The following is a 106,836-nucleotide window of genomic DNA, read 5'->3' on the forward strand; positions in this document are numbered from 1 at the left end:
AAGGAAAAATGTGTGTTATTGTCCTCATTCCATTATAAACTATTAACTTGAAATAATTTTTTCCCACAACTTTGTACATCTGATGCACAACCAATGTTTTAATCAGCTGTCTATTTTTGGCCAGGTCAATTTCTCATGAATCTGCATTGCACATGACACTCTGGTACTGAAATTTACACATGGCGAGATATGACTGTCGTGAGTATTCAACGATAAATACAAATTTCTTACCATTTCTTTGTGTTGGTCAATAAATTTTAATGAGGGAAAACAAAATCTTTGACAATGTGAATAGTTGCCCCAGAAAAAAAATCGAAGAAAGCTTAGAAAGAACTCCTGTGTGCTTGAGGGTATTGGAGACGCATTCAAATTAATTCAAAATTAAAGATTTGCATTTCAAACTAGAAGCTTAGCACCTAATATTTGTCTGCTATTTGAGATACTTAGAACATCTACATACCAGGATTCCTTGAAATGGGATAATTAGTACTTGTGATATCAGTCTAAAAGCTGAAAATTAACTAATTATGCAAATTAGTTGATTAATATGCACACATTTTTACCCAAAATTAATTGGGTCTCTGCATTGTTCTAAAAAAATCTATGTACCAAGTTTGATTGAAAATAATGAAGTGATAGTACTTGAAATATCAAAGGTTGAAAATTGATTAATTATGCAAATTAGGTAATATTTCACATATCTGTCTGTGCATTGTCCTATGTATCTATGTAAGTTTCATTGAAATGTGATGATTAGTACCTCAGTGTATGTACCTTAGTATATCAGTGGAAAAGCCGAAAATTGATTTAATCATTATGCAACTTAGGTTAATTATGTGAATGGATTTTTGCCCCAAACTAATCAAATCTGTACATTAGTCCAGAGCATCTATGTACCAAGTTTCATCAAAATCCAATGAATGGCTCTTTAGATATCAGTGGCACAGTCGTGAAACAGCTAAAAATTAGCTAATTATCAGGCTAATTAGGTAATTAATATACATGGATTTCAACCAAAACCTAATCAAATCAAATTTCATTAAAAACTAACATACGGTTCTTGAGATATCGTGGAATGGACGGACACACACATACAGACAGACAGGGTAACTGCAAAGACTCCCATTGTGTGCTTCGTACACTGGAGTCAAAAACACACTTGTGCTGAAATAGTATCCACAATGTAATCCAAAGTTGTTTGTAATAGATTTGTGGTAGACAGGTGACCATGTTATTGTTATTCAATTCGAATACGTCATTATTTTTTCATATGGTTGTCTGGCATACCTTTATTAATAATTTACAAACAAATGGCTCAAAGTTGTCCTAATTGTGGATTAATAATATACATTTATTTTATTTTGAGAGTATACAGTGTAAAACTAATATTCCATTTTAATTTATAAACACATTTAAAAAATGCAGGAACAAATGTTGACAGAATCAACAAAAATCGAATGTAAAGGCGAGACACTACATGGTCACACTTTTTACCCCCCCCCCCTCCAGATTTAAAATGTTTGCTCTCCAGATATCGATCATCAGCTTTAAATAGTGATTGACTCAAGAGCTCAACATTAGCCAATTTGAAATCTGACAGGCAGTTTGATTTATACAAAAATATATTTATAAAACGTTTCCAGGTTTCTTCCGTTTAATGCAGGTGACCCTGCATGAGATTGTGACCTCTGCATGACATTGTGTATCGTGTGAACTAGATAATTCTATGTGACTATGACGTCATTATCGTATTTACCTTTTCGCTTTTCGCAGCCCGTGTGATACTTTTTCCGCCTCCTTCGCTATGTCATATGACCTTACGTACGTACTTTGAGTTTTATAGAGAACTGTTTTGGCATATATCACGAGTTTGTGGTCTAATTAAAATCTGGCACTACGTTGTTTCCCCACTTTGTACGATCTGCAGAAAACCCTCTCACTAACCCTGTGAATAGGATTGTGTTCAGTTAATTATTATATCAAACATAATATTGAAGTCGAATTTAGAAGTCCATCCTAAAATACAATAAAGTTGCATTGAACATCACAATGACCTCCTGTGCATATAACTTCAGTATTTCAGGATGTGTTGCCAAGACAACCGAATTTATCATTTTCAAAGAAGATCACAGTAATTAATGGAAGGTATTCTTCTGGTATTTCATGTATATTTAACATAAACTACTAGTATTTTATTACAAGTTGGATTACGGTCTGTCTGTCTCTGTCTGTCTGTTTGTCTCTCTCTCTCTCTCTCTCTCTCATATATATTATATGTGTTGTCACAGTCATTCTATAGAGGGACTGTGGTGTTATTTTCGTATGGATTCATTGTATACTTGCACAGTAAACATTATAACTTTTCAAAATTTCAAGATGGTATAAAATCTGCCCTCACAATGTTTACCGAATCTTCACAAAATGACTGAGTTTTCGAGATATGAAAATTTCAAAACCGGGACAATGAAGACAATTCATTAGAATTGGTAGCCTGACTGAAACACCTATATAACCCTCTCCATATATGCCACACCCAAACTCAAGTACCTGTTTAAACCATAGACAATGTAGTAGGTTTCCTGCTATACTGTCAATGTTTAAATATTTCTAGACAAAACAAAGAAAGTTGAAGGGTGGTGGTCGTCGCGCCTCGTACGTGTGACATATGGAATGTAAATCACAAGCACGAGTTTTGACCTCAGCGTGACTTGCACTAATAACCACCGGTGACTTTCTTGATACCTTCTAATCACCTGGAAAATCTCTGTGGAGCAGGTCAAACAAGGAAATACAAGGGAAAACTAATTTCAGTAAATTACACATATTACATGTTAAGGTAAAACATCGTCACGGTACACACAAGTGTGGGTGACTATTATTGTAGCAATACCTGGAGTGCTGTGGAAAACCTAGCATAAAAACAAATAATATTTAAAAAAAAAACAAGTCATAGAAACAAACGGCACAACTACTATCCTTTCTATTTACAGGGTTTATTTTATACACATGTTTAAAATATTTAGAATTGCGATTCACTCAAACCAAACAGATGAGATTTGATTGGGTAAAAGAATGCCATATAAGAATGCCGTTCTCACGATGACGTCAAAAACAAAATAGCTCTGATTGGCCAAATGTTTGTCGTTTACAGTATTTTTAAATTTAAAAATAAAAAATAAATGTTGATCCACGGTTTATGGACCCGGCAGTATACACTCGTGATTAAAAAAACAAACAAATAGTTGTGTTCACTGAGACAGTACTTTACCCTGTACCCGCGTAGAATTGATTAATACACACGCAAAGATCAATGACCCTGATTTTCATTCTGCCACTGAATAGAATGTTGACAAACTTCAACCATGGACAGGTCCATGCTTCAACATAGTTAAAGGGCCGGGGTCGTCGCAACGCGTGTTGAATTTCATGTAAACAATGTATTTAACACGGGTTGTATACGTCGCTATGAGTCCCATATCAAACAGAACTCGGCGCGACGACAACCATCACCCTTCAAGTCGAGTCATTCTCTGACAACTGACATTTTTACAGTCATTTAAAAATGTAACTCCTCAATATATACTTCGAGTCAATATGTATAAGAAAGCAAATTAGAATCACAAAAAACTACATGTACTCGTTAAAAAATGCAGTACCCACCAAAACGTTACAGGAAATTAAATAAAAAATAGAAAATGCTCCTCATCAGAAACAGAAACACAACAGAATTTGTATTTACTTCAAACCAAGAACCCTCCACTAAACAGAAATGAATGAACGTGTTAAAATTTATCATACATTTTGTACTATGCTCAATTTTGGATTAATCACGAATTTCGCATTACTGTATATTTTTATTAAAGCGCGGTAGTCGTCGAGCTGCGCATGTTCGATATTTGTGTTGATAAACATTGATTTTCCCACAATCCAATGCGCTCTTCAAATGGAAATCACAAGTATGAGGTTTGACCTGGGCGCGACTTTCACTGATTACCGTCGGTGACTCCTTCGATACCTTCCAATCACATGAAAATTACCAAATAAAAGCTTGGAAACGTGTCAGTTCGTACTCGTTGATCTGCGCAACAGTCAAATTCGCCATCTTTGTTTATATGAGACCAATGTATCTCGCACATGCGCAGCGCGACGACTACCGCGCTTTAAATATTTAAATTCAAATGAGAGGTTACGATTTTCTGTGCGTATGATCTTTCGTAACATCCTCCCTCTGTGCATGAAACTGGTTGCCAATTGGACAACGTTCATCTCAAATTTAAAGTTGGTGTGATTTGTTTGATTTGCGACGGTTTAAAGCGCCAATTTGAGTTTCTAAAAATTCATATAAAAATATAAATTACCCGTACATGCATGCATAAAGTGAAAAAGGTGTAAATAGTTTTATCGAGTCGGCTCATTTTCTGAACATGAAACACCAGTGTTGTTAATTTGTTTCCAGAGTTTGGCATCTTGAATGGGGTATATTGTATTGACCGCACGTTTCATTACAGCACTCCAAAATAATGGCATTCGTAAAGTTGTTTCCTTGCATTTAAATGTTCACGTTCAATCGAAATTACGTTTTCAAGATGTTAAACAATGTCTTCCAGAAATTCGGTTAGAGGGCGCGCCCCTATGGACGTGGGTTGGGTTTAACAATTGATTTGTCATTTTTTTTCCTTCGCGTGCACACATTTCCACATCCTATTGTAGCATGGATTTAGTTCGGTTGTTCAAGGCTCTCTCAAATTTCTCAATAATGTACCCCAGGAGTCTCTTGATATCAGTCCAAGATTACACTCGATGAAGGATAGACCCCGCAACACACTCGGGACGTCGCAATCGTGGACCATGATGGGAACGAGATTTTTACGCTTGTTTACATGCACCCAATGGGCCTGTTCTAACCCATATTTACACCACCCACTTTTTTCGAAATGTGGAGTCAGGATCACGATTGTTTTGTAACTTGCCTCAACTAGTTTCACAAAGTTGTCGGCAATCGCTTCGCCTGGAATGGAATCAAGAGAATCGACACATCCAGTCAAATTACAGTCCCATTCCAGTTTCGAGAGTAATCCTAAAGCCCACTCCCTATCTTTGTCACTGAAAAGGAGAAAAAAATCAAAAACGAAATTACTTCGGCGGGGTGCAGAACCGCGCCTTGGACGTAAAGGGTGTTCTCGTTTAATTCGGTACTCGCTTATGGGACTAATGCTGTTGGCATCACCTGGCATGACCGCAACTGTCATATTAATATAGTCGTAGTGACTGGTATTAAGGGCGACTGTTTCAAGTGACGTATGTGTCAACTGCTTCAGTTCTTTTTCCTTTCGCATACTTTCTTCAAGTTTTTCTCTTGCGCCATCGTATTCCTCCGTTTGCATTAGGCACAGTCCCCAACGTTTGTACGTAATAGCCGGGTCACAGTAATCGTCTTGTTCGCACTGGACAGCGCGTCTGTAACACATAATGGCTTTAGTATAATTGTGACGTTTGGCGTGAATGAATCCCAAATCAGAGTGGTCGGCATGGACGTCTTTTTTCTGTATCGCGATTTTGAAAGATTTTTCGGCCTCTTCTAAAAGATCATTTGGTGTCATTTGTTTGTATTGATATTCATCAATGTTCATGGCAAGAAAAAGCAACCCCCTATGCCGATGCGCGAACCAGGAGTCGAGTTCCAGCAGGGATAAGTCAAAATATTTCATGGCTAAATCGTATTGTTTCATGCGCGTATATTCTGCAGCAACCCGTCGGGTAACGTATGGACTTTTTGACAGATCTAAACCCTGTTTCAGACAGTCAGCAGCTGTCAACATGTGAGTTTCTGGAGCATCGGGTATTCCAACCGAAAGCGAACGTCCTTCTACGTTATTTATCAAGATTCCAAGAAATACCCAAGACAGAGCACGATTGCGTACAGAGGGAGCGTCGATCTTGGTAATATCGTACAGAAGTGTAGCTGCCTGTCGAAAACTCCGTTCCAGCAAGTCAGTGGAAGCTTCACAAAACACTAGCTGTACATCAACGCGATAGAGGGCCAAGGCATAGTCAAAGAACCATTCAGCCCGTTCAGGCGTATCACACATCTCACCGAGCCTGCAGGCTTCTTGAAAATATTTCATATACGAAAACTCCCTTTTATCCTGCTCAAAGAATCGAATAGCATGTCCACGGTCAACAAGGCTTCTAGCGATTAATTCGTTCCAGCTATCGTACTGATAGTTTTCACTGATTATCCGTTCCAGACGTTTAGTTATCTGTCTGTGTTTATTGAGTTGACCTTGCTCTTTGTAAATAACTGCCAGATTTGCAAGAGCGTTATGGTTTCGGGGATCGTGGTCCAACACCGTTTCGAATCTGTTCAATGCAAGCTCCATGTCGTCTAACTTGAAATATAAGAATCCCTGGAGGTTAAGAAGAGACGCCGAACGACTCGGCAGGGTGACGAAATCACACTCCTCTCTCCTTTCAACGATCTTCGCCAAGTCATCTCGGCACCGTTGCAAAATTAGTGTATCCTTCCCCTTCAATTCACTCCAGGTTAGGTGACATCCGGTATCACGCCATTTCTCATATTCAGTCAGTTGGTTGCGGGGCGCCGTTTTCGAGGCAGCCATCGTATTTTTGTACTAAATAATTTCAACACTGACGATTGAATCATGGCGGCTCAAGTCCTCGAGTATGAAAGCAAGGTTATTTCACGTAGAGTGCGCCGAGTTGTGCAGCCGCCACTCGTGTCTTACCTAGTCTGCCTTCTGGTTTCATGTCCTAATTTCCGTCGAATGATGCCCATCGAGATAGTTGTTTATGTTTATATGTGACGTAAGAGAATCCTGACAAACCACTGTCAAATCAATTCATCAGCGGCGTAATTCCTGGTCAGAGTTCGTCTCGCCTCACGTGAATTCGTAATGAGAGCTGTGTTTAAGTTGCCTGTAAATATATATATATATAGAACATGAGGGAAATCCCCGCAATCACCCCTGTGCGTAATATCAACTTGACTGGCGAGACATATTTTGTCTCATGGCGGTAAATTAGCCAGTTCGGGCAGTTGCTTTACAGTCTGTTTATTGTATTATTCATAAGGTTGTTTGAGCATCAAATTTCACGTGAATAAATACTAGTAAATCGCCTCCAAATAAGCCAGTTCACAATTAGGCCGCCATTTTGTGTCTGAGAAAAAATATTAGCATAGGATTTTTTTTTAAGTTAACATGTCTAGTGTACATTTTGTAATATAATATCAATTTAGCAACATAAGGAATCTTCAAAACAGTTTGCTGTACTTTGAACTGGAAGTGATTATCCGCTTTCGATTCCTAAACTAGGTAAAGTTCAAAGGGGGCAGCCATGTGAAACGTACTTCTTTGTGAAACCCCTGCTACACAAAAGAACTGAAGGCAGTTAACTTAGAGAGTTTGAATAATCGCCATGCATGTTTGGGATCGCATTCGCGTCGGTTTGGCATAGTATTGTCATCGGATAAGCAAAGTTATTCAAAAATACGTTTCATTTTCCTATAGCGGTTGGTTGTAGTGATGTAAGTCGTCGGATGTCGACTGTAAAATCCCCGCACAAGACAGTAGTCAAACCTGTCATACACCATATACCTTAGAGAACTCTGTGGTCGCGGTCACGCGTTTTGATTTTCATATTTACATCTTCCGGACCTTAACGTGATTCATTTTGGATGTGAGAAAGGGTTACATGGATTGTGTTGACCTCTTCTGTACGTGTTTCGTTTACCGACCTACATAGCGAACTTGTAACTATATTTCTTAAAAAATCAAACACCTGGGCGTTTATCAATGATCATAAGAAAAGCACGTACGAGTGTTAGTATTCATGCCTATAATTTATACCGCTAAGTCGTTTATAAAGAGGGAAACCAAAGTCGATAGAAATCGTCGCATTGTCGAACACATTGCTCGATGGGAAACCCATCTGTTTAATTACCAAAAAATTTGATGGAGGCGCTAGTATGTGCGATTCTGCAGTTCGTCCAAACTGTACATTTTAGTTGACATTGACTATATACAAATGTTCCCGTAGCTTATATATCGGCGTGAATCGCTAGTTTTGTCCTCTGTCACATGCTATTCCAAAATATTTTCAGTATCAAAACAAAGCTAAAATAAATGTGTTAACACCCTTCGCTCTTTCTAGCTTAAAATAGATTTCAGCACGATTTTCGATGGTTGTCAGCGGTGAAAATGCCCGGATGTTCGCTCCCGAGAATTGGCTTCTCAGTGTGAATACTGAGATACTGGGACATATAGAAACACATTGCGAGTGGTGCATATTGACTATATAATTTGATTATTTTTACTTATCTGATTGCAAATATTGAGAGAAATATGCAACAAAACAGAAAAGTGTGTAATTGTATCAATTATTAGCCAGATTGTTTATCTTCAGAGATTGTTACACGACTTTTCCCGGGACAACGCGCCGTATTAACGGGTGATGTGGTGACAATTCAATGAGTCAATATACCAACATCACAATTAAAACTGCGAGATATCACGAGATTGTCATGCAGTAGCTTCTTTATAATACCTGGTTTTACCCAGCGGGTTTTCACAACCAATGTGTGCGTTCACGGTATAAATACACTTACTAGCATAATGGCGGACTCTAATTTGATGACGTCACGTCTTTTACATTTGCATTACGCAAAGAAATGCAACCTGCTTATCACGTTGGTCTCAAACAAAATACTGTAAAACCATTTATTTTCACTGACATTTAATTTCACTATTTTGATGTTTTGAGCATATTCCATGTGTTTTAATCTCACGATTTTGTCAAGGAAACAATGATTTTTTTATTTTTATTGTATATGTTCACGTAGATTTAGTTTGGCGGATGTTACTTATTAGCGAAATTAAAACCCTGTGAAGAATCAAGGCATTGTCTGTTCGCACACCAAGTGCAATTTTGGATATACCTGTGAAATTAATTGAATGTCTGGGTGACTGTTTAATTGTTCGGCGAAAATAACTGGAACTCAGTTAATACAGTATACCAATGATATATTAAGAAACTGTGTTCACTCAGATAAACAATGTCAACATTTGTCATCTTTCAAAGAATAAATTTGCATCATTTTCTCATGCAATTTTTCTAATGAGTTTCGGATTCGGATCAATAAACAATTATTTTCATTTGCTTAAAAATTAACAGAAATTATAGAAACAAATACATAAATGCAAGCGAAATAATTTTATTTAAAGGGACGAAGTGTTTTACGGATTGAGTTGTCAACTGAAAATATTGCTATATGTTTGCGTAAAGTAAAGTACGTGTCACTGTACCAATGAGTACCTGTCATTGAACAAATGCTTTCAAACAGAATGAAAACTTCCTTATACATGACACCTCAAGTTGTTCTATTCCAGCATATGATATTGCAAATAACCTCATATATCAATTACGCGTGTTATTCAGGTAGACGTGTACTGACCATTTTGGCGATCATACAATACATACCGCAATGTCATAGTCAGCTGGCATACACGTGATAATATAATCAAAATTTACCGGTATTATAATGGGGCAGCCATCTTGAATACGTCTTAAAACTAAGTGAAGTGTAAAGGCTCATAGGTGTAAGTTGAATCGGATTGGTTATGCGTATTTAATTTGATTTTCCTGGTTTAAAAAAAAATAAGTTTCAATATTTTATCATTGTTTTTAACTGTCCTATAAATTCAGTTCTACATAATTTGGTTGAATTTCATAATCTGTTAATAAAAGTTGACAATGTATTGACATTTTTTGTATTTATCTGAATTGAAATAAATATTTCTTAATTTTTAAAAATATTTTAACATTCGTATGCATATTCCTATAACAACTGCGTAACAACCAAGCTCTCTTCTCACAGCAATATTGCTGGATTTTTGTGTGCGCCTAATATTTGTTTACAAAATTTGATATGCAACTGTTTAAATTATGATTTATGATTGAATAGTTTGATATCAGTACTTTTATTTATTAATTTGAGAATAAATGCTCTCCGTATAGCTGAACCACATGTCAACCTATGCATTACTGTACTGTTGTATAGAGGGACGGCATTCTTATGTAGTATGTAGTTATGTAATTTTAAAGTTTGCTTTATTACACCCATTGCATGTAGCACCCATTGCTTCTTAACTGAAGAATTAATTGCTAAAGTGAATTGTGAAAGAGAAAGATAACAGTGATTTTTTTTAAAAATAAGTTTAAGAGATATTACAACTTCAATTTTCTGATTGGCCGAATACAAAATCATAAGTATTGATTAAGTTTCTATTTATCACAATAATATAACAGTTATCTCTAGGGACAAATATTGTGATTACCATTCAGCTTTATTATTTTAATTTTTCTCTGTTTTATATTACAAATTGTTTCGAAATTAAATGTTTCTCACAATTATATTCTACCTTGTTCTTTTACTTTAGATAAGTAAACTCCCTATTTTAATAAAATAAAATAGAAATTGTTTAGTATTTGTTTGTAAGTTATTCTATCATGTTTCATCAGGTAATGTATGACATGGGAAAAAATATTTTTTGGCCAAAAATGAACACGTGGGTTATTTTTATTTTAAAGCTGCTAGTAAAATTGCGCTTTAATATTCTTTCAAAATTTTTGCTATGATTAAATGCTATGTGTAATGACAAGAACAATGATGCATATTTTCAGGCCCAAAACGAGAAGTGGTAATATACATGGGTAGACTAAATAGCAGAACATTATCCCAGACTGTTTCCAACAAGGAAGGAAGAGAGGGAGATCCCTGGGTGGTCCCAACTAAAGAGGGAGATAATATTATCCCTGAGTGGTGCTAACATAAGAGGGAGATAATATTATCCCTGAGTGATGCCAACATAAGAGGGAGATAATATTATTCCTGAGTGATGCCAACAAGAAAGAGGTAATATTATCCCTGAGTGGTGCCAACAAAAGAGAGAGATAATATTATCCCTGAGTGTTGCCAACATAAGAGGGAGATAATATTATCCCTGAGTGATGCCAACATAAGAGGGAGATAATATTATCCCTGAGTGATGCCAACATAAAAGGGAGATAATATTATCCCTGAGTGATGCCAACATAAGAGGGAGATAATATTATTCCTGAGTGATGCCAACATAAGAGGGAGATAATATTATTCCTGAGTGGTGCCAACAAGAAAGAGGTAGATAATATTATTCCTGAGTGATGCCAACATAAGAGGGAGATAATATTATCCCTGAGTGATGCCAACATAAGAGGGAGATAATATTATCCCTGAGTGATGCCAACATAAGAGGGAGATAATATTATCCCTGAGTGATGCCAACAAAAGAGGGAGATAATATTATCCCTGAGTGATGCCAACATAAGAGGGAGATAATATTATCCCTGAGTGGTGCCAACATAAGAGGGAGATAATATTATCCCTGAGTGGTGCCAACATAAGAGGGAGATAATATTATCACTGAGTGATGCCAACATAAGAGGGAGATAATATTATCCCTGAGTGTTGCCAACATAAGAGGGAGATAATATTATTCCTGAGTGGTGCCAACAAAAGAGAGAGATAATATTATCACTGAGTGATGCCAACATAAGAGAGAGATAATATTATCACTGAGTGATGCCAACATAAGAGGGAGATAATATTATCCCTGAGTGATGCCAACATAAGAGGGAGATAATATTATCCCTGAGTGATGTCAACATAAGAGGGAGATAATATTATCCCTGAGTGATGCCAACATAAGAGGGAGATAATATTATTCCTGAGTGATGCCAACATAAGAGGGAGATAATATTATCCCTGAGTGATGCCAACATAAGAGGGAGATAATATTATTCCTGAGTGATGCCAACATAAGAGGGAGATAATATTATCCCTGAGTGATGCCAACATAAGAGGGAGATAATATTATCCCTGAGTGATGCCAACATAAGAGGGAGATAATATTATCCCTGAGTGATGCCAACATAAGAGGGAGATAATATTATCCCTGAGTGATGCCAACACAAGAGGGAGATAATATTATCATTGAGTGATGCCAACAAGAGAGAGGTAATATTATTCCTGAGTGGTGCCAACAAAAGAGGGAGATAATATTATCACTGAGTGAATCAACAAGAGAGGGAGATAATATTTTTTGGTCTAATTCAGCTGTTTTGATTATTTGAGCACATTTTGCTGGTAAAATAGATTATTCTTGGACTTAATAATTCCATGTTGATAGAAAACACTGTTAACTATAAGATAACTATATCTGCGAAAAGTAGTCAAATCATACTAGTATTACCCAAACTTACTGATTATGATTTTACAAAAATATCTGGTATATAATTTAGTAATACGTACATATTAAATAGTAGTGCGCTTAATGTACATACTTGTTTGACACAACTGTGTGAATGAAACGACTGTGTGTATCTTTTGTCTTTTGAGGATGAGAATGCAGTCTGTTGTGTGGCGGGTTTTTTCGTTAGCCATAATAATTATTGTAACCTACAATTCAAAATTGTATCTCCTTATTTATGTAATTGTATTACATATATTTCTTGTATTCCAAGTTGAAAGGAAAAAACACTTAAAAATGAAACGATTAAAAATGGCGTTTGACACTTAATCATGTCATTGATTTTTGACTCTATTGATTCTTGATGGTTTTTTGGAATATTTCCTTTTCAAAATTCTGATATATGGGCAGTTCATGATTGTTGAATAAATTTCTGGGTTATCATCAGTTTCAATCAGACCTTGCAATGATTCCCCTTAATTTTGTAGCTTTTTTAATATTTGTTTGTTTAGATTCATTCAATTGTGCACATAAATTAAAGTAGTAAGGGTATCTGCTTACCAGTCTTCAAGACTCTTTTTAGTTCTTCCTAATTATGTCTAAGTCATTATCATACCATTTTTGTTCATGTTTCCGCATTATGTTTTCCTTGGCTTAATCGTGACAATCTTCCCCGTTTTATTGGTAATATAATTCCATAACATTGTCATTAGATCCCTTTATTAATATTGGATTCTAAGAAAACTTGGCTAACACAATTGTATAACATCTGTTCTGACAAATCCCTTACAGTACGTTCGTTAACTAATTACTATATCTGTTGTATATTAATATATTTTCCTATACGTCTCTATTGAGTGTCTTTGAGTTTATCACAATTTGTTGAGTTGATTTGTTTTTGTTATTTTCTTTCAATTCCATGATATCTAAAAAGTCTGATTTGTTTTGTTAAATGACAATCCTACTGGCGGGATGTATGTACAGAAATAAGAAATTAAAGTCGAATTTGAACTAAAGTGCTTAACTCTGTTTACGTTTAATCTTAGTTTAATATGATACACAGTCTTTAGTTGTTATTTATGAATATCCATTTAATCCATTTATACACTATAAGCTCGTGGTAGAAGTGAGTGTGATCGGGAAGAAAGATATTAGTTGTATGGTATTGGTATTGGCATTGGCTTTTGGCACTTTTTTTGGTTATTCTGTTATTATTTTTGTCATGGTTGTTACTGCTACTTTTCAAGCTCAGAGTTTCATTTTTGGAAACACCATCATATGATAATGATTCTCTTCATCCATTGTATTGTGTAGGTCGTCTAAATGCTTTCTATATCTATAACTGTCGTGATATCCATAATGAACTGCTTTGTTTAATAGTGGTCTTATTTTCATCCCATTAATTTTACATCCAATCTCATTGAGATGAACGTCAGACGCAAAGTAATATTTCAGTGAATGGTACAATTTCCTGTGATTAACAATCATTATTATTAACATTATGTTACCTAACTGTTGAGCTAACCCAATGACATCCCTTCGCAGTTTCCGTACTTGTTTGACATATCATTACAACCACCGCTTAGAATGCCTTTGCTGATGTTACTCAAATCATTCCCTTTTGATAGTTGACAGCTTCAGTTGTAGTGGATGCACGACCCACTTTTTGTCTTGACAGTTTACTTGCCAATGTAAATTCCACTGTCTGTGATCATTCGTTTTGTAATCGCTGTTTTCTTTTGTTCATAACTAATTGAAAGTCAATATAAATAAAGCCATTTATTGCTGTTTCTAAATTAGAGTTCACAATAATTGTTACTTGCCCTCAACAGATAATTCAATATCTGTGTAACTGATTAACTTGATCCTTCAGCAATGGACAGTCAATATCTGCCCATGTTTCAAAGTTTGTAGATTGTACTATTACTAAATTATTATTATTTTAGAATTTGACATGTAAAACTAAAGTCTCTTTGTTATTATTGCTGTCGTGAATCATTCTTGATTTCTCGTGACTGTCTATAGGTTTTACTTCCCAGTTGTCAGAAACGCCACGTTGTCACCATTGTAGTAGTCCTTACAGGTCAAATATTCACCGACATATGGTTGAAGTGGTGACAGGGTTAGACCTCGCCCTCGCACAAGGATATCAGAGACTCTGCTTGTCGCCTACACACGATATATACTCAGTAGAAAAATAAAATTGTCCTAACGTTTTAAATTAGATGTTATCCTTCAATGTACATTTATCGCCATGTGAAATAAAAAAAAAAAGAACACGCTCTGGCCATTCAAGGGAATACCAGGGAATACTCGCTTCTAGTATGAGGGTACCATTAGATCTTGCGATGGAACACCAAAGTCATTCACGCACAGTCAGCACGCTCTGGCCATTCAAGGGAATATCAGGGAATACTCGCTTTTAGTATGAGGGTACCATTAGATCTTGAGACGGAACACCAAAGTCATTCACGCACAGTCAGCACGCTCTGGCCATTCAAGGGAATATCAGGGAATACTCGCTTTTAGTATGAGGGTACCATTAGATCTTGAGACGGAACACCAAAGTCATTCACGCACAGTCAGCACGCTCTGGCCATTCAAGGGAATATCAGGGAATACTCGCTTTTAGTATGAGGGTACCATTAGATCTTGAGACGGAACACCCAAAGTCATTCACGCACAGTCAGCACGCTCTGGCCATTCAAGGGAATATCAGGAAATACTCGCTTCTAGTATGAGGGTACTATTAGATCTTACGACGGAACACCAAAGTCATTCACACACAGTCAGTTGTGTATAATTACATGTAGAATCTTTAATTGCCAACATCTATCAACATCATCGCTCCACACGAAAACCCCCCGACCCCAGAAAACCCCTAATCTCTCCCTTTTAACCCCTGTTATCGATGCCAATTTACACCTGCGGTCGCGTCTTATCACACTGCATAAGTTTGGTTATTTGTCTAATTTAGCAGATGCGTGGGTGTTACATTTCCCGCGATTAAGGTTTAGACATGCAATGGAATATAATGAGAGAAAGCTTACCCGCATGGCGCAAACATGACAACCATATACCCAATAAACAAATACCACAATAACTTACAATGATTATTGAATCAATGATCACGATACATATGGAAAATAATCCGTACAAAATTATAAGCAACAATAATGGATTACCGAGCCATAATGAAGGAAGTTCTATCGACCGGTCACCAAGACAAAGGCACCGCCGGCGCGGGCCATGTAGTTTGTTAAATATCACGAGTGAGGTTGCCTCCAAACGGTTTAAATATAATAATAATAATAATAATAATAATAATAATAATAATAATAATAATAATAATAATAATAATAATAATAATAATAATAACAACAACAATAATAATAATAATAATAATAATAACAACAACAACAACAACAACAACAACAACAAGAAGAAGAAGAAGAGAAACAAATAAAAGGCAGATTTCCCTAAATCCAGTCGCCCCCCCCCCCCCCCATGGAAACTTTACAGACAAATGAGTGCAAACTGCCTAACTGTACATAAACCACTCATCATTTACATGAGCCTACAAGAAGTAGCAAGTTGGCAATGTAAATTACTTGTACCATATTTATTGATACCACTTGTGATACAACTCATGGCATAATTAAACGCCACATACAGTAATTACAATTTTACTAGTTACAAAGTGCAAATACTTCCACAAATCTAACTGGTTTCTGGACATTTCAATTCAACATCACATGGGACATATTTCCCTAGTAATTCTGACTTGTAATATGTGTGTAGTGTTTCATTACTTGGTATGAGCTTCATTTAAATGTTCTTTCTACTCACTGTGTCTATGTCAATTGTCAGTGACCAGTAATGCGCGCAGGGGATTGCCCCTGAGGGGGATTCCCCGTGGAGCAATGAATGGGACAGTACCAGTATGTTTCAGTCCAGGTATCAACGAACTAGTAGCATTTGAATTCTGTCATTGGTATCAGGGATAGACTGTTTATTTTTTTCCCAGCCTACCTCGAAATACTATTAAAATACAGATAATATTATGTTTCGTACCTTTCACAGTTCAGCACAAAGATGCAATATGGATAAGAAAATGTATTGTGTTGTTTGACCCCTATGTTAGTGGCAACATTGGATTATAATTTATCATTAACTGTAATCGCTTTTCTCGTAGAACACGGCTTAGTATTCGTTTTATAAAAATACTACTACGCATGCGCGCTGATTGTTTTGATACGTACAATAAAATCACTGCTCATGCGCGTTAGTGTTTTCCCGTTTTTTATTGAACGTATACAGTTTTAGTTTATGATAAATCGTCATTTATTTTGATCTTCAAAATGCAATACCAAACCACTAGTATATTTTTCGTTTATATTTTATCTACAATGATACAGCTATGTTAATGCTATACCTATATGTTGGCTATAGGATGGAAACAGAAACGGCAACAGTGATACATATTGAATGTCCAAGACGTTATTTTCCAGTCCACTGCTCCACGCATTAGTTCATGAACAGAGGAATTTCTGAACCGACGCCAAACTGTGCGAGCAGACAATGGCAGCGCTATGGTTTTCAAATAACCTTTGACGCGGTGTGCTGAGAACATGCGCCGTGTGCATAAAGCACAAGAAAGTGGCCACACGGAGTTAAAATGGCGGTGTTTCTTCTCGTGTGATCGGCGTGTCGGAGCTTTGTCGCCTCCTGCCGTACTCTACGAGTTGAATCAGTTATCTGCGTGTGTGTGGTCGACGATAGCAGTGGGCGAAGTGTACTCGCTGACGGAGTGCTGTTATCAGTTTGAACATGTGCGGTGAGTCAGAAGCTTACGTTACCAACTGACAGATTCGGAGATTGATGAGTATATTTCATATTCTTCATAAGTAATATTTACACAAGGACGAATTGGCGGTTTTTCGGTGGCATGCGGAATGAAACCGAAGTTTTCTAATATGTCCGTTCTGAAGTGACGTCAGCGACACAACATGTCTTCTATACTCGTACTAAATGACCCTATTCCAGAAGATAATTGTGGGTGATCAAGCACGTGACAATGTTTGAAAATTAATGTAGTTGCAAGCAATAATAACGAATTACGTGTGAAGTGATTCTAGAAAGTGTAATACATAATGGATCGCCAGAGTTACATCGAACTTGACCCAACTTTCGGTTTTGGATGTCATTTGACCTGGCCCGAGTTCCAAGAATTGAAAACAAAACAGTTAGAGCAGAAAACGTCATGGCTGGCTACGGTTGTGGAAAAAGAGGACGAGTGCAATTTTGACAAATGTCCAACAGACTTCTGTAATTTATATAATTTGCACGGATTTGTTCATTTTTTACTGGGTAACCACGTTAAAGCCGTTCAGATGTTTGAAAAAGTGTTGGAGAAAGATTGTGATAATGTATCTGCATTGGGAAACTTGTACCACGTGTACAAAGAACAAGGTAGGCTGAAACATAAACGAAAACTCGAGTGTGAGAAAAAAATGGCCGAATTATTAGATCGCAAGAATATAAATGAGCTTGTCCTGGCACGGTATTACGCTGATCGTGGTCGTTCAGTTCGTTGGATCACGTCACAGAAAGACAAACGAGCTTTCAAACACGTCAAATACCTCAGAAAAGCCGCGCAGATTGGCATGAGTAGCGGTTTTCCGGAAAGGGGTGACTGGTTATTCGACTATGGTCTTTTCTTGTACACAAAAGACTCGTATTTAGTAAATCTAGGCGTTTCGAACGATCGTTTACAGAACAACTTTAGGGAGGCAGCGTACTATTTTTACGAAATGGTTTTGATAGACGCAAAGGGAACAATGGATCGTACTCGAGCACTGTGTTGGGTATTCCTTGGCATCCTGATCAACCATGTACCGCAGCGTCGTATTCTGGGCAACGCCATACCGGACGCCATCGAGGACTTAAGAAACATGTCCGGAGAGGATTGTTTTAAAAAAGCTATGGGCATTAGTAATCATTTTGCAGTGCTTCGACGCGTGGGGTCAGAATATGCAAAACTACGACAGTACGAATACGCAGAACAATTGCTGCTAAATGCTAACAAAATGCAAGAATCATGGTTCACGCATCGTTGGTTGGCCAATATGTACGTTGCCATGTATAACGATAGTAACTATAGTTGTGATCATGATAAGCACGAATTGCTGGATCGCTCCATCTCGCATTTTCGAAAGGCAATTGAGTTTGAAGATAGCCAGGCGGACCACTCTGACTTAGGATATGTATACTACTTAAAAGAAGATATTAACTCCGCCCTCCAGGAATTGACTTGCGCTGTGCAGCGGGAATTGGTGGTATATGACTATTTTGATCCAACAATCACGTATATACGCTGGGCGAAGTGTCTCGAAAATGACGACGACGCCGAGAGCGCCAAGGCAAAATTGGAAGAAGCAAGATTAAAAAGGGAGGAATGGAGAAACCAATGTTTTGCGTGGCTTGATGAGAGTGAAGATGATGCTAGTAGTAGCATCGGCAAAGAGGGAGTAGGACACGGCTTCGTGAAAGAGGATATACCAGGCTTTATTAATATTTTCAAAAAACTTAAAGTTGGGGGTCATCCAGATTATCACTCAAGGGATTCGGGATTCTCCGAAATTTCGCTAGCATCCGTAACTGTATCAAGTGCTAAGTTCGATATACCTAGATCATTATCGTCTCTCCCAAGCAGTCCAGAATCTGGATCGTCTACGTTTGAATTCGGCGGACCTAAATCACTCTTATCGGTGGATTTTATACCGCCGCGTTCTCCGTCTTTGACCTCACAGAACAGCAGCAGCCAAATGTACAAGCCACACTCGTACAAATACGACTTCTTCATGTGTTATTGCAAGAAAGACGAGGAGTGGGTGATTCCGTTTTTCGATCGCTTAGAGGAGCTAGGTTTCACAGGGTGCATACATGAACGCGATTTCACCATCGGAAAACCGATATTAACGAATATCTGCAACTGCGTCAGTTGGAGTTACAAAATCATAATAGTTATGACGCCGCATTTCTGTCAAAGCAAATACTGTGAATATGAGATGTTGAAAGCGATGGAATATTCGTTTGACAGCGTCATACCAATAATGCTGACACAGTGTAAACCCCCGCAAATAATAAGTCATCTTACTTATTTACCATGTCAGCAAGGACAATTCAAGAAACGCGATTTTGAGAGGCTGATAGCTGGGCTCAAACATTAGATAGTCATGTTACTTGTACGTAGGCTTCCCATGGCGGTGCATTGGGTCTGACGATATTGTTTACAGACAAATGACACTTAATATCTGGCGACATATCACTGAGATCGAATACAGCCCACTCTCCTTGAAAGATATATTTTCATATATACTATACACTCTTTCAAGTAGCCGTGAACATAAATCGTTTATAAATTTGAAATGACAATCGAACGCTATTTAAAAATGCAATATGGACAAAAGCATGTATATTTTTTAACTTTCGTTTGTAATACAATGTAGAGGATCGAACTGGAGTAGGACTTAACGAAAACTAAATACGTTGAGTTTGCAGTACACTGTACGGTATTTGTTCGATGTAAAATGCAAACACTACTACGCATGCCCAGTGGTTGTTGTGTACGTACCAAAACAATCAGTGCACATGCGTATTAGAGAATGTCAATGTTTTTTTGAACGAATAATTGGCTATGTGCTTCAAGAATAGCGTGTGCAGGTAATAATAGATCATAATGTAAAGTTTCATCAAATGTTTGGTCAAAATCAGTATTAAACATTATATGTGTTTTCGTCCATTTTGCGTTTTTAACCAAAAATTTTAGTAGCAGTTGAATTTAACCAGTCTGTCAACTAGTGCAGTGCGCAATGACGACACACATTTAGCGGCTGTCAAAGTCTACGTGCTTGGCCAATCGCATGAACGGATTCGGCTTACTTGGACACAAATGAACGACTTTAAAATATGATTGGATGAGGACAATAAAAAATTTAAATATGTTTTACGTATACGTTCTGTGGTGACACTCGTTTGACGATGATAACGATCAATTTGCAGCATTTTGACTAAAGCCTATGATTAAGGGAGAGACAATTTCCAGAGCTCAACTGTATATGTTTTGTTTTGTTTTTCCAACAATAATTAACTCCAAAAAAATCTTTAGTCGTAAATCTTGGTTACAAAATGCTCATTGATATGGCGGATAGATTGTAACTTATTATAACGCCACAGTCGTTCCGTTACGTCGTGTTTGGCGTGGGTTCCTAGCGACATATACAAAACGTGTAAACACTCTGGTTGTCAATAGTAACCGTGTTTCAATTTGCATTAATACACACGTGATATGTGCTTAGTTACCGTGATTTAAATTAGTTTATTGATTTTGGTTCATTCGAAAATGATTACAACACGGTTAATAATATGCTAATTAGATAATTATCATATTTATGTTGAAACAAGAATTATGCAGAATTTATCGCATGTTACATGTGCATTAATTACGACTGAAACCAGTTCTCGAGACACATTGAAAATGTGATAAATAACACGATAATTAGGCAAATAACAACATAATATTGGCATAGTGAACTAACGCAATTTTAAAATTGGTTCCTCTATGTTATAGATTTCGTCGTTTAATTAATTCATGCCCCTCGGCTTGTACCTAGCAGCCAACATGAGAGCATTCGTGAAGCTTTATTGGTGTTTTGGAACTAATAAAAGGATTATTTGATTGTCTGAATTTGCGCGCATTGATGGGAAAATAAGATTCGCCATTATTTTGACTTGATTTAAATCACTGCAGCCAATACTAATTCAAAATAGAAGCGAACCCTTTGAGAATTCACAAACGTCGGAAAACTATTCTTTAGCACAAAAAAAACGACCATACAATTGAAATGGAAAATTTGCACACTTGCTGATTATTCTGCTGAAAAATTGTTTGAAATTAATTTTTAGTTTGATAACATTTTCGGGTTTACGTGGTCTGATTTTTATTTAGGTGTGATTTTTACGAAAACATTTTACACCAAAAAACAGACACCGTGAGTATTGCATCAGAAAACGACAATACACCTAGCGTTATGCTATAGAAGTTGGTCACTGCGTTATACTAGTAATGGGTTATTGTTACTATTAGACTTCCGTCCCTTTGTTCGAAACAACAAAAGAAGCCGAGGAGAGAGAAGTCGCAGAAGTAGCACAGTTGTGTTTAATATAGTGTTCCGTTAAACACACCTAATAGTTCTTCTCTTTTCTCCAAAGCGAAAGATAAACGTTCGGATGTGGTTACCCGTAGTTGTCATCAATGAATTGAATGTATTGTGCTATAATGGTCGCCAGAGAAAATGATATTCTGTTTCAAGATTACCCAACTTGAAGTCACAAATAGTCTTAATCACGCCGGGGCATATTTTGATGCCTTTCTTGATTTCTTTACTCTTTAGCAATGCAACGAAATGATGACAAACATAGCCTGCATGAGACCAAAACATCTGAGACATCAGTCAGTCACAGCGGGGTCCAGCCGTTTCAAGGCAGTGACCCAGACATCAGCTTTCCAAAACAGATTATGTTCACGTAATCGGTTTCGGACTTGAAACATCACGACACAACACGTGGTGGCATAAGAAATATCATTTGAAGTCAATGTGGCTTATATTATCAGAAAACCTATTCTTTTTTTCTTTATAAATATTCATAATTTACACAATTCAAAATTCGAATTCAAAACAAGAGGATTTTATGATAAATACGCCAGGAGCCAGCACCAAACACGAGCCCGAGCCGTGCATGTCCAGACAATTTGTGTTTTTGCAGGGTAAATCACTTTAACTCAGTGTAAGAGATATGTCGTTGCCATGGCTGTCAATATTATCCAGAATGAGGCTAAAATTGTTAAGTCTGACCCCATAGGTTCTTACATGCGTTGAGCGTTGTAAGTCACTGCGCAGTCTCGCTAGTCGTGCAAGCCAAATAATTGAATTTAGCTGTAACATGAATCTTATATACCGGTATTTCGATAACTAGACGAAATGTGTCATGCTTCATTCCCACAGGTTGTTCTCATCTTATCCGATATTTAAATAAATATCTATTACTTGATAGACAGAATTTGGTTGCACTTATTTTTTGTTTCTAGCAGCCCAAACAACGTCATTACGAGTACCTTCTTGTCATTAAAAATTGAACTTCGGGAGTGTGTTTTCATGAACAGCGCCACCGAGAGTCGGCACTATAACCAGATAGTAGATGTAATCACACATATGCTACGAAATGTGGTTTTATTGCTCCGCTGAATTTCAACTGAGGCCTGTCCCAGATAGATCCGGGAGGGGGGGGGGTGAAGGTGCGTGTAATGATGGGGTATATTTTACAACAGGCTCTAGTTTACGTCTGTCTGTAAGAAGGATAACTCAAAAAGTTATAGACGTGACGTTCACGCGAGCTCCTGGCACAAGAACGAATCTATTGAATTTTGGCAGAGATGTGCATTAAGTTGTCAATTTGGGGAATGATTTTTCACTCATAACTTATATATAATTATATATAGTTATAATAATAGTAATATAGTAATATGTCATTGCATCTTCAGAAAAGGAACGTTTCTGTTAGTTGTTAGCAATAAACAACTGGGTAACAAAAACTAGCAAATTAGTAAACAAGTAGCATTGGGAGAAAAATTATGCAATTTCATTTCGTGTTGTGAAGCACCTGTTTACAAACTTCCAATGTTTTTGATCATTTTCTCATCTATGTTTTTAAGTAGATATATAAGTTTCTGGAATTAATTGGTGATTTTATCTGGGAATTCAATGTCTGTCAAGATTTGTTGTCGGTCTAAATTATATTTAGGGTAAAATAGAGAAACTATGTTTGGGGGCTTTGTTTCAGAGAGTCTAGATTTCAAAATTGAGCAGCCGCAAAATTTCGTGTCGCCGCCTCTGAAAAAATGTAATTCATTTTCAATCTCATTTGGCGAGCAATTTTCACAAATTCTATTTTCTAAGGGCATCCTTGACTGGGTGTGCCTTCCTTTCTCAATTGCTAAATTGTGGTTATTTGCTCTAAATTTATAAATAATAATTCTTTCTTTGGTATTTAATGTAGCAAGGTAAGATTTAAAACAATAGTTGTTTTAAAAATCTGCTTACATTCTCAACACATTTTTTTTGTCTTTATATTTTGTCTCCAGAAATTTAATGTTAATGTTTTATAAATAATTTCAAGAGTTTGATGAAGATGAAAAAAAATCTTTTTTTGTAAACTCTCTTATTTCAATATATTTTGCACAGATAGAATCCATAAGAGTGTTTTTGTTCATGAAATGCTTGTTTTACCAGGCTGTATTCGGGAAAATTTGTAATTCATGAATAGTATTTCAACAGATTAGTTTTGACGTCAAGTAATAATGATAGTTCTCTTTTTCAGTTCTATATGCTAAATTTGCAGTGGATTTGTTCAAACCCAATAGATGCTTGTAAAATTTTAAGGGATTTTTTTCAGTTGGGGTTTTATCCCATTTAACCTTAGTGGGGATTCCAGTACCCCCAAATATCTGAACCATATAGTAGGATTGGCTTTATGTAGGCCTCATGTATGAGATTATATATGTTTTATATTTAATCGATTATATTGTATCGATTGTTTTAGTTTATATAAAACATAGCTTGTTTCTTGTATCAGTAAAGTACACATTTGAGTGAATCGTTATACAAAGGTAACTCTATGAACACTAGAAATATTTTGTTGATTGCAATAGAATCTTTCTGTTGTTTTCAATGCTCTCTTTCTAAAGATAACAATTTTAGTTTTTGTAGCTTCCATTTTTGACAGTAATTTTGAAGGTTGTCTAAAGCATTCTGCATACCTGAGTTTGTTGAAGAGATTAATACAAGATCATCTGCATATAAGAGTGAATTTATTTTACTTGATCCCCTACAGAGTTATCTAATGAATTATGTAGGTCATTAATATTGTCGAAGTGGCCATTTCTCCAAACTGTATCAAACGGGTTTTGAAAGTCAATAAAGCAGGTGTACAGTTTACCACTCAACTACATGTATTTGGTGGTAATAGTTTTCGAAATAAACATTTGGTTTGTAGTACGATGATCTTTACGAACACCTGCCTGGCTTTTATGTAAAAGATTATTGGTCTCAATGAAGTGACTGAGTCTATTTTTAATTATGCTACAAAAAGTTTTTCCAATACAAATAGAAACTTTAATTCTTCTATAATTTCCTGGCTATGATCTGTCACGGTTTTTTTAAATGTGAGAAATGATACAAATGTTCTACGTATCTTGGCAGATCCCTGCGTTCAGAATTAGATCGAATATCAGTATTTTTTAGTGGATTTACAAGAAAATCGGAATATACTTAATCATTTCTGACCAGAAGCCAATTTGATTAATTTGTTTAATTGCAATTTTGATTTCTTTCTCATTTATTGGATTATTTAATTCACTCTGAACCATTTGTTGGTTTTCTAGATCATTGATTTTAGAAGGTGGTAAATTAGAGGGTGGGAAATCGTTATCTTCATCTCTATTATTTCTATTCATTTTTTCATAGTAGTCTTCTAATTCTTTTATTCTTAAATAGTGCTTTATATTTCTTTTTCTTTTTTTGGACAAGTAATTTTCTCTAATTTTAACCTAAAATAGATATAATACACTTGCGGTCTTAATTACATCTGTTTTCAGAATATTGCATTTTTTTTCAAACCATTTCTCATTCTTTTTTGGATTATGTTTGTTTATGTTTATGTTTGTTTATTTTGTACTTGCATTTTAAAGTTTGACATGCTGTATTATTAATAATTTTGTTGAAATCTTCTATGGTTTCATTAATCCCCTTCTTATCTTCATTATAGTGATTGTTTGTAAATATTTTATTTGTGTTTTTTGTATTCTCAAGCTAATTTATCCTGATAGTCAAAGATTGACAGTTTATCACAATTTTTTTGCAAACTATTCATATAATTAGTGTTGACATTGTCTGATTCAATATGTGTGTCTAATCTATATAGACATGAAATCTGACAGTGGCATGACAGGTATGAGAAATCATGAACTTTGAAAACGTCAAAGTTGTTCAGTAAACTAGAAGAGACTAAGACATAATCGACGGTATTTATACCATTATAATAATATCACATTCAGTTGCCAGTGCAATCTCCAGAAGTTCTACCAATTAGTATCCTAACATCACAGCTTTGATATAAATCTAATAGAGTATTGTAATAAGTATTAATTGGTGTACCCCTATTATTACAGATAGTAGAGATGTCATCATTGAAGTTTGTATCATGTGAAGATATAAATAAATTCGGCTATTGGAATCTCCAAGAGTGATCGATAATGTCACCATGTTTTAAGAAATTTTCTAATCTATTAAAAAAGTCAGACTTGCAATATTTTGAATTTAAAGGTGAGGAGTAAATGTAAAATAAATATATAGATTAAAAAGTTCTTCTTTGCACTAGATTATGTCATCTGATTTTGTTTTGAATGGATTCTCCTTGCAGGGCTGGTCCTCGGCACAAAGACAACCCCATTAAATTTTGGGAAGAGATGTGGGTCTGATTGTTATAAAAACAAGAATTTGGGGTATTTTTTTTATTTATAACTTAAAATGTTATGGATGCCTTCATTTCAACATTTCGGTAGAGATGTGTTTGCGGTTGACATAGGAAAATCTGGAATGATTCTCATGTCATTTTCAGGAGGGATTGCCTTTGAAAACAAGTATTAATCGGTATGAGGCTGGTTGAGACTTTGATGTTATAAATGTCTATTCATCGCCAGATAACTCTATGAGTTAACGGTGAATTTCCTTAATGTTTTTAGCATTGGCTGCCTTCATATCGTAAACTCGGCGATCAGATTTTAGGAGGAATCTTGATTAGAAATCACCTAAATAAGATCACTTGGTAGGTCATAATAAAATAATAAGGTAGAGGTACTCCTGAGGATAAGTTATTTGCATTTGAGGCGGAGCTTTACGATCTCTGAGTGTTTTTTACTTCAATATGTGTTGGCATTTGCGTGAATCAATTTTTTAAACAAAGCTTTTGTAAAAATTATCCCAATTTTGCCGAATGTGGTGTCTCTTCAAACCTGCACTCTAGGACAAGCTTTATTGAAGGCTTTGGCTATTATGTAAAATATTTAATGACTTGAATATGCCCGATTTGCCTAATATGATTTTACGCATGAATTCCCTGACTAAGGCGAATCAAAGCAAACAAACGAGAACACAAAACGATCATCAATATTCGGACGCCATAATTCGCAAAAAAATGGAACCATTTTTCAAATACTTGTCCAAATACTCTAATTTAAGTTTTGAATTGAACTTGAACTCATAGTGCAGTTTGAGGTCTTTAATTTTTGGAATTTTATCAAAATATCTATAGCACAAACTGTGTTTTTGTAAAATAAAAACAATGATAATGAAACCAATGATAATAACACAATAAAGACATAAATCACTTTCTGTATATGCCAGTTATATAAACATCCCTCCTACTTCTGGGTATCAATTGACACACTTTTTAAGTTCCCGGAAAGTACTGGGTCTCAGAAAGCGCGAAAGCATCCTGTACAGCAGAGATTTGTTTCACAGTCTACTGTAAATCAACCACGTTTTAGTTTCGCTGACAAGTAAAATTAATGTGAACATGTGCAATTACATAAAGACTCATTGTCAGTGAAAATAAATGGTTTTACAGTATTGTGTACAGGATGGTGCATGTGTTGTAGCGATAAACTAAACAAAAACCAGAAATAATCTGCGTACGCCTGTGATTGTGGAAATGGTGAAATCTGTATAAGGAAATATGAATTTAAAACTTTATTTCAACTCTAGAACTGAAGAAGAACTTTTTGCTCTTAGAGAGATTTTCGAAAACGGTTTTGGAAAATTAATAATCTTTTGAAAAATGATTGCGATGTGCTGTCTGTGCTCCCCTACATAACCCCCTCTACAATGCTTTTAAGGATGCAATGTTGCTGAAAGCATGTATTTTTAATGTTGTTTGGCATGTTGAATTATAATTTATTGTCAACTGAAAATGTTACTTCTGCAACACACTGTATATTATTTATTCGATGGCATATGTGGAAAAATTAAGTCACGGACAATTTTAAAGATAAACGTGTTATTAACTTACACTGATTAAGGCGTTAACACATGGGACTTTATCTCCGGTTGCGAGACATATATAGTTAACCAAAATGCGCCCTCTATGCCTAAAACGAAAAATATTTTTATTCGTGCAATCTAATATTTTCCTGTGAAGTTTTTTTTTTTAAATATACCCTCATATATACTCATTTCTTTCTAAAAACATATACTATGATTTTTGTATATGTTGAATTTTAGATTAAATATGTAAGCTGCCAAAACACTACGATAACACTTCGACATTTTGAAATTCCTTCATTTTTTTTGGAGAAAAAAAAAACTGAAAAAACTTATAATGACAAGATAATTCAAAAATTCATGTTAGGAATAATTCTTAACGAACTTTAATTCATATGCACCCATAAGTAATTTTCATAATTACCGATTACATAAGAACATTACAATAAAAAGATAACATTTTCTATATTCTCTATATATTTTCCTTTTATTAGTACCCGTTCGGACGCAGTTCGAAAACGGGGACTTATGTTTTGACCCTTGTGCGTCTGTGCTTCCGTGCGTGCGTGCGTGCGTCCGGACCTGTATCTTAGAAATGCCTGGATCAGTCATAATTAAACTTCACACATACATCATACATTGTATTATACATATACACATCAATTTATTTCACGATCTAATTCAAGATCATAAATTAGACATAAGGGGTTCCTGATGCACGTCATTTTATTTTTCAGACCAGATTATGTAGCGTGTTCAACAACTCAGGTATCAACAATAAAAAAAAAGCTGGTAAAACTACAGCATAAAAAGGGAAGAATTTCACAATGTCGAAAACGGAAATTCTTTATCGCAGTGTTCCGAGAACTTGAACTTTTAAAAGCTGGGTACTGCAGAGAAAAACATAAACCATACATGGCAGTCCTATATAGTACCGAACATATATTGTATGCTCGATCAATGCAATGTATTACTTTGACAATAGACTCATCGTTGTCATTTACCTAAGTGCAGAATAGTTTTTTGGGCACTTTTCACATTTTTTTTTTGAAAATCACACGAATAGCTCCCTAAGGCATGCTACATACATTGGTGTTTTTATTTTATTGAAAAAAAATATCTTGTACAAGTAAACTGATTTTTTTCTTGTGTGCAAACAAATGGCCAAGTTTTTGTTTATCCAGTGTACACCAAACTAGTGCATCTCATTAATATGCATGGTTTACAAACATAACTGAACTGAGGGTAAATAGTTTTAAGTTGGGCCACTTTCTTTATTTGCTATTTACAAACAACTGATAAGATATCTGTTTGTAGTTTACACACAGCTGATAAGACATGTACACTGCTGCCTTTCTAGACAGGAAGTACAGCAAAGACAAAACAATCGCTTTTGAAACAACAAATTTTGAATAAACAAAAAATTATATGTTAACAGAATAAAAACTAACAATAAATTTCTGCAATATTTTTTCTTGGCTTTGTCATTGAAAGGTGTCTGACCATAGGGTTAGTTTCTTAGTCCAGAAGTAATGCAGTTACATTGGAAGGGGGCCCCCTTTTACAAAATATGGTTGCAAACAATAAAATACGGCCATCTGTGGTGGCTATGCATTGCATGAAAATTCTGATAACAGGCCACAAACTACATGTAAAGGTTGATCAATGATAATAATATGCTTGGACCTGGTTTATTTTTTAGTAACCGTGATATAATCCATTTTTCAGAGGAGTTTTCACCAAGTAGGCATACTTGCATGCTTAGGTTTTTCTAAATTCGTAAATTATGTTACATGTAATAAATCTGTCTGATACATACTTGGTTGTTTTATCTAATGTGCTCATGCGAACAAAACGCACGGCAACGAAATAGTAGCGTCCCCCCCCCCCGGGCCGACGTCTTGACATCGGATAGTGGGCCAGTGTTTCACGCAAGGCAAGGGTTGAATTTTTCGTACGACTTCGGTAAAAAATAAAGGATCATCTAAAATCTAGGTAGTTTTTATAGATGATAACAATGAGTCCGGTTACAATTAAATATTGAAGAGATTCATCTACAAGTATAAGACCCGAGGTTACTGTCAAGTGATGGTAAAACTCTGTTTTGCGGGATTTGATTTTAAAGCACAGGAAATGCTACATGCCGGCATACATCACTGGGTCACATTTTACAATTATTCTATTCACACCAATTAAAAAACAGGGCAGCTTCCTTCATTAATGTGCAAAATATGCAAAGAACGAGAGGGTTATCAGTAATTATTTAGTTTAGTTGTCATTCACTAATTATGGACGAGATAGTAAGCACGCTAAAATTTTCAAGAAAAAGAAAGCGAGGAAGAAAGAAGAAAAACGTCAAAAGAATGATCACTCTTGTCAAAAAAGATGTTGAAAGAGACGATGCTGGGTTCGTACAGAACGGATTTCCCCGTCGAAACCAGTGTCAGCCATGAAGTAGGCGAAGAAAGTGTTACCGTGACACTGAGAGTCCGATGAATCAGACTTCGATATAGTGGGTGATACTCCTGTTCAAAACGTTCGAGAGATGTCTGTATCTCGCAGGAAAATATTGTTACCTTCCGACGTAGAAGAAGAAAGTGAGAGTGAATGTCACGGCCGATCGTTTGAAGACGGCGAGATTCGACTCGTTGACATGTCACTGTTGAATGGCGCCCTAGAAAAAGAGATTTGTCAATTTTGCAAAGTATGCAATATCTCAATAGTGGAGCGCAGGCGTCACGGTCTAGGCAGTCAGTTTGAATTTCTTTGCACGCAAGGAGATTGATTGTATTCGATCAAAACTGAGCCAGCCTAGCTTCCCGTCATCCCGAAAAAAGGGAGCAGTTTTCGAAATAAATAGAAAAGCTGCCATTGGAATGCGAGCGATTGGAAAGGGACGGCGCGCTCTGGTGAAACTGTCAAGCTATTAGGGGTTACCTCGGGGGTTACCTCAACCAGTAACGGGTCCACCCTATCGCCAGTATGTACGAGCTGCCTCCAGGAGACTCCGAAACTCGTGGCATGCTTGAACTAATAAGTTTACAAACACAACGGCCCAAAAATAAATACACTGTATTTGCAAACACTTCAACTGCCAAGTGTAGTGTCTGTATTGTTTGTCACTCGCAAACAGAACCGCCCACTTTGCATAATCCAAGCTTTAATGAATGACGTCACCGTTCGTTATCAGCACAGACCGTCACAAAACTCCATAGCGTGAAAGAAAACGGCCAAAAAACAAAGTTTTTCACAGATATAAATGTCGGTTCATGATTTTTCTCGAAAACAACTTTCAAAGCATTTCATTTACAATTAGCCCATGTAAATTTTGCTGCTAAAACGGGAGTTAACGTTGATTGAAGTTTGAAATCATAAAAGTGTCGATTTCTCGGTGTTCGGTTTTTGCCAATTACCGTTGACCTAATTTTAAATGGCGTTTCAGTGAATAGCGCTACGATGTCCCCGTTTAGTTTTTCTTACTCTTGGATATGTTGGCTTCATATCCGTATTTACATATTTGCAAAATTCTATTGCGTTTTTTCACAAACCTCGCGCAAACCACCGGTATACTCTAACTTTAACACCAAAAAACGTGCTTGAAATTTGTGATTTTCGGAAAGAAAAAAAAAACTTAATGCAAAAAATAGAAATACGGATTTAAACTTCATGACCTTTGCTTCAAAACAGTGTAAAGTTTTTGATCGCATGAATGACTGTAGAGATGACAATTAAAATTTAATTCACGTTAGTTAAATTATCAGCCCCGCTGATTTTCAGAATCACGTGACGCTAAAACAAACACAATGTTCACAAAATATTAATAAAAATTAAAATACAAGTCAAGAGCTTTCCAAACATATATAGATTGTATGGTTTCTTGTAAAATTTATTCGGATTATAAGTGTTTACATTTTTCATGCAAAAAAACTATCCTGCTACCTTAATAACGCAAATAAAGAATGCAGTTGATCCGGCCGTAGATGTCGCCACCTTTTTGCCATACGTATTCATTTTTTTTTTTCACGATATGTATATACATTTTAGTGGTCATCTCTGTGAATGGAAATATCATTTTTTTACGTAACATTAGTTGTTCTGGAAATCCATCCAGTGCAGTAAACACACCCAAGAAAATGTGCAGAGAAGATCACGATGTACACCGGACATGAATCAAACAATGGTATGCAGCGCAATTAATGTAGATTATTTTTATCATATTTATGCAACAAATAATAAATAAGCTACCCTTTGTGACACCTGATTATCACCCTAAGAATATCAGAAGAAAGTTGTAGTAAAAACAATAATCTGGCAGGTGAGAAAGACACATATGGACGTCCCACTAGAATAATCACGGGATGTGGTCATTATCAGCCAGCCAGACTCCACGAGCTTTCTGGGGGGGGGGGGTTCTGAATGGTATGTTTATTCAGCCATGCCACATCACACGTGAGGTATTGGATGGGTTTTAGTGAGGGTGTGGTGTAGTACGTTTCAGTGTTCCCTAAACCGTCCAATTTTGATCATGTAGTTGGGCATGTATAAAATACAGTTCAGCATGAGACAGTAAACAAATAATGTGAATTGTCAATTTAATGTTTATTTACCGGTAACATCACCAGAAAGATAAAACAATGCAAGATGGCAAACAAAAGAAAAGTTAATTCAGAAAAACTTTAAATACATATTTTCGGAACTCTGTCTGCAAAGTGTCAAATATACCACATCATGATCAACAAATTGTTTTGTTTACTTTTTCATCTTATTTTATGAAATCAACATTTTTCATGGCAGCAGACCGATAATAGGTAAATTAGTTACATAATTCAGGTCACATGACTGTAAATACCCACCTACATTATATTCTTTTTTCTGACTTATCAAAATCAAATCAAATGCGATTCTCTTACAAAACCATTACAAAAATGACTCCCTAGCATTGGTCTTTTATGCACCTTTCAATAGCACCCTCAAATGCCGCCTTTTATAAAAATGACTTCATTTGCATAATACACAAAAATATAGCAACTCAATGAACACAAATCTGATTGGCTGTCAGCTAATCATATGTGTTAATCAATCAAATAACAGTCTGTCATCTAAATGTACAAAGCAGGCTACTGAACAGAGTTTAATGAAAAAGAAATCGGGGGGGGGGGGAAGTTAGATGAAAAGAAAATCCACTGTCAAGCAATGAAATTTACGAACAGCTCCCTCTGGTGGTGGAATGATTTTTCCGTTTGAGTAGCTTGTCACCAAACATACATTTCTATAATATTTTAAAAATAAATACTGAATTTAAGTTGTTTGAATGCACACAATTTTAACATTACCCGTTGGTGTGAATAAAAGATAGTTTTAAATGAACTACCTTTGCTAGTAACATATTTTCAATAGATACAATACCACAGACAACTGTAAAAAGGAGCTGTAAAACATGCAGAACATAGAACACCACTTGTTTCTGCTATGGTTTGGATTTCACTTCATGAATGACTTTAAAATGGCCACAAGAACAAAGTGGTCTTGATCTGATTTCAAAATGGCCTCAATCTGAGAAATGACTAACATTAATGCAATTGAGTGCAAATAATCAAGTTTGACTTGTATAAATCTTTAATCACTGATGCTAAGATGAAATTCACAAGTATCACCATAACCAGCTAATCAATAATACATTTCAGCTTTACTATTAATGACAATATGATTGGGTAGAGAGCACTGACATTTCACTCATATCATGAAACAAGACATGAATACCCATTGGATGGTGGTAGTTAAATTGAAATAATTCCTGAAGTCTGTGATCACTCATTTCTTACTGGTTAATGAAGTAAACATTGATCGCAATAATGTTCACAAATTGGATACTGTATGTTTGATGTATGTAAAGCAGTTTGCTACTGTCACATGGGAGGCACAAAAACTGGTATTTTATCAATTTCTTTAAATATATAATTCCCTGACTCTAAATATTTCATATATAGGATTTAGGCCTGACTAATGTAATCAAATAGGAAGAACTAAATGCAACATCTCATGATGATGCATGATTACTAATGGCAACAATGTTAGTCTCATCTTTCAAAATTGCATGGTTACTAACGACAACACTTAGTCTCATCTCATGATGATGCATGGTTACTAACGGCAATGTGGGTAGTGTCATCTCCAAGTGATTGTTACTGATAGAAACACATTTTTTCCCCAGCATCAGTAGAGGCATTTGTTTGCCATATGATTCTAAAGTAAGTGATATCGATGAGGTATTTCAGTCTTTCAATTTACCAATCACTTACAAATCACAAGCTCCCGTTCGGCTGGCCTTGCCTTGTGAGAGGGCGCTATTGACTGTAAATAAATTCATAACCGGATACAGAGTCTGATACAAAGCAAAAAGAGAATTACTTACTTACTAAAAAAATTGGCAGTTAGTTTTCCCACAAAGTCTTTCCTCACCAATGTTATGACTTATACAAAAAAAATAAACAAATTTCTGGAATTGTCTTTAGACATAGGGCAACAAAAGCACCCTAGCACCCATGAAAATACTTGTACCATTCATGTTTTAATTTTGTTATTATTTGTAAATTTTAACGTCAAATATGATTGTGTAATCTAGAAAGCTGTGATTTTAAAGTATGACAATATATTTAACACCAAGAAACAGAGTTTCTCTGTCAGGTCTGAACAGCATGGAAAATGTAAATATTACCTGAACAGAGATGATAAACGACCACCTGCATAAGAAGATAGTGGAGACACGTATTACAGAGTACTAGTTACAAAGAATTAAGCTGTGATAGAAAGTGATAAAATGCTTTAAATATTAACCACAGCAAAGTTACATTTTTTTTCTAATTGGAAATATTTTTAGGGAAAACTGAAGACACTTTTTTTTTATCCGATCTTGGTACTTTCACCATCCACTTTTGAAACATTATGGATTCCCATCAGCCGTGCACTTTCCACACGTCTTTTCTGATTGGTCTAAAAACATTGATTAAGATATAAGTCTGAAAATAACCAATCAAATGCTATGTTATATAACTGCAACACCTGAACCTGGTTCTTCTCAACACCTTTGTGCTTCTCACGTGACCTTTGACCCGTGTTTAACTATTTAATACAAAGATACTACTAAATCCTATTTGCAGTATTTTTTGTGATTCCTAACCCCAAAACAACACTGTCACAAAGAGTCAGGTCGTCATAGTAGGAACCCCCTAGATGTACAATCTTCACTCTAAGGCATAAACCTAAGCCTGTGTTTTATAGTGACGTCACATCTGGTTACGAATCTCAGTGCATGCTTCCTGGCCAATGAACTACTGTCAATGTGACCCGCCCTTTAGTTCTTTTTAGCAACGCCACCGTTACAGCATGCGTCATATCTTGAAGCGCTTGCCCATTCACCGCTAATATCTGATCACCGCACCTATAATGAAAAACAAACTTAATTAAGGAGCCGTCAAAAACAAGAACAGTATTACTGGTATTGATTTATTGACAAAATTGAAAAATATAATACAACACATTAACAAATTACTGTAAAATACTTTACTTTAGCTGGAATTAATTTTCGCTGAAAAGACTTTTTGTATGTTTTGTATGTAATTTATTATCACTGATTTTTGACGAGTTGAATGTAAAATTTGGAAAAAAGGTATATTTGCTGGATTTTATTTTCACTGTCTCAATCCTTCAGCGAAAGTAGCGAAAATTAATTCCAGGCGAAAACAGTTTTTTTACAGTACTTTATTTTCACTTAGAATTTATTTTCAATATTTTTGTTGAAAGAATGAATCAGTGAAAATAAAATCCAACACAATTTATTTAATATTTACATAAAATTCATCAAAAGTCAGTGAAAATAAACAGCCAAAATGTTTTAATTAATTCCAATTAAATTGAAGTATTTCACAGTACACGTACATTAGTCAGACCATTCTTTCAGGTTTGTGTCCAGACAATCAAGACGAAAAAAAACAATAACATAAAACTAGAAATGAACATGAAACAGGTACGACACTGAATCTTATGTTTCTTTTCTATCGTGAAATAATTATCACTTTCAGAGTATTCTGGTGAAAACATGCTGGCCAGGAACAAATCTATTTCTTGTTGCCATGACTACAATTACATATGTTACATAGCAATGCTGATGGTAGTACCAACCTTAGGCGGCCATCTTGTTCTGCCGGCCCATATGGAACAACTGACTTGACAAAAATAGCCGGGTAACCATGACAATAGTCAGCACCACCAACAATGCTGAAGCCAAGACTACAATTTGATCCTTTCTCAAGAGTAATATCAAGAGGTACGTGACAGTATCTGGAATGTAAAGAAGTAAAAATTTAGTGATAGTTTGCAATCCTCTACTTCGGTAATAGGGTTGTATTGTCAGCCAAATTCTATTTGAACTTTTGCTATGTGAAGCCAGATGCATCAAATAATATATGCAACTGTTACAGTGTTCACTATATATCCCCATTAGGATTTCCATACTAATAAATGAACATCACTAAGCCAACCAAAGTGCCTAGACATTAAGCCAATTAAGCATATATATGCATCGGATTTGTAATCATAGTCCCATTAATTTGTGATATCTCAGTCGTTTTGACGCTCATATTTGGTCATGCGATTTTTACTGTATATAACCGATTTTTGGAATTTAGAGCAACTGATCAGATTGGTTTGAATGAACAGAGGTCCTCACTAGACTATTTTTATATTTTTTTTATTACCTCGTTGAATAATCCTGATTAATTGATATTGAACAAATTTTATGTTAAATTTGGACAACCATACTTTTGTTAGCTTTGCGATGCTTTGTGACATACTAATTAAAACACAAGGTCAAAGTTCAAGTACCTTGGCATTGTCAACCATGTGACCCATGAAGGAGTAAATGAACGGTTCGCATCCATTAATTCATGTCCCTGGGCTGCTATGCATTTCATTGAGATGGTCTGGAAACCAGCGCAGGCTTTAAGTACACCGACAGCCTCGGCATGCGTCAACTTGACAAGACTCGTACTATTGATACTTATCAGCACGTCTCCATGCTATCAAAAATAAAAATGAACTTAGTTAGAAATGTAAAAATACATGTATCACCAAAGGCAGTGGTACACAATAAATTGAAATGTGACTTCTTTGTACAAGCAGATTATGGACACCAAAACACATGCAGCACTTTAGCCAAATATAGCGATTTTCGTAATTGAGATTACCATATTTGCTGTATTAGAATAACATAGCACATAAACCCAAAGTTCATTGTATACTGGTTTATTAAAATGTAACATATTTTGACCGTAGACACATCTGAGTAATTTATTATACAGTCAAAAATACAGCAAATACAGTGAATATATGTTAGGAAATTTAGCCATTATTTCAGCCACATTTTTATTTCTCTAATTCCAGTTTTGTACAAGTAACAAAATACTCAATCACTATCTAACTTTAAAATCCATAATGGTGAGATGGACTCTGTAATGATCTATGGTAAACTGCAGTATTTTGTTAAATTAAAGAATTGGTATGAAATTTGGTGTCTTTGTTATAATGCAATAATGTATTTTTTTTTCCTGTCATACTGCCCATACAGATTTCTACAGATCTCCCTCGTCCAGTCAATGGTCAACCCCCTGAGACCAAGTATGACTTACTTGGAGTTGTCCATCTCTTCCAACAGCACCATTTGGCTGTATATCGCTGACGTACAAAGGTATGTCGCCTACACCGCTATTCAAGCCACCAGACACACTGATACCCAGTGACTCACTTGATTCCTGGCAATATAAATATGCTATTAATACACACAGTGATGAGAGAATAATAACAATGTAACAGTAAATGCAACAAGTAATCAGAATTTAAATAACCTAATTTATTTGGGAACCAAATAGAATTACTTTAGCACACATGGCGGTAATATGTTGGCCATGTTAAAGCGACACTGTGCATAAATAATATTTGGTTCATTGCCTTTTAGGCTCCATATTTGGTCATGTACACTACTACACACTATACACAATTGAAAACCTAATAACAATACATAATTTTGACAACTGTCTTAATTTACTAGCTTGTCTGTGAATACTGTAAAGGGGTTAATTATTCACTGGGTTTTAATTTTGCTTATTTCCCTGACTGGAAAATGTGCTAAATTGAAACCCAGTGAATATGTAAAATTTAGCATAGAACACATTATCTAAATGATAAAACCATGAATTTAAAACCCACTGAATATGCCTGAAATGGTAAATCAGCGAAATTTAAACCCAGTGAAAATTAGTCATTTTACAGTATGTGACTGGCTTTCAATATGTGAACATTTATTGTTGTGTAAGTCATTCTTGTACACATGCACCACTCTGATGATAAAATTAATCTATATCAAAAGTAAAATTTATAGAAACACAATGATAGTGTAAGTTCTCATCTTACATGACAAAATATTATCTTCCAAATTGCAAAAATAAAAAAAACCGCTGGTTTACAGTTTATTATGATGTTAGTCAGCACCTCTTACCTTGTTTATAGTGATAAACTTCTCTCTGGATCTCAACTGTGGCACTCCAGCTTTCTGATTGGACATACCAAACGTGGAGAATTCCTGAGCCATACATTTAATGAGGTCAGGGGTTGTAGGTCGTACCATTCTGCTCACCACAAAATTAACCTTTTCTTTACTTGACTACAAAATACAATAATTGCGCACAATCAGTTTATAGAAATACACTACAATCAATAAAATATAATTACTATTATTACAAAATTAAGGAGACTCATGATGTTCTAGTGACAAACTTAAATAAATCGTAATATTTTAATTACTAACTCGGTTGGTCTGATAGGTGCTATGTGATTTAATATATGAATCATACAAGGCTGTAAACTATTTTTACAACTTGACTAGATCAACTAAAATCACGCCCTTTGACTTGACCCAACTAAGGTTGTGTCCACTGTAGAAAAATGTGAAGGTGAAACACAATTTTTGCATTAAAAAAATCTGAAAGTAGACATATGGCTGAGAAGATAAATCAGAGATGTAATGTTAGAGAATCATAACATTTACATAGAGCAAAATCTGTTTTACCCCTGACCTTTAACCCCTTTGACCTTAAATCCTGTGAACACTAAAGTCATCTTTTGTTACTTTGTACAAAACTAGCAGCCTGTCAGCTGAGATAGCTCCACTGTTAGCAATGCACATTGCAATTAAAGAACAAGTCATTGTCAATGACACGTTCCCGTTCCGTTCATATTTGAGTGACATATACATTCAAAGCAGATCATGACCGAAATGCACCTGCATATGTACAACACATTGTGCTAAATCTGAACAAAATCCATCCATGCATGACTGAGATCCGGTTCTGGAATTGTGAAAATACGTGATTTTGATGCATTTTCGGCCTTAAAATGGCCATCATTCCGCTATTGTTAAGCAGATCATGAAACAAATGCACATATCTATTTGTGACATGATGTACCATGTGTGTGTGAAGTTTGAACTTGATCAATCCAGACATGTCTTGGATACGGATCCAGAACTGAATTCTTTAACAAAATGGCCGCCAGTCGGCCATTTCGAACTTGATCCGAAAAAAAAAGACGTGCATCAAGATCCTATTATGTTTAATGTATGTACCAAATTTGAACAAAATCCATCCATGCATAACTGAGATACGGGTCCGGAATGGTGAAAATGTGCGATTTCAATGCATTTTCGGCCTTAAAGCGGCCCCCATTTGGCTATCATTAATGAGATCATGAAACAAATGCACATACATATTTGTGACATGATGTACCTTGTGTGTGTGAAGTTTGAACTCGATCAATCCAAGCATGTCTCAGATACGGATCCAGAACTGAATTCTTTAAAACAAAATGGCCGCCAGTCGGCCATTTCGAACCCGATCCAAAAAAAAAAAAAATGACGTGCATCAAGGTCCTATTATGTTTAATGTATGTACCAAATTTGAACAAAATCCGTCCATGCATAACTGAGATCCGGGTCCGGAATGGTGAAAATGTGCGATTTTGATGCATTTTCGGCCTTAAAATGGCCGCTATTCGGCTATCGTTAATCGGATCATGAAACAAATGCATGTGCATATGTCCCATATAATGTGTGATGTATGAGTGAAGTTTGAACTTAATCGGTCCATGCATGTTTGAGATACAGGTGATCACGGACGGACGCACGCACGGACGGACGGACGGACGCACACAGGGCAAAACATAAGTCCCCGTTTTCGGACTGCGTCCGAACGGGGACTAACAAAAGATATCATTAGAAAATGAACAATATGTATAGTATCAAAGCAACAGGACTTGCTGTTTTCAACATGGATTCAAAAATATCACTTTTCACCAAATATAATCATCAAAATTAGATAATTGAAGATATCACCACAAAATTAACAAATCTGAAAGAGGTCCACATGTAGTACCTATATATGTAATATCAAAGCAATTGGACTTGAGGTTTTTAACAAGAAGTCGAAAATATCACTTTTAACCAAAAATTACAAACATATTCACCAAAATTAGAGAATTAAAGATATCATTACAAAATGAAAAAATCTGAGAGAGGTCCACATGTAGTACCTATATATGTAATATCAAAGCAATTGGACTTGAGGTTTTAAACAAGAAGTCGAAAATATCACTTTTTACCAAAAATGACAAAAATATTCACCAAAATTAGAGAATTAAAGATATCATTACAAAATGAACAAATCTGAGAGAGGTCCACATGTAGTACCTATATATGTAATATCAAAGCAATTGGACTTGAGGTTTTTAACAAGAAGTCGAAAATATCACTTTTTACCAAAAATGACAAAAATGTTCACCAAAATTAGAGAATTGAAGATATCATCATGAAATGAACAAATCTGAGAGAGGTCTACCCAAGGTACATATACACCAAGTATCAAAGCATTCAGGCTTGTAGTTTTCAAGAAGAAGTCGAAAAAGTAAAACATTGACACCGACGACGACGGACAATCACTCATATGATAAGCTCCGCTCGACAAAGTCGACAGCGGAGCTAAAAAGTAAAACATTGACACCGACGACGATGGACAATCACTCATATGATAAGCTCCGCTCGACAAAGTCGACAGCAGAGCTAATAAAAAAGGAGACCTTTCCTCATGTTTTTTTTCTTCTAAATTTTGGACCAAAATCCCACACCAATCAAAAGAGTTGTCTAATTTTTTCAGAAAACGTAACAAAAATGTGAAAAATGTTTTGGCGAGAATAATGATGTACAAAAGATCAAACTAAACCCTGTAGTGACACATGTATCTGTACAAATAAAGTAATAAATGAAACCAGCATAAGATGGTGATCACTCACCTTGATGGCGTGTGCTGCTGCTTCTGGAGTACCATCCCTCATATCTTGGTGGTTGATTTCTAATATCCTGTCATCGGGGCATAACCTGCCATCCCGAAATGCAACACTATCTTCAATCTAATGATAACGAAACAACAATTAAAACAATGACAGTTACTTTCATTCTTTTTCTTTGAAAATCACTGCAATCACTACCTCTATTTCTTTCTATATGTACTGTAGTCACTTCATCGCTATGAAAGACAGATTTTTCACTAGTTTCACAACTCAATATTGTGAAACACTATAGCAGCAGCAGTGAACATTTCAGTGCGACCATCTCATTGGAATCTTTAAAAACAATGAATCACAGCGAATATCCCTATAATGTGGTCAAATTATCATATATCACAAAAATGTATAGCAGCCAGAACTAAATGGTTTACAATATTCCTTAATCACTATGGAAACAATAAAAATCAGTATCACATTGCAAAGCTATCAAATACTCACCAAATCCAAAATGTAAACACCAGGTTCATTTCTGAAATACAAAAAACAAAATTTAGTGAAAATACTTGTCATCGCGCTATAATGGCTGATAGAAGGGAATACAAATGGGTGGCATGGTATCAGGGGAGGTTGAATGCAACATTTATTTCAAAAAGATATAGTTATTAACAAAAACAATTTTCAATTAAAAATTTAAAAAGGTTTGACAAATAAACCAATTAATAAGAAAATATCCCAGAAATTTCAAATATTATCCAGATCTTTAAATGATATGTATTATTAACACATCACTTGCCATAGAGGGCGCTGTACACATCATTAAATTATCGTATGATCATATCAAACTACCTGACTGACTGTCTAGACACAAAGGTGCAGAACAGCTCATTCTTTTCTACTCACAAGTCTATTGGCGATCCGCTCCGCTAGGATTGCCCTTATAATCACTTTTGTCGTTTTGTGTGTGTGTGTGTGTGTGTCTGTGTGTGTACATTTCCAGTGTTCACTATTATTTCTTCTGTGATTTTTTTGGCTTGGCCGATTTCGTTCAAACTTGGCAGGTAGGTCACACCTTAACCCTAGTTATAAGGAAAAATCTAAAAAATTTTTTTGGCCCACCGTTGCCATAGCAACAGCCAAAAAAATGATTTTTGGATAGCTTCGCGCCAAATGTATCTCCTCCTACAAATTTGGAATAAAACACTTCAGACATAGCTCATTCTACTCAGCTTGAGTGTGGACACAAAGTGCCGTCACTAATTGGAAAACAATCCTGGCCCACCATTGCCATTGCAACATCCAAAAACTGATTTTTGAATACTTTCGCCCCAAATGTATTACCTCCTACCAGTTTTATCGGTGTCGCTGGGTGTATATGATAAAGGGAAGTTGTGCAACCAAATTTGCCGAGTTCGCAGTTTTTCGCCAATAAAAAAATAACTAAGGCAGCAACTCACGGTTTTTCAGCATTTTTGTAATAAAGACATTATTCTCCATCAATAATCCGCCCAAAACAGGAACATTTCTACTAATTCTTGTGTTTTTTCGACGTTTTTCGAAAAACCTGCGATTAGGCTGTGAAAGTAGAACATTCCGGAGGGGGCGAAATGGAAGAGCCATATTTAACGCGTAAAAATAGAACGCGTATTTTGACCTCTATGCGGTTGTCGCTAAAGAGCCCCGCGTCCATCGCCTGGCAATGCTCTTCCGTTTCACCAGTTGCGTTTTTTTGGCTAAAATTTGGGCAGTACTGTCAGTCACGAAAATTGATGAATAAATTAATACACATAAAATATGAATCACGGGCTAATTCAATGGTCACCGAACACTCCACTGTGGCAAGATAGTAGCGTACTGTATATTTGACCCAGATTTGACAAGCGTGGTACAGTTTTTTGCGCGTGTCCGTAATAACGCGCACAAAGGATTGTGGGACAGAGTCCTTTATTTGCTGGCATTCTTGACTTTTGACTGCAGTTCTTTTTTATATTTTAGAGTAAATGCTTTTGATATGCTCTTAGGTTTCTTAATATCCGTCTGAAATTCTGGACTGTGGTCATATTTTTCGATTAGGAGTCGTATATTTAAATAACTCACCGTGACTAATGTTTTGCATTATGAAGTATATTTTTATGAAGGTCAACACACTGTACTTTAGGTAAATATTTACCATCTCGTTATTTCATTATTTCGCTTTCCAGCATTTACAGGAAACGCTTCATTCTAGAAAATGCTATCGCAAAACTGTTGGAAATAATAAATGTAACAGCAGAATACGTCCTAGCACAGTCACTCGACTAGGAGAGTGATTGTGGTCCTAGTAATAAACTAAGTGACTTCCAAAAACTGAATGGTGTTTGCGAACTTCGTATTAGTTATAAACCGACGTTAGCTTCACGTTTATGTCACACCATGGAAACAGCCAAAAACATGGTGCTTGTTTTTGAGCGGAGCGGATCGCCAACCAGCCTACCGGCTTGTCAGGGACTGCTTCCCTGACATAATCTAAACTACCAGAGTGTGAGAAGACTCGTAAGAAGACATAAATAGAAACCATTGAATTCATTGAAATTCAGATCAATGCTTCACTCAAGGATAATGGCTTTTATCGTAATCATTGATCACTTCAAAACTGAGAAGAGATTATCAACTAATTAGACTACAAAGTGTAGAATACCGCATCAATTAAAGCCGATTTCTCATTTTGTCTGATAAGCGATACTATTAATGTCACTAATAATCATCAACTCTCCAGGACAGAGTTGTTTATTTCCTTTTTTTCAAATGCTGTTAAATTTCTCACGATATTATCATCAAAATGAAAATTCGGGACTGCCATGCAAGTCCAAAAACATAAAGCATACGATGAGCCACGTACTAAGGGAACACAAACAATCAAATACATATACCGCATTTATGTATGATAAGAAGCACATCAGCAATAAACACACTTGTCATTTACATGAGCACATGCACTAGTAGCAGAGGAAATACGATATACATATTGTGTACCACGTTAATTTCACAAAAGACAAATTTTCACAGATTTCTTCAGTAAAACTGAAAAATCTTTTTGCAATAAAAATTTCCCTTGGGTTCTGTTACTGTCGGTAGCTTTTGCACAATTTTGTCTTTACGAATAGCATACAATTATGAAATCATGAAAATTTCTAGCATCAAGCAATTAAATGGTTTACAATACTAATGCTGGAAAAGTTTTGGCCATATATTCTGATCTCTGTAATTTCATTTGTCTATTTTTCGTTTTGTATAAGTTGAAAATACTTCACAAACCATAATTATCATATATGCGTTCCAATACTTACTTTTTTCCAACTATTTTGATGCCCAAAGGTACACCATATACCCGAGCCAAGGAAACCTTAGTTACTTCTGCAATAAAATAGAAAACAAGGTTGTTAACTAACAATTGACAAATTACAACATTTTTATACAACATATTGAAACATGAAAGTTTTCATGAAAGAATTTCAACTTCGTAGTTTGTATGATTCAAACCTCACATCCTGAGAAACTTAAGACAACACTCACAGTTGGACTAATGAATTCCTTTTTTTAAAATAGGCACTTCATGACTGACTGAAATACCTCTGATGTGAACAGGAAAGTACAGTACAGTTTTATAAATAGTTTCTTAGGTTAGAATACTGTTCATGATTTTTTCTCATATACGCATATTTTACAACATATACCGGTAGCAGTGACAATATTTTGTGTCAAAATCTGTCTACATTTAATTGTTTTAAATAGAAGTCAACAGTATGCAAATTTGTTTGTTCACTGTCAATCTGATTTTTGAGAAAAACAGTAAATTAATACGCAGCAGCTTCCATAGCCCGCGATGAAAACACATTTCCTCATTAAAAATCCATTAAAAATACTTTTAATATTTCTAGAATTTGTATATCTTTTTTTTTTACCATATGTCTCCGAGAGATACAAAGACAGATCCTTGCCATAAAAAAACAAAGGTGAAATACCCTAAAACTAATAAAATAAGTTATATTCAGTGTATTGATTTTCTTCGAATGGAGTACAATGACCCCATATTTTTCACACACATGCTGCGTGATAAGTGTGGACATATAAAAAAACACAGCTACACAGAGAAAGGAAACTAACCTTCCCGCTCTGAGGGTAAACTTTTATCTTCTACCTTTTCCCTGAGTATTGTCAACCTAACTACCGAGGACATTCTACTAAGTGCTGCCCTCCCCTGACTATGAGTCACATCACGTAAATCTTCACCGTTGACCTGTGAAATAAAATACATCAGCAATACTTTGTTAATATTGACTATGATTTAGATTTGTACATTTTTCAAAATGGTGTTCAACGTTCAATACATTTTACATACATTGCATTGAGGACAAATTGAAATTTCTTACCTCTAATATTTGATCACCTTGTAAAACTCTTCCATCAGTGTCTATCAACCCCCCTGGGAAGACTTCTTGTACCACGATCCCAACCTGTGGAAAAGGACATTTGTAGATGAACTCTTCTTCCATTCACTTACATACTTACAAGCAAGTACAACCAATTTCGATTAATATGTGTATGTTTCTGGTATGTGATAAATATATGTCCTGCACACATGTCAAAGGTGCTAAGTGCTGACAATTGGGACGATCATCATACACATGTGCAGAGTGTGCCACACTGTTTGTTATGTCATGAACAGTGATTGTAAAGTATGAAGCATGTGAAAGTGTCGCCACCCAAAACTCACAAAAAATTGTCAATTGTGAAATTAAACTGGGCTAGGGAACAGATTTGTAAGAATGTAGATTTCAGTAGAAAACAAAACACACACACACCCAAGAATTGAGGAATTATTTTGTGACCATGGTAACTGTGGGCAGGTCTGAGATTTCTCAACACACTGTGCATGAATATTCATGAGTAATTTTATCTTACTCACCAATGGTGTATCGTTACCGCCTACTATACTGAATCCTAATTCGTCCTCTGTCCTATCCAGTTCAATTGTCGTGATGACACCATCCATGATCGGAGCAGGAGCTACAGCTAAAAATGAAATCATATACAATTATTTTTGAGTACCGTAGTAATTGTTATGGATACTGTATATGATGAATCATTATTTTTGATGCTTTTAAAATATTTGCATACATATTTGTTGGTGAAACTAATAACCTGTTTGAAACACACACTACGAGAAGTGTTCATTTCATTTTAGTTTAAGTTAGTGGAACATTGCAGCATTTGGTTTGAACAGAACAGTGCCCTCTGGTGTTACAGACAACTAACACACATGACAATTTCTGCTTACAACATTTTTTTTTTAATCTGTCTGAAATGTGCACGTTTTGACCATTCTGTGCACATTTAGAACATCTGTTATCAGTTAGCTCAAGAGCTAAATCAATAGTTAAGCTAATAGCTAAGTCAATGTCAGTAGAGTAGCCAAGGTGTTAAAATGGATCAAGTATTGGAAAATTATGCATTCTAACGCAAGCTTTTTGGTTCATTTAGTGTACTTTTGTGGACTCATGTCACATGTATACAATGTCACATGTATAACATAAATAATCCATCAAGTTTTTTTCTTGTAAAGGCATGTTGATTGGATCCCTACTTTGATGAAGCATATGAACTACATAACAGAATTGTCACTGTTGCACTCAGTGCTAAACACAAAAGAATGTTTATTGGCTTAAAGTAGGATTTAGATCACGCTGTAATCCAGCTCCCTTCAAAAGAGTTGCAAGCAGAAATTTCATATGGTAAAAACAAACAGCATTTCGGATTTTTTGTCTGTAGAAAATACATGTGCCTTACTACTTCATAACAATAAACGTTTGTATTTAATATACACAGTTGAGACAGATAAAACAAATAAAAGTTCAATCTGATTTTTATTTTATATTATTTTAATTTTTTTTGTGTGTGTGTATGGTTTATTTTAATTATTTCCCTAATTTAAATTTTTTGTCTGAACTCTCGCAATCTTGAATAACCAATCAGAAGAGGGCTTTATATACAGCAATGGTTAAACTTTAAAGCTTGCTCACAAACAGCATAATTACTGGTCAGATTGGCTGACTAATCTAGCTATATGAGATCTCACGAATGAGATATATTTTACAGAAGTTGTTTAGATCTATGGTTTTTCACCTTCAAAAAATTAACAATTCAAATAATAAAACAGAAAAGCCCAATATGAATGATAAGTTATGTAATATAATATAGAAATAAAGATAATTGATTAAAGATATAATCAAATCACATAAAATGTAGTAAAAACAAACCAAGTGAATTACATAGAAAAGGCAGGATAAAAGTAGCTGCCTCTAAAGAGAACTGCAAGGACATTTCAATAATGCACAGACAGACAGACAGTCTAGTGTAACAAGTCATGAATAATTCATTAAGAACATGAGGCCTCAACTATCTCAATGACAAAGAACCTTTTAAAGGTTAAAGGCAATATTATTGTTTATCTCCCAACACAAACGCTTTGAAGTTGTTTTGAAAAACAGGATCTTGAGGATACTTGTATGCACTTGGGTTGAAAATTACTATTATTATTAAAAACTATTTTATTATAAAAAATAATATGTTATTTGAAATTTAGTATTACCTTGGAGGGTTGTTTATTAACTTACACTCTAAATTCAATTGTTAAGACAAACATGCCAAAGTTGTAAATGCATTTACACGTTATTTAATGACGACGACGATAACAACCTATGAATAGTTTTTCAACATACAGAGCATGTTTGTTTTAATCGCAGGCTTCTTTGGCATAATTGAAATTAAAAAAACAAAAAACAGTTTCTTGACATTAATTTAGGTACTTCAGTCTTTTTCAGTTGAATTTTATTCAAGAATCCCTGTATACATAAATATTGCTCCAATACAGACAATAATTGACAAAATTTTTTTAACTTTGTTTTAACAGAAAATTGCATTCATATAGAAATGATCACAATAAAATATTCTACATACAAAAAATTCAATACAATATTGTTTACTAAAAGAGAAAGACGAAATCTGAGTTCCTATTCACAAAATGAACCATTTTTGACCCTCCATTGGTGCCTTTGTGCTTACATTTCCCTTCACAAAATACTTTTTCAATAAATGACAGAAAATACAAAAGTACAACTTTCTCACAAATGCTACCAAAGACGTGCATTGTTAGGACAGTGTTTCTTCTATAAATAGTTGGGCATACGCTGCAAAGAATGGATGAAAACAATGTGCAGCCACGCAGGGTGTTTTCAGGGTACCACGAAAAATAAAACATTTCCTGTAATGCTCAAATGGTGCAAGACGCTACCCGTACTCAATACAAATACTGTTTCCTACTTCTCGCTGTTCTTCTTGACATCTGCCGCAAATTAGGTCATGCGGTTCTGATTATTGCTGGTTGACTGGGAACTCTGTGCATATTGCAGTCACCAGAAGTAATTTCTTACATACGAGACTAAGACATACAAGTAGCTGACCAGTACGTAGAGTTTTAATGGATTTTTTTTCCCAAGGAAGCAACATGCAACATCCAGTCTGGAGGCAACAGATTAACAGTGCTAGCTCTTTCAGACAACACAATTGTACAATCTACATATACATGTAAGTCATCAATTGAACACAGTAATAGTGTTTGAAATTACTGCTCACTCCTAAGCCTGAGACGAGTTTAACTTTTCAGTCTGGTCGATGAAAATTAAAAATAACATGCCTGATTGTGTGGTAACTTTCTTGCTCATGGTCTGCTTTAATTAAAATTTTAAACATGTAATTTTACAGTTGCTGTCTCCTCCAGTACAGTAAGCTTACTTTGAATGGGAAAATTTGAAAGTTACCTGCCAAAATTTTGAGAAATTTCTAAACTACCTAATGCACGGATTGAATTACATGTATATGGTACCACTTAATCATAAGTACCACCTAATCATGGCTTGAGCATCACAGTACCACCTAGTCATGGATTGAACATCATAGTACCACCTAGTCATGGATTGAACATCACAGTACCACCTAGTCATGGGTTGGATAGCACAGTACCACCTAGCCATGGATTGGATAGCACAGTACCACCGAGTCATGGGTTGGATAGCACAGTACCACCTAGTCATGGGTTGGATAGCACAGTACCACCTAGTCATGGATTGGATAGCACAGTACCACCTAGTCATGGATTGGATAGCACAGTACCACCTAGTCATGGGTTGGATAGCACAGTACCACCTAGTCATGGGTTGGATAGTACAGTACCATCTAGTCATGGGTTGGATAGCACAGTACCACCTAGTCATGGGTTGGATAGCACAGTACCACCTAGTTATGGGTCGAACAGCACAGTACCATCTAGTCATGGGTTGGATAGTACAGTACCACCTAGTCATGGGTTGGATAGCACAGTACCACCTAGTCATGGGTTGGATAGCACAGTACCACCTAGTCATGGGTTGGATAGCAAGTACCACCTAGTCATAGGTTGGATAGCACAGTACCACCTAGTCATGGGTTGGATAGCACAGTACTACCTAGTCATGGGTTGGATAGCACAGTACCACCTAGTCATGGGTTGGATAGCACAGTACCACCTAGTCATGGGTTGGATAGCACAGTACCACCTAGTCATGGGTTGGATAGCAAAGTACCACCTAGTCATGGGTTGGATAGCAAAGTACCACCTAGTCATGGGTTGGATAGCAAAGTACCACCTAGTTATGGGTCGGACAGCACAGTACCACCTTGTCATGGATTGGATAGCACAGTACCATCTAGTCATGGGTTGGATAGTACAGTACCACCTAGTCATGGGTTGGATAGCACAGTACCACCTAGTCATGGGTTGGATAGCAAGTACCACCTTGTCATGGATTGGATAGCACAGTACCATCTAGTCATGGGTTGGATAGTACAGTACCACCTAGTCATGGGTTGGATAGCACAGTACCACCTAGTCATGGCTTGGATAGCACAATACCACCTAGTCATGGGTTGGATAGCACAGTACCACCTAGTCATGGAGTAAATAGCACAGTACCACCTAGTCATGGAGTAAACATCCCAGACCACCTAGTCACCGATTGAACAGCACAGTACCACCTAGTCATTGACTGAACAACACAATACCACCTAGTCATGGGTTGAACAGTACAGTACCACCTAGTCATGGGTTGAACAGCAGAGTACCACCTAGCCATGGATTGAACAGCACAGTACCACTTAGCCATGGATTGAACAGCACAGTATCACCGAGCCATGGATTGAACACAGTACCACCTAGCCATTGACTGAATAGCCCAGAACCACCTAGTCACGGATTGAACAGCAGAGTACCACCTAGCCATGGATTGAACAGCACAGCATCACCTAGCCATGGATTGAACAGCACAGTACCACCGAGCCATGAATTGAACAGCAAAGTATCACCTAACCTTGAATTGAACAGCAAAGTATCACCTAGCCATGGATTGAACAGCACAGTACCACCTAGCCATGAATTGAACAGCAAAGTACAATGTATCACCTAGCCATGGATTGAACAGCAAAGTATCACCAAGCCATGGATTGAACAGCACAGTACCACCTAGTCATGGACTAAACAGCACAATACCACCTTCTTTCTTTCTCTTATAAAACAAGATAGAGTTCTGTAGAACAAAAATGGTGACAAATGATTGCACCAAACCACAGTAGTATTAAGCTAAATATTCATAATATCATATCTTGATGTAGACATTATACACCTAATACAGTTATGCTCTCATCCACTGCATTTATGTTTTATAATTACTAAAATTAATAATAATAAATGTTACAACGTAATATGCAATTGAAACTGCAGCATGTGGAAACTGTAGTGTATTTTTCTACAATAATGAAAACAAGCAGCCTCTCGGCTGAGATAGCTCCGCTGTTAGCAATGCACATTTCAATTAAAGAACAAAAGATATATTAGAAAATGAACAATATGGATAGTATCAATGCAATTTTAAACTTGCTGTTTTAAACAAGAATTCAAAAATATCATTTTTCACCATAAATGATTGTGGTTTTTAACAAGAAGAAAATATCACTTTTTACCAAAAATGACAAAAATATTCACCAAAATTAGAAAATTAAAGATATCATCATGAAGTGAACAAATTTGAGAGTGGTCCACATGTAGTACCTATATATGTATTATCAAAGCAATTGGACTTGCGGTTTTTAAAAAGAAGTTGAAAATATCACTTTTTACTAAAAATGACAAAAATATTCACCAAAATTAGAGAATTAAAGATATCATTACAAAATGAACAAATCTGAGAGAGGTCCACATGTAGTACCTATATATGTATTATCAAAGAAATCGGACTTGCGGTTTTTAACAAGAAGTCGAAAATATCACTTTTTACCAAAAAATACAAAAATATTCACCAAAATTAGAGAATTAAAGATATCATTACAAAATGAACAAATCTGAGAGAGGTCCACATGTAATACCTATTCATGTAATATCAAAGCAATTGGACTTGCGGTTTTCAACAAGAAGTCGAAAATATCACTTTTTACCAAAAAATACAAAAATATTCACCAAAATTAGAGAATTAAAGATATCATTACAAAATGAACAAATCTGAGAGAGGTCCACATGTAGTACATATATTTGTAATATCAAAGAAATCAGACTTGCGGTTTTTAACAAGTCGAAAATATCACTTTTTACCAAAAATGACAAAAATATTCACCAAAATTAGAGAATTAAAGATATCATTACAAAATGAACAAATCTGAGAGAGGTCCACATGTAGTACCTACATATGTAATATCAAAGCAATTGGACTTGCGGTTTTTAACAAGAAGTCGAAAATATCACTTTTTACCAAAAATGACAAAAATATTTACCAAAATTAGAGAATTGAAGATATGATCATGAAATGAACAAATCTGAGAGAGGTCTACCCAAGGTACATATACACCAAGTATCAAAGCATTCAGGCTTGTAGTTTTCAAGAAGAAGTCGAATAAGTAAAACATTGACACGGACGACGGACGCCGATGGACAATCACTCATATGATAAGCTCCGCTCGACAAAGTCGACAGCGGAGCTAAACAAGCAGCCTGTCGGCTGAGATAGCTCCGCTGTTAGCAATGCACATGGCAATTAAAGAACAGAAGATATCATTAGAAAATGAACAAATCTGAGAGAGGTCCACATGTAGTACCTATATGTATAATATATCAAAGCAATTGGACTTGCGGTTTTCAACAAGAAGTCGAAAATATCACTTTTTACCAAAAATTACAAAAATATTCATCAAAATTAGAGAATTAAAGATATCATTATGAAATGAACAAATCTGAGAGAGGTCCACATGTAGTACCTATATATGTAATATCAAAGCAATTGGACTTGCGGTTTTCAACAAGAAGTCGAAAATATCACTTTTTACCAAAAATTACAAAAATTTTCACCGAAATTAGAGAATTAAAGATATCATTACAAAATGAACAAATCTGAGAGAGGTCCACATGTAGTACCTATATATGTAATATCAAAGCAATTGGACTTGCGGTTTTCAACAAGAAGTCGAAAATATCACTTTTTACCAAAAATTACAAAAATATTCACCAAAATTAGAGAATTAAAGATATCATTACAAAATGAACAAATCTGAGAGAGGTCCACATGTAGTACCTATTCATGTAATATCAAAGCAATTGGACTTGCGGTTTTCAACAAGAAGTCGAAAATATCACTTTTTACCAAAAATTACAAAAATATTCACCAAAATTAGAGAATTGAAGATATCATTACAAAATGAACAAATCTGAGAGAGGTCGACATGTAGTACCTATATATGTAATATCAAAGCAATTGGACTTGCGGTTTTCAACAAGAAGTCGAAAATATCACTTTTTACCAAAAATGACAAAAATATTCACCAAAATTAGAGAATTAAAGATATCATTACAAAATGAACAAATCTGAGAGAGGTCCACATGTAGTACCTATATATGTAATATCAAAGCAATTGCACTTGCGGTTTTCAACAAGAAGTCGAAAATATCACTTTTTACTAAAAATGACAAAAATATTCACCAAAATTAGAAAATTGAAGATATCATCATGAAATGAACAAATCTGAGAGAGGTCTACCCAAGGTACATATACACCAAGTATCAAAGCATTCAGGCTTGTAGTTTTCAAGAAGAAGTCGAAAAAGTAAAACATTGACACGGACGACGACGACGGACGACGACGACGGACAATCACTCATATGATAAGCTCCGCTCGACAAAGTCGATAGCGGAGCTAAAAAAGTTGAGACATTACATAATTATGTAATTTTTTTCCTAGTGAACATTAACACTTGACATATCGTTATAACTACTTCACCAGCTGTGGCATTCTACACTTCGTCATCAAAAACAGAATCTATCCATTAATACACAGGAAGAAGTTCCCGAAGGATGAGAAAGTCAAAATACATTATTTTCACCTGTAACGGGAGTCCCACGACATCACAAACGCTGTCTTTCATTGGTCAATCCACTCACTGGATTAATTCAAGCAGCGAAGTCTTTATAACTTTACATAGAGAAAATGCTGCTTTCCTGTTACACTACAGCCGAATGAATCTCTTGTGGGACTGGTTGAGATGTGTTTTTAAAAATAAAGACTCTATGCAACAGAGGTACTTGTAAATGTACATATATTTAGTGACATGAATGTCCTGACGCCAACATGATCCGGGTATTTAAAAGATCTGCATCAATCAGTTGTGGTATGTGGTTTAGATTCACATTACCACAGAGTGCAGACAAAACGCCAAACTGAAATTAAAATATATCTATTTCTATAAATTGCTATTTAAAAACTACACTAAAATATTGAAGACTGCTTGCTGGTTATATTTAATACACCGTACTGTAAACTACTTGAATATCGCAAATTTTCACGAATTTCTTCATAAATACTGTGCAATCATCAAATTATGAACATACTTAGCAGGGACAATTCCCCTGTAAGCCGTTTACAGTACTTCGTGAGTTGTGATTCTTATCATCATTTCCCAATATCAACCGGTGTAGTGCTGGTCGTTTATTTATCTCACGTAACTTTGCTAAATAACATTGTTTGATTTAGCAGTTATTACCACGATAATTTAAATATACATGATTAATAGCAGCATTAAACCAAGGTGTAATTTACGTTAATCAACTTGCCCAAGTCGGAACAGTTCAGCCCACAGATTGCCGAGTTTCTCTAGTCAGTATCCCGCATACATTCCTAACAAAAAATCCTTGACAACAAAACATAATGCATTTTAAGGCGACAAGCAGTACAGCCAAAGTGGAATCTGGATCTGAAATCATATCTGGTAAAATATCCACTCACAACCTATCACAGACTTCAGACATTTAAACAATAGGTTCAGTGTGTGATGCCAGGGAAGCTCATAATGTTCCTACAATCACTGATGAAACATACTAACTCAGTATAGCATTAGAGACTAACTGTGATGATGAAAAACAATACAAGTAACGACTGTTAGGTTTCACAGCTACTGCATTGACAATATAGAATTACTGTTGAATAATACTACCGTAAAATCTGTATTACCGGTACCTAGAAGTCGCATCCCTAATAGAAGTTGCACCCATTCTTTTTAAACATTTGAGAACCAAAAATTCATCATTTCTCATATGTGTAGATGCCCTAATAGAAGCCGCATCCCCTCTGTTGCATTGTACCATTTTAATAGCATCCGCGGATTCTAATACAGATTTTACAGTACTGGTATATCTCTATACAGTGAGAACAGTATTTGCTCTGATAGTAGCGTGTACATTTGCGTAAATTACAGAGGTGTTTCATGATGAAAATAACTATACAGCCAATGTGATTATTGTTTTGTATAAGTCTCTATTAGATAATTACTTTTAATAGAGCAAATACGGTAGAATCAAATTCAAAGAGAATGATGATTCTCAAGCATTGGACAAATAAATCAGCTTTGACATTTTTTGTTTATTCAGAAAACTGCTGAAAATTAGGTTAAATTCTATTGTTTGTATCGCCAGGTGTTGAAACTCAGCACAGCTTAGATTCTAAATGACGATATAGTATGAATGAATGGGGCAAACCGTGACATACAGACTACCTTGTCATTACCAAGGAAACAAGTTCATGAATAAATTCTCATTTATAGACTATGGTCAAGCAGTTTTTGAAAAAAAGCCATCCATATGTATCAGAAAGATGCCAGATATACAGTAGTAACCACTAATAAGCTCATTAGACCTCAGGAATGAAATATAAAGTTCAGTTTCACAAAAGTCACAAATTGATTTCAAACATTCGTGACTGGCCTTCTGACATTTAATTAATTAATATTCAACAACAAAAGTAACATGTACCGGTAATACATTCTGCGTACTCGGCAAGCTTGCTATGCCAGATTTGAATTGGAGATTCAAGAAAAATTCAGTTACAATTTCGCAGTTTTTAATATAGCAGTTCTGTTTTCGAATTTGTTGTCAGTGTTTATTTGGCGTTCATGCTTGGAGTTATATGTAATGAAACTCTGCACTAACCTTGAACATTAACAATTCTACATATAAACACACAATTTTTTTACCATTATAACTTAATTTCAATGAAAATATCATCACTACCATTTAGTTTGATGCCTCATCATCAAGAAAAGCGATGTGGTCAAAATTAGTGGAGGTTCACTGCGGTTTAATAATTAAAATCATTATTTACAAATAAACGTATGAATTAACCACTTTTATTCAACAAATTTGTTATATTTACATAAAATTTTATATATTTTCTTAAATCTAAACTACACTAAATTGATTTATTGCAAGAAAAGAACATTACTGAACACAGAAATGAAAACTTTTTCAGTGCAACTATAGAACCAGTTTTGTCCCCATTGCAATATAGTTCAACTAAACAAAGTAAAATATACATTTATGTTACCCGGTATTCAAAAATAACCCCCTTTCCCCCGTCTTTTTATTAATAATAACTGATGCATGATAATACGAATGATATCCAGGTATTTGAGTCATTGTTTCCACATTTAAATTTTCAACTAAAATTCTACTGGTAACAAATTCCCTCTGGAGATGCCTGACATGGCTGACTGCTTTGTCACAAAGCTGTGCTGAAAACAGGCAGGCAGTACATAGGATATGTAATAGACAATAACAGTATACCAACCTTTCTTGTCTCGTAATGGACAATCCCAGATGTGAGAATCCAGCAACATTCTGGGTCCCGTGAACGAACAACCAATGGGAGCGTTGACGCAGTACGCTTGTGTGCCAGGACATCGGTGCTTTAAATGGGCTTCAAGGTCGCATCTCGTCATCACATCTGTACAGTAACTGGCGTTCGGACATAGAACTTTTAATTTGTCAAGCAATCTGTAACCCCCCAAAAAGAGAAAAACCAATGAAAGACAACAAAAGACTTGACACGTGAACATCCAGTATTGAGAGAAGCCAATAAGAATAATGGACACAAGTATTATGGGATGCATAACTAGTGCTTTGAAATTGACAATGGCATTAATTACATGAACCACACAATAAAACACTTTTGTTGTAAGCATGGAACTTTTTCCTGTGACATTGAATGACTGATTTAAGATTAAGTCAATAATACATCATCATTATGAAGATGAAAACTGAAAAGACTGATCAATTTTTGATGATATTTAGAAGGAATCATTGCAATGATGTGTGTGAGTGTAAAGTAGAGGTAGTTCTAGTGACCTTTTCAAAATATTGATAAGTCAATATGCATATATAAACTCGGCTGGCATAACGAATATAAAAAAAATTTAAATTTACAATTTGTTGGGGTTATAACGGATTCACCACTGATTCTTTCCATCACAAATTTGCAAAATACCTGCTTATACTGATAGTCTGCACTATCCTTCAAAAAATTGGAACAAAAATAATAAAATTTTATCTGTTGGCTTGAAAAACAACAGAATTAAGAGAAGTGATATTCGGCTATTATTTTTCCGTTAAATTAAACTGCGTGAGCAGAATTCGCAATGAATCTTGTTTTCTACAGATAATTCCACACAGATTCCAGTGATGTCCTGAGATATACATTGTAAATGTCTTATTTTTGATTTGATAGAGCCGCAAGACTTTTAGGCAATGATCGATGTACCATGTATGTCACCTAACAATCACTGATTTTTTTAATTTGGCCATTCAAAAATTCGAAGTAATTTTGTATTCTTAAATTTTGTGTTTGTGTATGTGTTTATGGTAAATAGCAAAAAGTACTGATATGTGCAACATTAATATGTGTATGTTAAATCTGATAACCTGGTCAATTCAAAATCAAATATGAATCATCATGTTTGAGTGTCACATGTTGCAACTATTATAGTATTATGGGATATATTGTCACATTCTGTTGCATTTCAGGAATTTTAACTAAAAAAGTACAAATGACTACAGTTCAAAATGAAAAACCAGATAAGTCACAAAATATGTTTTAATTTGTTTAGACTCTCAGCGAAGTTTGTTAAAATTGATTGAAGCAATGGAAGCAGTGATACAACAATGTTTGGTCTTTTGTAAATCAGAATCTGAGGTAACACTGATATTGAGTGCAGGGGTCGCACAATTACCAGCAAAAGCCTTCTCTCCCCAAATGTTTAATTTTTAAAATTTGTTAATTTTATGGCATTTGTGAAGACAAAATAATGCAAAAATCAATGACACTTTGCGTCTTTAGGACTGCAGTGATAATTTCATTGTTACAAAGTTTAGTGGTTTTCATTGACAAAATTTGTCTCGTTAAAAAAAAAATGATAGGCAGTATATACTAAATTTCAATCTGTTGCTATGTATACTACTGCTGTGTTCATGTTTGTTTGTATTAAATGGCAACAGTTGGAGAGGATTTTACTTGAATGTACATGTTCCGCTAATGGCAGACAATAACTTGTAATGTGTGTTATAACACACATCGATGTGTTATATAGGAGTTATGCAATTATACGTTGTGAAAATCAGTCAACAGTTACCAAGTTATTGCTGAAATTACTGGGAAAAGCTCGCAAAATTACAGTGACAATTGTATAAAAGTCAGGATATGAGATAAAACACCTATCGAATGGCTTCATTTGGGTAACAGCATTCAGTCTGTTTCCTTGAATCTCTGCGTCAAATTTCCTTTTGGTGATAGCCTTGGGAGGAGGGGGGGGGGGGCTACAACCCCTCAAAAAAAGGTTTATAATGTTGCTCTCTCAGCCATGTGATTGATGTATGCTGCTTCATATCCACTAAACTGCACACGACTGAGATTAGTAAAAAAAAATAATATCCCTATCAATGCCAGAATTATGATATTGTTCATTTCAAATTCCAACAATCTCAGATAACAAGCAAGCTAAATTACGGTAGTTGATATTACTAGCAAAATAAATTATCATGTTTAGCTACATACAGCTAATTTAGGTCATTTACCAATCTGATTGAAATAGGGCTAGGGCTTTTTTTTATAAAATAAAATGTAATATGTTAAAAAAAAACATGAACTAAATTATATTTAAAAACAAGCAGCCTATCGGCTGAGATAGCTCCGCTGTTAGCAATGCACATTTCAATTAAAGAACTGAAGACATCATTAGAAAATGAACAATATGAATAGTATCAAAGCAATCGGACTTACAGTTTTTAACAAGAAGTCGAAAATATCACTTTTTACCAAAAATTACAAAAATATTCACCAAAATAAATTAATTAGAGAATTGAAGATATCATCACAAAACGAACAAATCTGAGAGAGGTCCACATGTAGTACCTATATATGTAATATCAAAGCAGTCGGACTTGCAGTTTTCAACAAGAAGTCGAAAATATCACTTTTTACCAAAAATGACAAAAATATTCACCAAAACTAGAGAATTGAAGATATCATCACAAAATGAACAAATCTGAGAGAGGTCAACATGTAGTACCTATATATGTAATATCAAAGCAATCGGACTTGCGGTTTTTAACAAGAAGTCAAAAATATCACTTTTTACCAAAAATGACAAAAATATTCACCAAAATTAGAGAATTAAAGATATCATTACAAAATGAACAAATCTGAGAGAGGTCCACATGTAGTACATATATATGTAATATCAAAGCAATTGCACTTGCGGTTTTTAACAAGAAGTCGAAAATATCACTTTTCACCAAAAAATGACAAAAATATTCACCAAAATTAGAGAATTAAAGATATCATTACAAAATGAACAAATCTGAGAGAGGTCCACATGTAGTACCTATATATGTAATATCAAAGCATTTGCGGTTTTTAACAAGAAGTCGAAAATATCACTTTTTACCAAAAATTACAAAAATATTCACCAAAATTAGAGAATTAAAGATATCATTACAAAATGAACAAATCTGAGAGAGGTCCACATGTAGTACCTATATATGTAATATCAAAGCAATTGCACTTGCGGTTTTTAACAAGAAGTCGAAAATATCAGTTTTTACCAATAATGACAAAAATATTCACCAAAATTAGAGAATTAAAGATATCATTACAAAATGAACAAATCTGAGAGAGGTCCACATGTAGTACCTATATATGTAATATCAAAGCAATTGCACTTGCGGTTTTTAACAAGAAGTCGAAAATATCAGTTTTTACCAAAAATGACAAAAATATTCACCAAAATTAAAGAATTAAAGATATCATTACAAAATGAACAAATCTGAGAGAGGTCCACATGTAGTACCTATATATGTAATATCAAAGCAATTGCACTTGCGGTTTTTAACAAGAAGTCGAAAATATCAGTTTTTACCAAAAATGACAAAAATATTCACCAAAATTAAAGAATTGAAGATATCATCACGAAATGAATAAATCTGAGAGAGGTCCACATGTAGTACCTATATATGTAGTATCAAAGCAATTAGACTTGCGGTTTTTAACAAGAAGTCGAAAATATCAGTTTTTACCAAAAATATTCACCAAAATTAAAGAATTAAAGATATCATTACAAAATTAACAAATCTGAGAGAGGTCCACATGTAGTACCTATAGATGTAATATCAAAGCAATTGCACTTGCGGTTTTTAACAAGAAGTCGAAAATATCAGTTTTTACCAAAAATGACAAAAATATTCACCAAAATTAGAGAATTAAAGATATCAACATGAAATGAACAAACCTAAGAGAGGTCTACCCAAGGTACATATACACCAAGTATCAAAGCATTTAGGCTTGTAGTTTTCAAGAAGAAGTCGAAAAAGTAAAACATTCTCACGGACGACGGAGACGGACAATCACTCATATGATAAGCTCCGCTCGACAAAGTCGACAGCGGAGCTAAAAATATGATCTTATTTTAACGAGATTGGTCTTATACAAGCTAGACGAAAGCAGTATGACTTGAATTGAAATAAATATATTGGCTTATTCTCAGTTGTATGAAACTATTGGGGAACATTTCAGTAAACGTTATTAGTTTAATCACTTGATCATTCGTATCCCCAGGCAACAAGATATTGATAAACTATACAGTGTTAACTGCCTAGCAGGTGCTGCATTCCGATCTAATTTAATGAGATGTCAACAACTCTTGCTGTTGTTAAAAATAAACTTTTGATTATATTGTTGACATACAAAACATGTTTAAAGAGAGTGTAGTTATTTTCAGATGTAACAATTAAATAAAATTTGATTTGGATACTTTATTTCACTATAGACATTATCAAAACATATGTGTATGTGAGCAGAAAAGTGAAATATTATCGAAATATAACTACAAATTCATTATCACAGTGTGAACAAGCTTGTCTACACAAGATTGAATAATTAAAATGACAGTCGTCAAGTTTGATATGGTCCCATGCGAGTAACAAACATTGTTCGATTACACAACATCTGAGCACTTTCATTAATAAAGCCAGAGTATCCAGAACCATCCTGCAGTTCCCACTTAATAATATTTCATGGAATTATTATATTAAGGTCATGGAGAAATTCCACACATTTTATGTGAAACTGAGACTCATTAACAAGTGTAGAACACAGCCTGTAGGGATATACCCCAGGTTATGGCCAATTACTGTACACTAATTGACATCCAATTAAACTCAATGCAAAATTACACATTGCACAGGAGCTAATAGGTGTTTTGGGCACATGGTAGATTTATTATAAGTTGAAAAGATGAAGTCCAGTATCATGTTTCTAGCAGAAGAATTAATGGACAGCGGTTGTCATGCTGTGCTGTGATGCGCTGTTCGATATGGGTCTCAAGCAACCTAGGCAATGCATGTAATGGCAGTTCATGCTGAGTACCGCATTTCAAAAATTTGAATAGCATAACACTTTTTGGAAATTCCTGACATAAGAATTGAAGATTCGAGATACAAAATGTACAAGAATTTGCTAATTCTAAAATTAATATTAAGTCAATTTCAAGAAATATGTGTCTTGGCATTAGGTTTAGGGTTAAACTTGATATACAATACATACTAACCTAACTTTTAGCATAACTACATTAAATTAATTGGCCAAATCTTAAATCTCAAACTTGAAATCTGGATTGCCCATCCATTTTAGGGTTCTGGTTCTGCAAACATTAAGAGAAAAAGGGAAAACGTTTTGCACCTTAGAATCTTAAGCAAGATGGGTAAAACAATTGGATTAAATTTATTAATTCACTGCCGGCTTGATTAATCCTTTGTGCAGCATTTTTTAAAAAAACTTTTGTAAAGCCTACAACCAATATGAAATTATGTCCATTTTGTCCAAAATTAACAAAGATTTGAAGTAAAATTCATAAAATTGTGGAAAATGCCGGGAAAAAATAATGGTGCTCAGAAGGTGACAATATGTACATAGTTTGAGGTAGATAATCAATGTATCTGTGCTTTGTAAAGTAGGATAACTGCAACTACCTTGGCAGAATAAATGACTCACTAACTATTAAAAGCATTTTCAAACAATCAATGACGTTATTCCGCTTACAATCAAACAAGTAGTGAATCGGTTCGCCATGAGTTGACACATGTATGCAAGATACAAGGTATATTCCAATACATATTCAACAATGCATGCATGTATATCAATGGCTTCAACTTCACTCAGGTTGTCTTGGTGTCTTTCAATATTCCCTACATATATTTTATGTGTTAACCTTTTAACCACAAGACTTTTATCACTTTCTCACTCACATTTTTCCTATATTCTTCACCATTTCAAGAAATGAACCTTAATTTTGAAGCCAAAAGACAAAATTTGAGTGAATTTTCAGTTTTTACCCACAAAATTTGGCTATTTTTGTCCCAATCTTCTAAAGGAAAGTGCAGACTATAAACAGGTTTATTTTGTGAATTTGTGATGAGAAAAAAAAAACTGGTGATGAAACGTTAAAACTATTTTATAAATTTTTGCCTTGAAAATGAGTGTGCTATTAATAACAGTGAAGTTCAAGCCTTGGGAAAATAATATGTATTATACTCGGCCTCAAATTTGTACACACAATACTGTACAAGCATTAATTTTAACAGTATTTAATTTCACTATTTTGATATACGATAACTGGATTTTTAATTAATTTCCTGACCGCGTCTTGGATAACCAGAAATTAGAAGCTAATTACAATAAAACCAATTATTTTTATTGGCATTTTATTGCAGTATTTTGTTGTTATGTGCATATTCACTCATTCACAATGAGTTTTAATGTCAATTTTGTGGGTTATCCTTATAAGCTAAATGCCAAAATTAAAAGTCTGTGAATAATTAATGTAGGTACAGTATATACTAACACTGTACAACGAAAGTATTACCTGTTATCTGTTCAAATTTCAAAGTTAAAAAATACATACTAGTATGTAATTTTTAACTTTGAAATTTGAACAGAGTACATGTACTACTGGATTGTCTTCACATTACAGGATGCACTCGGATTTCATTATTTCACGCAATCACGATGAAATACGAGCAGACAGAAACTGAAATTAGTTGTCATTCTTGCGTAAACTTAAAGCGGTACCGTCGTCGCGCTGCGCATGTTTGGGTGGTGAGTCCCACCAGTCGAAATATTTCCCATAATGCAATCTGTCACTCTTGAGTACCAACACACAAAATGGCGGCGAAAGCGATGAAATATAGAAACCGGGACAAAACTAAAATCTACTTGGGAGCTTCCCACGGCAATTGGTGTGACACCAAGAACGTACAATTTTCTGGAAAGTCAAATGCAATCTTTGCAGCACATCTTTTAGATGTGCATCGTAGATACTGTCGCGATTGCTTCCCGGAAAACTCGGAATCGGAACGCGAGTGTGATGTTGTTGGTCAACTTGAACTTGATACTGTTCATGAAGAAGAGTCGACATTGAAGTAAGTGCAATTCATCATGTGTTTTTGAATGTATACACGTTTTATCTTTATACAATTTACAAGATGAAATCAGTCATAACAATTTGTTCACAGCTGATCTCGTCACTAACCGCAGTCGTGTTCATTGGGGGCTGATCACATCACGTCATTCTCATGCAGCTGTCGTCGTCCAGTGATAGAAAATTTACAGTATTATCATGAACGTGTATAGATTACTCGAATTCAAAAAAACTGAGGTACTAAGCCAGTATTTACTGGATAAATCAAACCATCGTGCGGCGATCGTAGTGTTTACGCCGCAATATCCGATCACGGAGAAACCGCCGATGCAGTCATGACATATGAGAGCGTAACCGTGATACTGTACTAACAAATGTCTTGCGCTGAGTGTTTTTTTTTCTTCTAACAATTCGACATATATAAATAGTGCAGTAAAAGAATATGGACTGCATTCCCCTGTTTATTATTCACTCTGTTTCGCAACATTGAAATATACTTTTACCAATTAAAACAATTTACCTATAAATACAAATGAAAGTCATTCATTCAATATTATGTATTTATTCTCATAGTGTGTTATCACCTATTAAGGTCAAAGATTCAGGTATTTCTGTTTACAAAGTATAGGGTTGTTTTTCTGCAACAAATTTTGATTTTGAAATTCCAATAAGTATAATATAATTTCAATGAATACTAATACTTATATTTGTTTCCCCCCTGTTATTTTTTCTAATATGTAAAATTGTTTCTATGTAGTTAGTAAAAATTTAAATTGTTTTCTGTTTTTAATCAATGCATTGTTGAGTTTTAAATGTTATATACTACTAGGTATAAATTTTTTTTGAAATAATTTGTTTATCAGATAATTGTTTATTTTTCATTGTTTCATTGATATTTTACATACATATACCCCTGGTAATAGCAATGGGTGTATGTTTTGTTATTACCTGATTTGATATAAAATTGGAAAGAAACATTAAAATCTGTAGTTCAGCTACTATCTGTTTTTGATAAATCAGAATAACTACTATTTATTTATAAGCCATATCAATGTGACGCTGATTGACATTTAACTTGTTGATTTATCAGTGCCCTGTTTGTAGAATAAACCAAGTTTATTACCATAGACCTGGTTAATTAAATTTATTGTGTGTCATATAGATATGCTAAGCTTGTCATATGATTTCAATTATGAAATGCTTTTTGATATATTGAGCAATGTTTTTTTTTTCTGAGCTGAATATATTTTAGTTTTAACACTAAATACAAAGCACACTCCATAACAATCTCATACAGGACTGCATATATACTTGGTACTGTACATGCTTATATTGATAAATTCCATTGCTATTCATTTTTCACAGTTGTAGAACCTGTTCCAGTTGCTTCGTCTACTCCTGTACGCCCTAGGCATTGTGAACCACAAGTCATGTAAGTGTAATGCTAGTACAATTTTTATTTATTATTTGTCATCAATACACATGATTACTTAGCAGATGTAACATTTTTACATTCCAGTGTGGCAATATATTTGATATTGATTGCTGAATGAAGTTCAGCATTATTAAAAGTCATTATTCTGACAAACATGCTGAAGGGGTTGTTGTCTCTGGTCCCTTTTTGTTGTTGCCAGTGCTGAATGCATTTACTTGTCACCTTTCTGAATATATACTCAGCCCTCTATTACTTTCAACTATTACCATAGGATTGATCCTGAAGAAACGCTAACTGCAAGTGAAGAAGAAGATGATGGTGATGAATATGACAATGAGATATATATATCTAGCAATATCAGGTTTGCAATACTTATTGTTGTGGCAATGTTTGTGTATCTATCTGTATCTCTAATGTTTTGTGTTTTTGGCAAAATTGGGGTCAAAACTGAATTTTTTACTTCTCACAATACCGCTACTTAGAATTAGCGGTGTGGTTCTCTTCCATATTTGCTCATTCATTGACAGTAAGGAAGTGTAGCTTGACCGTGAACCGTGACCGTTAATAATGAATACAGTATGTGCTTGCTCCATATCTCGATGCTTTCAAAGTATTATATATAATTTATTTACAGAAATATCCAAAACTGCTCTGTTGAGGATGTTGTGCTTAATTTTGATTGTCATGGTACTGATGACAATGGAGTCACTCAAGATGATGATGATGATGATGATGGTGACGATTCATCTGTTGATGCTGTTGATATGATAAAAGCTCCTAAGTGTATAGCTTATGTGTCTACAATTGTTAACCTGGTGAAAAAGCTTCATGGAGATGTGTGCTGTCGTAACGAATGTGAGAAAAAACTCACCTACAGCCATTCTCTGGTTGGAACTGCTCTCACAATTGAATGGGTTTGTTCTGACACTCATAGAAATGGCAGATGGCAATCGCAACCACGTTATGATGGTATATTCGCTACCAATCTGCAACTTTCCATGTCTACATTATTATCAGGAAACAGTTTTAGGAAAATTGAACTTTTGTTTCGGTTTGTCAATATCGCCTGCATTTCAGAAACTACTTTTTTGCGTGTTCAGAAAATTTATGCTGCTCCTGCCATCCAAGCATACTGGAATACATTGCGAAAGGACTTGCTTGAGTCATATGATGGAAGTGTTATTCTTTGTGGAGATGGGCGTAATGATTCGCCGGGCCATTCTGCTCAATACTTATCATATAATTTTGGAGATTCTGCCTCTAAAACCATTTTACACACGGAAGTAGTAGATGTTAGAGAAGTTGGTGGAAAAAGTCCAAACATGGAACGCCTTGGCTTTGAAAGATCCATTGACCAACTAAAGACAATAATTAGGATTGAAGAAGTTGTCACAGATGCTCATATACAGATTGCAGCACTCATGCGTAAGTAATTACATTGTCCACTTTTGTCTCCGTATTTCTTATACAACAGTGCACAATTACATAACTGACTTGTACCATTCTAGTTGTTGCAGTCATGATGAAACACAACTATTAGAGTACTTTCAGTTAAAATAAAGCTGTAATATGTGTTCTTATTTGACCTCCAGTCATTAAAACAAATTGGTTGATTCTTTGTGTGCTGGGACTTGTTGTTGAATGTTTGAATTGCAAGAGATTGAGCATCTCTGCTGTGCAGTTCAACCATAAAAAGGTGTAAAATAACAAGCTTATACAAAATACAGAAATCGTGCATTTTATGCCCGGACATTGTGCTTGCCACTACACATCTTGAATGATACCTTACTATATGTTGTATTGAGACATAAATTTTTATATTAACAGCATATTATTCATAAATTATTCTGAGTATCAACTTCATGTGTTCAGTGAACATCCTTTTTTATGGCAATCAGCTTTAAAAAATTTGATAATGTTGCAGTTATGTGAGCAATGTGGAGGCGAATCAAGAAATCAGGAATCATTCCAATTTACAAGTTAAATGATCTTCCCATCATTATGCTTATGGTATGCTTCTTTTCAGGCAACTGTGATAAGTACACAGACATAAAACATTCATGGGACCTGTGGCATGGTGGAAAAAATATCCTTAAAAAGGTTGTAGAGGTAGGTTACAAATGTTGATGAAGTACACAAATGATATCACATAATATTGCTATATTTTAGTTTTTCATTGACTTAATCCCCACCAGCCAACTTCCAAGCTTTCCAATTTTCCGTTTTCATGTAATGGTTTCCATCTGATGATCAACAAATTAGCATTTTGTTTTCAGGCATCAAAATCAAAGAATTGTAAGGAACTACTTGTGTGGGCAACTGCGGTTAGAAACCATTTTTGGTATGCTTCCAAGGAATGTGGTGGTGATGAGAGGAAAATGAAGGTATATGTCATATTTAGTTTATGTGTTTTAGTTGAGCACTAGAGTGTTGTGTATTCTTCTATATAATTATATTATAATTACATGGGTACAAATATCATGTTGATCTTTTGCAGGCAATTTGGTTTGGCATTCTGCATCATGTGGTTAATGAACATGAGTGGTTATTGAATGTTGATGGTACATATGGTGGATGTGCTCATGAACCCCTGTCTGTAGAAAACCAGTGTAAGCCTTGGCTCGAAAAAGGATCACCTGCTCATTTGGCCCTTAGAAATATTGTAGAGGATAAGCGCCTGCTGAAAAATCTTGGGCACTACACTAACTTCAGGTGCACATTATCATTGTATTTTATGACTATCTTTCAGCGCAGGATTTTAAACATAGTGTACATGAACTTGTTACACATTTTCATTTCTGCTATTTTATATGATTAATTAAAATATGTATTTTTTGGTTTACATCATCAGACATACTGGTTTCTTGGAATCTTTTCATAGCCACATGTTGATGTATGCTCCCAAACGACACTCGTACACGTAAGTATATTATCATATGCAACTTTGTAGTAGAAAAACTTATGACTTATCAAGCTACTCTCAATAAAATCTAATAATAAATGTTCAATGTATGGTTCTTTCAGATTTGTTGGATATAAGGCTAGGACCCAGCTCGCTGCCATAGATTTTAACATGCATGCTGGACGTGAACAAGCTGTTAGTGAAGATGGACAACCAAAGTACGTAACAAAACACTGCCAGTGACAAAATTAGATCTTGTTAGAAATTGTGTTTATGAATTGATTTCCACTGAACAAAAATCAGATCTCATTCATTGATCTGAATCTGATCAATTTTTCATAAGTAAAAAATACTTTCTTTACTAAACTTTGTAATTCAATAGCCTGTCCAGGATATTTTGGACAGATGGGTTGAATGATAACGTTTTTTGGTATCCCATTTTTGTGTTGGTGACGCTACTCATACAAATCGAAACTACTATTAGTTTTTGGTCAAAGTGATCATGAGTAGAATTTGAGCAGATCTATTTTGTGAATGGCTCCTAATTTTACTTTAGAAAACTGTTGTTATTTCTTGCTTCCATACTTTGTATGACTGGACATGTTTTTTCTATCTAGGTTCAAAATCAACTATTCAAAACAGTCAAAAAGATTCTACCCGTCAGCTGTATTGGTTCCAAAACAATATACTTATATTACTGAGCTACAAGAACTTGTATTCAGGATGAGATCTACTGTTGAAGGGCATTTGTCTCAGCACATATCATTTGCTGAAGATGATCCACGCCGAATCCACAGGAGAAGATCTCTTATGGACCCACCAAGCTTGTCAGATCTTGTTTCACAACATCTGAGTAGATTTTCAAGATCATCTACATCAGATTGTACTACATCTAACCAGGTATTGTAACAGAATCTAATTACTTTAGTGTTATTTATATTAGTACTGGATTCTGCTCCAAATCAGCCATGGGTCAGTAACAAGTTTGGGTTTTGATACAAGAAACCAGAAACCACCCAGAGTTTCAGTAAAAATCTTGAAATTTTTATTTCAAAATGGAGCAGGTTTTTTAAACGTAACATTCGCACTTTCTTGGAAACCCCTTGTTGATTCCTGTATTCATAAGTTTTGTGTATTTTTGTTATGGGTCAGTTGTATATTGTACTAATGAAGTCCTTATTAAAAATGACTGGGTACAAACAAATCTTGCTGTACATGTTTCTAAGTACAACCATGGCATGATTTTTCCTGTGGCTGTACTGACTAACATGTGCAGCAATATTTTTTTTGGAACCGGCCAAATTTCATATGCGCCTCACTAGTACATTAAAAGCTAACAGCCAAATCATAATAAAAATATAGGTTCACTCAACACTGCTTATGACCCTATAATACAATCAACAAATACAAATAGACCTTGAACAACATAATTTATAAGAGTAACCGTGTTATTGATGTATGGAGGGTTTTCTGCTTTATAATACAACGTGCAGGAAAAGTCTGTATTTGTTTCTCACATTAATTTTACCATCTGCAACTAGTTTCAGGCTGACAAGTTTTCTCAAAATTTGTTTCTTTTTCCTTATTACAGACTACTTGACACATGGGGCCAGGAACAGCCACTGATGACGCTGTATACAATCAAAACCTGTTTCGGCGTGCATACTACAGTGTAAAGGCCAGAAACAGTTGTTAAATATGGTGTCCAGTTTAGTATGATAGAAAGTGGGTCAAGACTGAATATTCGTGGTTCCAGCGTTTCATAATAAATATTTTCTATCAATAAATGCACTTTCAAATGATATTCATCATAACCTTGTTAAAGAAAAAGTCAAGCCAAACAACATAATGACCCCTCAAGAAAAAGCTCCATAAATGTAGGAGAATGCAATGTTTTCATTCTCTAGATATTCAACTTTTCATCCGTATTACCGTATGTAGTCAAGCAAGCAAAGGATTATGGGTAAAGTCTGACATCATAGAATCTGTTGTCAGAAATTGAGAAAATGATTTCATCTATAACTTCAAAAGTGAAAACTTCAAATTGGCTGAAAGTTTAGAACATGGTAGCATATATGTACTTGTGCTTCTAAAATAGTTGTCATGGAAACAGAACTGAAAATATTTATTTACATGTTTTTTTGGGAGTATTATGTTGTTAGCCTTGACTTTCCTTTTAAAGGTCATTAGCATATTGTGTACGCAGTGTGCATGCTTCTGTCCCTTCTCCTGTATTGACTGCTCAGCAAAAGATTTGTACACACTCCTACCATGTCATACTCTGTAATATGCCAGAAGTGCTGTAGTAAGAAAACCATGAATAACATCGAATGCCAACCAAGAAAACTGAATGTGAAAAGTTTATTTTTCTATATTGTACACTACATAGAAGTATGACTACAGCAGCTGAACAAATTTGGCAGTTTGAAAGGCCATGTTAGTCATCTGACCACATAGATCAAAGGGAACTCTATTATTGCTAACATCCAAGTTTAAAACCCAATGTGACCAGAGAATACTGTAAACAGTTACAATTTGGCGGCTAGAAAATTTCATGATTTTTTAATTTGAGGCACATCAGCGGCAATTGAATTTTGTGAAAGTTGCCTGGAATTTAAAGCCACATAATTTTTTTATTGACTCTCTCATACTGGTATTTGTATCTGTGCTACGTTTAACAATTACAATGCCTGCCAAAGCTTTGAACGTCGCCAGATTTAAACGATGATACTGTTTTAAACATGATTTTCAGGTTTTCGTAAAAATGTATAGCAAGCAAAATTAAAGCGGTTTACAGTATGGCTATTGAGATTAACTATCATATAAATTCTGTTTGGAATCTAGCTGCTAATTTTTTTATTCTCTTATTTATACAGTTGTTACAAAGTGCATTATTAAATGTGACTAACTGATTAGTATTTATAATATAAATCAAGACCAGAGATGATCAATCCTGTATTGCACCTTCTTTAAAGCCAACATATACATTATTGGGGCTAGGAAATCTTCGCCTTACTGCCCAAACACAGCATGATGGTACAACACGACGGTTACCTTTCCCCAAACGTCCATATTGCCAATAAATAAATTGCCTATAGGCATAGTGACGAAAACATGCATTGTCTCTAAGAGGATTCTCAGCATATACATCAGCCACCACTCTCATTGCTACTTCAAGGACATCACCATCTAATACTAAATGTTGGAATAACCAAGAACCAGTAAGACACTCTTGGCCTTGTCTGACAACACAACATTTGTTCTCAATCTGAGTTGGCATATTTATGCATTGTCCACACTTGCACCATGGTGGAGTAGTCTCATTAGGCTTGGGAACAGGTAGTGGATCTGGAGGTGGATTACTGATGGTGGGGTCTGAGCCTTCTTGTAATACCAAGTCAGCACACGCACCTGGTTGACGTCTGAACAACTCTAATGTTATATGCTCAAGCCTTTCTCTGGGTAGACCACTAACAAATTCCTGAAAAATAAGAAATTTCATACATGTATTTGCAACTGTAAACAACAATCATACCACTGACTAAAATGACATGGGTAATTGAAACACGCACACAGTAAACATAGTTTTTGTTTTGGGGGGAGGGTTGAATAACAAATTCAAGTACTGCTCATAAAAAATGGAAATAGATTGTCTTAATTCTGCACTTAGGTCTTATGCACTTCTGAAAAGGGGCGATTTAAAAAAAGAATAACATTTATGAGCACAAATCCCTATTTCTGAATTATTGTCAGACGTGGTGTAATTCTATTTGCACATGCGTAACCTACATAGCAACAGGTGAGGGTAGGACAAAAATATAAAAAGTCAAATGAACACCGGTCGACATGCAACCCGGAAGTCAGTGAAGTCAGTGACATATTTGAAAAAGTTTTTTAAAGATAGTGGAGTGATTGTGGGTGGCTACAAACAAGGGCAGCTGGAAGAACTATTTAAGACAGCTGAGAAACATGAATTGTCAGTTAAAAAGGTGATTTTCAGAAAAAAACAGACTGAAATAGAGATGGTATGTGTATGTGTGTGAATACGACAGTTTTTCAACTCCCAAAAAATATAAAAATATTATGCTATAGCCAAAGATAATTTGCATGCTCGTTATTCTTGCTTAGGCAGAATAGTGTGCAAATTGTCAGAGGCTGGTACGAGTTAGTTGAAAGAAGGTGGCAGTTTTATTTCAGGTGAATTTTTGCGTTGAGATTTGGAAACATTGATGTTCGGTGCACTGCAACTCTGTGCGTTTGGAACATTCAAAATATGTCCTAGCTTCCGGTTTGTTGTCTCCAGGTCACAGAATATGTGTAAGCGCTATCAAATCTTTACCTGCATTTTTCTTTTGTGGTCTCTTTGTTTATCCTCCTCACTGAGCGGCACCTGTCTCTGCACCACTAGTCGTCGTTTTCTCTGAGGGATGCGAGTGTTCACTGCTACTGCATCTTCAGCCCCATCTGAGTCTTCAGATGTAGAATCCTAAAAACAAAGATAACATAATATTAAATGCTTGGAAATAATATTTTTATTAGTTTACAGCCACAAAAATATTGAATTAGGTAAAAAAAAAAAATGAAAAGGTTATTAATGCAATAAATTATATATTCATGGGAAAAACATTGAAATGTAGGTAAATTATGCTTCATAGCCAGGTGTAAATTAAAAATCTCTACTGTAAACATAGTTGAACAAAAATCACATTCAGCATATCATCTAATCCATATTGTATATACTTCTATTTTATGATTTTATTTTCACCCTAAATATCCCCACAAACCAATAAACAAAATTTCAGAGGTGTACACAAAGGGTATATGTCTAAATTATTTCCCTTGATAATTGTACATGATATGGGTGTTTGTCATATTAGGTGACTATAATGGTAGGTTGAATAAAAAGAAAAATATATTTTCATGACAACTAGTCCTGAATGGTTTAATTTTAATCTAAATTTATATACAACAATATAGTTTTGATTAGTAAATTTTGAATGCTGTTCGTGGAATAAAAACTGGCGTACATCAAACTTCATACAGTTGAGGCATGTAACAAGTCTAAATTTACCATTGATTTCCACAAAATTAACTTTGTAAAATTACAACTACACATATCTGGGAATAGTAATAAAATCATATGGCAAGTTTCAAAAATGTAATGTCACATCTGGCTACAAAAACAGACAAATCAATTTACATTTAAAATAATCTCTCTAGAATTTTAGATATATAGACCTAAAAATGAGATTATTTAACATCTTAAACAAATCAGTTATAATCTATGAATCAAAATGTTGGGGCACTGGAAACTAAAATTCAAGAAAACGATACAAACAATTTCAAGGATGAATTTAAAGAAAGACTTCCTTTTGTACCCCACACAAAATATTGGGGGGGGGGGGGTACCATAACTATTTTTGATAAATAGGTGAGGTGAAAATTTTTTTGGTGGGTGTATAGTATTTTGGTAGGATCAATCACTATCAATCAATATTTCTTTCTGAAGATGTTCTCAACAAATAGTACAAAATCATATTATTTGGCTGCAAGAGCATTGTTGTGTCAATACACACTACTACTCGGTGTGACATTCAGGCAATAAAATATTAGCAGCATGTAATAGAATTCCAAAATAAACAAAGCAAGCTTACAAGTATTCACATGATCAATATAATTGGATAAATACTGTGTCATGGAATATCAAGAAGAGACACATAGTCTGTGCATTTGATTATATAACTTCCTGGACTATCATTTACAAGGCCAATGACTGTCAATAAACAAAACACACAAGCCCTTCCAACTACTGTTTTAGTGTTGCATTAGCAGCATCTTTTTAAGTTATAAATTCCTGCTTGTAATGACTTTGACATCTGTTTTATTTGTTTATTTTTATTTTATGAAAAGGGAAAGGAAATGGTCACAAGGTACAAGCAACAAATATAAAACAATATGCTAAATAACAAAATACAATCACTAAATTACTAAATAATACAAAATTACTAAAATTAAAATGGCTATTAATAATATACGCATGCTAGGCAGTGGATAACCCTGCGTGTGCTTCGATAACTGTGTGTTCCGAATACTTAGCGACCCACCCACCCTTGGAACCCGAAGACCGGTAATCGTGAGCTACAGAACTGTATTTGGCTAGGTGGTGATTTACCGCAATGACGGTATTATCATATTTAATACCTGATAACTATTACATGTTTGTCTCATTTGAGGTACGTGATTATGAATAAATGATCCACCCAAAATGTACAAAAACCAATGTAAAATTTACATGGAGTAAAAAATAGAAATATAAAGTTTCGCTTACCGATGCCTTATTCATGCATGGCCGGTGTTTACCACAACTACATGCATCGTTGCACAATTCGTCCCATGTCTTGCAAGGACAAGCTCCACGTCCGTGTTTCCGCATACAGGCACCTTTGCATTTGCAGGACCTTGGTTCATCAACGTTTTCAACTGTTCGCAGTGCTTCCTCAATCATCGCTAAATCGTAGTTTGCCGCCATTTTGAATTAGAAAAAAATAGCGAGGTGCATTGTGGGCAACAAAAGGTGTTTGTAAATAAAAACTCTGGACATGCGCAGCGCGACGACGGACCCGCTTTAATATGGTTCCAATTATTTTTTAATCATTGTTATTTATACTGGAGTGAAAACAGTAGAAATATGTTAATTGTTTTGGGTCAATAAACTTGTATACTATCAATCCATAAACACACACACACACACATATATAAAGTAACAACAATATAATAAAAATAAACCTAATTAATCAATGTTGTCATCAGCATAATTTTGAGTAAATTTACAAGCCAATTAACACAACAATAGAAATAACAGGCACAACATTATTATGTAATATCAGCAACTTGGTGATAGATATTGACTTCAAAGCAAACATATTCACCATATACATGTATTGTTACGCAATCACTATAGCAATATCTCAGACACAAGTGTGTATGCATATTTAATAAGAAATCAAACATTTTGTGTACATAATGGCAACATGAGACTTGTACATGTGTAAAGGCATATGTTTGCAAAAACAATTGCTTGGCATTTAATAAATAATTTACCAGTAATGTATTTAATCAAGTGTTCTTGAAGGACAGGTTATTTTGATCAACTAAAATGACCTTTATAAATTTGTTTCACCATGACCTAAAGCAGCAAAGATATACCCCCCCCTCCCAGTATATAAACGACTAAAGGCTTATAAGAGATTTTATTGTCATGACAAACTACTGTTTTAACTTTAAAATAAGCTATTTGAAAGTCGGAGGAAGAAAAAAAACTTGGGATAGTATTTAAATTACTCGTTTTTTATTGGTCCTTTTTCCTTAATCTTAATTTTAATCTTCCACTCAAAAAAATATGAAGAATTTTAAATTGTTTTTTTTACCATGTTCACCCTTTAATCATTCAAATACCAGTTAACTCAAAACTTCCACAAAATAAAACCCACATTATTTTGTTCATACTTTTCCCAAAATTTTGATAAAGTTATATAACCAACGAGAAATTATGTTCATCTAGTCCAAAATTATAAAAAAAAAATTAGAAAAATACGTAAAAAATGGCAAAATGTTGTAGCAAAATCTAGACGGGAAAAATATCCTGGCTTTCAAAAGGTTAAGCAATAACACATGTGGTACATGCAAAGACACACGCAACTGAAACTATGAGGCAAAGTGTAAAGTGAAGCTGTCAAACTTGTTGGCGCATTGGAATGTTATCTTTGTCTGTTAATCTGATAAACACTGGTTAAGAACCAGAAACCGAGAGAGTATACAAGATTGAGAAAATAAATTACCACACGTGGCCATTACTTCTAACCCATTCTCACCTTTCTATTATTCAGAGTATCATGTACACTGTAAATCCGGATAATGCACATATTGCCGGAACTATAATTTTGGGGTTTATCGTGTTGAACAGATGCATAGCACTTATGTCGTCTACAGACAGTTTCAGGTTATATTATAGTACATAGCGTATTCAAAATGTTGACGTGTAATTCCACCACAACATAATGTAACTTATTATAACACAGTCACTGTTTTAGACCAAAAACAAAAATAAGTGTTTCACTCATCTTAAATTAACAAAAATGTGCATTTTAAAATTATAAATTTTAAAATTCATATACAAAAATGATTTTTTTTTCATAATATTAATTAACTATATGTATGACTGTACCATACCTTATCAAACCAAAATGGCTTTTGTAATGTCTCACAAAAGGTGTCACCTAAGAAAATGTTTATCTACATGTACGCTTTCAATATCAGCTTATTTGCATATGAATTATCTTTTTTAATTGTGATAAATAACATATCATGACTTTCAGTTTTCTTGGCAATTCAAGCAAGAATGGTATGGTCAAGTTTTAGGTCACATGTTTTACATCATAGATCATTGAAAGAAAAAAATCCATGTTGTCTTGTATGCTGGATTTATCAATTATTTTCCATCAAAATGTAAATTCTACTTGTTTTATATTCACTAAAACAAGACTTTTTCCACAAATATATTGATGCAACATTTGACACATTTTCAAGTATTTTACTACAATTTTTTTGTTAATTTTGAAACAAATGAATATACATGTAATTGACCTAATCAGAATTTTGGGTGAAAATTTGAAAAAAAAGGATGTTGACTTTATTTTGTAATAGGTGTCTAACATTGAATTTGGCCCTCAAAGTATTAAAGATGAATATTTTAAAAAAAAATATAGAAAAATTATGCATACTGTGAAAAATATTATTTTAACTGCAATTAATTTTCACTGAAAAGACTTTTTGAGTGTTTTGTATGGAATTTATTTTCTCTAATTTTTGGAGAGTTGAATGTAAAATATAGGAAAAAAGGTATACTCGCTGGATTTTATTTTCACTGAAACATTACTTCAGTGAAAATTTTACAGTAGTTAGTTTCATATCAATTAATAAACAAATTATTCAGCCAATCACATATAAACATTTACAAACTGAAAATAGAAATTTATATCTATATATACCAGTAATAGTATATCTTTAGATGGCATTTAAATGATCAGGGATACATTATTATTAGACTTTCTATCCTTAGATGCATGGTTTATAATAATACATGTACATGTAGTGTATAAATAAATTACTTTAATAAGTTATGAAGAAATACTATGAACTTTAGTCTATTCACCTAAGGCTAGATGTACTCGTGATTTAATTTCAGTCAAAAGTAGCGATAAAAGGGCAAATTAGTCATCCTTTGATCAAACTATGTTGTAGTTTTATCGGAATCAATTTCACATTATGCATGTGCTGAATCACAAACTACACAATCCTATATGTAACATATTCCTCTATTACTGTAGACCATTAAATTTATATCGTTGATGAATTTAAAGACACTGGGTGTCGTGCAGTGAATGTTTGATTTCTGTACAATGTATTGTACATATGTTGTAGTATTAGTCCATATTGAACAATGCCACCTGCCTTTAAAGGGCATGCACATGGAGGATATTGTTTGAAAGGTACCGGTACTAGGACTCACCACTACACAAAATACTTTCACAATTTAGGATTTATGAAGTAATTTACAGTATTAAACATACTGTATTAGCTCTGTATTATATACTGCATTAGTATGCACTTATGTTAATGCCAGAAATGTACCTATTATCATAACAAGTCACATTTAAAGCGCAGTGGTCGTCACGTGTTCGTGTTCGAATTTCTTGTAAACAAACAATGTATTTTACATGCGTTGTATACGTCGCTATGAGTCCCATATCGAACAGGACGCGACACGCGACTGTCGCTTTTTAATGATCTAACATACAATGAATGCAATATTTGGTTTGTGTGTTCTATTGCGGCCTTAGTACAATGTTAAAAGAAACGTGAGAAAGATATACTTACTTTTGTACCATAATACTCGCAGGTTTCGTGTCTTTACTTGTAAGCGGGTTCCTGTCAATCGGACACATCTTCTTCAGCCTTAGAACACTCTTAAGACACTTGGCACAGTAGGTATGTCCGCAGACCGTGTCCATCGGATTGACAAGCGGTTGTAAACAAACCTGGCATGTCAGTTCCTCATCTACATGTTCATAGTAGTCATATAAATGATTTGTACCGATTTCATGATACTGTCCACAGACACCACACAAAAGAACCTGCTTCTTTTTATTTCTCGCACTCATGGCGATCTCACTGTCTTACCCAGAAATGTACGATTGAAAATTATTTCACTTATCACAAATAAAATAGCAATTCTTTACAGCACGTTTCCTCCTTATGTCTTAATTGTCTCATTACTATGGCAACAGTATGATTCATGTCTTGGGAACTAAGAACATTTTTTCAGTGTAGACGAGACTTTCTTTGATTTCTTGTGTCCCATGTACCTATTATAAAAGGAAAAAAAGAAAAGTAATTTATAAGCAGCTTAATTTATAAATAAATGGTATTTAACAGAATACATGAATGTCTGCACTAGAGGTTTGACCATTAGAAACTAAATAGGGCAGAAAAAAAATTTGAAAAAAAACCCCACATATTATAGAAAGAGCTAATTTTTAATGGTCAACCCCTAAATGTTAAGAAAACCCAAGTAAGTACCGCTAGCCAAGAAATGAAACTTAACATCCTACACACTGTGTGACAAGGGATGGCAAGCAGACAGCTATTTGATGACCTGCTTCCCACTGTACAAGTGTGTTTCAGAATTTATCAAGATGAATCAGTATATACTACATTTATACAATATTACAGCAAACTATTTAGTGAATGTGAACTCAATTCACGACTGGGGGAAAAAAAGGATAAAAGCCAAAATAAAATTTGTATTCTAGAATCCCAGACAGTTAGGTTTTCATGTAAATATTTGCTCCTATCCCATGATAATGACAGACCAGTAAAGTAACTGAGCAACACTGTTAGATGAAGCCATGTTAATCGTTTAATTTTTTCTGCAAAGAGTTTTTATGCGATTTGTTGATTTAATGGAATTCGTGGCTAGACAAAATTTTGTGAAAACCACTGCGACTATGTGTCTTTAAGACTACAACTGAAATTTTCACTGCTAGAAAATTAAAAATTTAACCAATCAGTGATTTTGTGAAAATTTGTTTGTGGTAAAATTAAAGCACATTAACCTCAGATACGTAAGTATATTCGATGAAACCTAAATTACTACACGTATATACATGTAGTATTCAACACCAGTAAAAAAAATAGAATTTTCATGATATATAAATTATTCTTTTCCATGAACCCTATGACACCAATGATGTGGCTGGGAAGCACAAGTTAAGAATATTACTTCAATTTAAGCATGAAATATTTTTACTGTTGCACAGTTGAAATTTGAAGCCACACCCACGTAAAAATGCATCATGGTGTATTAAACTACTACACCAAAGAATGACTCTAAGTATCAGTTTTGGTGGATAATATTACTAAGCCCTAGGGCCTGACATTAACCTTTAACCTTTGACATGATGGGCTAGTCTATATAATTATACAATCAAAATAAACTTAAGACTTATTTTAATGTGGTAATATACATAGGGGTTGACATGACAACACTTTAACATAAATCAAGTTAAACATAATTAACCTTGAAGATGCAATATCCATGTAAGCATGTCATTTTAATATTGTTTTTAGAACTGTATGCAGATTTTCAATAACAAATTTCTAATTGTTTTTGTGTGTACAATAACACTCACTGTATATATCTATTAGTGTTGTCTGATGGCATAAATATAATTGAGTGACAGTGTGCTGCAAAATGTTTAGTTAACAATAATGTCACAATGCAATCTGGTAATGAAAATACTATCAAAAGTATACATTTTCGGACATTTTTAATACATATTTAACCTTTTTACCATCAGTTTCTCTTTTTTCATCATAAATTCACAAAATAATCCTGTTTATAGTCTGAACTTTTCTTCAGAAGATTGAGTAAAAACTAAAAATCAACTCAAATTTTGTCTGTTGGATCCAAAATTAGGGTTTATTTCCAGAAATATTGAAAGTCTGGTGGTGAAAAGGTTAACCTCAGTAACTTGTTATTTTATTATTATTGTTTAAATAGAAATCTAGCCTATGGAATATATTTCACAGATATGTGCCATGTACAATATACAATTACGATATTAAAAAGAAATCAGTGTCTAAAATTACGTAATAATCATTAGTCAATGAGTTTTAGGAAACTTAGGGTATAATCTAGTACATTAAATCACACAAAATGTTTTAGCCAATGATTCAAATGCATCGAAATATAGAACATTATGATTATTGGTGCATTGCTATTAGTTGGATATTAATGTTAGGGGTATATTGTAGTACCGGTATAAACAAATATTTCCATCTCCATCTGCTATTAATGATGTGAGATAATTAGTTGGTGCTAATTAGTGCGAGCTAATTAACTATGGATGATAATCAGCTGAACAATTAATATCTTAGCTATTTCATAACAATCAATGAGACAAAATTATGCGTTCTAATTAATATTACGTATCAATTACTGTTCAATAATGTCTAATGACAGTTAAACTCTTGGGGGGAGGGGGTTGTATGGAACTGGGATGAGGGATAATGACTGTTCTTATGAACACAAATTATTGTTGACATGACTCAGACAGTACGCTACTGTTGCAACATTCTTTTAGCTCAGCAGTAAGGGGAATCCATGACATCATAGTTGGAGAGCTGTCCAGTGTACACGACATCAGTCTAGTGAATGCAGAGTTTATTGAACTTTACAACAAGCAGCCTATCGGCTGAAATAGCTCCGCTGTTAGCAATGCACATTTCAATTAAAGAACTGAAGACATCATTAGAAAATGAACAATATGAATAGTATCAAAGCAATCGGACTTACAGTTTTTAACAAGAAGTCGAAAATATCACTTTTTACCAAAAATGACAAAAATATTCACCAAAATTAGAGAATTAAAGATATCATTACAAAATGAACAAATCTGAGAGAGGTCCACATGTAGTACCTATATATGTAATATCAAAGCAATCGGACTTACAGTTTTCAACAAGAAGTATCACTTTTTACCAAAAATGACAAAAATATTCACCAAAATTAGAGAACTGAAGATATCATCACAAAATGAACAAATCTGCGAAAGGTCTACATGTAGTATCTATATATGTAATATCAAAGCAATTGGACTTGCGGTTTTTAACAAGAAGTCGAAAATATCACTTTTTACCAAAAATGACAAAAATATTCACCAAAATTAGAGAATTGAAGATATCATCACAAAATGAACAAATCTGAGAGAGGTCCACATGTAGTACCTATATATGTAATATCAAAGCAATCGGACTTACAGTTTTCAACAAGAAGTATCACTTTTTACCAAAAATGACAAAAATATTCACCAACATTAGAGAATTGAAGATATCAACATGAAATGAACAAACCTAAGAGAGGTCTACCCAAGGTACATATACACCAAGTATCAAAGCATTCAGGCTTGTAGTTTTCAAGAAGAAGTCGAAAAAGTAAAACATTGACACGGACGACGACGACGGACAATCACTCATATGATAAGCTCCGCTCGACAAAGTCGACAGCGGAGCTAATAAAAGAAGCAAACCATTATCAGAGGGAAACTATTAGGTAGTACAAAGTACAGGAAATGAAACAACAGCATCCGGAGAGGAACAACATCTTTTTTATTACATTATTTTTTGAGATTGGAGATGGATTTAGTAATTGCTTGTCTGGTTCTGACCTGTTGTCGTTATCTTGGAACACCTTTGTAAGATCTGTAAGTGGCTTGTCAGACAGAGCATGCAAAATGTCAGCTTATGTGAAAGAAATCAGTGTCTGCAGATATTGTCATGGCAAAGTTTTGAAAGCAATCTTTTGTAACGTGATAGTGAATATAAAACAGAAGTAGTTTTGAACAAGTAATCTAAGACTTGCAGTATTTACAAAAATATTCCCTCAAAACAGAAAAATTTATTTTTAACAAATTTATCGCCAATAAATGAAATCCCTTCGTATTTGGCTACACTAAATTACGTCACTTTCGCTACCAATGGCTAAAAGTGATTTTAAATCATCAAATTATTCTGCAAAAGAATGTAAATATGTAGCACATTTCAATTTTCTACACAAACCTGACAAATTTCATGATTTTTTATTGCTCATTTGGCCCAAAAAAAAAAAAAAAAAAATAGCACTACAAGCCACCATAGTGGATGGCAAGACAGTCACCACGGAGAAGGGATTGAAAATGTGCAGGTTGACAGAAATGGGGAAATCAATTATCAGGTTCACCAGCTTAGTTTATTGACAGAGGAGCTAAGAAATGAAATTTAATGAATAGTAGACATAGACAATATTGTGTTTTTATAATATTACATGTCACTTCTGACAAGATTACAAATGAGTGATACAGTATGAATAAATTACATATTATATTACATACATTATGAATTGAAATTTGTGAAAATTAAGGAAACAGGTTATGTATATCAACTACACTTTTATGAAATTACGCGACAAAATATGCTCATTATTACTACCATAACTAAAATATATTTTCAAAGATTTGTTAATATTTCAAAATAAGTAAATGCAAGAAGAAATCAACATATACAGGAACTGTTACTATTAGTAAATAATTGTAATGTCACAGGTTGAACAGTGGATTATCAAATGAACCATAACATTTCAGGATGAGGTTGTTATGTTAGCAAAGGTCATTTAAATGCCGAATAGGATGTGATTGCAATATTATTGATGTGCAACTTTAAATAGTATCCAATCTTATCCTGTTTGCTGACAGGTGTTTTATTATCACATTTAAAGTACTAAAATTAAAATTTCATGAATTTAAGATGGGCATGATTTTTGAGTATAAACCAAAATAACGGGTAATATATCTATCGTATTTATTGGTGTATGCGCTAACATAAATTACAGAGAAGTTTCTATGGTCAAAATGAGTAATATTTTAATGATTCTGTATTTGATATGATTTTTGTTTTATATGCACTTCTTTTGAAGATTTGCTTTTAATAAGATATAAGAAGTGCATCACCAATAGAAGCACACATACTGTAAAATACTTTATTAACAATCTTCACTATTTTCGCTGAAGGAATAATTCAGTGAAAATAAAATTCAGCAAAAATACCCTTTTTTCTATATTTTACATTCAACTTGTGAAAAATCAGTGAAAATAAATTCCATACAAAACACCCAAAATGTCTTTTCAGCTAAAATAAATTCCAGCTAAAATAAAGTATTTCACAGTAGACAAAAAAATACTGGATCATTGAAATACGACTTATTTTGATCCTAGACATGCCTCTGTCATGTACATATATTTAAGTGCATACACTACTAATAGAGCAAATATGGTATTGCAATTTCACACTGTATCAGGCATGCTTACAAAAATGTCAATGTCGACTACCGGGGGAGGGGGGGGGGTATGTCCGAAAAATGACACACAATTGTCAAGAATGCATTAAGATTTTAATGAATGCGCAATATGTCAGTTGGTTATTTTATTTTGAAATACTGAAAAGTATTTTATTTTACCTTTAATTAATTTTCACTTTAAAAGCATTTTGGCCGCTAGGTGTATGAAGCTTTTTTTTTGAACTGATTCATCCCTTCAGCGAAAATAACTTCCAAGTAAAAATAACGTACATGTGTACATTACATGTATGCCACATCATAGTTTTTATATATAAATAAAATGATCTATTTTTAGCATCAATATGTGGAAGCTACTCAATACGTTGTTTTTTTTCGCAATTAGTGAGTTACGTTTCAACTATGCAACGACTTTATTAACAGAACTCACTTCGGAATGCAACATCCCGAGAAACAGTACTTCCAAAAATACCCACAGAATGTGTCCACTTAAAATAACCTATAAATTCTATTTTAGACTCGTAAACCACTGCATACCACGCGGATCAATATGTTACAATTTTCAACTCTATCACAGTTCGTGACTAGATACTTATTAAAACGGGTGTTACTGGTATTCACGAAACAATAAACAATGTCAGCATAAAGGGAGTAGTTCTCCAATTTATATTCAGGTGGAAATATTTTAGACTATTGCCAATTAAAACCTCAAATTCAGTGTGAAAAAGTTGTAAGCATTGATTGAACCACCATCACACAATCTTGTTATTACTTCCCGCCTTTGAATTCCAGTATAAATGGGGTCTAATTATGAAGCGAAACAAATATTGATTCTGCCAGGGATTGGAAAATAATCATTCTTGTCAATGCTATTCACGAAATTTTACAAAAAAAACATTTAATTTACTTAAATTGATTCCTAATAAAGGAGGGGTGAAAATTTAATTGCGACACTCAAAAAAGTAACCCATACCTGCAGCTAAACTAATAGTCATTGATCAGGAAAAATTGGTTACACTAAATCAGCGATGCAAACAATGCGACGGCCAAATAGAAACATGTGGCTAAAGACAAGGGTCAACAGGTAGACTCTTTGGGAAAAAATGCAAGTTATGTCAACATGCATGGAATCCTCAACAACACTTGTATGTACATACTGAGGTGTTTTACACTCCAGTGAAAAAATGTATTAAGCGTAGACATACCCGGGAGCTGGCTGAATCAAACGATGAATCATGAAACACACAAGTACATATATAGCTATGTATCTACAATTCGGCGTAGTTTGGAATCGTTACACTCAAATTCACTCGTGCTTCACCGATTATCAACTATTTGTTTTGTTTACTATTTTAAATCATGAAAGACAATAACATACACCAGGAATTTTTAACACCACATTTGGTTAATATTTACAATCACACATTGGCAAATGTAATAGGATTAGGCTCAAGAATGATTGTGTTTTCAATCGCAGGAGTTAAATGAATTGATTTTGTTATGTTCGACAACAACAGATGGTTACATTAATTATTCACTGAGGCTACAGGTAAGAAATAAGAAAGAAATTTAGCTACAGATGAAAATGCAAAAACGTGTCAATTCTACCTGCTCAGAATTTAAATAATTGAACAAACACAACAGCAACTTCCAACTCGAATATTTTTATTAATATGGAAAAACATATGTATTATATTTGTTATATATTAGAAGCACATATCCAATAGAACTGCACAATACATACAAATTGTATACGAAAACATTAAAATATAACCTCACCATGGAAACACCTTCACATATGGCCATGCACTATGAATTCAATTTTTAGTAGTTTAGAATTATTGACTGTTTTCCTCTCATCACATTTTCAGCCGTACTCAAGACACAAATCTTTGAAAGTCGGTGAAAGTTGTGAAAATTTTGTAGTGAAAATATAAATTGTAGCCATGAAGACACAAAATCACAGCGACTTTTGCAAAATTTAGTCATACAAATTCCATTAAATCTACAAATCACAATAATACCTGAGAAAACTTAATGGTTATTTGTTTTTGATTGATTAACATGGCCATCTGGAATATATCATGGACCTATGGGAAAGGAAGAGAGAAGGGGGGTCTTCAATCATGTATTCTAACTTTTATGTAGTATGAAGAATTTAAGATGGTTGCACAGTGGGATATCAGTGATTTCAAAAAGTATATTCATGGCAGAAACTGTTGACGTTGAAATTTGAGAATAGTAACACAATTATGACAGAAACTGAAACACAATATATAATAAAGTTTGTATTAATTTCTTGACAGCAGTGTTAACCATTGTACAGAAGTGAACATTTCACTTGGGACCTTAACACATCGTCTGCTTGCACTGATTTTCCCCATTTATTTTGATTTTCAGCCAGGAACACATCCTCTCAACTGAGAACAGCTTTAGCAGCAAAAATTCCAGAAGCACATTCATTTTAACAAACAAAAGATAACAACGCCACATTCTCACAATAAAAAAAACAAACAAAAAAACAACAGATATATAGGTCTATCGAGATATGCCCTACATAACTGAAGTATGCATGAAAAAGCAGCAAGGAACTGGATATGTATACCCAAGTAAAATGCTTTACATCAATGGAATCTCATAAGTCAACAGCACAGCCAGTGTTTTCTATACCTTTGAAGGGCGTTTCTCAATGCATATGTGTCTAGTGTAACACATTGCCAATTCCCTGACTTTTGAGTATACTTTACAAAGATATAATAGGCCCTGGTTTATCCACAAGGGTGTGTATGTTTGCACAGGGCTTTTGATTCCTAGTTCATTTGATACCAGCACTTATTGGCTGACAGGTAAAATTCAAAATACAACTAAACCTACGTGTTTCAATGTAAACTAAACTCGCACATGTGTAAACTACACAAAATTATAAATACCACATAAATAAATAATAAAAATTTCACATTGTAGAATACATTTGCTTCCAGCCAGTATATATTTGTTAGAATTATTTTCACATATTATTCAACAACTTCAATCAATCTCCTCCTGCTTTACGAATCTCACAGGGAAACGCACCATGGGAGTTCACGCTCACATCAACATCTCTCAGAAAAATCTATTGAATAATCAAGACTCAAGCTGCAGTCGGGGTCACTGTAAAACAAAACGTCTCACCAACACCAATTGCCTTTGATACTTCTACTAAAGGGACCAGAACAACAATAGAGAGTGGATGTTTGTAATAAAGAAAGCCCATTCAAACACAAATGAGGCATCATAATAAGGCCAAGCCATTTAGCGAGAAGGCTTTTCAAGAATGCTTGGAATGTACTTTCTGACTTTAATCAGACAAAACTGGTTTCACGTTTATAAGTGTGTATAATTAATTTTTGAAGTAGAAGATCACCTGTGTCTGATAATTACAGAGTAGAGTTGAGTTACTCAGCAGGCATAGGTTCAGAAGAAGATTGGCTTAATTAAAATACAGAAAAATCAAGCTGGGAAGTGGGTCGTTTGGAATAACCATTTTTCAAGGCTGGTCAACTGACACTGTACAGGGTAACTGAATAGTTCTGATCTTGACACAAAGAGGTGTGTGCTAACTGATGACTCAAATTTGGTAGGACCACCATGACTAAGGTGTAGAAATGTACACTGTCCTCAAGAAACATAATTGACGAATTCCAGATTAATTGTCTACTGCTTTCACAAGGGTTGATTTCAAATCAACAAGAAATTATGTATTTAAAAAATCCTGACTATTGCAGAAATTGAAACATTATAAAATGCTGAGTTGTCTGTAAGTAGAAATGTAGGAGGTATTTTGATGGCATTGAGGGGGGGGGGGGGTATTTTCACTACAACACAATATTATGATTTATTATGCATTTCAAAGGGAATATTCAATGCTCAAAATCTAGACAATTAATTATTTATATCAGAAACACACCTCCAATAAAAGCATAAACAATAAATACAATTATTGTTCACTGGATTTTGTATACTGTAGAATACTTTATTTTCGCTTGGAATTTATTTTTGCTGAAGAGATGATTCCGTAAAAATAAAATACAGCGAATATACTTTTTTTCCTATATTTCACATTAAACTCATCAAAAATCAGTGAAAATAAATTCCAAGCAAAACGCCCAAAAAGCCTTTTCAGCGAAAATTAATTCCAGCGAAAATAAAGTATTCCACAGTACTTTTTTTGACCACATGCACACTTCTGTCATTTTGTGTATGAGCTACTAATAGAGAAAATACAGTAACTCCTATAGCCTCCATGCCTATAATCTAAAGTCTACTAGTATTTACTTACTTTATTAGGACTACAGTGAGAAACAAAGACAGAATAACAGGTGTAAACAATGCAATGTCAAATTAATCCAAGGTGAAATCCCAGGGTTTGTAACAATTTGTTCTACACTGAAGTTAGCAAAGGCATGTATGATATAAAAATAATTTATAGACCTAAATATTAATAAATTGAAATGTATAAGCATATGTGCAGTAACGCAGGCTGTTTCACTTTCTGTGATTAATCACAAGTGATTTGTGGAATAGATGGTTTGTGGAATAGATGGAAGTACATGCCCAGCCAATCAAATCATTTCATTTTGATTTGAATGGAATGTTTTCAAATGAAAACACATGGTTTTATAAAATTAAATATAAAGTATATTTAACCTTTTCACTTCCAGTTCCTTCTTTTAATCCTTTAAAACTGATAATTGAGTCGTACTTTTTTTGTTAACTTCAAAATTAAGAATCATATCCACAAATATTTAAGAATATAAAAAAAAAGTGCATCTGGTGATGAAAAGGTAAAAAGTATACATGCCTTTGCTAACTTCAGTGTAGCTGAGACTAAGAGACAAGGCTTTACAATGAAAATCAAATGACTGAATCAAATGACTATGCACTGTGTAGGTACGACACAAAACAACATTACCACTACAGAAACAGAGGCCAACAAACTTTCATTAAAGTTACTTACGTTGTTGTTACTGCCTCAGATATAAAATCTAATTATCTAACAATGAATACAACACTTAATAATTGGTTTTCGCTCAATTTTTACACAAGAAAATAATGATCAAAATAAAATTCTATGAAAAGCTCTTTTCTGGTGCATATCAGCAAAACTAAGCAGCTTGAGAAAAAATGTTCTATCAGGCATTAGTATTAACTGCATACCAGGTTTACTGGGGGAAACACCTTTAAATACAGTAGATATGAAACTCAAGTAGGTGGACACCCACGGTACTTACAACTGCTTTGTTGCGAGCTCACACAAACCTCTGCTATGAACCCCTACTTCGTGGCGTGAAAATAAAACTGAACTAAACTACATTTTTGATGAATGAAAACAAAAATAGTGAGTTTAGCTCACAGGATAAACTTGGCATATAAAGTGGCGGTGTTGACACTAAAGCTTAAATTGCATTATTGATGATGAGATTAATGATAACAAGAGAATTTTTCTATATACAGAAAATTATAATACCACACCTAGTTTTATTATTTAAATAGGATCTAGTCAAAATCTGTGAAGACTCATTTTCAATAACAGACATATTATTTTAACACTTGGCCTCATTTGGTAATATAAGCGGCAGCTAATTCTGATCGAGACGAATTGCCGTTAGCCATCTGCCACTACCTTCCATTAAACGTCGTATTTCAAAAATAACCATGAGACTGAATTTTACGAGTTCTATTTTTCTAGGCGTACATACCAGGAGATATATGATTTGAACTTTTAAATATGTGATTTATCAATTCACGGAGTGAAGTAAAAGTCACCGATGATATCCGAAAATGAGCATAGTCAGACAATTTAATTGCTGATCGGCGCGCAATCCTTCTAGACTACAGAGGTGATAAATGCGGCGCGGTACACTGTTGTTGTTACTTGACAATTCAATGTTTTTTGTCACGTTTATTTTTATTTGCGCAGTCCGATTTTTGTTTTTCTACACCGAACTTTATTGAATTAAATGCATATTGTATTGTATAAAAGTGACACATATCACGTAAAAATAATAATAATAATACGTTAGTTAGTCAGTGTAAAACGTTGATCGACGGTTAACAAGTTTTTAATGGGGTATTATTTGCAGACGATCGAAACTCCGTCCCAAGTTGATGCTGCACATTTTTTCCACATATAGTACATTTTGGTAAGGAAATTCCTTTCCGAGTCTCAAGATCGTATCGTGTATGTGAGTGAACGGCGAGTACATTATACGGGTAAACAAAATTCCCATTCAAAATTTGACTCGCCATGTTGACACAGTCCGATCAGCTGCCCCATGTGAAAGCGAACATCGGACATGATCCAAATCAGAAGCCGACAAAACCGACACGGCAGATTCTGTGTCTTCTAATGTCCCACCTCCACTCAAAATGATCAAAAACTTTACCTGTTGCGAACTACTCGAATACTGTTTTCCTGTCGCGTGTCTAATATTGTCGACTGTCAGCTTATTATGCCCAAACGAGTACTTTACATGTACAGCTAGTGACGACTAGTCCTTCTCTTCATGTGAAACACAAACACTCTCTCAACTCTATTTTTAGCAACTCAATCAGTGACATCACTTCCGATCGATGGTCCTTGTAACCTTTGACCCCTAACATGGCGCCCAGGTTGAAAGCGTGGTTAAACTGACGGTGTATCAGTTTTAACGTTTTCCCAAGTGATGGAGATTACGCATCGTATTTAAGTTGCATGAACGTGTGACAGGTAGGGTACCGATAATTCTGTAATATTAAGTATACATTGGCGACAGAGCAGCAATCTACAGTCGAGACTTTAATATACCATGATGCTAGTTATATACCTAGTTTGGTTAGGAATTTGACACTGAATCTAACGTTTGCCTATTCACACCACTGTCGGTTTACAAATGTGTGAAAATGTCCATAAATATACTGAGCGCGCTGCAAGATTAAATCATGGATTTTTGTACGACTAGTTTGTTGTCGTTGATGGAGTGTGAAGTTATGTCTGTCAACGTTGGTGGCGCAAACACGAATTTTGGCTGTACTTGTGGAGTCGACTTAGTAGAAGCTCTTACTGAAGCATGCGCCCTCCGCTACTTTAAATATGTAGTATGTCATTTTTCAATATTGTTGTTTGATACTGTATTTTGATGAATACATCTTATTAGAATTCATCATAAACTAACATTTATATTCAGAATTGGGCATTTGTTTAATGAAACCACAGTCACTTGTTACCCATAACAAGTCTTTTATTAACAATCAGAGGTCCGTACCTACTCCACTACACATAAAAATAGACAAGTTAGGAAACACAACTCCATATTTTCCAGCGGGTCACTTTTTTAACCTGCGTTTTTGACTCCAAAAATAAGCGAAAATGCGATCTCAACCCACAGATGCAACAATGATATTCTTGAAATTCGAAAATACCTACTGAATTTTTATGAATTCATTCAAAAGTGTGAAAATCTTGCTCAAATCGGAGCGAACAGGTGCTATATCCGCGATTGTCCAACTTTCTCCCTACCTAGGTATTTTCAAATTTCAAGAATATCACTGTTGCATCTGTAGGTTGAGATTGCGTTAAAAAAGTGACCTGCTGGAAAATATGGAGTTGTGTTTCCTAACTTGTCTATTTTTATGTGTAGTGGAGAAGGTACGGACCTCTGATTGTTAATAAAAGACTTGTTATGGGTAACAAGTGACTATGATGAAACCATAACATTCTATCATACACACATTCATTGATTGAATTCGTAGGTACATGTATAATAACAATCACTGCACCTGCGTATTAGTGTTTATTATTATTCAAAAAAATACATAGTACTGCAAAAACAATAATTTAAGTTTATGAATAAATTTAGTATCAAATACAACAATATTGAAAAAATATTTTTTCGTCCATGCTACACTTTCAAGGTATTTAAGGCAAAGATTTGTTGGTACATGTACATTCATATGGTTGTAAATATCTGTTAATTAAATACTGTCTATTTATCAATGGTTCATAGAATTGAGAGATAAAGATAGAAGCAATATGATGAAAGTGAATTATTCAAGTTAATTTGTTATTATTGTCCCGGTCATAACTTTTTTTCTTGTCTTCACACTTGTCTTTTCCTTGCAATCCAGGTGCCCTGGGATGTAAAACTGATTTTGAAGACTGTTTTATTTATTATACAATGTTTTCAAAATATGGATACTTGTCAACTCCGTCATGGAAGACATTACATAAAGTGGTTCGTTCGATTAAAACATTAATGCTAAACAAAAAATCGTTAAATATCACCGTTAGCGAAATGAGAAAATTCCTTAAAGAAAAAGGATTTGAATGCAAGACTGGATATACATGCTTGGTTGCTAAGTGTCCATTTTGTTGCCATGACAACCTCAACAAAGCCCAGCTGCATATGTATGTCAACATGACCACCGGGAGCTACTCGTGTGAATGTATCAAGTATAATGGTAGTTGGGATAGCTTACAAGATGTTTTGACTGCCTCACAAAGGAAAAAAATGAAACCGATTATAACAGCGGAAACTAATGGCGTGAACACAGAGGTGAAAGAGGCGGAGAGTTTGTGGAGTGATGTAACCCCTATCAAAGATGGTGATGAAGATCTTGTTGCAAAATTAAAACAGATTCACAATATGAAACCTTTGACATTGGACATTATGAGCAAGTATGATGTCCACATTCAAAAGATATCCAAATCTTTGATGTTTCCAAGGTATCACCATGGTAACACCCTACAAGGAATCAGGGTTCTTGGTTCAGATGTAAGTTTAAAAGGCCGACCGGTGTTCACAGACCATCATTTACCGAAACTTGATTGTGCAGGGTTGTTCGGTTGGAATTTAATTCATGCTGATGATAAGCATATAGTATTGACTGGAAGTGAAGCTGATGCCATGGCTGTCACCCAGGCAACACGTTTGAATGCGCTCGCCTTGCCGCGAGGAATATCTGTTCTTCCTCAGGAGGTTTTGCCTTTGTTGGAGCAGTTTGAGCGAATACTACTTTGGTTTGGAAATGACTTGAGGTCATGGGAAGCGGCAAAACAGTTTGCTAAGAAACTGAATCCAAGACGATGTTACTTTATCAGACCGAAAGAAAAGAATCCTCGTCCAATAGAAGCCCTGGAAAAGCAGATGAACCTGAATAATATAATAAAACTAGCTCAGCCTGTCAGTCACAAAGCTATTGTGTCTTTCCGGACACTAAGAGAAGAGGTCCTTGGGGAACTTTCACATGCTGAACAGGTGGCCGGTGTGAAGTGGTCACGGTTTCCTCTTTTAAATAAACTACTGAAAGGGCATCGTCGTGGAGAATTGACTGTTTTCACTGGACCAACTGGAAGTGGGAAAACTACATTCATGAGTGAATACTCACTTGATCTGTGTTCCCAAGGTGTTAATACATTGTGGGGCAGCTTTGAAATACGAAATGTCAGACTTGCCAAAATGATGTTAACACAGTTCTCCAAAGTCAATCTTGAGAGTCAACTGGACTTGTTTGATTTCTGGGCAGACAAGTTCGAAAACCTGCCTTTGTACTTTATGACGTTTCACGGACAGCAGAATTTCAAGCTGGTCTTGGAAGCTATGACACACGCTGTTTATGTTCATGACATTGAACACGTCATCGTCGATAACCTACAGTTCATGGTGGGACTTTCCGATCGATTGGCCTCGACAGACCGGTTTGGTCTCTATGACAATATCATCGCTTCATTGCGTAAATTTTCCACTGTCAATAACTGTCATGTTACCGTGGTTATTCACCCAAGAAAAGAGAAAGATACCGAAGAGCTACAGACAGCATCTATCTTTGGTAGTGCAAAAGCAGCCCAAGAAGCAGACAACATTCTGCTGCTACAAGACAAAAGACTGACTTCGCTGAGAGGCAAGAAGTATATCCAGGTTGCAAAGAATAGATTTGATGGAGACCTGGGTATCGTTCCGTTACATTTTAGCAAAGAATCACTCACTATGTCATCAGCAGCTGGAGGCAAGACACCAGTGAATAAGGATGGCATTAAGAAGCAAAAGATTCTAAATTCAATAGACAAAGTGGATCAAGTATTATCAGATGATGATGATGATGATGACGAAGATGATGACTGATAAGGAAGAGATAATTTATATCTAGGGAGGGAAAAAAATAGGGCATGTTTACCATTCATCGGGGAATTTTTGTCGCTTCCAAAAACAATAACTTGTCATCTACGGCTGAATATAGGAAAGCAAACGAGTCTTAGTTCACAGATGTCAAATTAATAGAATTTGACAGAATCTGAAATGAACAATTTAAATATTTTAGATTTATGTGTAAAAAAAATTAAGGAAAGATGACAGTGACATTAATTAAATGACCCATACCGTCATCTTTCATTGAACCAAATTGTTACATTGAGGGCGCTATCCTATATTCATCTGTTCAGTAAAATAAAAACCACACAGTTATTTTCCTGCATACTGTAAAATACTTTATTTTTGCTTGCAACTTATTTTTGCTGAAGGAATAATTCAGTTAAAATAAAATCCAGCAAATATACCGTTTTTTTCTATATTTTACATTCAACTCATCAAAAATCAGTGAAAATAAATTCCATACAAAATGTCTTTTCAGTGAACATTATTTCTAGTGTATTTTACAGTAGTTGAAAGATATATGAATGCTTCTATTGAAAAACTTGGCCAGTCTGAAGACAATTTTACACATGCAACCAATGCAAGATTTACATGCACGTCTATTGTAGATATGCTTCTTAGTGACCAAATACGATATATTTTGATAATTATTTCTCTTTCGTCATGGACAAGTAGAATCTGTTGATAAGAACAACAAATCTAATTGATATTTAGGGGATTATGATGGCAAGATTCAAAACAAATAATAATATATTAAGTATAAAAGGATTAACAAGGATTTATTGATTAAGATCAGCTGAATTGTCTGCTAGATTATTTTATTGAAATTTGTGGATATTATTCCGGTTTCCATGAATATCATAATTTTTCTTTGGGACGAGACAGGGTAAGACATCACAAAATGTTGTTCATCTTCTGATTTGTGCTACAAAGAAGACTTACCATTTCATTTGCTGGCATTTGAAGGGTTTATATTCTTACATGTGTATACATGTATTTGTGTTTTTTCTTTGTAATAGTCTTTCAGAATGTAATACCATTAGAAACTCTGGAGGGGGGGGGGATTGCAGATTTGGAAACAAATTTGCTCAGCAATTTATAATGCAGGAAACAATAACAGAAAAAATAAACCTGCTTGTCTAAATCTAAGAAAGAAAAAATATATACCACATGGTGTAAAAAAAAAAAATTACAGCAAAATCATAATAATTAGCACAAAAATCAGAAAAAAATAGTTTTTCTGCAAAACCCTCCCAGAGTTTCTAATGGTCTACCCCTTAATAATGAAACAATGTTTGGTAAGAGCATTAATTAGATTGAAAACATTATATTATTATGACATCGTTATTTATGTCACCAACAAATGCAAGTATTTATATATTTGTTCGCAGTCATCACCGGGCATTTCCCACCAACATTACAATACAATTATTAATAATTTTCTCAATTTCAATAAATAAATCTATTAAGGTAAATTGTATCTAAACAGATTTATATATTTACACTGCCATACTGAGTGAGAATATATACTTGAATACCTTCCAGAAAGTGACAAATGTTAATGACAGTCTTTTATAAAATATTGCGGTTACCTTGTCTGTATTATTGTGCTGCCCTACAAATGCAGTTCTTCAATATAATCTTCGCATTGAGTAGCAGTTGCACATCTTCAAGGTGATTATAAAAGTATTAATCATGTATATTATACTCGTGAGTCAGAGTAGATTGATACCATATCTTTTCTATACAAAGCGCATTGCCAATAGAAGTATGTTTGCATGTATACTAGATCATTAAAAGTATTTTGATCACAGACAAGTCTGTCAATTTTGTAAGTGTATGTACTACTAATAGAGCAAATACAGTCTGTAATAAAATAACTAGATTATTTTGTACTAAATAAAATATTTGTTATTTTACGTTTACGCTCATTTCTGAAATAAAAAACGACTGCATGATGAATTTTACTATTGGATAAAGGCTATATGACCCACTTGAATGATATGGTCCACTTGTACAGCCAGGTTATAGTGATATGACCCACTTGTACATCAGGTTAAAATGATATGGTCCACTTGTACTGTCAGGTTAGAATGATATAGCCCTGCTTGTACAGTCAGGTTAGAATGGTATGGCCCACTTGTACAGCCAGGTTAGATTGATACTGTCAACTTGTACAGTCAGGTTATAATGATATGACCCACTTGTACAGTCAGGTTAGAATGATATGGCCCTGCTTGTACAGTCAGGTTAGAATGATATGGCCCACTTGTACAGTCAGGTTAGAATGATATGACCCACTTGTACAGCCAGGTTAGAATGATATGGCCCACTTGTACAGCCAGGTTAGAATGATATGGCCCACTTGTACAACCAGGTTAGAAGGATATGACCCACCTGTACAACCAGGTTAGAAGGATATGACCCACTTGTACAGCCAGGTTAGAATGATATGGCCCTGCTTGTACAGTCAGGTTAGAATGGTATGGCCCACTTGTACAGTCAGGTTAGAATGGTATGGCCCACTTGTACAGCCAGGTTAGATTGATACTGTCAACTTGTACAGTCAGGTTAGAATGATATGGCCCGCTTTACAGCCATGTTAGAATGATACTGTCAACTTGTACAGTCAGGTTATAATGATATGACCCACTTGTACAGTCAGGTTAGAATGATATGGCCCTGCTTGTACAGTCAGGTTAGAATGATATAGCCCACTTGCACAGTCAGGTTAGAATGATATGACCCACTTGTACAGCCAGGTTAGAATGATATGGCCCACTTGTACAGCCAGGTTAGAATGATATGGCCCACTTGTACAACCAGGTTAGAAGGATATGACCCACCTGTACAACCAGGTTAGAAGGATATGACCCACTTGTACAGCCAGGTTAGAATGATATGGCCCTGCTTGTACAGTCAGGTTAGAATGGTATGGCCCACTTGTACAGTCAGGTTAGAATGGTATGGCCCACTTGTACAGCCAGGTTAGATTGATACTGTCAACTTGTACAGTCAGGTTAGAATGATATGGCCCGCTTTACAGCCATGTTAGAATGATATGGCCTACTTGTACAGCAAGGTTAGAATGATATGGCCCACTTGTACCGCCAGGTTAGAATGATATGGCCTACTTGTACAGCCAGGTTATAATGATAATGCCAACTTGTACAGTCAGGTTAGAATGATATGGTCCACTTGTACAGCCAGGTTAGAATGATATGTCCCACTTGTACAGTCACGTTAGAATGATATGGCCTACTTGTACAGCCAGGTTAGATGGATATGGCCCACCTGTACAAGCAGGTTAGAATGATATGGCCCGCTTGTACAGCCATGTTAGAATGATATGGCGTACTTGTACAGCCAGGTTAGATGGATATGGCCCACTTGTACAACCAGGTTAGAAGGATATGACCCACCTGTACAAGCAGGTTAGAATGATATGGCCCACTTGTACAGCCAGGTTAGAATGATAAGTCCCACTTGTACAGTCATGTTAGAATGATATGGCCTACTTGTACAGCCAGGTTATAATGATATGGCCTACTTGTGCAGCCAGGTTATAATGATACTGCCAACTTGTACAGTCAGGTTAGAATGATATGGCCCACTTGTACAGTCAGGTTAGAATGATATGACCTTGCTTGTACAGCAAGGTTAGATTAATATATGGCCCGCTTGTACAGTCAGGTTAGAATGATAATGCCCTGCTTGTACAGCCATATTAGATTGATATAGCCCACTTCAAATGATATGGCTCACTTTTACAACTAGGCTAGAAGGATATGACCCACCTTTACAGCCAGGTTTGAATGATATGGCTCGCTTGTACAGCCAGGTTAGAATGATATGGCCCACTTGTACAGCCAGGTTAGAATGATATGGCCCACTTGTACAACCAGGTTAGAAGGATATGACCCACCTGTACAACCAGGTTAGAAGGATATGACCCACTTGTACAGCCAGGTTAGAATGATATGGCCCACTTGTACAGCCAGGTTAGATTGATACTGTCAACTTGTACAGTCAGGTTAGAATGATATGGCCCGCTTTACAGCCATGTTAGAATGATATGGCCTACTTGTACAGCAAGGTTAGAATGATATGGCCCACTTGTACCGCCAGGTTAGAATGATATGGCCTACTTGTACAGCCAGGTTATAATGATAATGCCAACTTGTACAGTCAGGTTAGAATGATATGGCCCACTTGTACAGCCAGGTTAGAATGATATGTCCCACTTGTACAGTCACGTTAGAATGATATGGCCTACTTGTACAGCCAGGTTAGATGGATATGGCCCACCTGTACAAGCAGGTTAGAATGATATGGCCTACTTGTACAGCCAGGTTAGATGGATATGGCCCACCTGTACAAGCAAGTTAGAATGATATGGCCCGCTTGTACAGCCATGTTAGAATGATATGGCGTACTTGTACAGCCAGGTTAGATGGATATGGCCCACTTGTACAACCAGGTTAGAAGGATTTGACCCACCTGTACAAGCAGGTTAGATGGATATGGCCCACTTGTACAGCCAGGTTAGAATGATAAGTCCCACTTGTACAGTCATGTTAGAATGATATGGCCTACTTGTACAGCCAGGTTATAATGATATGGCCTACTTGTACAGCCAGGTTATAATGATACTGCCAACTTGTACAGTCAGGTTAAAATGATATGGCCCACTTGTACAGTCAGGTTAGAATGATATGACCTTGCTTGTACAGCAAGGTTAGATTAATATATGGCCCGCTTGTACAGTCAGGTTAGAATGATAATGCCCTGCTTGTACAGCCATATTAGATTGATATAGCCCACTTCAAATGATATGGCTCACTTTTACAACTAGGCTAGAAGGATATGACCCACCTTTACAGCCAGGTTTGAATGATATGGCTCGCTTGTACAGCCAGGTTAGAATGATATGGCCTACTTGTACAGCCAGGTTAGAATGATATGGCCCACTTGTACAACCAGGTTAGAAGGATATGACCCACCTGTACAACCAGGTTAGAAGGATATGACCCACTTGTACAGCCAGGTTAGAATGATATGGCCCACTTGTACAGCCAGGTTAGATTGATACTGTCAACTTGTACAGTCAGGTTAGAATGATATGGCCCGCTTTACAGCCATGTTAGAATGATATGGCCTACTTGTACAGCAAGGTTAGAATGATATGGCCCACTTGTACCGCCAGGTTAGAATGATATGGCCTACTTGTACAGCCAGGTTATAATGATAATGCCAACTTGTACAGTCAGGTTAGAATGATATGGTCCACTTGTACAGCCAGGTTAGAATGATATGTCCCACTTGTACAGTCACGTTAGAATGATATGGCCTACTTGTACAGCCAGGTTAGATGGATATGGCCCACCTGTACAAGCAGGTTAGAATGATATGGCCCGCTTGTACAGCCATGTTAGAATGATATGGCGTACTTGTACAGCCAGGTTAGATGGATATGGCCCACTTGTACAACCAGGTTAGAAGGATATGACCCACCTGTACAAGCAGGTTAGAATGATATGGCCCACTTGTACAGCCAGGTTAGAATGATAAGTCCCACTTGTACAGTCATGTTAGAATGATATGGCCTACTTGTACAGCCAGGTTATAATGATATGGCCTACTTGTACAGCCAGGTTATAATGATACTGCCAACTTGTACAGTCAGGTTAGAATGATATGGCCCACTTGTACAGTCAGGTTAGAATGATATGACCTTGCTTGTACAGCAAGGTTAGATTAATATATGGCCCGCTTGTACAGTCAGGTTAGAATGATAATGCCCTGCTTGTACAGCCATATTAGATTGATATAGCCCACTTCAAATGATATGGCTCACTTTTACAACTAGGCTAGAAGGATATGACCCACCTTTACAGCCAGGTTTGAATGATATGGCTCGCTTGTACAGCCAGGTTAGAATGATATGGCCCACTTGTACAGCCAGGTTAGAATGATATGGCCCACTTGTACAACCAGGTTAGAAGGATATGACCCACCTGTACAACCAGGTTAGAAGGATATGACCCACTTGTACAGCCAGGTTAGAATGATATGGCCCACTTGTACAGCCAGGTTAGATTGATACTGTCAACTTGTACAGTCAGGTTAGAATGATATGGCCCGCTTTACAGCCATGTTAGAATGATATGGCCTACTTGTACAGCAAGGTTAGAATGATATGGCCCACTTGTACCGCCAGGTTAGAATGATATGGCCTACTTGTACAGCCAGGTTATAATGATAATGCCAACTTGTACAGTCAGGTTAGAATGATATGGCCCACTTGTACAGCCAGGTTAGAATGATATGTCCCACTTGTACAGTCACGTTAGAATGATATGGCCTACTTGTACAGCCAGGTTAGATGGATATGGCCCACCTGTACAAGCAGGTTAGAATGATATGGCCTACTTGTACAGCCAGGTTAGATGGATATGGCCCACCTGTACAAGCAAGTTAGAATGATATGGCCCGCTTGTACAGCCATGTTAGAATGATATGGCGTACTTGTACAGCCAGGTTAGATGGATATGGCCCACTTGTACAACCAGGTTAGAAGGATTTGACCCACCTGTACAAGCAGGTTAGATGGATATGGCCCACTTGTACAGCCAGGTTAGAATGATAAGTCCCACTTGTACAGTCATGTTAGAATGATATGGCCTACTTGTACAGCCAGGTTATAATGATATGGCCTACTTGTACAGCCAGGTTATAATGATACTGCCAACTTGTACAGTCAGGTTAAAATGATATGGCCCACTTGTACAGTCAGGTTAGAATGATATGACCTTGCTTGTACAGCAAGGTTAGATTAATATATGGCCCGCTTGTACAGTCAGGTTAGAATGATAATGCCCTGCTTGTACAGCCATATTAGATTGATATAGCCCACTTCAAAAGATATGGCTCACTTTTACAACTAGGCTAGAAGGATATGACCCACCTTTACAGCCAGGTTTGAATGATATGGCTCGCTTGTACAGCCAGGTTAGAATGATATGGCCTACTTGTACAGCCAGGTTAGAATGATATGGCCCACTTGTACAACCAGGTTAGAAGGATATGACCCACCTGTACAACCAGGTTAGAAGGATATGACCCACTTGTACAGCCAGGTTAGAATGATATGGCCCACTTGTACAGCCAGGTTAGATTGATACTGTCAACTTGTACAGTCAGGTTAGAATGATATGGCCCGCTTTACAGCCATGTTAGAATGATATGGCCTACTTGTACAGCAAGGTTAGAATGATATGGCCCACTTGTACCGCCAGGTTAGAATGATATGGCCTACTTGTACAGCCAGGTTATAATGATAATGCCAACTTGTACAGTCAGGTTAGAATGATATGGCCCACTTGTACAGCCAGGTTAGAATGATATGTCCCACTTGTACAGTCACGTTAGAATGATATGGCCTACGTGTACAGCCAGGTTAGATGGATATGGCCCACCTGTACAAGCAGGTTAGAATGATATGGCCCGCTTGTACAGCCATGTTAGAATGATATGGCGTACTTGTACAGCCAGGTTAGATGGATATGGCCCACTTGTACAACCAGGTTAGAAGGATATGACCCACCTGTACAAGCAGGTTAGAATGATATGGCCCACTTGTACAGCCAGGTTAGAATGATATGTCCCACTTGTACAGTCATGTTAGAATGATATGGCCTACTTGTACAGCCAGGTTATAATGATATGGCCTACTTGTACAGCCAGGTTATAATGATACTGCCAACTTGTACAGTCAGGTTAGAATGATATGGCCCACTTGTACAGTCAGGTTAGAATTATATGACCTTGCTTGTACAGCAAGGTTAGATTAATATATGGCCCGCTTGTACAGTCAGGTTAGAATGATAATGCCCTGCTTGTACAGCCATATTAGATTGATATAGCCCACTTCAAATGATATGGCTCACTTTTACAACTAGGCTAGAAGGATATGACCCACCTTTACAGCCAGGTTTGAATGATATGGCTCGCTTGTACAGCCAGGTTAGAATGATATGGCCTACTTGTACAGCCAGGTTAGAATGATATGGCCCACTTGTACAACCAGGTTAGAAGGATATGACCCACCTGTACAACCAGGTTAGAAGGATATGACCCACTTGTACAGCCAGGTTAGAATGATATGGCCCACTTGTACAGCCAGGTTAGATTGATACTGTCAACTTGTACAGTCAGGTTAGAATGATATGGCCCGCTTTACAGCCATGTTAGAATGATATGGCCTACTTGTACAGCAAGGTTAGAATGATATGGCCCACTTGTACCGCCAGGTTAGAATGATATGGCCTACTTGTACAGCCAGGTTATAATGATAATGCCAACTTGTACAGTCAGGTTAGAATGATATGGCCCACTTGTACAGCCAGGTTAGAATGATATGTCCCACTTGTACAGTCACGTTAGAATGATATGGCCTACTTGTACAGCCAGGTTAGATGGATATGGCCCACCTGTACAAGCAGGTTAGAATGATATGGCCCGCTTGTACAGCCATGTTAGAATGATATGGCGTACTTGTACAGCCAGGTTAGATGGATATGGCCCACTTGTACAACCAGGTTAGAAGGATATGACCCACCTGTACAAGCAGGTTAGAATGATATGGCCCACTTGTACAGCCAGGTTAGAATGATATGTCCCACTTGTACAGTCATGTTAGAATGATATGGCCTACTTGTACAGCCAGGTTATAATGATATGGCCTACTTGTACAGCCAGGTTATAATGATACTGCCAACTTGTACAGTCAGGTTAGAATGATATGGCCCACTTGTACAGTCAGGTTAGAATGATATGACCTTGCTTGTACAGCAAGGTTAGATTAATATATGGCCCGCTTGTACAGTCAGGTTAGAATGATAATGCCCTGCTTGTACAGCCATATTAGATTGATATAGCCCACTTCAAATGATATGGCTCACTTTTACAACTAGGCTAGAAGGATATGACCCACCTTTACAGCCAGGTTTGAATGATATGACCCACCTGTACAACCAGGTTAGAAGGATATGACCCACTTGTACAGCCAGGTTAGAATGATATGGCCCTGCTTGTACAGTCAGGTTAGAATGGTATGGCCCACTTGTACAGCCAGGTTAGATTGATACTGTCAACTTGTACAGTCAGGTTAGAATGATATGGCCTGCTTGTACAGCCATGTTAGAATGATATGGCCTACTTGTACAGCAAGGTTAGAATGATATGTCCAACTTGTACCGCCAGGTTAGAATGATATGGCCTACTTGTACAGCCAGGTTATAATGATAATGCCAACTTGTACAGTCAGGTTAGAATGATATGGCCCACTTGTACAGCCAGGTTAGAATGATATGTCCCACTTGTACAGTCATGTTAGAATGATATGGCCTACTTGTACAGCCAGGTTAGATGGATATGGCCCACCTGTACAAGCAGGTTAGAATGATATGGCCCGCTTGTACAGCCATATTAGAATGATATGGCGTACTTGTACAGCCAGGTTAGATGGATATGGCCCACTTGTACAACCAGGTTAGAAGGATATGACCCACCTGTACAAGCAGGTTAGAATGATATGGCCCACTTGTACAGCCAGGTTAGAATGATATGTCCCACTTGTACAGTCATATAAGAATGATATGGCCTACTTGTACAGCCAGGTTATAATGATATGGCCTACTTGTACAGCCAGGTTATAATGATACTGCCAACTTGTACAGTCAGATTAGAATGATATGGCCCACTTGCACAGTGAGATTAGAATGATATGGCCCACTTGTACAGCCAGGTTATAATGATACTGCCAAATTGTACTGCCAGGTTAGAATGATATGGCCCACTTGTACCGCCAGGTTAGAATGATATGGCCTACTTGTACAGCCAGGTTATAATGATACTGCTAACTTGTACAGTCAGGTTAGAATGATATGGCCCACTTGTACAGTCAGGTTAGAATGATATGACCTTGCTTGTACAGCAAGGTTAGATTAATATATGGCCCACTTGTACAGTCAGGTTAGAATGATACTGCCAACTTGTACAGTCAGGTTATAATGATATGACCTTGCTTGTACAGCAAGGTTAGATTAATATATGGCCCGCTTGTACAGTCAAGTTAGAATGATAATGCCCTGCTTGTACAGCCATATTAGATTGATATGGCCCACTTCAAATGATATGGCTCTCTTTTACAACTAGGCTAGAAGGATATGACCCACCTGTACAGCCAGGTTTGAATGATATGGCTCGCTTGTACAGCCAGGTTAGAATGATATGGCCTACTTGTACAGCAAGGTTAGAATGATATGGCCCACTTGTACAGCCCGTTTACAATGATATGGCCCACTTGTACAGCCAGGTTGGAATGATATGGCCCACTTGTACAGCCAGGTTATAATGATATGGCCCACTTGTACAGCCAGGTTATAATGATACTGCCAACTTGTACTGTCAGGTTAGAATGATATGGCCCGCTTGTACAGCCAGGTTAGAATGATGCTTGCACAGCCAGGTTAGAATGACATGGCCCACTTGTACAGCCAGGTTAGAATGACACTGCCCACTTGTACAGCCAGGTTAGAATGATGCTTGCACAGCCAGGTTAGAATGACATGGCCCACTTGTACAGCCAGGTTAGAATGACACTGCCCACTTGTACAGCCAGGTTAGAATGATATGGCCCACTTGTACGACCAGGTTAGAATGATATGACCCGCTTGCACAGCCAGGTTAGAATGATATTGCCCACTTGTTCAACCAGGTTAGATTGATATGGCCCACTTGTACAACCAGGCTAGAAGGATATGACCCACCTGTACAGCCAGGTTAGAATGATATGGCCGCTTGTACAGCCAGGTTAAAATGATATGGCCTACTTGTACAGCAAGGTTAGAATGATATGGCCCGCTTGTACATCCCGGTTAGAATGATATTGCCCACTTTTGCAACCAGGTTAGAATGATATGGCCCGCTTGTACGACCAGGTTAGAATGATATGGCCTGCTTGTACAATCAGATTAGAATGATACGGCCAACTTGTACGACCAGGTTAGAATGATATGACCTGCTTGCACAGCCAGGTTAGAATGATATTGCCCACTTGTTCAACCAGGTTAGATTGATATGGCCCACTTGTACTGTCAGGTTCAAATGGTATGGCCCACTTGTACAACCAGGCTAGAAGGATATGACCCACCTGTACAGCCAGGTTAGAATGATATGGCCGCTTGTACAGCCAGGTTAAAATGATATGGCCTACTTGTACAGCAAGGTTAGAATGATATCGCCCACTTGTACAGCCCGGTTAGAATGATATTGCCCACTTGTACAGCCATGTTAGAATGATATGGCCCACTTGTAAAGCCAGGTTAGAATGATATGACCCATTTGTACAGCCAGGTTAGAATGATACTGCCAACTTGTACAGTCAGGTTACAATGATATGGCCCACTTGTACAGCCAGGTTAGAATAACATGGTCAACTTGTACAGCCAGGTTAGAATGATATGGCCCACTTGTACAGCCAGGTTAGAATGATATGGCCCACTTGCACAGCCAGGTACGAATAATATGGCCCACTTGTACAGCCAGGTTAGAATGATATGACCACTTGTACAGTCAGGTTAGAATGATATGGCCCTGCTTGTACAGCCAGGTTAGATTAATATAGCCCACTTGTACAGTCAGGTTCGAATGATATGGGCCATTTGTTCAGTCAGGTTAGAATGATATGGGCCACCTGTACAGCCAGGTTAGAAGGATATGACCCACTTGTACAACCAGGTCAGAATGATATGACCCACTTGTACAGCCAGGTTAGAACGATATGACCTACTTGTAAAGTCAGGTTAGAATGATATGGCCCTGCTTGTACAGCCAGGTTGGATTGATATAGCCCACTTGTACAGTCAGGTTCGAATGATATGGCCCACTTGTCCAGTCAGGTTAGAATGATATGACCCACCTGTACAGCCAGGTTAGAATGAGATGACCCGCTTGTACAGTCAGGTTAGATTAATATGGCCCACTTGTGCAGTCAGGTTAGAATGATATGGCCCGCTTGTGCAGTTAGATTAGAATGATATGGCCCACTTGTACAGCCAGGTTAGAATGATATGGCCCACTTATACAGCCAGGTTAGAATGATATGGCCCACTTGTACAGTCAGGTTAGATTGATATGGCCCACTTGTACAGTCAGGTTAGATTGATATGGCCCAATTGTACAGCCAGGTTAGATTGATATGGCCCAATTGTACAGCCAGGTTAGATCGATATGGCCCACTTGTACAGTCAGGCTAGAATGATATTGCCCACTTGTACAGCCAGGTTAGCTTGATATGGCCCACTTGTACAATCAGGTTAAATTGATATGGCCCACTTGTACAGTCATGTTAGATTGATATGGCCCACTTGTACAACCAGGTTAGATTGATATTGTCCACTTGTACAGTCAGGTTAGAATGATATGGCCCACTTGTACTGCCATGTTAGAATGATATGGCTCACTTGTACAGTCAAGTTAGAACGAGATGGCCCACTTGTACAGTCTGGTTAGAATGATATGGCCCACTTGTACAACCAGATTTTAGTAGTATTTTATTTCCTTGATAATTTTGTTTTGATTTCTTTCTTTAGAACTATACTTCGTCATAATTGCGGTTAGCAACCGTGTCGTACAACTCGACACGCTTAAGGTAGTTTTGTGCTCGTTTTCTGTAACTGGTAGAGGGCGCTATTTACCACTGATACTCCAAACATTCTGGCCGTCGGCTCTCTTCCGTGCTCCAAACATACGCGAAGATCGAACAAGATGATAAAACACCCACTGAAATATGTGTATGTTTACATTTATTTTCGTAGATTACGCCAATGCCTAAAAGTTGATTCAGTTTCGTGCCGTATACAAAAACATTCAGGACCAAATACAAAAATGAAAGCTCAACACGTGTGTGTGTGTTACCCTGGGTTGAGTTACCCGTCCCTTTAATATTCACTCTTGCTGAGTATCTTAGGTTGACATTGCATGTCGATATATTATACACTCTGAAATACTAGTATTCATTGGGTTATATAACTGAGCACGTAGCTTTGTTAGATTTAACTGAAACGCACTTAGAATGCTCGGCGAAATAATAGTCTACTCAAATGCGCACGTGCTTTGATTTATCGTGTCTTCACTCTATAACGCAAAAACAAAAGTAGAATGGCCTGCCCAGTGAGACCCAAACTTGACCGATGCTCGTTGGTCACTCATAACATAAGAGGCCCTCCAAAAAAAATGTGAGCATAGTGAATATTTTGCGGTGAAGCCCATTTGCCATCCCCATACACCGCTATAAATATCATCATCATCAGAACAAACACAAGAACGTAGTCACGTTGATAAATGACTTTGCTACTCGCTAAAATATGTGTCTTGATATCAAGCTCAGAAATAACTATGAAATGTGCAAGGAGCCGCAATGCGACATATTCACGTAATGAAGTGTTATGAATGGAGCGAAATGATGGAAAAAGATATATAGAATATCCATTGCAAATACAATCATCGACCTCTTCAAATCATAGTTACAAAGACAACGATTCTAACAAGCCAATTGGCCACTTTGAAATA

General features: G+C 35.5%; 6 protein-coding genes across 6 annotated transcripts; 3 read left to right on the forward strand and 3 right to left on the reverse strand.

The window, feature by feature from the left end:
* Positions 1 to 4,629: 4,629 nt before the first annotated feature.
* Positions 4,630 to 6,620, reverse strand: LOC144359435 (uncharacterized). The gene has a single exon (XM_078012601.2). It carries the CDS (start codon positions 6,618 to 6,620, stop codon positions 4,731 to 4,733), a length of 1,890 nt encoding a protein of 629 aa, XP_077868727.2. The 3' UTR covers positions 4,630 to 4,730.
* Positions 6,621 to 18,039: 11,419 nt separating this feature from the next.
* Positions 18,040 to 22,427, forward strand: LOC146740942 (uncharacterized). The gene has a single exon (XM_085501474.1). It carries the CDS (start codon positions 18,119 to 18,121, stop codon positions 19,535 to 19,537), a length of 1,419 nt encoding a protein of 472 aa, XP_085357600.1. The 5' UTR covers positions 18,040 to 18,118; the 3' UTR covers positions 19,538 to 22,427.
* Positions 22,428 to 32,043: 9,616 nt separating this feature from the next.
* LOC100377339 (ligand of Numb protein X 2-like) lies at positions 32,044 to 89,596 on the reverse strand. Its single transcript, XM_085501475.1, has 14 exons — positions 89,461 to 89,596; positions 77,524 to 78,011; positions 56,074 to 56,279; positions 45,792 to 45,898; positions 45,256 to 45,339; positions 44,990 to 45,122; positions 44,173 to 44,239; positions 41,348 to 41,378; positions 40,856 to 40,972; positions 38,013 to 38,177; positions 37,147 to 37,269; positions 36,344 to 36,537; positions 35,642 to 35,800; positions 32,044 to 34,901 (listed from the first exon to the last, which is right to left on the reverse strand). Exons 2-14 carry the CDS (start codon positions 77,805 to 77,807, stop codon positions 34,766 to 34,768), a joined length of 1,806 nt encoding a protein of 601 aa, XP_085357601.1. The 5' UTR covers positions 77,808 to 78,011; positions 89,461 to 89,596; the 3' UTR covers positions 32,044 to 34,765.
* On the forward strand, positions 62,982 to 69,374 carry LOC102804770 (uncharacterized). The gene is made up of 11 exons (XM_085501476.1): positions 62,982 to 63,251; positions 64,616 to 64,682; positions 64,957 to 65,046; positions 65,320 to 66,110; positions 66,712 to 66,794; positions 66,962 to 67,069; positions 67,183 to 67,397; positions 67,537 to 67,605; positions 67,710 to 67,805; positions 68,205 to 68,487; positions 69,179 to 69,374. Coding segments are annotated over exons 2-11 (1,746 nt in total). The 5' UTR covers positions 62,982 to 63,251; positions 64,616 to 64,680; the 3' UTR covers positions 69,188 to 69,374.
* LOC100375713 (uncharacterized) lies at positions 69,935 to 74,482 on the reverse strand. Its single transcript, XM_085501477.1, has 3 exons — positions 73,916 to 74,482; positions 71,927 to 72,073; positions 69,935 to 71,068 (listed from the first exon to the last, which is right to left on the reverse strand). Exons 1-3 carry the CDS (start codon positions 74,114 to 74,116, stop codon positions 70,535 to 70,537), a joined length of 882 nt encoding a protein of 293 aa, XP_085357603.1. The 5' UTR covers positions 74,117 to 74,482; the 3' UTR covers positions 69,935 to 70,534.
* A 70-nt stretch (positions 89,597 to 89,666) lies between the features above and the next one.
* LOC144359434 (twinkle mtDNA helicase-like) lies at positions 89,667 to 93,372 on the forward strand. The gene is made up of 2 exons (XM_078012600.2): positions 89,667 to 89,783; positions 91,181 to 93,372. The coding sequence occupies exon 2, from the start codon at positions 91,231 to 91,233 to the stop codon at positions 93,172 to 93,174; it is 1,944 nt and encodes a 647-aa protein (XP_077868726.2). The 5' UTR covers positions 89,667 to 89,783; positions 91,181 to 91,230; the 3' UTR covers positions 93,175 to 93,372.
* Positions 93,373 to 106,836: the final 13,464 nt, after the last annotated feature.

This window comes from Saccoglossus kowalevskii, chromosome 7, assembly GCF_978046115.1.
Source record: "Saccoglossus kowalevskii chromosome 7, keSacKowa6.1, whole genome shotgun sequence".
NCBI classification, from domain to species: domain Eukaryota; kingdom Metazoa; phylum Hemichordata; class Enteropneusta; family Harrimaniidae; genus Saccoglossus; species Saccoglossus kowalevskii.

What these genes read in the sequence shown, in the direction of transcription:
- LOC144359435 (XM_078012601.2), bottom strand. Translation starts at nt 6,620, where the DNA reads ATGGCTGCCTCGAAAACGGCGCCCCGCAACCAACTGACTGAATATGAG.
- LOC146740942 (XM_085501474.1), top strand. Translation starts at nt 18,119, where the DNA reads ATGGTTTTGATAGACGCAAAGGGAACAATGGATCGTACTCGAGCACTG.
- LOC102804770 (XM_085501476.1), top strand. An exon ending in TATATATCTAGCAATATCAG is followed by an intron (nt 65,047 to 65,319) that starts GTTTGCAATACT and finishes ATTTATTTACAG; the next exon opens with AAATATCCAAAACTGCTCTG. An exon ending in GTGATGAGAGGAAAATGAAG is followed by an intron (nt 67,070 to 67,182) that starts GTATATGTCATA and finishes GATCTTTTGCAG; the next exon opens with GCAATTTGGTTTGGCATTCT.
- LOC100375713 (XM_085501477.1), bottom strand. Translation starts at nt 74,116, where the DNA reads ATGGCGGCAAACTACGATTTAGCGATGATTGAGGAAGCACTGCGAACA. An exon ending in CATGCATGAATAAGGCATCG is followed by an intron (nt 72,074 to 73,915) that starts GTAAGCGAAACT and finishes CTTTGTTTTTAG; the next exon opens with GATTCTACATCTGAAGACTC. An exon ending in ACCACAAAAGAAAAATGCAG is followed by an intron (nt 71,069 to 71,926) that starts GTAAAGATTTGA and finishes CTTATTTTTCAG; the next exon opens with GAATTTGTTAGTGGTCTACC.
- LOC100377339 (XM_085501475.1), bottom strand. Translation starts at nt 77,807, where the DNA reads ATGAGTGCGAGAAATAAAAAGAAGCAGGTTCTTTTGTGTGGTGTCTGT. An exon ending in GCGGTAACGATACACCATTG is followed by an intron (nt 45,340 to 45,791) that starts GTGAGTAAGATA and finishes CCTTTTCCACAG; the next exon opens with GTTGGGATCGTGGTACAAGA. An exon ending in GAACAAGATGGCCGCCTAAG is followed by an intron (nt 34,902 to 35,641) that starts GTTGGTACTACC and finishes TTTTCATTATAG; the next exon opens with GTGCGGTGATCAGATATTAG.
- LOC144359434 (XM_078012600.2), top strand. Translation starts at nt 91,231, where the DNA reads ATGTTTTCAAAATATGGATACTTGTCAACTCCGTCATGGAAGACATTA.